This window comes from Mesocricetus auratus, unplaced genomic scaffold (assembly GCF_017639785.1).
Source record: "Mesocricetus auratus isolate SY011 unplaced genomic scaffold, BCM_Maur_2.0 Super-Scaffold_100003, whole genome shotgun sequence".
In the NCBI taxonomy this organism is placed as follows: Eukaryota; Metazoa; Chordata; class Mammalia; order Rodentia; family Cricetidae; genus Mesocricetus; species Mesocricetus auratus.
Genome location: NW_024429188.1, coordinates 91,500,726 through 91,644,904, shown reverse-complemented (window position 1 = coordinate 91,644,904; position 144,179 = coordinate 91,500,726).

Below are 144,179 nucleotides of genomic sequence, written 5' to 3'. Positions count from 1 at the left end.
TGCATAAAAATACATAATGGTGAGAGAATAAAAGAAATTATTTCGGTAAAAATAAATGCCATATACTATACAGCATAAAATATTGTGTCATATTCATGGTTATACATATGTCCAAAGAATAATATGAAACATGTTGAAATAGCATAGATTATATTTATAGTAGCGAGTACTTTGGGCTAGGAAAGGGGGAATGAATCAAAATATATTGTATGTGAAGTTCATGTGTGTATTTGATGATTTTACTTCATGAAATGTGTGGTGGACATGAAATGATTTGAATTACTTGTTATGTCTTCTGCAGTTCTTAAATAAGGTAACACATTTAAAACTGTAAGCCTGGCCGGGCTTAATCCCAGCACTTGGGAGTCAGAGGCAGGCAGATCTCTGTGAGTTCGAGGCCAGGCTGGACCGACAGCCTCCAAAACAATACAGAGAAACCTTGTCTCGTAAAACCAAAAAAAAAAATACTGTAAGCCTGAAGCATATCCTAACAGGCTCAGTCCCAGAATTTATGGACATTGTCCCCCCATTGTAATATAGTCCTTTGGAGTATCAGGCAAACTAGGAAGTCCTCCTTACCATAAAGTTTTCACAGTGCACAGAACCAGGATCCTTTTGTGATGAAGTCTCAACCAGCTTCACTCTTGAGCAAGATTGTTTTGGTTGGCAAAAGATCCATTAGTTTAGCTCATTTTAAAATGGACTTCATGTGGTCTGAGTGCATTTCTCTTGTACTTGATTTGTGACCATACAGAAATGACTTTAGTTTCGCATTGACAGTGAATATGAAATTAAATGAACAATTTGCAAAATTAATTTTTTATCTGACTCGTTCCCATCAAGCTCAGCACTTTTTGTACAAAATTAAGGTTGATTTCTGAGAAAAGCAAACCTTACTTGGGATATTTTAACATTGTATTAGCACCACAGTTTTTCTGAAATTAAGTGAATTATATGGAAGTACCGAGTCCCAAATCTAAAGACATATGGGCTCACATATATTTCATATTTAAACAAATTTGCCAGTCTCGATAAGGTTTTAATATAATTAGAGGATTCATTCTCTGCTACAAAAGAAAAAGAAAAATAGGAACACTTTCAAGAATCCAGAGAGAAGTTCATGGAAAGCACTCCAAACTACTTCTAAGCTTGTCTTTTGGTCTATTGACGAATTTGGATAAACACCTAATGTTTGCAACCACTGTTAGTAATTTATCATAATTAGTTCCACTAAATCAGCTTTCCATCATTAGAAATAACTTGCACATGAGCAGAAGCCTAAATAAATATCTAAATTGCCTTCTAATTAAAATGCACATTATGCCATTGGGGACTTTTTCATCTTGTAGAATAAATCATTAAAAATATTCTTATAGCACTGAGGTGGAACCTGGTGATTAATTACCTATTGATAATGAAAGATTCAAACAAGAGGAAGTTACTATGAATTGAATAGGACATGTTCAATGGATTATGAGCTCAGCTGAAGTGAGTAGAAGTTGATATGATGCCTTGCCCTGAAATCACACTTGGTATGCTGTACTAACTCATAGAATGTAGTTATATGTCTGATCTGAACACATCAGTTAACATAGACATCAGTTCTTCTATTCTGAAATCCAAGGATATATGTTATCTGCAGATTTGGGACTGTTATTCTTGATGAAATAGGACTCTTATTCACTTCTATTGGTAGTATAAGCTAGTGAAACCATTATGAAAATCTCTGTGGAGCTTTATTTAAAAATTGAAAGCAGAACTATCGTGATCCAGTTATATCAATTTTGAGCATATACCCAAAGGACCCTATTTCCTGTGACAAAGATACTTGCACATTCACATTTGTTTCTGCTCTATTCACAGCACAAAGGAAATGAAATTAACCTAGATGCCCCCTCACAGGTGAATGAACAAGGAAAATATGATACAGATGTACAGTGAAATTGTCTTCAGCTGTAAAGAAAAATACACGTTTTAAACTTGATGGAAAATGTGTCTCTGGAAAGCAGTTTTATAAATGAGATGACACACACTCAGAGAGACAAAAATATCTTGTGATCTCCTGAATGCAGATCTTCTATTTTAATGCACCTATATATATATGCATAAATGTTGTTATAGGTGATGGAACTGTAAAGGAGACCATGTGGCGGGAAAACGTGGTGATGAAGAAGGAGAGAAAGGGAAAAGAATACATATGTCATGAAAGTGGATCCAGAAGGATGAGTCCATGAAAGGGGGAGAATCAACAGCAACAATACTTCAAGTACTTTTTGTTAAAAGAGAAAATTAAAAGAATAATAATCATGACATATTGATATATACAGGTGGATTCTAGTGTAAATTTGAAGATTAATAACTGTCTCCATGTGACATAGTGAATAAAAATTTCAAAATAAAAAATAATAGATGTATCAATTATCACAATGTTGGTGATAGGACAGTTGAAGGGTACATAGATGATGCAGTAATAGGAGCAAGTTGCATATGGATCCTGCTTCCCAGTGAGTGGAGAAAAAGCAGAAACCTCATCCAAAAACTGAGCACTTCCAGGGCTTGAACCCTCAAGATTCAGCTTTTTAGTAAGAACATTCTCAAATAAAACCAGAAGAGATATCCAAGCCAGCAGATTATAAATTACAACACACAATTAGAAAGAAAGCCATGAAAAAGTAAGATAGCACAAGGCTTCCAATAAATCATAATTTCTCAATTAGCAAATCCAATGAAACTAGATTATTTGAAATGTAAAATTTCAAAGATCTATTTCCAAAAATAATGAATGACTTGAAAAGAGAAATAAACAGAAAATTGAAGTAGCAAAATCAATTCATGTTGTAGATTTGAAAGTCAGAAATGTATAAGAGAAGCCAGCAATATGGGTGAGAAATTCTGCAAGAAAGTAGAAATTACATAAAAGAAAAATGTTGAAAATAAACAACTTAAAAACTAAGAGTCCTAGCAATAGTGGAGAGGGTGCCTGAATTGGCCTTCCCCTGCAATCAGATTAGTGAATACCCCAACTGTCATCATAGAGCCTTCATCTAGTAAATGATGAAATCAGATGCAAAGATCCACAGCCAAGCCCCAGGCTGAGCCTCTGGAATCCAGTCGGAGCGAGGGAGGAGGGAATATATGAGCAAGGGAGATCAAGATCATGAGGGGAAATCTACAGATACTGCTGAACCAAGCTCGTGGGACCTCATAAACACTAGGCCGAAAGCTTTGGAGCCTCCATACCCAACTAGGCCCTCTGCATATAGGAGACAGCTGTGTAGCTTGGTCTATCTGAGGGACCCCTGGAAGTGGGACCACTATTTATCCCTGGTGCAGGAACTAGCTTTGTGGGAGTCCATTTCCTGTGGTGGAATGCCATGCTCAGTCTTAATGCAGCAGGGAGTGGCTTGGTCCTGCCTTAACATAATCTGCCAGGCTTTGCTGATTCCCCATGGGAGTCCTAACCCTATGGGAGCAGTGGATGGGAGGATGGGCTGGGAGGGAGTCTAGAAGGGTAGGAGGAGGGCTGGGATGCAGAACTGTGGTTGGAATGTAAAACGAAAGTAAAAGAGTAACAAATGAACAACAGAGTGGAAAGTATCACTGATGCCCTGGGTCAACAAAAAAGAATGTCAGGAATAGAATACAAAGGGGAAAAATAATTCATTAAGACAACAATAAGGAAAAAAAATAAACATCACTAAAGTATCCAAGAACACTTGCATCAAGGGACCGGACATAAGAATTCATAAGATAGGAAGACCTGAGATAAATATTAAAAGTGTAGAAAATATACTTGATGAAAATAGAGCAGAAAATTTCCCAAATATTGGGAAAGAAATGGACATGTAAGTACATGAAACAATTAGAACCCCAAACAGACATGTCAAGAGACAGAACTTCTCTCCATATCACATTGCAATAAAGACAGCAAAACAGTATAAAAAGATATAAAAAAATCAACTCACTTATATAGTTTAAATCATTCAGAATAAAACCAGATCTTTGGTCACAAAGCAAGCCCAAGATATAAGACAACAGTTTACGACATATTTCAAATCATGAAGTTAAATAAACAGCTACCAATATTGCTGAACCAAGAAAAAATACCTCTTAAATATATAATAAAAGGTGATTTAAAAATTCATGGGAGCAGGGAGGTGGGGTTGGAGGAAGGGTTCAGTGGTGGGCAGTTCTTAACACTCTTCCAGGGGACCCAAGTTCAGTTTCCAACATTCACAGGCTCACAACTGACTGTAAGTCCTGCTCCAGGGATCCAACATCCTCTTATGGTATCCATGATTACCCCTGTACACGTCTCTCTCTCTCTCTCTCTCTCTCTCTCTCTCTCTCTCTCTCTCTCTCTCTCTCTCTGTCTGTCTCTGTCTCTCTCTCTCACACACATACACAGACACACACACACCACACAAATGAAAATAAAATTGACAGTAAGATAAAGATATTTAATAAATTTTCCAAATAAAGCAATTTATGGCAACACTATAAAAATTACTTTTGGATATCCTAATGAATAGAACAAGAAGGGGAGGAGGAGGAAGGAGAAGATACTTTTGTAGTGATAATACAGGAAAGAAGAAAGTTTTAGAGAAATATATGGGCAAAGGAGAAATGGGAAGCATTTGATGTTGTTGAAATAATAAAATGCCACATATCAGATGTAGAGAAATAAAATAAATCAGGAGAAAAAAATAAGCAAAAGACATTCTTCCCAGAAGTAGAGAAAAACAAGCCAGAAGGTCAAATGGAAACATGATACATATAGAAAATCCAAAGAATTCTAGGCAGAAAGAATAATGTAGGAGGTATCACAGTAACTGGTTTCAAATTATACTACAGAGCCGCAGCAGCAAAACCAGAGTGGTACTGACATGAAAGTTGGCATTTAAACTAAAAGAATAAAAATAAGGATCATGCCGCCATAGCCACCAGATTTTCAGTGCATCTGCGACAAGCATTCAATGTAGAGAAGATATTTTCAATACAGTGTGATAGGAAAATGAGTATGGATATATAAAATAATGAAATTAGATCTTATCCTTTAAAACTCCATCATATGGGGCTGGAGGGATAGCTCAGCCGTTAAAGGCTAGGCTCAAAACCAAAAATAAAAATCCATCATATGTAGACTATATTCCTTAAGTTAAGACTTGAAATTTTGAAAATGCTAGAGAAAAACATAAGGAAACCATGAGGTTCATATAGGCAAGGACCTCCTATAATAAGTTTTCGATAATGTTGGAAAACAACAACAACAACAAAAACATGACAAGTAGGAACATCTGAAATAAAAGACTTTCTGCATAAGAAAGGAAATGGTTACCATCATGAAGAGAATGAGAGAAAAATCTTTGCTAAATATATATGTAACAAGACATTAATATCTAAAATCCAAAAAGAACTAAAGCAAACAAACAAAACCCCACTAAATAAACTCAAATCATCCTATGGGTAAATAGACAAATCAATTGACCACACATCTTTTACAAATGAAGAAACAAAATGAGAATGAATATGTGAATAGAAATTCAATGTCCATAGCCATCTGAGAAATCAAAATGATGCTGATATTCTTCTCCCATCAATTAGTACAGCTATCATAAATAAAACATAAATGCTTGCAATAATGTGAGTAGAAAGCTAGCTATCCTTACACACTGCTAGTGAGTCCTATTTATTTTCATTGTAGAAATCAGTCTGAATGTCCTGCAAAATGTAAAATGGAGCTATCAGATGAACTAGCTATACCATGCCTGGTTATACATATTTGAAGGAATTTGTCAATAGAGATATTCATACACATCCATATTTACCACAACACTATTCTCAATGGCAAAGGTATAGAATCAGCCCCTCTGCCTGTAAATAGGTGAATGGTTAAGGAAAACTGTGTTGATGCATACTTGACGGTATTTTACTGAGCCATAAAACAAGAATGAAATTATCCCATTTGCGGGAAAAAATGGAAATCATCATTTTAAACCACATAGGACAAAGGTCACATATTTTTTTCATATGAAGAATCTGTTTGTATGAAATGAAATTTGTGTTGTTTTGGTACTATGTAGGGTGAGTATGGTGTCTAATGGGAAGGGATAAAGGGAAAAAGGAAAGGGTGATATGAAAAGGAAAGACAGCTATTGAATATTTTATTTTATATGTGGGACGGGATTTAATCATGACACACACATATATACAGAGGAAAACAGGTGAGATGAAGAAAAAGGCATAACATGGAAGGAAGTTTAAGTGGGTAGACAGATAGGAATATAGGGCAGAGGAGAGGATTGGGAGGACAGATGACACTAACAGTGTTTTAAAAGTGATAGAGAGTCTGGGAAACAGGAAAGAACCTAAAAGATATGCATATATGCATAGTACCCAAGAGAAGAGGATGGAGACAAGATCCTCTGAATGGATGGGGAACACGGCGAGGGGTGGGGGGAGTGGGAGCTGGGAAGAAGAGAGGGGGTGAAAAGGAAGAGAGTTGGTCATGGGGGATCAGGAAGTTGAGGGGGTGGGGGTAGAATAGGGGGAAGAGGGAATCATAGGATCGAATACAGATCAGGCACCAGAGCGACCTCGAGTGATCTAAAGGGATAACACCAATTGGCAAGCTAAGCAATAGTGGAGAGACCACCTCGAATGCCCATTCCTGATAATGAACTTGATGTCTATAACTATCCGGGAGCCTTTATCCTGTGACTGATGGAAGCAGAGGCAAACACACAATTAATCACTGAACTGAATCCAAGGAACCCAGTGACAGAGAGAGAGGAGTAATGAGCGAATTGGCAAAGAATGGGCTGGCAAAACCAGCAGAGACAGCTGATCTGAACAGGGGAGAGTTCTTGGACCCCAGACCGACATTGGGGAGGCCAGCATGGGACTGATCTGGACCCCCCCAAATGTGAGTGTCAGCGAGAAGGCCTGGGCAACCTATGGGGCCCTGAGCTGTGGATCAGTGTCTATCCCTGGTATACAAACAGTCTTCGTGTGCCTATAGCACAAAGAGGGATGCTCTCTCAGCCTGGACTCTTAGGGGAGTGCCTGGACCCTACCCAGAGTAAAATGACAGACTCTAGATATCCCCTATGTGGAAGGATTTGGCAATAGGGTGGGAGGGTGGGGGGGGAAGGGGAGTGCGGGAGGAGGGGAGGCAGAGGGAACTGGGATTGACATGTAAAACAAGCTATTTAAAATTAAAATAAAAAATGATAAAAAAGTAAACAGTCCAGTGTCAGGTAAGGGATACCTTGCCTCCAATTGTTGGTCATATGTAGCACAAATTAATAAAAGACCCAGAGACTAATATTGGGGTTCATACTTTTTGCTGAATATAAGAAAAGCAAAGCAGCTGGCCACTAAATTATTGTCTCTACCTCAAACTGAATTGGCTGATCCTGTCTCTAGGAGCTCTCATCAAGTCTCAGATTGTAACCTTTCCACAGTGTGGCTGGAGAATGAATACATCTCTGAGATCTTGCTTCTGTCTTACATACTTCCCTAATGTTGGGATTAAAGGTGTGAGCTATAATTCTCTTAGACTGATTCATTCTTGTGTAGATGTGGGTAGCCTTGGACTCCCAGAGATCCATCTATCTCTTAATGCTGAGTCCTAGCTTTAAAGGTGTGTACCACCACCTCCTAACTTCTGGCTTCTGGGATTAAAGGTGTGTGCCCGTTTTCTATGGTTTGTGGCTGACTTTGCTTTCTGAATCCTCAGGCAAGCTTTAATAAATCATAAATAATATATCACTACAGTCATAGGTGTCCTGGAGACTCCCAAAACAAGCAATTGTAATTACTCTTGGTTGCCCATCAGAAGTCAATGGTTAAGACCCTATTGCTGAAGAAACAACATACATTTGTCATAGGACATGGAGAGACCAAATTGGTAATGACTAGGAAGCATCATGTCTATTGGCTATCTTTCAGAGTCCTGGAAAGTACTATGTAGACTCCAGGGGGTAAATATCATCACCACTCTTACTCATCTTTGAATCTTGTGAACTACAATGATGCATAGCAAGATATACCCAGGGATGCTGTCATAGCATGAACGTTATTGGGTAACCAAATGTTGTCCAATTGATGTTATGGTCCATTCCACATAATAAAATACATGCCTAGTAACACAATATGGCCCAGTATCCATGGTTTGGGAGATGACAGGCTCTGGGGTGAACCAACTATCTTTATCTTGCTAAATAAACATAGTAGCAAACTGATAAATTTGTTTATCTTCATCCATAGATTATTGCAGCTTTCATACCTCATCAGATAAGGGTGTATGTGTGTGTGTGTGTGTGTGTGTGTGCGCGTGTGTGTGTGTGTATGGTGGTTAACACAGAAACTGATCAAGCACCCAGAATTAAGTCTCAGTGCAGTAATCAGCTACGAATGGTACATTGTGGTTATCCTCTTCCTGCAAGGCTCAGGGCCTATCATGGAAGAAGGGGCAGAAGGAGTGTAAGAGTTTGGGGAGTATTTGGGTAAATATGAATAGATGTATTCCAATTCTCAGATAATTAAATAAAACAATCTATAAAATGTGGTTCAAATTACAGATTTCACTGTTACCTCAGAATTCCTGATTTGGCAAATCCTGGGTACATTTTAGAGTCTACACTTTATGCAAGAGTGGTATAAAATAAAATTGTAATTAAAATGATTTGCCTAAGGAATGGATAATACATAGTTGTATAGGTAGATAACCATAAATATACATTTTACTTCTGATTAAATAACAGCACAAAATTTACCTTACTCACAGGATGTCATTTTGGAAGCCACTCCATATTGACATGATGTTCAACAGAATTTTCTGGAAGAATTAAAACAATAGATGATGAACTGGGAATCTTACAGAAAGTTGTCTTGGTTAGTCAATTTTACAGAAGACAAACACTTTAAAGTCAGGCATTTCTTTTATTCACCATTATATTTCCTGTTTCCCATGCACTACACACACGTGAGTATGTAATAAATATATTTTAATTTTTAATTATATTTCTTTCTTTAGTATGCAAGGTAGGGTGCACAAACCACAGTGCACACATAGAGGTCAGAGGACAACTTATGGTAATCAGTTTTCTCCTTCCGCTATGTGGGTCTTGGGGATTGACCTCAAGTCCCCAGGCTTGGCAGCATGTACCTTTTTCTGCTATGCCATTTCATTGTCCCTATTTTTTAATGAAGGAAAGAAGAAATGTAAATAAGTGACCCAAACAGACCCACTGAATGATTTTGATTTCAATATACACAACATTTCTATTTATATCATGTGGGTACATATGGCTATATAGTGCTAGATGAAAACTCTTTGCTATAAAACACACTGGAACCTTATAGGGCCAGTCAAGAGTGAAATTAATCCAGACTAGAGTGTGCTCAGGGTTTTGGGACTAAAAGAGTTTAGCAATAGCTTCCAAAGAAGTAAATTAGCAGAGGGCTTGGTTTGGTTCAATACTGATTCCCTTCTTTACAACTAGGGTCACTGTGTTCTCACTAGGTCAGGTCAACAATTTCTGCGGGTTTCTATAGCACAGTCTTGGCTCCTTTGCTCATCCCTCCTCCATCTCCTCAACTGGATTCCAGGAGTATGGAATGTGGATGTCAGGTAGGAGGCCAGGGTAGTCTATGGGACCTATAACAGTGGAGCCAGTGTTTATCCCTAGAGTACAAATGGACTTTGGGAACCCATTCCCTATAGAGGGATAATATTGCAACCCAGATACAAGAAAGAGGGCCTAGGCCCACCCCCAAATGATGTGATGGACTTTGATGATCCCCCGTGGAGGTCCTCACTATCCTTGGGGAGTGGGTGGGGGTGGGTTGGGAGGGTCAGTGGGGAGCATGGGAGGATGGGAGGGTGAGGGATTGGGGAGAATGATACGTAAATAAGAGTGCTTCTAAAATAAAAGAAGAAAAATAGCAGTTGATATTAGAGTGTTCAGAGCAGCATAGCAGACTTGGAAACAATCGTCATGGGTCTTCAAGGTCTAATGTTGAATTACACAGACATACTCTATAGGAGAATTTTTACAAAAGAATGACTGGATATTTAGTTGAAAGTTATTGGCATTGTATTTGTATATTGTCGGAAAGTTATTAGCGTTGTGCTTGTATTTATTCCATATGATTCACAGTAAAGTCTGAAGAATGTGTCTTCATCAGCAAAAGTTGATCAAGGAGTCAGAGACTTAGACCTTACATTTAATAGGGAAAATTAAGTACAGCCTGCAAACAGTTTTAGTGTTTTATTACATAAGACAGTGGTGATGTTTAATAATAATATATTATTGTAGATTTGAAAACAGCTGAAGAAGGATTTTTAGTATTTTTATTCCACCAATATATTAAGTATATCGGGTAACAGATATGATAATTACTTGGACTTGATTATTCTATGGCGTATTAATCTGTTAAGATATCATTTTGTGGTCCTAAATATATACAATTATTTTTATTAAACATGAAACAAACAATTGAAATGATATAATAGTTTCTAAAATGATGGAGATGTTAGCAGTAATGGTAATTCTTCCAAATGAGAACTTACTTGCTTTCGAGATACCTAAAAGTTTAGCATATGATATTTAAGGATAAAAACAACATAAAATGTTCTATCGGTAAATGTCATTATGGGATTAATATGTATTTTGTAGCAAAATGGAGAAACATTTTACATGGCATATAAGTAATAAGAAGAGGCAATGAAATCTCTAAGCCTCAGAGCAGCATTTAAGGTTTAAATGCTACAAGGGACTCAGTGTTTCTGTTGTCTTTGGCACTGGCTGGGAGACAGATTGGTAGCACTCCAGCAGGTATTTTATATTTCCAGATTCCTTATGGTGAGCCCATTTCATTACTGAACTTGGCAAAATTTCTAGTATGTTTGAAACAAGTAATTGTTCATGAGGACCTGATAAGTACATTTTTGCAAATGCATTTAAAATGTTTGTTATTTACGGTAACAAAATGTGGCTTTGAAGATGGTAGATATTTTTGTCTTTGATATCATGCAACATCAGTAAGATCAGCACTTTGCTGGCAATGCAAGAAAAAAAGCTGGGCCAGCCATCCAATTAAGTTAAGCCCTTGTCTCTCCTCTGACACCTCCTTCAGACAGACATTTAGGGCTATGAATTATGCAGGTAAGTGTCCTTTGCTGTGTAGCATTTTGTATGCTAACACTTGGTTTAAAAATTGGGGGACTGGAATGGGAGGATGATACACAGAAGAGCAAGGAAGGAGGTGAGGGAAGAAACATAGTGAGGAAAAGCCAAAATTAAGGGTCATTTGAGAGATCATATGAAAATCTAATACAATAGAACCTTCCTAAATTATATACATATATGAAGGTGATCTAAATGAAATTGCCAAATAATAGAGAAGACAGAGTCCCAACTGGGTGTCTCTCACCACCAAATAAAGCTTCAAATAGTTTGTCTCCTGGAAGCCCCCAAACAGCACAGGCTGCTCTCCACAAGCAGATGATAAGTTCCCATTGCTAAAGACAACATCTACACATTTCATTGAACATTGAGATCTTGAGCTGGTGCCCACCTAGAGTCTTCACTCCTGCTGGCTAGTGTTCTTTGTACTTAAAAGTACTCTGAATGTTAACAAAGGATAAATGTAAAGAAAAACCCAGGTACAAACACTTAATCTACAATGGTGTCCTGCCTGAAAGACATGCTAATGTAATGGTAATGCAAACATTGTGAGAGTAACTAATATCTCACTCCATGACATGATTCCCAGGCCAAGAGACTGAGGCTATGTAGCCAAGAGACCAAGAAGAAAAACAGATACTACTGTTGTACAAAAAGAAAATAGCAATAAAATGACACCTAATGACATTATGCTATATTCAAAGATAAGTATCTTGCTCAGCCATTATCAGAGAAGATTACCCCTACAGTAGATGGAAACACAGACAGACATTATGTGGAGAGAGGGAGATTTTGGAACATTCAGCTATAAAAGGGATTCCTCCATTGAATCCCTCCTGTCAGGGATCAGAGAACTCTGCAGAACAGGAGGCAGAAAGAGTGTAAGAGCCAGAGTGGTTGGAGGACACCAAGGACATGGGGCCTGCTAAACACAAGAGGATCAATTCACATGTGAAATTATGGAAATGAAGGCAGTATGCACAGGACCTGCACAATTCTGCACCAATGGGGTTCCTATAGATAAAAGAAGGGTACATATGCCCCATCCCTTTCTCAGAAGATATCTCCAACTGATATCAACTTGCAAACGAAAGTTTAGTTTTCTTTGAGGGAGTCTCACAGCAGGAGACAAACTACTCTTAAAGGTGGGCTGTCTGTGCATCAGTAGATGGCCAACAGAAAATGAACTCAAAGGTGTCCTTGACGTTTCCTTGTCTTATAATGTCTAGTCAGGGATTTTATTTTTAAATTTTAATTTTTTATTTACCTTACATATTTTCATATGTATTATGGCTTCCAGTTTTGTGTTTTTTATTGGATTTCCAAGTGTGTGAATGAGTCTGTCTCTGAGTCTATATCTGTTTCTTGTGCCTTTTCTGTGGCTCCTCTCCATTGGTTTGTTTTGTTCTTTTTCAGTTTGCTTTCTTATATCATATTCTGTTATTATCCCTTAAGTGCCTGTTTTATTTTTTAAGTTGAAATAGAAAGGGATGGATCCTGTTTCATAACCAGAGACATAAAGGGGTGATCCAGATGGGAGGGGAGATGAGGATGATCTGGGAGGAGTAACAGGAGAGAAAACTGCAATCAAATATATTGTATGACAAAAACTATTTTACATAAAAGGAAAATGTTAGTATACCACATTTTCTATATTAGTTTTTCTTAGAATATGCTGTGAGCATCATGAGGGCACAGATTACCATTATATCTCTAGTGCATAGTGTCTGACAAATATCAGCCATTCAGAAATCACTTGTCCGATAAAAGAAAGGGGTCTAATGATTAGGGCACATTTCTATACATTATGAAGCAACATACAAATTTGCTTGATATTTTTAAGGGCTTTGCTTGTCCCAAATTCAAACAAATTTTAAGCAGAAAAATGTAAACTTCTTATGAAAAACTGACTTTAGAGAACCATAATTGCTTCTACGAACTATTTGTTATATGACAAATGCCACAATAGTAATGTTTTGACTAGGGATTATTGACAAAAACTTCATTTGTTATACTTAAATACAACTTCTAACTTCAAGGGAGGGGTAAGAAAAGAAGGAGCGGAGAATGCCATGGCCCAGTCTCCCAGCCACACAGCCAGCAACTGAATAGCAAGTAAAGAAAGACATAGAGAATAGAGACAGTTAAAAGCCCAGAGGCAAAACGTAGATGGGATAATTTAAGTTAAAAAAAAAGCTGGCTAGAAACAAACCAAGCTAAGGCCAGTCATTCGTAAGTAATAATAAGTTTCTGTGTATTTTGGAATTGCATAGTCGTCCCCCAAAGAGTAAAGAGGGAAAAAAACCTACATAAACCTATCTATTGTAAGCAAGTTTCTGAAATTGCAATAACTATAGATGTTCCTCCATTTATTAACATTTCTATAAGATCTTTTTATTTTATTAAACAGTCATTGTAAAAATATAGTACAATAAAAAGAAGTCTCTTCCTGTCAAAAGAACTACATCCTTCTATGAAAAGGGTATTATTATTCCAGGCCTCCTTTTTCTCATTTTCATAAGGGGTTACACCGTATGGCATTAATATAAAGATAAAATGTTTCCTAATGTTAAAATATTTGAAGTCAGAATAATACCCTAAAATCACTGAAGATTATTTTTCTCAGAACAAAATTCATTTACTATTCAGGGACTGATATATATATATATGTTAAATTCTCACACCTTTATTCCCAGTGCTCGGGAGGCAGAGTCAGGCAGATCTCTGTGAGTTCTAGACCAGCCTAGTCTACCGAGCAAGTTCCAGGACAGGCTCCAAAACAATACAGAGAAACCCTGTCTCCAAAAAAACAAAAAAAAAGAAAAATTCTCCTGCCTTGTTAGTTTTTTAGTGTTGTCGGAACTAAAGAGGTTAATATGTACGAAAATGCCATAATAATCATACAATGGGTTATTCTCATGGCAAAGTTGACAATTTTACATGAAAATTAGAAAGTATATGCTAATCAGAAGATTTTATATCGGATTCCCAGGTGAACATGAACAAACAGAATCCAAATGTAACATCTAACTTGTTTCAATTTTTATTGGGTTGCTTAGCTTGATTTAAATGATAATATTTGATGTATATAGTCACAACCTCAGTTACTAAAACAAAACAACAACAACAAAACCCCCAACATTTGGGGCTTGGTAATGACTCCTGACAAAACAAATACTTTCAAAGTGTGCCATAATTTTCTTTGCTCTTGAGAAGGAGAATGTGTTACAGAGGCTTCTTAGAATCCATCAGGGAAATGCCTTCTTGAGCAAGCATTTACTTCAAATGCTCAATTCTGCAGTGAGAGCTGAGAAAATCACAGTTAAGAGGCTCTAAGTCAATGTCTCAGAATGTCTTTTCGATAGTTTTGGACATTTGCAGATGTCAAGCGCAGTAGATGTTGGTGATGATGTGCATTAATGGCAGCAGATTATTACCCTTGAGAACTCATAATCTTCTTTGTAATATAGTTTTATAATGAGACAAGCAGCATGATACTAGTATTTAGAAAACATACTTGACAAACCAAAGCAATGATTATTACTGAAGGAGTTCAGATTCATGAGGTTTAAATGGAACTTGACATGTCCCAAGGCGTATCATTAACATAGGGTAGGAAATTGAAAGATCAGCAACAGTTGCGTTTAGGACCTCTGCATGTAGGTGACAGTTTTGTAACTTGGTCTGTTTGTGGGACTCCTAGCAGTGGGATCAGGACCTGTCCCTGGAGCTTGAACTGGCTTTTGTGAATCTATTCCCCATGCTGGGATACCTTGTCCAACCTTGAGGCAGGAGGAGGGGTTTGGTCTTGCCTCAACTTGATGTGCCATGCTTTGTTGACTCTCATGGTAGACTTGCCCCTTTCTGAAAGTAAAGGAAGGAGGGGTGGATGGGGTTATGTAGATGAGATGAGGAAGGAGGGAACAGGAGAGAAGGGAAGGGAAGCTGGTAAGTATGTAAAATAAAGGAAAAAATTTAATAAAATAAAACAAAATACAAACGAAGCATAACTATAACATCAACATATGTAAAGGCATAGTTGGAAGAAATGACATATACATATTGAGCTTATCTGGCATGAATGTTTCATGGGATCACATCAAAACAAAAACCCAGAAATGCACTTTGAGGTGAGTATGAAAGGCAATTTGCATGTTCTAATATATATCCAAAGACTATTCAAGAGATGATGGAGCACTATTTAAAGTCTCAGTTGGAGAGAAACGTACTCAGTTTGGTGATTTAGAAAGCTATTCTGGGAGTACCATGAAGAACATATTATCAGGAGACAAACGTACTTAAAAGGCTTTTCCAAAAGTGCAAGAAAATGCTTTTTGTGTGGATGGGAAGATTATAGGTTGGAAAAATGCTTACAAGGTGCAGTTTTCAGAATATAGAGACTAAGGAGATATAGACTATACAGAAGGAGAGAGGAGACTTCAAGAGAAAACAACAACAATGACAAAACACACTTTTGAACTTGAAAGTTTGAGAGGACAGATGTGCCATAAATATAGCTTAGAAGGAGAAATGACATCAGGAAAAGCTGATAACCCTAGAACCAGTGTCATTTTAGCTGTATATGTAAAATACGGTGTGTTTGTACTTTTTCAAAATTTTTTTGATTAGTATGTGGTTTTCATGGGTATATATGTAATCTATACTCAGTTCTAGAAGATAGTTAGAAAAAGACCCTGCAGAATATTCTGTATCAAAAGCTTCATAAAAGACATAAATTCAAGGTAAGCTTGGAAAGCAAAGTTTTGCAAAATAGCGAAGACTGTTTGGAAATGCTAGCAGATCTAAAGTTGCTAATATAAGTGTGGTAAAATGTGAGAGTAGAAGACATGAAACTTAAATTTTACCAACACTAAAGCCAAGGCTTTGTACTTTATCAATGGGCAATGAGGAATTAATGATAATTCAAAACTTTGTAGTGTTCATAGCGAGAAACTGAGGTTTAAACAGATGTTAACTACTGTAGCACTGAAAGCATGATGCAAGGATGCATTCAGTGATGATGTGATCACTACAAGTGGAGTTTTGCATGCTGTCAGCAACTTTTGATAGCACTGTCAATGGCAGTTGCTGTGGGTACTTTTGTCTCTATGATAGAGCAAAAAACCCTTCTCTTAATATCTACGGAATCAGATCTGAGTACTAAGGATGCCACTGCTTATGCAGGTGAGATTTTCAAATACCAATTTCCAGTAACAAATTAGGGGAAATCCCTAGTCCATATCTCAATATCATTGTAGTTCTTTAGAGAAAGCGGTAAATATTCAGCGCTGAAGTGGACGTTGAACAATGTGTGTGTGTGGGGGGGGGGGTTCATGACAGGCTTTCCCAGTGTAGCTTTGGAGCCTGTCCTGGAATTAAATCTTATAGACCAGTCTGGTCTCGAACTCACAGACATCGGACTGCCTCTGTCTTCCAATTGCTGGGACTAAAGGCGTGCACCACCACAGCCCAGCTATGTTTTGTTTTTGGTTTGAACAATGTGTTCTTATTTACTACTATAGAAGTGGAAAGAAGCATAGGTCTTTAGAAGATGGTGTGGAAGTCCTCATACAAATACTAAAATGAACTAGTCATATCAGCCACAACATTTTACCTGACTGAATATACCCCAGACACATATAGCCATGTGTATTTGGAGCCATACACAAAAAGTGGTTATGGAAGATTGTTACAAATAGCCCTAAGAACAGAATAATGGATAACTCTTATAGCATATTCATGAGATGAAATAGCAATTTAGAAATGAGGTTTTATTGGATGCAGGGGTATAGTAGTATTGCTATGAATTGCTAGTAATATAGCAAAATAAGTTATAGTAGAGTGTTATAGCACAATATCAATTTTCTTTTGAAATTAAAAATTATCTTAAGTTGTATATACTTATATTTACATAGACTGAGGATGAAAATGCTGCTGGTACAAGAAGCCTGAAGGGATCATTTTCCCTGCTTACATTTTAGATGTCTACATTATTTGAAATTCTTTAGATGAATATGCTTTGCTACTACAGTCTCTTAAAAAATTAATAGAGCAAATGTATGTGATAGGTTGGCATTCAGCTATAGTTGGTATGTTGTTTGCATTTTCTGAGCTTTCATATAACTGGTCATAATAATAACTAACTGCATTAAGTACTTTTGCTGTATCAAGAAACGTTCTAAGTGTTTTGTGCATAATCTTCACATATACTCATTAAATTGACATAACTTTTCTAGGATACTTATGAAGCAGAAACTATTATCATCACCGTTTTACAGATCAGAAAAAATGAATCTCATAATGGCTCAATAACTTATCCAGTCTCATGCATCTTGTTAACAATGGAGCTGATATCTGAAGTCAAAGAATCTGCCTAAGCAAAGATCCCTATGGAAAGAAATGTAAACTCACAGTCTAAACATTCAAGGATTTAGAAAATTCTTTACCAGATTATCTGCCTCTATGTTCGTGTGTGTGTCTGTGTGTGTGTGTGTGTGTGTGAGTGTGTGTGTATTTCATTTAAATGATTTTTTGTTTTATTTGAACCAGAGTATCCACATTTAGCATGAGGTGATCTCACACTCCTTTTCCTCTTTGTTCTTCCTGACTGTTGCAGTTATAGCCATGCCCTGCTAGTTCTACATGTATCTTTCTATGTCTCACTGTCTTTGCTACACACATGCACACACACACATACACAGACAAACACAGGAATACAAAATGGAAAACACACACATAAGTGCCACAAAGACTGAATGCTACAAGAAGCATTTAAAAATGTTCCTAGAGCCTTAGGGATAAATTGCCCAATTCCTCTTATGGTGGAGAGTATGCTTAGTGGGAATGCTGACAGGGTTGTTGAAACAGCCTTTAGATGAAGAATAAAACCAAGTCAAGAATCTCATCTGGAACCTGGTATTAGGATTTTGCATTGCAGCAGAGTTAAATGCAATGATGCTAACTAAAGTAATGCAATAAAGTCATCTGCAGATATGGAGAGCCACTCTGCCACGTCATGACTCATCCTTGTCTTGCACAGTGTGGGAAAATGCCCATCTAGGGTTTTAGGCAATATCATAGCTGGAAGAGTTTTTGGATTACTTTGCTCATCCTTTTATACAGATAGAGAAACTGAAGCCTAGGAAACTGAATTAACTTGTTCAATGTTACACTATTTTGGTGGCCAAAATACTACATGTATGAAAAGGTGTTATTCCTTTGAAGTAAACATTTCACCTAATACAGGATTCCCCTTGCCTTTTAACTTAGAAGATTAAAGAGGATTCCAAGTGCAATTTGCTTTCCCCACCCCATCTCTGTTTCTGTAAATAAACACGCATATATCCATGACAACAATTTCATTTTACGATGAATTTGTTTATGTTTTCCTCCATTGGTTATCATTAACCTTCACATAAAGTATTAGTGAAATTGGGGATCAGATTTTTTTCCTCCTGAACATGAGCAACGAAGGAAAACTTTTCCTTCACAGTCACTTTTCAAAGGGTATTATTATCATGGCCAGAAGATGAATGATGAGACTTCTAATAGAATCCTAAAAGCAGGCCCCAATTTGGGGGAAAGGCATTTCATGTGCTTGCATGGAAGACAATGAGTTAGTACTTCCGAGACATGATCGATTATGAAAGCCAGGGTTATGGTTTCATAACACTCCTGCCTCCAGGAAAAAATAAAACAATGCCTTATAATACAGAGGGGTGGAAAGCTGTGCTGTGCAATTGCATAATAATCTTGTGAAAAAACAAAGAGCCTTTTATTCATTTTAATGAAATCACAGGGAAAATGATGAGTCTTCACTCTGTCTAATCAATTGCTAAACCTTTGCAATAAAAGTGAAGCTACTTTTTCCTCACTAATAAGCACAAAAATCAATCTTCAAAGGCAACATATTTTATTTCACCTTATTCCCAGCTTTCCATATCCCAAGTTCTTTTCCTCTCAATTGTGAATAGCAGAAGAGGACTCCTGTCATTATACCATTCTAGGCTGTGTTTCATAGAGTTGTTTACAAACTCCTCTGTTATATAGCTGCTGTTGTGTCTTCTGTGTCTGTATTCAGAGAGGTTACTGTGATTTGGATGGGCAATGACCCCCATAAGTATATGTGTTTGAACATACAGTCTCCAGCAGGTGGCACTGTTTGTGAATGATGGAGGAAATAGGTCTGGGAAGGGGTGGGAGTGGGTAATCTTTGAGGTTTTATAACTCAGACCACTTCCTGTTTGCTCTCTGCTTCCCAACTTCAAATGCAGGGTAGCTAGCTAACCTGTGTCTCCTGCTTTCATGACTTCTTCATTATCATGGAATGGATCTACAAACTGTAAGTGAGGGTAAACCATTCTTTCTTTAAATTGCTTTTTTGTCAGGAATTTTTCCACAACTAGAAAATAGCTAATGTTTGGGGTTGATTTATGAAAAGTACAAGGAGTGACAGAAAGGGACCTTTATACAACTCTGTTGTGAATAAATTCTAACCCAAGATTAAAATGGCTAGACCTATCTTTGTTTCCAGGTCCAAACAGGGCAATCATTCCTATTTGACATACTTATCTGACATAAAATCTGCTCTTAAATTTTTCTTTCTATTTCCCACCCATGTAATAACTTTCTCTCCATTGTAAGGAAGTAACTTTAGCCTATTCCTGAATGTAAATCTCATAAAAGGTGATGTTTCTAGGGTAGATTTTCATTGTAACCTTTCTTTGTTCATGATAACTTCATCTATGTGAACAATGAAGAGGGATCACATCCACCAGCAGTTTTCTCTTTCAACTCTTCCTGTGTTTAACATGTTCCCTTTTCCAACTTTGTGACTTTTAAAAAATAGAATAAGCCTTCAAGTTCAGTTAGTGCTACATATATGTACATGGGCAACCTACCAGTCAGAACACTATGAAAAATAATTGATCTCCTTCCCTCAGCGACTATTAACCACTAAAAGCTCCTCAGTAAGGGGTAGAACCTAGGGATGTTATTCCCCATCTAAGCTGGTATTTTCCATGTCTTGATCTGATGCAGATCTTGTTCATGAAACCACGGGTGCTTTGAGTTCAAAAATGGGATAACTATGTCACGTCCCAAAGACATTTCACAGTCCTCCTCTTCAGTATCCACCTGTTACATACTTTCCAGTCTGTCTTCCTCCATGCCCTCTGAGCCTTGGCAAGGGATAAAAGGGTTGATAAAAATGTCCTGTTTAGAGATGAGGACTCAGACTCTTATTCTCAGCACTTTGGTCAATTGTTGATTGTTGTCCACCATAAATAAAAAGCTTCTAAGGCCAAGGTTGAGAGCTTCACACATCTATGCATATAAATATAAATATTTAGAAAGCAGTTTGATCATTCAGAAAAAATGTCCACAGCATGTTCTACCCTAGGGTAGTGATACAGAAAGTTTCTGTTTCACAATTTAAAATGTTACTGGAAATACATTGTACATCAAAAATGTGTCTTACCATGTAGTTATGACAGGTTTCCAGGGACAATGATAAGTAGCCTTCTGTATGGCCTTTTGCACCTTCTTTCTTTGAGTTACCCTTTCTCTCCGCCCTAATTTTCCCTGTACTACCATGTCATTTCCTGTTTAATCACATCCTCAGCACTCTACCTCTCCCCCTGCTTTTTTGCCTATAGTCTACTAGCCTATTTCCCCACCACAAAGGTCATTTCCTGGCTCCTACTTGTACTCCAAGTTAAGTTTACAAAACAAAATCTTTGACGCTAGAGTTCATCATGTCTTTCTGTTCCTGACTTACCTCATTCAGTGAAAAATTTCCACATTTATTTGATAACATTTTTCCTTTACAGCTTTTCTTTCAACATAGACTTAAATGTACCTCTTCATACACATTACATTATCCCTCATCATCTATTCTCATAGTCTTTCTACTTTTTTCATGGAGTTTTGAAGTATAGAGATTACACATATTTTGAGGCTGTGTCTGCACCAGATAGCACAGTGCTTGACATGGAGAAAAGGGGTGAACAATCAAATGAAATGCACATGAGGTAGGGGTGGCACTAGGGAATTAATCAAATAAATGTCTAATAACATGCATCTTGAAAATGAGTACATTTTGGGGCGCTTAGTATTGAGAAATAACTGTGTTAGGAAGGAGTATGTCAAAAAGGGGGCAAAGATCTTGATTGTGTGACTTGGATATATTTGTCTGTGGTTAGTGTCCTTGGAGCTAACTGCTGCCAGGATTATTTCATCAGTGTGGTAAGTCACATTAATAATGCAGTTTCCTAAATTGAATCAGAACTCATGACTCATGAGTGCTTTACATAGTCTAGGAACTCTCAGTAGCACCCACAGAATATTCTGCTCCCATAGAAAGCTACTAGGTACAGCTGTATTGATTGATACAGCCATGCAATTACATTCAGTGGTTCCAGGTCAGTACTTACAGGCACTATTAAAGTTTGTTTCAGCAGAACCTCAACTCGTTAATATTAACCAATGAGAGACTGAAGGCTCCTGTAAGATGAATAAGGGGCCAGGAAATGCAGAGAGGAAATGGAAAGAATGTGTGAGAATGGGAGGAGTAACTATGTTACTAATTTAGATTCACATCTTAAAATAATAGGAATCATTGAAAGACTGTCTATTCTGTGACAATTACTGTGAACATCATGTTACAAGGATAATATTACTGAATTTTAATGGTCTTATGAGGTAGTACCAATAGGAACCCTATATTATACAGGAAGATTATAAGACTTGGTAGGGAAACATAACTTTCCAAATGTCACAGAATTGATAAGTGGCACCACTGGGAGTTTAAACTTGTTTTCTTCTATTCTGAAGTCCATGTTCTTTTCTGTAATTAATGCCAAAATTTAAATATAGTGTAAGTCACATATTTAAATGATATATATGCATACTTTTTAACTTATGTATTTGTCTTTATGATCATCATGCAAGACAAGATAAGAATATTTTTACCATAATAGTAAGCCCCTAAATACCCCTGCCCTATTAATAAAGGGGGATTTGGGTAGTAGATCAGTATTTATCCCTGGTTCACAAATGGACTTTGCATGCCCATCCCACAATAAGGGATGCTCTCTCAGCCTGGACACTTGGGGGAGGGCCTAGGCCCTGCCCTGAATGAAGTGACAGACTTTGGAGATTCCCCATGTAGAGCCTCACCCCCCTGAGGAATGGAGTGGGGATTGGAGGGCTTAGGTAGGGGCAGGGGAGGAGGGGAGGGAGAGGGAACTGGGATTGACATGTGAAGCAAGCTTGTTTCTAATTTAAATAAAAACATAACAATCCTTCTAAACATCAATAAGTACCTAATATACATGATCACCATTCAGCTTTTTTATCATCTTATATCACTGGTTCATTACCATAACCTGGGAACTTATTAGAATTACAAACTTTCATGCTTTACCTTATTTACACTGAATGAATGATCCTGGGAATGGGGCTCAGAAAACTGGTTTAACAAGCTCTCCAGGTGGTTTCATTGCACAATCAAACTGGGGAACTGCTACATGAAGTAGTTTTACATGTTTTAGAAATTCATATGCATAAGTAAAATCATATATTATGTACCCATTGCATTTCACTTATACCCCCCCAATAAACTATCTGTTAGATTTAGGTGTATTGTAGCATATATCGTAAAATTTTCCTTTAGTTCTCTGATTACTCTTCTCTTGTTTGAATCTCGAGTGCTTTTTTCTGACAAATTGTTAGTGGAAATTTTATTAAAGGAAGATTATTATATTAAATTTGTCTGTAACAAGTAGATTTGACAAATTACAAAATTAAGGCCAAATGTATGCAAGAGTAAAGCAAGTCATTGTATTACATGTTATAATTTTAGAAAGGCAATAGTACCCACACAGCTAAACCTCTCTTACTTGCTTCCTAATGGGATAAAGTGATTTAATAAAAACCCCACAATAAAACCCAAACTTAAAAGACATGCATGTATTGCCAATTTTATAACAAAAATTACTGAAGTGTTAATGGCCCATCATTTTTTTTCAAAAATTTACATTCTCTAAATATTTTTTACAGATTCTTTTATTTAAATTAGAAACAAGCTTGCTTCACATGTCAATCCTAGCTCCCTCTCTTTCCCCTCCTCCCTTGCCCCCCCATCAGTCCCTCAGCCCCTCAACCAATCCCCACTCTGTTCCCCAGGGAGGGTGAGGCCCTCTAGGGGGTCTCCAGAGTCTGTCATTTAGTTCAGGGCAGAGCCTAGGCCCTCCCCCAAGGTCCAGGCTGAGAGAGCATCCCTCATTGTGGGATGGGCACCCAAAGTCCATTTGTATGTTAGGGATAAATACTGATCTACTACCCAATGTACCATAGATTGTATAGGCCTTCTCACTGACACCCACATTCAGGGGGTATGTATCAGTCCCATGCTGGTCTCTCAGCCATCAGTCTGGGATCCAAGATCTCCCCCTTGTTCAAGTCAGCAGTTTCTATGGGTTTCACCATCCCAGTCATGACCCCTTTGTTCATCAGTCCTCCCTCTCTGTCACTGGGTTCCAGGTGTTCATTTCAGTGTTTAGCTGTGGGTGTCTGCCTCTGCTTAGAATAGTATGCCTGAATTTACTTACTAATCACAGCTCTCAACAAGCATTACTAATCAATCATAGAGTTATATGTGTTGATTCCTAAATTGAAGATCTTTCTCAAAAAATTACCTTGAACAGAAATGACTAATCCATCAAGCTTACATAGCATCTCCAGCTCAGTTTCTATGTGCACATTTAAAATTGTAAGGATGCCTTAAAACAAGAAAGGGACAGGGCATACTGTGGAGGGGATGTGTAGAACATTAAGGAGAACAAAACTCACATTTATTTCTCCTGTGACAACATATTTTTCTTATGGTTACATTAAAATCCATAAGATGTGGTAATAGCCAAGATACAGCAAAGACTTAATTTAATGAAATCTGAAAAAAATGACACAAAGTACAAATAACATTGTTAAGAGTTTGAATCTGAAATGTCCCCTGAAGACTCATGTTTAAATTCCTGTGAGTTGAGTGTAGAACCTCACATATACGAGGAACTATATTCACAAATAAAGGCCCATATTTTAAATGTGCAGTCTCTAGAACATGACACAATTTGGAGGCAGTCAGACCTTTAATAGGTAAGATAGAGTAGAAGTAATTTAGATCTGGGAGCGCGCCTTTAAAGGGAGGTATTCAAAACTCAGCTCCTCTTTGTTGTTACAAAACATGGTGAATGGACCTTTTCTGCCATGTTCTGCTATTGATATACAATGCCACTAGAGACCCCAGAACACAAAGTCAATGAGTTATTGACTTAACCTCTGGAACCAATGATCCCAAGAAAACCCTTTCTTTTTAAGTTGATTATCTTTGGTATTTTGTTCTAGTATCAGAAAACTGCTAGCATGCCCAGCAACTGCTAGGTGCAGTGTAATCACTACTTTTGTACAGTTTTGTGATAGGCCTGATGATTCATCATGTACTTCAATTCTCATAACTTATGTGGGCAAGCATTATGATCATCATATTACCCTTTTCTTATTCCATAGACCGTGTTCTTTTGAACACTGTTCTTTCCTGAATCTTAGATAATTAGATTTTGTTAAAGATGTTTCTTCCCAGCTCTGGTTGAAAATGTCTGAGTCTGTTTTTCAGGCATAAGAATAATATAGTATAAACTAGAGAGATGACTAAGCAATTAATAGCATTGACTGCTCTTCTAAAAGGCCCATGTTATATACCTGGTCTTCACATGATAACTCACAGATATCTATAGTTCCAGTCTAAGGGGATCTGATTCTTTTTCCCGGTCCCCAGGTACTACAGGCACATGGTATGTGGACATATATTCAGGCAAACACATACAATTAAAATAAAATACATTACCAAAAAAGTGTCTTAGTTACTTTTTAGTGTAATGACAAGACACCATGACCAAAGAAACTTATAAAACAAAGAGCTTAATTTAGGACTCACAATTCCAGACGGTTTAAGTCCATGACCATCAAGGTGGGGAGCATGACAATAGTCATGCATACATGGCACTGTAGCTGTTCCTTAAAAAATAATAAAGCTGATGGGCTGGCAAAACCAGCAGAGACAGCTGATCTGAACAGGGGAGAGCTCTTAGACCCCAGACTGACAGCGGGGAGGCTAACATGGGGCTGATCTGGACCCCCCCCAATGTGAGTGTCAGTGAGAAGTCCTGGGCAACCTAAGGGGCCTTGAGCAGTGGATCAGTGTCTATCCCTGGAATACAAACAGTCATTGTGTGCCCATAGCACAAAGAGGGATGCTCTCTCAGCCTGGACTCTTAGGGGAGTGCCTGGACCCTACCCGGAGTGAAATGACAGACTCTAGATATCCCCTATGTGGAAGGAATTGGCAATAGGGTGGGAGGCTGGGGGGGGAAGGGGAGTGCGGGAGGAGGGGAGAGAGAGGGAGCTGGGATTGACATGTAAAACAAGCTATTTAAAATTGAAATAAAAAAATGATAAAGCTGAATATACTGACACTGCTAGGAGAATATGAACATTGTGTCTGGAACAGTGAATTTTTTGCATTGAATGCTGTGTTTTAAGAGCTGCAAAATAATGAAGGAAGGGATAGGATTCTCCAACTAGCCTTTTCAAAGTTAACACAAATTTCATTGAAAGGTAAGTCAGCTTCAATATTTTTTGAAAATAAGTTAGCTTCAATTCAGTACTGAGAAAAAATATGGGAGTAGTTCTGTAAAATTGAAAGTAGTACTTCTCTAATATAGTAAAAAAAGAACATTCAAGTACATCTTATGTATCAAACCTAGGCCAATGCTAAGTAATTTACTGAAGCATAGTTTAGTGGTAGCTCGGAGTTCATGCCTTTCTGTGTCTTTCAGAAACAGTAAAACTTCACTTCATTTGCAAACTTGGAATATTGCCCATGCAGCTTCAGCACCAAACGCATTCTGATTCTATTGAACAGGCACCAGAAGGCACTTATCACTTGTGGTTTTGATGTGAAATATTCCCTAGAGTTTCTGAATACTTGAACATTTAATTCCCACCTGGTCATGGTATTAGGAAGGTTGTGGAACCTTTAGGATGTGGAGTCTCACCTAAAGAAGTGGTCACTACACTTAGGGAAATGCTCAGCATCCTTAGTCACCAGGGAAATGCAAATCAAAACCACTCTGAGACTCCATCTTATACTGATCAGAATGCCTAAAAATCAAAAACACCAGTGACAGCTTATGCTGTAGAGGATGAGGAAAAAGAGAAACACTCCTCCACTACTGGCGGATGTGCAAACTTGAATAGTCACAATGGAAATCATTATGGAGATTTCTCTAAAATTAGGGATCAACCTACCTCAAGTCCATGCAATACCATTGTTGGGCATATACTCAAAAGAGACACATTCACACCACAGGGACATTTGCTCAACTATATTCATAGCAACATTATTCATAGTAAACAGATCTTTGAAACAACCTAGATGCCTCCCAACTGAAGGATGGATAAAGAAAATGTTATGTATTTACACAATGGAGTACTACTCAGTGGTAAGAAACAATGATATCCTAAAATTCCAAACAAATGGATAGAGCTTGAAACAACCATCCTGAGTGAGGTAACCCAAAACCAGAAAGACAAATAGAGTATGTACTCACTCCTAAGTGGATACCAGACTAAAGCAAAAAGTACACACCCTACAATCTATAATCCCAGAGAAGTTAGAACTCTCTTTCAGAAACAAATAAAACAGATGCAGAAATCCACAGCTCACCAATGGGCAAAGCTCCTGGAGTATAATCAAAGTGAGGAAGGACTGATAATACGAACAAAGGGATCAAGACAATGATGTAGAAACCCACAGAATCAGCTGAGCCGAGCTGGCGAGGGATCACTGACTCTGGTTTGACAAATGGGGGATCTGCATAAGACCAAACTAGACTCCCTTAATATAGGTGACAATGGTGTGACTAGGACAATATATGAGGCCACTGGCAATGGGTCCAAGATCTAATTCTAATGCAAAAACTGACTTAGTGGAGCCCATTCTATATGGAGAAATACCTTGCTCAGCCTAGACACAGGGGTGTAGGGGGTGGAGAGTTACCTTGGTCCTGACTCAATGAAATGATGGGACAGACTAATGTAGGGGGAACTGTGATTGGAATGTAAAAAGTAAATTAAAAAAGAAAAACAAAACAAAACAAAGAAGTGGTCTCTATCATCATTCCTAGACTTTGTAGCCAGGGCTCACTTTCTGCCCATTATCTGTATCCTGAATATGGCTGTAATATGACCATTCAGGCTCTCCTGATCCTGCCACCATACCTTCTCTGTCTTCTGCTATACTTTCCATACTAGGATTCCTTCTGTCTCTTTGGGACTGTAACTCAAAAATAAACCTTTTATCCATTGAGATGTTTTTCAAATTTTATTTTAAAGTTTTAATTACTTATTTTTAATTTTTGGAGAATCTCATAAATTAATGCACTGTATTTACACAATTTCCACTCCTGCTTCTCCATCTCTAACTTTTCCCATGAACCCTCCAATCTTTCTCAAAGAAATCTTGTCCTATTTTTATGTAATTGTTATTGTTTTACACACACAAACACACAAAAATCTAATGAGTCCATTTAGTGTTGTTTCAGACTGGCAATTTGGCATTCGGATTACCGTGAACTCGTCAAAAAATAAAACTGATTCTCCTTCAACAGCCATTGACTTCCTGTAGCTGTACATCTAGTGGTCCTAGATTGTGGTGTAAAATGTACCCTATAGGTGTTAGCATGCTGAGTGGCAGGGTCTTTTCCAGGTCTTGTGTAGGAAACCATACTGTTAAGAGTTCATTGGTGCAAAATCTCTGTTATATTTAGAAGACAGTATCTCACAACTGAATAGAATTCTATTTTGTATACGTACCAAATTTCATTATCTATTAATTGGTTCATGGAAATCTAGACTATTTCCATTTCTTAGCTTTTATGGATATAGCAGCAATGAGCATGGCTGAGCATGTATCTCTATATAAAATATAGAGTCCTTTGGGTATATGACTAGGAGTACTATAACTGAGTCATGCTTGTAGCTTTTTGAGGATTATGTACATTGATTTCCATAGTGGTATACAATTTTAACTCCCAAAAGCAGTGAAAAAGTATTCCTTTCCCAAAACCCTCACCAGCATTTATTTGTTTTCTTAATAGTAATCATTCTGACTGTGGTAAAATGAAATCCCAAGTAGTTTTTATTTGCATTTATTTGATTGCTAAGGATATTTTACAGTATTTTATATAACTCTTAGTAACTTTTACTTTTTTTGAAAACTCTTAGTTCATATCTAAAGCTTTTTGGTGGTTTTTTATCATATCAACAAGTAAGTAATATAGTAATACCCATAAGTAATCTACTTGATGGCAACCATCCCTTTAAGCATAAACAAGTGAGTATACAAATTTTTCCCTCAAAGTTCAAAGGAAATTATGACCATCTTTCTTACTATCTTCTGAAGATCCAGAATGAGAACTATCCAGAGAGTCACAATTATCAATGCGAGAATCTTTTGGTAGACAGCCAGTGGTCTAGGATGATGGACTTAGAAATATTATCAGTGATGTCATAGGGTGTTTCTCAAGAGTAACATTGTGATTTGGAAGAGGAATTTTGGAAAATTTTTGCCTACTGCTTTATGGTATCAGATGATAAAGAATTTGGTGACATCAGCCCCTCCCCCCCATGATGCTCCTGGAGGATGACAATACCATGAAGTATCCTTTTACTGCATTCAGATTTACTTATTTGTGACTGCTGCTGTAAAAATGCGAAAAAGGTTAGTGGCTTGAAGTCTGGGGGTGAGACATCTTTAAATTAAGGTGTCCATAATGCTACATTCTAATTTAAGACTATAGGAGTTTCTGCTTCTTTGCCTTTTCAAATTCTGGAGGTCAGGTTGTTGGCATTTTCTGGCTTATTTCTCTCTCCTTCACAGTTAAATCACATCATTTTGTTTTCTGTCATCATAACTTTTTCTCAAGTGTTTGTTCCTTCATTTGTCCATCTTGTAAAGACTCTCATAATTACATGGAACCCACCTGAAAAGTACTTCAAAATTTAGGGTTTGTATTAGCTAGGGTTGATAATGCTGTGATAAAACATTATGACTAAAGAAATTTGGGGAGTGCCAGGAGATGGCGGCACCGAGGCAGAGGCAGGTAGATCTCTGTGAGTTTGAGACCAGCCTGCTCTACAGAGTGAGTTCCAGGACAGCCAGGGCTACGCAGAGAAACTCTGTCTCAAAAACCAAAGAAATAAGAAAGAAGTTTGGGGAGGAGAGGGTTTATTTGTTTTACCTGCCCAGAATCATAGTCCCTTTATCAAAGAGGCCAATGAAGACCGCTGCTTACTGGCTTAGTCATGGGCTGCTCAATCTGCTTTCTTATAGAAACCAAGGCTAAACGTCTAGGGAAGGGATCACACACAATGAGTTAGACCCGGTCTCATCAATCACTAATTAAGATAATGATCTATAAACTTTCCTGATTATAGTCCTATCTTGAGATATTTTCTCAACTGGAGTCTCCTCCTTTCAGATGACTCTAAATTGAGTCAAGTTGTCATACAACTATTCAGCACAGTATCATTAATTTACCCACTGGGAACATTCTTTTTTTTCATTTTAGGCTAAAAAGTTTATAGGGGTAGCAGTATGGAAATCCTTGGAGAGGTGATATGATTTGATCTGTCATACCAGGCGAGCTATAATAATATAATATTTTATTCACTTGACTAAGACACTTGAATGCTTAAGGTCAATGTTGTTTGTCTGATACATATATAGATTGTATTTTTTATTTTAATAAAATTTTTCCTCAATATATGCTTTTTAAAATTAGGAACATGAATGCTTCACATGTTAATCCCAGCTCCCTCTCCCACGCTTCCTCCCTTGTCCCTCCACCAGCCCCCCAGTCCCCAGATCATTCCCCAGGGAGGGTGAGGCCCTCCTTGGGGGAATCTCCAAAGTTTGTCCTTTCATCCAGGGCAGAACCTAGGCCCTTCCCCATGTGTCTAGGCCGAGAGAGCATCCCTCTGTTTGGATTGGGCTCCCAAAGTTCATTCATACGCCATGATAAACAGTGATCTGCTACCCAAGGCACTAGTGATTTCTGAGGCCTCCTCACTGACGCTACTACATTCATGGAGTCTGGATCTGTCCCCTGTTGGCCTCTCAGCCATCAGTCTGGGGTTCAAGAGCTCCCCCTTGTCTGGTCAGCTGTCTTTGTGGGTTTCTCCAGCACAGTCTTGACCCCTTTGCTCATCACTCTTCCATCTCTGTCACTGGGTTCCAGGAGTTCAGTTCAGTGTTTAGCTGTGGGTATCTGTCTCTGCTTCCATCAGTCAATGGAGGAAGGCTCTAGGATGGCATATAGGATAGTCATCAACATTATCATCAAGGAGGGGCTATTAATGTAATCGCTTCACTATTGTTTAATTTGCCAGTTGGTGTTATCCTTGTAGATCTCTGGAGATCTCACTAGTGTCAGCTTTCTCCTCAAGCCTACAATGACTCCATCTATTATGGTATCTCTCATCCCGCTCTCCTCTATTCTTACCTCAACTCAACCTACCTGCTCCTCCATGCCTTCTTCTTCCCTCCTTTTATCCCCCTCTCCTTTTACTGGTTCCCACTCCCCTCCCCCAATGTTCCCAATCTGCTCAGGAGATCTTGCCTCATTCCACTTCTCTGGGGTATTATCATGCATCATTCTTAAGAACATCCTTGTTTCCCATACTCACTTTCACTGGGATTGTAGGCTGCACTCCCCTGATCCATATTTAAAATCCATATATGAGTGAGTACATACCATGTTTGTCTTTTTGTTACTGGGTCACCTCACTCAGGATGGTTTCTTCTACTGCCATCCATTTGCCTACAAATTTCAAGATTCCATTGATTTTTTTCTGCTGAGTAGTACTCCATTGTGTAAATGTACCACATTTTCTCTATCCACTCTTCAGTTATGGGGAATCTAGGTTGCTTCCAGGATCTACCTATTACATATAATGCTGCTATGAACATAGTGGAACATTCATCCTTGTTGTGTGAGTGGGCATGTTTTGGGTATATGCCTAAGAGTGGAATTTCTGGGTCTTGTGGTAGGCTGAGTCCCATTTTCCTGAGAAATCTCCATACTGATTTCCAAAGTGGCTGTACAAGTTTGCACTCCCACCATCAATGGACAAATGTTCCCCTTTCTCCATATCCTCTCTAGCACAAACTGTCATTGGTTTTTTTGATTTTAGCCATTCTGACAGGAGTGAGATGATATCACACAGTTGTTTTAATTTGCATTTCCTTAATAACTAATGATTTTGAGCACTTTCTTAAGCGTCTCTCAGCCATTTTATACTTCTCTGTTGAGAATTTAGTTCAGTCCCCCACTTTTTAATTGGATCCTTTGGTGTTTTGGAGACTTGCTTCTTGAGTTCTTTGTAAATTTTGGAGACCAGCCTTCTGTCAGATGTGGGGTTACTGAATATCATTTTTCAATCTGTGGGTAGCCTTTTTGTCTCGCTGACTCTGGCCTTTGTCTTAGAGAAGCTTCTAAGTTTCAGGAGGTCCCATTTATTAATTGTTGATCTCAGTGTTTGTGCTACTGGTGTTATGTATAGGAAGCAGTCTCCTGTGCCAGTTTGTTCAAGGGCACATCCCACTTTCTCTTCTAATAGGTTCACTGTGGCTGGATTTATGTTGAGGTCTTTGGTCCATTAAGACTTAAGTTTTGTGCATGGTGATAGACATTGATCTATCTGCAGTCTTCCACATGTGAATATCCAGTTATGCCAGCACCTTTTGTTGAAGATGCTATCTTTTTTCCATTGTATAATTTTAGCTTCTTTGTCGAAAATCAGGTGTTCATAGGTTTGTGGATTAATCTCAGGGTTTTCAATTCAATTCCATTGGTCTACCCGTCTATTTTGTGACAATACCAAGTTGTTTGTTTTCAGGACTATAGCTCTGTATTAGAGGTTGAAGTCAGGGATGGTGATGTCTCCAGATGTTGCTTTGATGAACAGGGTTGTCTTGCTATCCTGGATTTCTTGTTCTTCCATATAAAATTGAGAATTGTTCTTTCAAATTCTGTGAAGAATTGTGATGGGATTTTGATGGGGATTGCACTGAGTCTGTAGATTACTTTTTGCAGGATTGCCATTTTTACTACATTGATCCTACCTATCCAAGAGCATGGGAGATCTTTCCATTTTCTGAGGGCTTCTTTAATTTCTTTCTTTAAAGACTCAAAGTTCTTTTGATACAGGTCTTTCACTTGTTTGGTTAGCATTACCCCCAGGTATTTTATGTTGTTTGTGGCAATTGTAAAGGGTGATGTTACTCTGATTTATTTCTCAGCCATTTTATCATCTGTATATAGTAGGGCTACTGATTTTCTTGAGTTGATCTTGTAGCCTGCCACATTGCTGAAGGTGTTTAGCAGCTGTAAGAGTTCTCTGGTAGAATTTTTTGCATCATGTATGTAAGCTATCATATCATCTGCAAATAGTGAAAATTTTACCTATTCCTTTCCAATTTGTGTCCCATTGAACTCCTTTTGTTGTCTTATTGCTCTAGCTAGAACTTTGAGTACAATATTGAAGAGGTATGGGGGGAGGGGACATCTTTGCCTTGCTCCTGATTTTAGAGGAATTGTCTTGAGTTTCTCCCCATTCAGTTTGATGTTGGCTGCTGGTTTGCTGTATATAGCTTTTATGATGTTTAGGTATGTTCTTGTTATCCCAGATCTCTCCAAGACCTTTTTCATGAAGGCGTGTTGGATTTTATCAAAGGCTTTTTCAGCATCTAGTGAAATGGTCATGTGATTTTTGTTTTTCAGTTTGTTTATATGGTAGATTACATTGATGGGTTTTCATATGTTGAACCATCCCTGCACCCCTGGAATGAAACCTAATTGATCATGGTGGATGAGTTTTCTGATGCATTCTTGGATCCAATTTGCCAATATTTTATTGAGTATTTTTGCATCAATGTTCCTGAGGGATGTTGGTCTCAAGTTCTCTTTCTCAGTTGTGTCTTTTTGTGGCTTGTGGATCAAGGTTATTAAAGCCTTGTAAAAACAGTTTGCCAAAGACCCTTCTGCTTCTACTGCATGGAACAATTTGAGGAGAATTCGTATAACCTATTATTTGAATTTCTGGTAAAATTCTGCACTGAAGCCATCTGGCCCTGGGCTTTTTTTGGTTGGGATACTTTCTATGACTGTTTATTTCCTTATGTTTTATAGGGCTATTTAAACTGCTTATCTGTCCTTGATTTAGTTATGGTAAGTGATATTTACCCAGAAAATTGTTCATTTCATTTAAATTTTCAAATTTTGTGGAGTACAGCTTTTCAAAATATGATGTGATTATATGACCAGTGGATATACTCATTGTCTGTTGTTATGTCTCCCTTTTCATATCTGATTTTGTTAATTTGCATGTTCGTACTCTGCTGTTTGGTAAGTTTGGATAAAGGTTTATCTATCTTGTTGATTTTCTCAAAGAACCAACTCTTTGTTACATTAATTCTTTTTATCATTTTCCTAGTTTCTATTTTATTGATTTCAACCCTCAATTTAATTATTTCTTGGCATCTGCTGCTCTGGAGTGAGTTTGCTTCCTTTTGTTCTAGAGCTTTCAGTTGTGCTGTTTATTCTCTAGTTTCTTCATGTGGACACTTAGTGCTATGAACTTTCCTCTTAGCACTGATTTCAAAGTGTCCCATAAGTTTGGGTATGTTGTGTCTTCATTCTCATTGAATTTTAGGAAGTCTGTAATTTCTTTTTTATTACTTCTTTGGACCAGGAGTGGTGTAATTGTGTGTTATTCAATTTCCATGAGTATGCAGGGCTTCTGCAACTTGTGTTATTGTTGAATTCTAACTTTAAGGCATGATGGTCTGATAAGATACATGGAGTTATTCAAATTTTTTTGTACCTGTGGAGGTTTGCTATGTTACCAAGTATGTGGTCAGTTTTTGAGAAAGTTCCATGTGGAGCTGAGAAAAAGATATATTCTTTTGTGTTTGAATGGAGTGTTCTATAGATGTCTCTTAAAACAAATTGGGTCATACCTTCTATTAGGTCCCTCATATCCTTGCTAAGTTTTTGTCTTGTGGTCCTGTCTAGTGGTGAGTGTGGGGTGTTGAAGTCTCCCACTACAAGTGTGTGAGGTTTTATATGTGCTTTGAGTTTTAGTAATGTTTCTTTTACAAACGTGGATGGCTTTGTATTTGGGGCATAGATGTACAGAATTGAGACTTCTTGGTTGATTTCTCCTGTGATGAGTATGAAGTGACCTCCTTCATCTCTTCTGATTGATTTCATTTTAAAGTCTAATTTGTTATATATTAGGTTTGCTACCCCTGCTTGTTTATTTGGACCATTTGATTGGAAAATCTTTTCCCAACCCTTAACTCTGAAATAACGTCTGTCTTTGAAGCTGAAGTGTGTTTCTTGTATGCAGAAGGATGGATTCTGTCTTTGTATTCATTCTGTTAACCTGTGTCTTTTTATGGGCAAGGTAAGATCATTAATATTGAGGTAAATTAATGATCATTGATAGCTCATTCTTCTTTGTTTTGGAATGGTTGTTGTTGATGGAATTGTATGTGGATTTCCAACACTTTTTGTTTTGTTTTGTTTGGTAAGGTGGGATTATCTATTGCCTATGTTTTTCTGGTTGTAGTTAACTTCTTTGGGTTGGAGTTTTCCTTTCAGAATTTTCTGTAGGGCTGGGTTAGTGGATATGTATTTTTTTTGGTTTTTTGAGACAGGGTTTCTCTGTATTGTTTTCGAGGCTGTCGGTCCAGCCTGGCCTCGAACTCACAGAGATCCACCTGCCTTTGCCTCCCAAGTGCTGGGATTAAAGGCGTGCACCACCACCTTTTCTCATGAAATATCTTGTTTTCCCCATCTATATTGATTGAAATATTTCCTGGGTATAGCAATCTTGCATGGCATCCATTGTCTCTTAATGTTCGCAAAACACCTATCCAGCACCCTCTGGCTTTCAGAGTTTCCATGGAGAAGTCAGGTGTAATTCTGATAGGTTTCCTTTATATATTACTTGGCCTTTTTCCTTAGCTGCTCTTAATTTTCCTTATTTTGCATGTTTGGGGTCTTTATTATAAAGTGCTGACTTTTTTTGGTCCACTCTATTTGGTGTTCTGTAAGCTTCTTGTACCTTCATTGGCATGTCTTTCTTCAGGTTGGGAAAGTTTTCTTCTATGATTTTGTTGAATATGTTTTCTGTCCCTTTGAGGTGGGTTTCTTCACCTTCTTCTATATCTATTATACTTAAGTTTTGTCTTTTAATGGTGTCCCATTTTCCTGGATATTTTGTGTTAGGGATTTGTTGGACTTAAAATTTTCTTTGGTTGATGAATCTAATTCTCCTAGTGTATCTTCAACACCTGAGATTCTCTCTTTCATCTCTTGTATTCTATTGGTTATTCTTGCATCTGTAGGACCTTACCATTTTCTCAGCTTTTCTATTTCCAGCATTCCTTCAGACTATGTTTTTTTATTGTTTCTATTTCAGATTTCAGTCCTTGCGCTGTTTGAATTGTTTCTTGCAATTTTTGCTTTGTATTTTGCTCCATTTGTTACATTTTTTGGATTGTTTTTTCTTCCATGTCTTTTAGAGATTTTCTCATATCCTCTTTGAGGGCCTCTATCATTTTCATGAAGTTGTTTTTAATGCCACTCTCTTCTGGTTCATATGTGTTAGGGTGTTCCAGCCTTGTTGTGTAGGGTCTCTGGACTCTGGTGGTGTCATGTTGGTTTTTCTGTTGCTCCTTGTGTCTTTATGTTGTCTCCTTCCCATGCATTCTTGCAGTGGGTTCCAGAACATACCGTTTCCTCTCCTGGTGGGTGTGGGACCAGGGTTCCCTTCTGGTGGGTGTAGACAAGTCCAATTTTCTGGTAGCTTTCCACTTCCTGGTCTTGTGGGTGGAGAAATGGATTAGGATGCTGGAGTGCTTTGGATCCCACTGAGATGCATGGAAGTCCCAGTGGTAGACCTCAGACACAGGAGTGTGACCTGGATACAGGCCCTGATAGTCTTAGTCACATGGGTGGAGCAGAAAACTAGAATGCTGGGTGTGTTTCCTCCTGCCTCTGGGATGGAAGCTGCAGTGGAAGTTCCCACACACTGGCATGTGGCCTGGAAATGGGACCTAGTTTACATTGACCCATGGAAGGAGCAGAAGAGTAGAGAGCATTGGCTCCCACTGCAGGGATGGAGGATGCAGCAATAGATCCCAAGCACAGGCAGCTCTTCTATGTCTAGTCCTAGTTCCCTGGTGGAGCAGGAAACTAGGGTACATTGGCTCCTGCTGTCGCTGGGATGGAAGCCTCAGTTGCAGAGCCAAGGCACAGGCAGGTGATTTGGAAATGGGACCTGGTTTACCTGATCCCATGGGTGGAGCAGGAGACTAAAGTGCATTGGTTACCACAGCTGGAATGGAAGACACAGTGGTCGACCCCTAGTACAGGCAGCCAGCCTAGTTCTGTAGGTGGAGTCAGAAATTAGGCTGCTGGGGTGCCTTGCCTTCTGCCTCTGGGATGGAAGCCACCATGGCAGTCTCTTAATAAAAATTTTAAGGCTCCCATGGCTAAGCACTGAGCTGAACTCAAGAAATCCAGTGACAAAGAGGGAGGACTGATGACCAAAGGGGTTAAGACTGGGCTGGTTTAACCCCCAGAAACAGCTGACCTGACAAGGGTTAGCTCTTGATGCCTGGGAATCCAGCATGGGATTGATCAAGACCCCCTGAATGTGGGTGTCAGTGAGGAGGCCTAGGTAATCTATTGAGCCTTGCGTAGTAGATCAGTATTTATCCCAGGTATACAGATGGACTTTGGGCTCCCATCCAACAATGAGAGATGCACTCTCACCCTGAACTCTTTGGAGAGGATCTAGGCCCTGCCCTGGATGAAATGGCAGACTATGGACACCCCCATGGAGGGCTTCACCCTCCCTGGGGAAATGGGGGGATCTTGGGGGGGTGGTGCGAGGGCATGGGAGGAGGGGAGGGAAATGGAGAGGGACCTGGACTTGACATGCAAAGCAACCTTGTTTCTAATTTAAATTTAAAATTAAAAATAAAATATAAAAAAGAAAAAAATTTTAAGAAGGCATCTTTATAACCATCACTTTCAAGGTGAAATGCTGGAAATCATAGAAGTTTGAAAATTTGCTCAAGTATACAGAACTATTATTAAAGCTAATACTCAAATCCAGGTGTGTTTTAATCTAAACCCTATGAAATTTGTAGTTCCTTAGTATGTTTCATTAGTTCAGTTAAATTTGTTTGCTGTAATTTCTGATCATCGAGCAAAAATAAGCCTTTATCTGAAATATAATACTTGGATGACTTTTGTTGACCTATGATATAATTAGGTCAAATTTATCATCATCGTTGCAAATGCAATTGAAGTTAATCCAAAAAAATTCTTGTTGACCATTAGATTATGTCCCATCCTGATCTAGGACTATGCCTTATGGGTGGATGGTGATGACTCATTTGAAGCATATTTCTATGTTATATAGCAAGAGAATCTGACTGCAGCCAACCCAATTCATGGTTGTCTCTAGATGAAAGTGAACAGATACCTCTTGAGCTATTCGCTTAAAAGGCCATGCACTGTCATTGGGAAACTCTCACATTTCACTAGTTCTTTAACTCTAAAATCCATCCACTCACAGGGATAAGAGACTATTTCCAGTACTTTAAAAAATGTTTAGATATTTTATTTTTTATTTTTAAATTTAAGTTTAAATTAGAAACAAGGTTGCTTCACATGTCAATTCAAGGTCTGTCTCCCGTTCCCTCCCCTCCTCCCACGCCCTCCCACCAACCCCCCAATATCCCCTCATTCTTCTAGCACCTCCTTTGCTCTTTATGTATGCAAGTCTCATGTGCCCTGACTCAACTCCATTTCATATTCCTTATATAGGATAACTCAAATCCTCTATGTGGTTTGAGGTCAAACTGCTTCTGTGTCTCATTTTCCAAGAAGCTCTATTCTTTATACTTACAATACATATACAAGATGTTATTAAAATATGGAGCTTTGTTATTGCTTCAAAATAATTGTACTTGTGCAAAGAGGGATGTAGAGAGTTAATATTTGTTTTATGTATGTGTATGTATGTGTGTGTGTGAGAGAGAGAGGGAGAGAGGCAGAGGTAGAAAGAGATGGAGATTGAGAGATATTTAAGGTGCCATTTGTGGGATTTTTCACTTTACTCCAAGTTAGTGACTCTTATAGAAATTCTATGAATCTCCTAAATGCAATAACTATGTCACTTCTTTTTTTTTTTACCAAAAGTCACCTATCCATTGTTATCTTTAGTTCAGTTCTATACTTTGAAAATAGAGGGAGCCATCAATCTCATTATTGGGTATTAAGAGAAGCTTTCCTTGAGAGGAGCCTTCCCGCCCGCCTCGTTCCAGATCCGCATCAGTCCCAAATAAACACACAAGACGCTGTATTAATTATGAAGCTGTTGGCCTTGCTTGGCTCTTACTGACTAGCTCTGCTTTAAGTAATTACCCCATAATCGTTAATCTAAGTATGTCTCTTACCGGAGAATAGTTCCGGGCTTCCTACCCCAATGGCGTTACATCTTGACTCTCCTGTGTTTCTCCTTCCCAGAATCCTCCTGGATTCCTAGTCCCTCCTATCTAGATTCCCTATTGGCCAGACAGTGCTTTATTGGCATAAGACTTCCCCAACATCTCCTCTTTTTTGTTTAAACAAAAAGAAAGGTCTTAACTTTAACACAGTCAAATTGTATATAACAGAACAGTTATCAAGTAAGAACCCAGTTACAACATTTTGTCTATTAACATTTAGCAAGATTTAAAGAAAATATCATCTATCTCATTCTTGTGAGTCCAAAGTCCTATATATAGCTTATCTTTTATCATAACTAAGGAACACTATAACTATCTGTCTTCAACTCCATCAAAGACCACAGAAGGATAATATATAAACACTTGGATTGACAGAGACATCTTGCTGCCTGGACAGTCACCTGAAGTTCCTCTGTAACGTTGGGGCATCCATCTTCAGCCCATTGGCCCCAATGTATCCAGAAGATTTCTCAGCAAAGCAGGAAATTTCAAAACTGTCCATCTGCATTGGCAGTCTGTCAGTCATTTTTCTTTGTCCTGCAGAAAGTCTCGTAGACTCTTCATGAAGCAGGAACCCTGTAAGACTGAGTTCAGTAGTCACTTTCCTGTGGGTCCTGCATGTCCAGATTATACAACAACAGTCAAACAATCTAGGCAAGAGCAGTTTCTTGCCCAAATGGCTAATCTTGCCATGTTGAAAGCAAACTCCATAACAAGTTTCTTTGATGCCCATCTTCCTCTCAGACATAATTGGTGCTGCCAGGAGCAGACATTTCTCATTGTCAAGAAAAACCCTAAACCATTTTAAATGCCATTTTCTGAAGGTCTTTGAAAGGTTTGAAGACTGTCTATCTATCTCAAATATATTTCTGTATATCTAGAAAACCTAACTAACCTAACTATAAATTTTATTATCATTAACTATCTATAGTCTGTATTCAATTATGTATTACATTTTAAAATATCAGTATAAGCACAATACTTAATCAAGAGGAGAAATATACATATCACAAAATTGACCTTGAATTTGTATCAATAAATGAAAAACAATACCCATACCATAAATCCCCTTTTTACCATTAAAAAGGATTGGCTGTGATCACTAGCCAATTATAAACAATCCCATTTAAATGAAAACAAAGATTTATAAACAAGATGGGAATTAGGACGTCGCTCATTCCAAACTGCTTCCTGCTGGAAGGGGGCGCTGTTCACACCATGGGGATCATGACAAAACTCAGAAACCTGTATAAGTCCTTATTTTCAGGGTCTGTAAAGCTCCATCATCTTAGCTGTTTCAATTGTTGGAAAACCTGGTCCACTGCTTCCGGAGGACTTGGTTCGTCGTACCACAGAAGCCTGGAAGGAATCCTCAGCTTTTCATTTTCTGTAGAAACATAAGCAAAAACTCCTTTTCCGAGTAGCATATCCTTATACTTAAATTTTGAAGTCAAGGCATTTTCAAAAGATAGAAGTTGGATTAATTCAGCAGCATTTATAATCAAGTGTACTTTAGCATTTGTTCCTTCCTTAGCAATCAAAAAACTGAAAAACATAATAGCGTAAAGTATCCAGACTCTCTGTGTATTTTCCATCTTTACGTGGCTTATTTATCTATTATTACTTTATTTCTTTCACTTTTATTTCTTTTTCTCTGAGACAGGGTTTCTCTTTGGAAACCTGCCTGCCTCTGCCTCTGGGGCAATTCCTACCGGCGTGCGCCACCACAGCCAGCTTCTTTATTTTCTCTCTCAATCTTACGTATATTTTTTTTAATTTTATTTTCCAGTTTAAATTTAGATAAGAATCAAGGTTGCTTCACAAGTCAGTTCCAGGTCCCTCTCCCATTCCCTCCCTTCCTCCCGTGCCCTCCCCTCCCCCCCCCCCGTTATCCTCTCATTCTTACGTATATTTTTAAACACACTGTAAACCTTTAGAGGTTTTGTTCATCCAAGTCTGACTTTACTGTAAATCTTTACATTTTTTCTGGCCACGTGTCTTATCTGTTAAAACTGCCGCAGTTTAAACTGCGGTTTCCAAGATGGCGGGCGTAAGCGTGATTCCAGCTTACCGCCTCAGTCCACGCTGACATCCAGCAAAAGCTGCCACTTCCAGCTGTATGTACACACCTATCAATCGTTAGCAGAGTCTCTTAAAACAACCTTGCTGTTTTTTTTTTCTTTTTATGCCGAGTCAGGAAGACTCCGGTAAGCGAGCCATGTGAATCTCGGCTTGTTGCTAGCAAAACAGAGCACACCTGAGAAAATGCTGCTACCAAAAATCTGTGCTTCTCTCCGTTCTTCTGTTTCTAAAATTCCTTTAAAGCTTTTGTCATTCTACATGGAAATTCAATCCCACTCCTGATCACCATTATGTTAAGAGAAGCTTTTTCTTTGCTAGCCGCTTTGGTTTATCCCCCGCCAGTCACCTGGGCTCTGCAGCTTTGTAGTCCCCAAATAAACACACAAGATGCTGTATTAATTATGAAGCTGTTGGCCTTGCTTGTCTCTTACTGACTAGCTCTGCTTTAAGTAATTACCCCATAATCGTTAATCTAAGTATGTCTCTTACCGGAGAATAGTTCCGGGCTTCCTACCCCAATGGCATTACATCTTGACTCTCCTGTGTTTCTCCTTCCCAGAATCCTCCTGGACTCCTAGTCCCTCCTATCTAGATTCCCTATTGGCCAGACAGTGCTTTATTGGCATAAGACTTCCCCAACAATTGGGGAAGGGCATTTAAGGTAGACTTGGGGAGTCCATTCCACATGGAGGGATGCTCTCTCAGACTGCACACATGGGGGAGGGCCTAGACCCTGCTCCAGATAATATGACAGACTTTGGAGAAACCCCATGGAGGGCCTCACCCTCCCTGGGGAGGGGACATGAGGTGGGAAGATGAGGGGATTGGGAGGGCAGTGGTGGAGGGGAGGGAGAGCAAGCTGGAATTGACATGTGAAGCAAGCTTGTTTCTAATTTAAATAAAAATATTCAAAAAAGAAAACAGAGGGTGCCATTATGGCTTTAAAGAGAAATCTGGTAAAAGGGAAATGCCTAGAAATCCACAAGGATGACCCCAACTAAGAATCTAAGCAATACTGGAGAGGTTACCTTAAATGCCCTTCCCCTATAATGAGACTGATGACTGCCTTATTTGCCATCCTAGAGCCTTCATCCAGTAGCTGGTGGAAGCAGAAGCAGAGATTCACAGCTAAGCATTGAGACATATTCCTGGAATCCAGTTGTAGATAGGGAGGAGTAATGAGCAAAGAGGTCAAGACCATGCTGGAGAAACCAACAGAAACAGCTGACCTGGGCAAGTGGGAGCTCATGGATCCCAGTCAGACAACTGGGGGACCAGTATAGGCCCTAACCAGTCCCCCTGAAAATGGGTGACAGTTAGGAGCCCTGGGTAGTCTATGGGGCCTCTTGTGGCAGAACCAGTATTTTCTTGTATGTTTGTATGTATGTATGTATGTATGTATTATGTATTTAAATTAGAAACAAGCTTGCTTCACATGTCAATCCCAGCTCCCTCTCACTCCCCTCCTTCTCTGCCCCATACCAATCCCCCAACCCCCCACCCAATCCCCACTCCACACACCAGGGAAGGTGAGGCCCTTCATGGGGGATCTCCAAAGTCTATCATATCACCCAGGGCAGGGCCCAGGCCGTCCCCATGTGTCCAGGCTGAGAGAGCACCCCTCCATGTGGAATGAGCTCCCAAAGTCAATTTGGATGCCAGGGATAAATACTGATCTAGTGCCCAAAGCTGCAAAGAATGCCGAGACCTTCTCGCTGACACCCAATTTCAGAGGTCTGGATTAGTCCCATGCTGACCTCTCAGCCATCAGTCTGGCGTCCATGAGCTCCCCCTTGTTCAGGTCAGATGCTTCCGTGGGTTTCACCTACCAGGTCTTGACCACTTTGCTCATCACCCCTCCCTCTCTTCAAGTGGTTTCTAGGAGTTCAGTTCAGGGTTGAGTTGTGAGTGTCTGCCTATGCTTACTCCATCCACTGCATGAAGTCTCTAGGATGGCATACAAGGTAGACCTCAATCTCCATATAGGAGAAGGGCATTTGAGGTAGCCTCTCCACTATTGCTTAGATTGCCAGTTGGTGTCATCTTTGTAGATCTCTGGAAACCTCCCTAGTGACAGATCTCTCCTCAAACCTACAGTGGCTCCCTCCATTATGGTACCAATTATCCTGGTATCCTCTATTCTTCCCCTGAGTCAAGTTTCCTACTCCCCTATGTCCTCTGCTCCCCTCCTCCTCTCTCCCTCTCTTTCTCTCATGTCTCTCTCCCCTCTCCTAATGCTCCAAATACCCTCAATAAATCCCATTCTGTTCCCCTTCTCTATGGTACCATGCATATCTCTCTTAGGGTCCTTCCTGTTTCCAAGATTCTCTGGTGATGGGTTTGTAGGCTGGTACTTCCGTGATCCATGTCTAAAATCCATATATGAGTGAGTACATACCATGTTTGTCTTTTTGTGACTGGTTACTTCACTCAGGATGGTTTCTTCTTGTGCTGTCCATTTGCTGGCAAATTTAAATATTTCATTTTTTTCTGCCAACTAGTACTCCATTGTGTAAATGTACCACATTTTTTCTATTCACTCTATAGTTGAGGGGCATCTACATTGCTTCCAGGTTCTGGCTATTACAAATAATGCTGCTATGACCATAGTTGAACAGATGTCCTTGTTGTATGGATGCCCATCTTTTGGGTATATGCCTCTTCCAGAGGCATCATCATCCATGACTTCAAGCTCTATTATAGAGCTGAAAACAGTTTGGTATTGGCAAAAAATAGGGAGGTAGACCAATGGAATCAAATAGAAAACCCTGATATTAACCTACACACCTATGAATATTTGATTTTTGACAAAGAAGCTAAAATTATACAATGGAAAAATGAAAGCATCTCCAACAAATGGTGCTGGAATAACTGGATATTGGCATGTAGACGACTGCAGATAGATCCATGTCTATCACAAAACTTATGTCCAAATGAATCAAAGACATCAACGTAAATCCATCCACATAGAACCTGTTAGAAGAGAAAGTGAGATGTACACTTGAATGAATTCATACAGGAGACAGCTTCCTACATATAACACCAGTATCACTGACACTGCGATTGACAATTAACAAATGGGACCTCCTGAAATTGAGAAGTTTCTGTAAGGCAAAGGACACAGTCAGCAAGACAAAAAGGCAGACCACACAATGGGAAAAGACATTCAGTAACTCCACATCTGACAGAGGGTTGATCTCCAAAATTTGCAAAGAACTCAAGAAGCAAGTCTCCAAAATATCAAAGGATCCAATTAAAAAGTGGTGTACAGAACTAAATTGAGAATTCTTCATAGAGTAGTCTAAAATGGAACCAGTATTTATTCCTAGTGCACAAAAGGTCTTTGGGAGCCCATTCCCCATAGATGGATAGTTTCTCAGCCTAAATAAGTTGGGGAGTGTCTAGGTCCCTGTCCCAAATATTTTGACAGTCTTTAATCATCCCCAATGGAAGGCCTCACACTCCTTGGGGAGTTGGAAGGGATGGGGTGGTCAGAGTGGGACATGGGAGGTTGGGATGGAGAGGGAACTGGGATTGATAGTAAAATAAGATTGTTTCTCATTTAAATAACAAAGAAAGTATATTGGGCATTGAACATAGTCTTAGAGAGACAAATAAATTATCAAGACTGAGACAGACTCCAGAATCAGCACAAGAAATGCATTTCAATACTGCACTTTGATATACTACAGTATGGATAAATGTGCATACAATCATGGGGAAATAAAGTTCTTGAAGTAATTAATAACTCTTCATTTTGATATATGGATAGAAGTTAAGTGGATAAGACTTTGAGAGGCATTATTTACTTGGCAATATTTTTAACTCATTTTTTATCTGCTTCAGGTTCATGGTCTTACACTGACCCAGACCTAGTTCAGCTTCATCTCAAATTGGTGATTACAGCAACCTCTGACTAGTCTTCATGTTTTGTTGCTGCTCTAATTGTTATATCTTTCTTCCATCCATCCTCCACGCTAACAAATTAACCTTCAAAAAATCCTTTTTAAAGGAAATGATTCACTCTTTGCCTCCTAATCCTTTCCAGTGCTAAAATATTTATTCCGTCTGCAACTTCTCCTAGCATAATACTCAGAAAATTTCACCTAGCATTCTCTTCTACCTATGATCCATTTCATGTCTGCATCAGACTTGTGTCCTATCAATTCTAAAATATAAAGCGTTTGCTTCCTTATTCATGTTAAATCTCAGGCTTCTAGAGTTGATTCTTTATGCACTCTTACATCTAATTCCCAGGCAGTTATAGATCTTATTCTTTCTTCAAGAATTAGTCACAATCTAATCATTCATGTTGCACCACATGTCTCTGCTATCACTGCTTTCTCCAACAGATCCAAATCCTCTAGCATTTATCATGTGTAATATTGTACTGCAACTACTAATCCCATACAGTTCTAGTTTCACTTAACAGGCAGTCTTCTCCATAAGTACAGGGATTATCTCTTGTGACCTTTGCTAGTCCCAGAGTCTAAATAACTCAGAAATGTATATGATGATGAGAATGACTCATTCTCATGGGACATACAAGGTTCAAGGCAAAACCCCGTTTTAATTCCACATTTCATAGCATGTAGTGAGATCCACCCAAATCACTTTTAGAAAGCACCATAATGACAATGTTCTTGTGACAAAATTAATCTAAATCATTATTCCAAATGCTTTAAGGGCCAGGAGATAACATAAACATTTTACACATAATCCAGTGTTTATTTAACTCCATCTTTTGTGCATTGTGAGTTTCAATTAGCTTATTTTTCAATAATAAAAAAACCAATTGTTTCCACGTTTTACAGATGAGAATTCTAAGACCTGGGGAGAGCAAGTCATTTCCCCAATGTCTCACATATAGTAAGGGTTAGGCCTTCAATTTCAGTTCAAGGACCCTGGATTCTATACTGTCTATTTTTTATTCTAACATGATATTTATTTTCAAAAGCAAATTGCATGTCCACTGTCGGACTGGAAAGTGCATGATACATCTCAACTCATTTATTTTTGTTTAAAGGAACACTGTAAATGAATATAAAAATGTCTGTGGAACAGAACAGCCACAGTTCTTAGAATATGACAAAATTTTTACTTTTCTATGTTATTAATAGTGCAACATATATTCCAAAGGAACAAGACAACCCCACTCCATCCTCCTTACCTTGACTTCTCTTACATGACTATTGTGAGAATTTGTCAAACAAACAAGAAATACCATCGCTCACTGTCATCATTTCATATGTTTACGTTTGCAGATTCAACTTTAGAGAGATTTATGAACCTTTCAGAGGAAAGAATGGCTATCCTACGTTTGCTCCCACAGCACTTTCCTTGTACGTTTATCAAAGTCCTTATCAAGTGTCAAACCCTTATTTGAAATGAGATTTTCACTATTTCTTAGGGTAGGTGAATTTCAGCTACAGAGAAATAAAGAACACTGTGATTTTGTAATCTGATTTTGAACCTGATATAAACTGTACTTTTCAATATTACAGAAATTGTAAGCATTTTATCATATTTGCATTTATCTCTTTTGACCCTGAATATAAGGTTAAAATAAAGCAATTGCAGAGATGAAGAGATGGCTGAGCAGTTTGGTGCACATACTTCTCTTCCAGGGAACCTGAGTTCAGTTGCCAGCATTTATTAGACTGGATTTCAACTTAGTCCAGTACCCTTAGTCCTATCTAAGATACTGTAAGGTTTTTTTAGTTTTTTAATTTTTAAACTTAAATTATAAACAAGTTTGCTTCACATGTCAATCCCAGGTCCCTCTCCCTTTCTCTCCCCTCCTCACAAGCTCTCCCACCAGCCCTCACTAATACCTTCTCCTTTCCCCCAGGGATGGTGACACACTCCATGGGTGTGTCCATAGTCTGTCATTTCATCCAGGGCAGGGCCTAGACCCTCCCCCAAGAGTCCAGGGTGAGAGTACATCTCTCATTGTGGGATGGGCACCAAAGGTCTATTTGTATGCCAGGGATAAACACTGATCTACTACCCAAGGCCCCATAGATTGCATAGGGCTCCTCACTGACACCCACATTCAGGGGGTCTTGATCAGTCCCACGCTGGATCCCCAGCCATCAGTCTGGGATTCAAGCACTAACCCTTGTTCAGGTCAGCTGTTTCTGGGGGTTAAAACAGCCCAGTCTTAACCCCTTTGCTCATCAGTTCTCCTTCTCTGTCACTCGGTTCCTTGAGTTCAGCTCAGTGTTTAGCTGTGAGTGTCTGCTTCTGCTTCCTTCAGTCATCGGTTGAAGGTTCTGTTTCCCAGACTCTCTGGCCGTGGAATTGTAGGCTGGCACTCCCCCTGATCTGTGTCTAAAATCCATATATGAGAGAGTACATACCATGTTTGCTTTTTTTGTGACTGAGTTACCTCACTCAGGATGGTTTCTTCTAGTGCCATCCATTTGCCTGCAAATTTCAGGATTCCATTGGGTTTTTTCTGCTATTACAAATAATGCTGCTATGAACATAGTGGAACAGATGTTCTTGTTGTATGAATGTGCATCTTTTGGACATATCCCTAAGAGTGGAATTTCTGGTCTTGTGGTAGGCTGATTCCCATTTTTCTGAGGAATCGCCATACTGACTTCCAAAATGGCTGTACAAGTTGGCACTCTAGATATCCCCTATGTGGAAGGAAATGGCAATAGGGTGGGAGGCAGGGGGTGGTGAGGGTGTACAGGAGGAGGGGAGGGAGAGGGAACTGGGATTGACATATAAAACAAGCTATTTAAAATTTAAAAATTAAAGAGTTGGCAATCCTACCAGCAGTGAAGTAGTGTTCCCCTTTATCCACATCCTAGACAGCATAAACTGTCATTGGTGTTTTTGATTTTAGCCATTCTGACAGGAGAAAGATGGTATCTCAGAGTTGTTTTGATTTGCATTTCCCTGATGGTTAGGGATGTTGAGTACTTTCTCATGTGCCTCTCAGCCATTTTAGACTCCTCTATTGAGAATTCTCTATTTAGTTCTGTACACCACTTTTTAATTGGATCCTTTGGTGTTTTTGGAGACTTGCTTCTTGAGTTCTTTGTAAATTTTGAAGATCAGCCCTCTTTCAGATGTGGGGTACTATATTCCCCATTCTGTGGGATGCCTTTTTCTCTTGTTGACTGTGTCATTTGCCTTACAGAAGCTTCTCAGTTCCAGGAGGTCCCATGTATTAATTGTTGACCTCACTGTCTGTGCTACTGGTGTTATGTTCAGGAAGCAGTCTCCTGTGCCAATTCATTCAAGGGTACAGCCCAATTACTCTAATAAGAGGTTCAGTGTGGCTGGATTTATGTTGAGGTCTTTGATCCATTTGGACTTAAGATATGTGCATGGCAATCGAAGTGTTTCAATCTGCATTCTTCTACATGCCAGCATCCAGTTATGCCAGCACCATTTGTTGAAGATGCTTTCTTTTTTCCATTGTATATTTTTAGCTTCTTTGTCAAAGATCAGATGTTCATACATGTATGGTTTAATATCAGGGTGTTCAATTTGATTCCATTGGTCTACCTGTCTAGTTGTGAGCTCAACTCCTTATGATCCTATGCACTTAATTCTTCCATTTTCTTTTCTTATTTGTGTTCTAATTATTTGAATGTTTGTCAATATCATTCTAAGCCTCTTGACATTTACTGAGATGTACACAACAAAGCTTCCCTACTTGCCTGCCTGCATCCAATTTTGATGTTGTATAGTTGTCATCTAAGGATAACATTTAGTAATGATTTGGAGTGAAGATAAGTGGAAATGTGGATGTGTCAATAATTTTAGACTGTATAAGTGCATGTTTTATCCCACATAGATAAATTTTAAATTCTGTTAAGTTTACCTTCCCCATGGATAGGAAGTCCAATTTGTATCTAATACCTAGACCTTTTTCCCATGCTGTGATGACATACTGGCAGACATACTGGTTTTAAGATTTTAGGGGAATATTCATACTTTCTTCACATAGTTTAGAACCCAATGGAAATTTTTACCTGAACATATTATTCTGGTATTCTGTGGTCACTAGAAACAATCTTAGATTCTGACACCTCTAAAAGATTCAAATCAAAAGTGGGGCATGAACTCTAGTTCACTTTCCCTGCTCAATAGCAGGCCACATCAGTCAGAAGAAGAAGTAGAGCAATGCCAGGTAAATGGACAGACCATACCAGCCAGGCAAACTCAGGTGGAGTGTCACTACTGGAATAGAGGTTCCAGCATTCAACAGAACTCTGTCTTCCAACTCAGGCAAAGACTCCATGATGGATCAGAGACCACACTGGCAACCAGAATTCCAGATAGAGTGTCCAGCAGCATACCTCTTCCACTTCCTTGGCTTTTCATCAGGTTTAGACTTTAATGCCAGAAGGACAGTCTTGCAGATTCCAAGAGACTACAAATGCCTGTCCAAATTAGTATATATGACAAAATGTTCAATCACCTTAGATGAGTAAAAAAATATTTTATGATAAAATCAAAATCAAACAATACTTATCTACAAATCCAGCCCTACAGAAGATGCTAGAAAGAAAATGTCAACATAAAGAGGCTAAATAGACCCATGAAAGTGCAAGAAATGAATAATTTCACATCAGAAACACCAAAAGAATGGAAGGACACACACCTCACCACCACTAGAACCACCACCACCACCACCATTACCAGACCTCTGACACCATCACTACTATCACCATCGTCAATAACAACATAACAGGAATGAACAAGCATTCATTAAAAACAGACTAGCAAGATGAAGGTGAAAATATGATCCATCCTTCTGCTGCATATAAGAAACATACCTCAACATTAATGATAGACATTATCTCAGTGTCAAGGGTTGGAAAAAGATTTTCCAAGCAAATCTAAGAAGCAAGCTGGTGTAGCCATTCTAATATCTAACAAAATAGACTTCAAACCAAAGTTAATGAAAAGATATAGGGAAGGACACTTCACACTCATCAAAGAAAAAAAATCCACCAAGATGACATTTCAATTTTAACATCTATAACCCAAATTCAATGGCACCCACATTTGTAACAGAAACATTACTAAAGTCTAAATCATAAATCGACCCTTACACATTAACAGTGGGAGACTTCAATTTCTCCCTGTCACCAAAGGACATGTCACCCAAACAAAAGGGAAACAGAGAAATACTGAATTTAATAGACACTATGAATCATATGGACCTAACATATTTCTAGAGAACATTTTAACCAAACAAAAGAATATCAAAAGCATATAAGCAATCTAAACAGACCTATAAGCTCCAATGAAATAGAAACAGTCATCAAAAGTCTCCCAACCAAAAAAAGCCCAGGCCCAGATGGCTTAAGTGCAGAATTCTACCAGAAATTTAAAGAAGAGCTAATATGAATACTCCTCAAAGTGTTCCACACAGTAGAAGCAGGAGGTTCATTGCAAAACTCTTTTTACGAGGTGACAATTACTTTGGTACCCAAGCCACAAAAAGACACAACTAAGAAAAACAACTACAGACAAACATCCCTCATGAACATTGATGCAAGAAATCCTCAATAAAATATTAGCAAATCAAATCCAAGAACACATCAGAAAACTCATCCACCATGATCAAGTAGGCTTCATCCGAGGGATGAAGGAATGGTTCAACATATGAAAATTTATCAATGTAATTCACCATATAAACAAACTACAAAAAAAAACCACATGATCATGTCACTTGATGCAGAAAAAGCCTTTGACACAATCCAACACCCCTTCATGATAAAGGTCCTGGAGTGATCAGGAATAACAGGAACATGCCTGAACATAATAAAAGCAATATACAGTGAACCAAGAGCTAACATCAAACCAAATAGAGAGAAACTCAATGCAATTCCTCTAAAATCAGGAAAAAGAAAAGGCTATCCACTCTTTCCATATATCTTCAATATTGTACTTGAAGTTCTATCTAGAGAAATAAGACAAGAATAAGAGATCAAGGGGAAACAAGTTGCAAAGGAAGAAGTCAAACTTTCATTATTTGGAGATGATACAATAGTTTGCATAAGTGACCTGAAAAACTCTACACGGGAATTCTTACAGCTGATAAACACCTTCAGTATAGTGCCAGGATGCAAGGTTAACTCAAAAAAATCAGTAGCACTATTACATACAGAGAATATATGGGATGAGATACAAATCAGAGAAACATCGCCCTTTACAAATAGCCCTAAGCAACATAAAATATCTGTGGATAATACTAATCAAACAAGTTAAAGACCTGTATAGCAATAACTTTGAGTCACTAAAAAAGAAATTAATGTATATATCAGAAAATTGAAAGAACTCCCATGCTTTTGGATTGGTAGGATCAACGTAGTAAAAATGGTAATCTTACCAAAAGCAATCTACAGATACAGTGCAATTCCCATCAAAATACAGGCACAATTCTTCACAGATCTTGATAGAATATTACTCAGGTTTATATGGAAAAACAAAAGACCCAGGATAGCAAAAACAGCCCTATACAATAAAGGAACTTCAGGAAGCATCACCATCCCTGACTTAAGCTCTATTATAGAGCTATAGTCCTGAAAACAGCTTGGTATTGGCAAAAATAGAGAGGAAACCAATGGAATAGAATTGAAAACCCTGATATTAACCCACGCACCTACGAACATTTGATTTTTGACAAAGAAGCTAAAATTATACAATGGGAAAAAGATAGCATCCTCAACAAATGGTGCTGAAATAACTGGATGCTGGCATGTAGAAGACTACACATAGATCCATGTCTATCACCATGCACAAAACATAAGTCCAATTGGATTAAAGACCTCAACATAAATGCAGCCACAGTGAAACTCTTAGAAGAGAAAGTGGGAGGTACCCTTTAACGAATTGGTACAGGAGACTGCTTCCTGAACATAACACCAGTAGTACAGACACTGAGGTCGACAATTAATACATGGGACCTCCTGTAACTGAGAAGCTTCTGTAAGGCAAATGACACAGTCAACAAGACAAAAAGGTAGCCCACAAAATGGGAAAAGATATTGATTAACTCCACGTCTGACTGAGGACTGATCTCCAAAATTTACAAAGAATTCAAGAAGCAAGTCTCCAAAACACCAAAGGATCCAATTAAAAAGTGGTGTACAGAACTAAATAGAGAATTCTCAATACAGGAGTCCAAAATGGCTGAGATATACTTGAGAAAATGCTCAACACCCTTAGCCATCAGGGAAATGTAAATCAAAACAACTCTGAGATACCATCTTTCTCCTGTCAGAATGGCTAATATCATAAACACCAATGACAGTTTATGCTGGCTAGGATATAGAGAGAGTGGAACATTCCACCACTGCTGGTGGGAATGCAAATTTGTACAGCCACTTTGGAAATCAGTATGGAGATTCCTCAGGAAATGGGTATCAGTCTACCACTAGATCCAGCAATTCCACTCTTAAGCATATACCCAAAAGAGACACATTCATACAACAAAGATATCTGTTCTATTATGTTCATAGAAGCATTATTTGCAATAGTCAGAACCTGGAAGCAACCTAGATGCCCCTCAGCTGAAGAATGGATAGAGAAAGTGTCATACATTTACACAATTGAGTACTACTCAGCAGAAAAAAACAATGGAATCTAGAAATGTGCAGCCCAATTCATGGCACCAGAAGGAACCATCCTGAGTAAGGTAACCCAGTCACAAAAAGACACTTATATATGTACTCACTTATATATGTATTTTAGGCATAGATCAGGGTAGTGTTAAGCCTACAATCCCAAAGCCAGAGAGTCTGGGAAACAATGCGGACCCTAAGAGAGATAAGCATGGTACTCCAGAGAATGGGATCAACAGGACAAAATCTTCTGAGGGGATAGGGATGCGGGGAGAGAGAGTTGGAAGAATGAGAGGGGGTGAAGATAAGGGGAGAGGAGGCCATGTGGGAGCAGGAAGGTTAACTTGGGGGAAGAATAGAGGAGAGCAGGATGAGTGATACCATAATAGAAAGAGCCATTATAGGTTTGAAGAGAGATTTGGCACTAGTAAAATTTCGAGAGATGTACAAAGATGACACCACCTGGCCATTTAACCAATAGCGGAGAGGCTATCTTAAATGCTCTGCCCCAGTAACATGATTGATGACTTTCTTTGATGTCATCCTAGAGCCTTCATCCAATGGCTGAAGGAAGCAGAAGCAGACACCCACAGCTAAATACTGAACTGAACTCCTGGAAATCTGTTGCAGAGAGGGAGGAGTGATGAGGAAAGGGGTTATGAAACCCACAGAAACAGCTGACCTGAACAAGTTGGAGCTCAGAGACACCAGACTGATAACCGAGAGGCCAGCATGGGACTGATCCAGACCTCCTGAACGTGGGTGTTAGTAAGGAGTCCTTGGCATTCTTTGGGGAGTAGGACAATAGATCAGCATTTATCGCTGGCATCGTGATGGACTTTGGGAGCCCATTCCACGTGGAGGGATGCTGTCTCAACCTGGACACATGCGGGAGGTCCTAGGCCCTGCCCTGTATGATATGACAGACTTTGCTAATCCCCCATTGAGGTCCTCACCCTCCCTGGAGAGTGGAGTGGGGATTAGGTGGGGGCCTGGGGGAGGGCTGAAGGGGGCGGGGAGGAGGAAAGGGAGAGGGAGTTCGGATTGACATGTGAAACAAGCTTGTTTCTAATTTAAATTTAAAAATTTTTAAAAATAGAATAAAATAAAAACATATCTTCTCATTGCCTTACATAACTTTCTCTGACCACATACTCAGTCACAATCCAAGCCTTAGCAGATACAAGAAAATTGAAATAACCTTCTGCACCTTGTTAGACCACCATGGAGGAAAGCTGGATTTCAACAATGGAAACAAAAGAAAGCCTATAAACTCATGAAAACTGAACAACTCTCTACTGAATGACTACTGAGTCAAGGCAGAAAAAAGGAAAAATTAAAGATTTCCTAGAATTCAATGAAAATAAATTTCATAGTTTTAAGTGCCTATATAATGGAATTAGAGAGATCTTGTATTAGCAGTTTATTAGTACCCCTCTAATCTCTAGAACAACAAAACAAGCAAGCATTCCCAAGAGTACTAGTTGGCAGGGAATAATCAACCTGGGCGCTGAAATCAATAATTTAGAAACAAATAGAAAGACAAATAGGACAAAAGTTACTCTACAGAATGGGAAAAGTTTTTACCAGCTCCACAGCTGAAAGAGAGATAATATACAAAATACATAAAGAATTTAAGAAACAAGACATCAAAAAGCCAAGTAATACAGTTTAAAAATGGAGTACAGATCTATACAGAAAATTCTCAAAAGAGGAATTTCAGTTGGCTAAGAAACACTTAAAGATGTTCAACATCCTTAGTCACCAGGGAAATGTAAATCAAAATGACTTTGAGATTCCATCTTATACCTATCAGAATGGTTAAATTCAATAACACAAGTGACAGCTTTTGCTGGGAAGGATGTGGAACAAGGACACACATCTATTGCTGGTGGGAGTGCAAAATTTTGCAGTCACTTTGGAAAGCTATTTGGTGGTTTTTCAGAAAATTTGTAATCAATCTACTTTTAGACACAGCTATACCACTCCTAGGTATATATGTAAAGAATTCTCCATCTTCTCACGAGAACATTTGGTTGTAGTAGTTTTATTCATAATAGCTAGAAACTTGAAACAACCTAGACATCACCCAACTGAAGAAAATGTGGTGCATTTACACAATAAAGTATTGTTCACCTGTTAAAAACAATGACATTGTGAAATTTTCAGGCAAATGGATGGAACTAGAAAAAAAATCATTCTGAGTGAGGTAACCCAGACCCAGAAAAACAAACATGGTAGGAACTCACTCATAGTGGATATTACCTGTTAAGTAAAAATACTCAACTTCACAGAGACCTAGGATAGAGGCAAACAGAACTGGCCAAAAAAGAAAGCAAATGAAATGATTCCTAGTGAGCCTAGCCCAATTGTCATCAGAGAGTCTTCATCCAGCAACTAATGAGATATATGCAGAGAACCACAGCCAAACATTAATCAGAATTCAGGGAACCCTATGAAACAGGGGGAGGAAGGATTATAGGAGCCAGAAGAGTTGAGGATACTACAAGAACGCAGCTCACAAAATCAACTAAGCAAAGCTCATAGGGGCTCACAATGACTAGAGTGGCAATCAGAGACCCTGTATTAGTCTCTACTAGGTCCTTTACACACGTGTTATAGTTGTGTAGCTTGGAGTTCTTGTGGGACACATAATATTTGGAGTTGAGGGCATACCTCTGTCCTACTGCCTCCTCCTGGGACCCTTTTCCTCCTACGAGGTTGTCTCTTCCAGTCTTTAGATATAAGGGTTTGTTCCAAGTCTTGTTCTAATGTGTTATGCTGTATTCATTTGCTATCACTGGGAGTCCTGCTGTTTTCTAAAGGTAAACTGAGGGGATATGGAAGGTGTGGAGACAGAATGGGATAATTGCAGGGAGGGGAAACTGCAATCACCGTGCAATATATGAGAGAATAATAAATTAAAAAAATAAAAAAGGGTTATTGCATAAATTAATAGAATGGAGATTAAAAATAAAAACATTAATTAAATGAAAAAACTTCCCCAAAAGAATGTTTGAATGTCAGGAAGAAGTCAATATTGCAGGATTCCCACCTGGGTCCTGTTGCTGCTTTAGCCCCCAAATAACACACAAGACACTATATTATTATGAAGCTGTTGGTCATTTGCTATGGTTTCTAATTGGCTAGCTCTGACTTAATCATTAACCCATAACCACCAATAGATATTTCATAAGGACTTCTCTTTCCAAGAATGCCAGAAATGCATTCTATCCTCCAGGGATCATATCTCAATGACTCTTCACTACATTTCCCAGAATCTTCCTAGATTCCTAGTCCCACCTATCTTTCTTCCCTATTGGCCAACAGTGCTTTATTTATACCAATCAAATAAAACACAGAATAACTTCCCCCATCAAGTCAATTTCTTTCCAAATTACTGCCATTTAACTTATTCTTAGACAATAAACTTATTACATTCAGGTAGACTTTGAAATTATTATAGTACTGGAGTATGTTTCAATAAAAATATTAAATAAGGGGGAAAGTGGGGTGCTTTCTCAGTTTTAATCTAGGTGAAAGCTTTACCTCTATTTTGTTTCAATTTATTTTGACCTGGAGGAGAACAGGTAATATGGCTATTCATGGGCAGCCTTGATTCTATTGGGTAGTCCTTGCTTCTATTTCTCAGTCCTTCCCAGTGTCTCCTTCCAGTTCAGAAAAGATATTTTTTGTTTCTGTCACATGAATCTTGTTCCTATATTTTATACATTCTCCCCTACTGAGTGTTTTAGAACATAAGTCTTTGGAATTCTGAAATACTCTTTTTCTCTCTCAAGAGCCCTACTCTAGAAAACCTCAGTTGTGTTACTCTTCATACACTTAGCCAAGAATGTTGCAATATTATTCTGAAATTCAATATGAAAATTTATTCTTTGGTATGCTGGGCTGTTATTTGTCCTCTGTCTTGGGGCAATGTACTTCAGTCCCATGCTCTAATATTTTTGGAAAATAGGGTTTTTTTGCCCCTTGTATTCTGATTACTGCTTCAACTTCCTGAACTCCTCCCCACTTCCCCACCCACTTTCTTTTTATCACTCATTAGAATATAAACAGGCATCTAATATCATCATCATGACAATAATAATAAGATAAATGTCATTTTCTATAAAGAAAATTAATAAAATAAAAACAAACTAGTATATATAAACAAAGAGAAGAAAGGGAGCCAAAGAAAGAGCACAAGAAAAAAATATAGATTCAGAGACAGACACACAGATTTGCACACACAAAAATCCTATAAGAAGTCAAAAATAGGAAACCATATCTGCACAAAAGATATGATCGACTATTTAAAAACATTTAGTAAAAATAACATTAATGTGTGTACATTCTGTAGTGATAATATCATGATGATTTCCATATCTATTACTGCAGATGTTTTCTTTCCTTTTGTTGAAGACATTCACAATCCACTCTATTAGCAATGTTTGAAATATTCACTGAATTTTTTAAAATTTAAATTGGAAAGAAGACTGTTTCATATGTTAATCCCAGTTCCTTCTCCCTCGTTTCCTCCCCCGTCCTCCACCAGCCCCCCATCCCATCTTCCCTCTGCTCCCCAGAGAGTGTGAGGCACTCCATGAGGGATCCCCAAAGTTTGTCATATCATCTGGGACAGGGTCCAGGCCCTCCCCCATGTGTCCAGTCCAAGAGCAGATCCCTCCACGTGGAATGGGCCCCCAAAGTCCATTTGTACACCAGGGATATATACTAATGCACTACTAGAGGACCCATAAATTGCCAAGGCCTCATCACTGACATCTACATTCCAGGGGTCTGGATCAGTCTCATGCTGGCCTCTCAGTCATCAGTCTGGGGTCCATTATTCAGATCAGCAGCTTCTGTGAGCTTCACCAGCCTGGTCTTGACCGCTTTGCCCATCACTCCTCTCTCTCTGCAAGTGGTTTCCAGGAGTTCAGTTCAGTGTTTATCTATTGATGTATTCCTCTGCTCCCATCAGTCACTAGATGAAGGCTCTACTATGGCATATAAGGTAGTTATCAATCTCATTATAGGGGAAGGGCATTTAAAGTAGCCTCTCCACTATTGCTTAGATTGCCAGTAGGTGTCATTCTTGTAGATCTATGGAAATCTCCCTAGTTCCAGATCACTTCTCAAACCTATTATGGCTCCTTCTATTATGGTATCTCTAAATCCTGCTCTCCTCTATTCTTTCCCCTACTCAACTTTCCTGTTCCCCCATTTCCTCATCTCCCCTCCTCTTCTCCCTCTCTCCTTCTCCCAGTTCCCTCTCTCCTCCCCCATGCTCCCAATCAACGCAGGAGAACTAGTCCCCTTTCCCTTCTCTGGGGTACCATGTGTCTCTCATAGGGTCCTCACTTTTTCTCATGCTCTCTGGCAGTGTGGATTGGACACTGGTAATTCCGTGCATCGTGAGTGAGGTAACCAAATCACAAAAATACAAACATGGTATGTACTCACTGATATTTTTAAGTTTAAATTTAGATTAGAAACATGGTTGGTTCACAAGTCAGTTCCAGGTCCCTCTCCCTTTCCCACCCCTCCTCCCGTGACGTCCCCCCAACTCCCCCATTATCCCCTCATTTCCCCAGGGAGGGTGAGGCCCGCCATGGGGGTGTCCATAGTCTGTCATTTCATCCAGGGCAGGGCCTAGACCCTCCCTCCAAGAGTTCAGGGTGAGAGTTCATCTCATATTGTTGGATGGGAGTCCAAGTCCATGTGTATACTCGGGATGAATACTGATCTACTTCCCAAGGCTCAATAGATTACCTAGGCCATCTCACTGACACCCCCATTGAGGGGGTCTTGATCAGTCCCATGTTGGATTGCCAGGCATCAGCCTGGGATTCAAGAGTTAACCCTTGTCAGGTCAGCTGTTTCTGGGATTAAACCAGTCCAGTCTTAACTCCTTTGGTCATCAGTCCTCCCTCCCTGTTACTGGCTTTATTGAGTTCAGCTCAGTACTTAGCCCTGGGAGTCTGCCTCTTCTTCCATCAGCCACTGAATGAAGTTTCTGTTTCCCAGACTCTCTGGCCATGGGATTGTAGGCTGGCACTCCCCAGGTCTATGTCTAAAATCCATATATGAGAGAGTACATGCCATGTTTCTCTTTTTGTGACGGCGTTACCTCACTCAGGATGGTCTCTTCTAGTGTCATCCATTTGCCTGCAAATCTCAGGATTCCATTGTTTTTTTCTGCTGAATAGTACTCCATTGTGTAAATGTACCACATTTTCTCTATCCACTCTTCGGTTGAGAGGCATCTAGGTTGCTTCCAAGTTCTGGTTATTACAAATAATGCTGTTATGAACATAGTGGAACAGACATCCTTGTTGTATGAATGGGCATCTTTTGGATATATGCCTAAGAGTGGAGTTGCTGGGTCTTGTGGTAGGTTTATTCCCATTTTTCTGAGGAATCTCCATACTGATATCCAAAGTGGCTGAACCAGTTGACACTCCCACCAGCAATGGAGGAGTGTCCTCCTTTCACCACATCCTCTACAGCATAAATTGTAATTGGTGTTTTTTTTTTATTTTAGCCATTCTGACAGGAGTGAGATGATATCTCAATGTTGTTTTGATTTGCATTTCCCGGAGGGCTAAGGATGTTGAGCACTTTCTCAAGTACCTCTCAGCCATTTTAGACTCCTCTATTGAAAATTCTCTATTTAGTTCTGCAGCCCAATTTTAATTGGATTCTTTGGTGTTTTGGAGACTTGCTTCTTGAGTTCTTTGTAAATTTTGGAGATCAACCCTCTGTCAGATGTGGGGTGAGTGAATATCTTTTCCCATTCTGTGGGCTGCCTTTTTGTCTTGCTGACTGTGTCCTTTGCCTTACAGAAGCTTCTCAGTTTCAGGAGGTCCCATTTGTTAATTGTTGATCTCACTGTCTGTGCTACTGGTGTTATGTTCAGGAAGCTGACTCCTGTACCAATTTGTTCAAGGGTACCACCCACTTTGTCTTCTAAGAGGTTCAGTGTGGCTGGATTTATGTTGAGGTCTTTGATCCATTTGGATTTGAGTTTTGTGCATGGCGAAAAACATGGATCAATCCACAGTCTTCTACATGCCAGCCTCCAGTTATGCCAGCACCATTTGTTGAAGATGCTTTCTTTATTCCATTGTATATTTTTAGCTTCTATGTCAAAGATCAGATGTTCATACGTGTGTGAGTTAATATCTGGGTTTTAAATTCAATTCCATTGATCTACCTGTCTAAATTTGTGCCAATACCAAGCTGTTTTCAGGACTATAGCTCTATAATAGAGCTTTGAGTCAGGGATGGTGATGCCTCTGGATGTTGCCTTGTTGAACAGGGTTGTTTTGGCTATCCTGGGTCTTTTCTTTTTCCATACAAAATTGATTATTTTTCTTTCAAGGTCTGTGAAGAATTGTGCTGGGATTTTAATGGGGATTGCCTTGAATCTGTATATTGCTTTTGGCAGGATTGCCATTTTTACTACATTGATCCTAACTATCCAAGAGCATGGGAGATCTTTCCATTTTCTGAAGGCTTCTTTAATTTCTTTCTTTAAAGATTTAAAGTTCTTGCGATACAGGTCTTTCACTTGTTTGGTTAGCATTACCCCAAGATATTTTATGTTGTTTGTGGCAATTGTAAAGGGTGATGTTTCTCTGATTTCCTTCTCAGCCCTTTTATCATCTGTGTATAGTAGGGCTACTGATTTTCTTGAATTGATCTTGCAACCTGCCACTTTGCTGAAGGTGTTAATCAGCTGTAAGAGTTCCCTGGTAGAGTTCTTTGGGTCATTTATGTAAACTATCATATCATCTGCAAACAGTGAATGTTTTACCTCTTCCTTCCCAATTTGTATCACCTTGAAACCCTTTTGTTGTCATATGGCAATGGCTAGAACTTCAAGTACAATGTTGAAAAGGTATGGAGAGAGTGGCATTGAGTTTCTGTCCATTTAGTTTGATGTTAGCTGTTGGTTTACTGTATATAGCTTTCATTATGTTTAAGTATGTTCTTGTTATCCCAGATCTCTCCAAGACCTTTATCATGAAGGGGTGTTGGATTTTGTCAAAGGCTTTTTCAGAAAACCTTTACTCCACAAAATTTGAAAATTTAAAGGAAATGGATGACTTCCTGGATAGCTATCACTTGCCAAAACTAAATCAAAAACAGATAAGCAATTTAAATAGACCTATAACGCCCATGGAAATAGAAGCAATCATCAAAAGTCTCCCAACCAAAAAAAGCCCAGGTCCAGATGGCCTCAGTGCAGAATTCTACCAGAAATTCAAAGAACAGCTTATACCTAATTTTCTCAAGTATTCCACACAATAGAAGCAGAAGGATCTTTGCCAAACTCTTTCTGTGAAGCTTCAATAACCTTGATACCCAAGTCACACAAAGACACAACTAAGAAAGAGAACTTCAGACCAATATCCCTCATGAACATCGATGCAAAAATACTCAATAAAATACTGGCAAATTGGATCCAAGAACACATCAAAACAATCATTCACCACGATCAAGTAGGTTTCATCCCAGGGATGCAGGGATGGTTCAACATACAAAATTTCACTGAATTGTTTTTAATGGTAGTTTTCCTAATATGTTAAACGTAACTATGTAACTGTACTCATATCCAGTAACCATCTTCTCTCTGTTCCCTCTTTCACTTCTCTCATGCCAGGTGTTGATAACCACTATTTCTACTCTGTACTTCTCAGATAATCTTCTGGGTACAAGGGAGTGCCTGAAGTATCTGGCTTTCTGTGCAATTCTATTTGTGCTACTATAGAATTACAGAATTGCATTTTATATATTTTGGATACTTCTATCCAATCCATATTTTGGCTATTGTGATTACTGCTTTAATAAACATGTGAGTGCAGACTTCTAATTATACTTAGTGAATCATTCATATGTTTTTTATAATGGCAGCACTCATTTGTATTCTTAACAACAATCTGAGGTTCATCTTTCTCTGTGTTTTTGCCAGCAGTTTTTTAAAATGCATATTCTGCTAATTGAAGAGAGATTTTAGTTGTTGTTTTGATTTATAATTTGCAGTATAATTTGAGTTGTGATATATAGCTTAATATACACTGTAATTTATAGAAAGATAAAATGAATAGTCTAGAATTTTAAAAAGGAATAAAATATTTGAAAAGATTTTCATGCTACATAAGTGTAGTGTTTGAAAAAGAACATGCCCTCCATAGACGCAAGTGTTTTGGAGATTTGGGTTCCAGCTGGTGGTAACATTTGGAGAGGTATGGAACTTTTTTGAGATTGAGTCTTGCTAGAGAAAGTGTATCACTGGGAGTTGGCTTTGAGGGTTTATAGTCTCACCACATTTCCAGTTCTCTACTTTCTCTATGATGCTGAAGATGTGATCTTTCAACTTGCTGCTGTGTCCACCTGATGTCATTTCCCAGCATTTTGGGGTCTCTCTCTAAAACCATATTAAACCATACTCTGAAATGATGTCTTTCTTCTACATCTTGCCTTGATCATTGGATTTTATCACAGCAACAAAAATATAACTAATACAACAGGGAAATAAGAAGCATATGGAGCTCAGAATCCCAGTAAACACTGCTATTGTAGAGCATCCCTGCTTTTACCTTAGTATAAATAGAATTCAAAGTACATGCTTATGTGCACATATATTCAAAATAGGTTCCTTACTTTTTCTGACATATGATATATCTTTATGTATCTTTTTAGGAAGAGACAATGAAAGACAAATTCTCTGACCAAATTATTGCCTCTTTGGCATATCTACATCAATCTCTATCAACCAATTTCATTTCCTCCTTGTCATTAACTTGTGACTCTAGCAATTACATATTCCAAAAGGGACTTCAAGTGTATCATCTGGTCAAACCCTCAGCCTGTGACTCCAAACTGCACAGTGTGAGGCTGGAACACATTGCATGTGAAACAGGTCATTGAGCCACTGATTAACACCCTTTTCCATACTCACATGCGGATCATTTTTCAAAATATCTCACGAAGAGTTTCTTTATTGCATGTGAGACAGGGTTTGCCCTCTCCTTCTTTTCCCTCTTTTCATCATTTTTCCTTTATTTTCTTTTTCTTTTTCTAGTACTAGGAACCAAACCAGTGGGAACAACATTAACTCCATTCTATCACGGAGTTACAGTCCCTGTCCTAGCTAGTCTGGTCTTTATATCTCTTTATGCTTTTTAAAAAAATTTCCTCTCCCTCCTGAAACTGAAAAGCTTCTGTAAGGCAAAGGACACAGTCAGCAAGACAAAAAGGCAGCCCACAGAATGGGAAAAGATATTCACTAACCCCACATCTGACAGAGGGTTGATCTCCAAAATTTACAAAGAACTCAAGAAGCAAGTCTCCAAAACACCAAAGAATCCAATTAAAAAGTGGGCTGCAGAACTAAATAGAGAATTTTCAATAGAAGAGTCTAAAATGGCTGAGAGGCACTTGAGAAAGTGCTCAACATCCTTAGCCCTCCGGGAAATGCAAATCAAAACAACTCTGAGATACCATCTTTCTCCTGTCAGAATGCCTAAAATCAAAAACACCAATGACAATTTATGCTGTAGAGGATGTGGTGAAAGGGGAACACTCCTCCATTGCTGGTGGGAGTGCCAACTGGTTCAGCCACTTTGGAAATCAGTATGGAGATTCCTCAGAAAAATGGGAATAAACCTACCACAAGACCCAGCAACTCCACTCTTAGGCATATATCCAAAAGATGCTCATTCATACAACAAGGATGTCTGTTCCACTATGTTCACAACAGCATTATTTGTAATAGCCAGAACTTGGAAGCAACCTAGATGCCTCTCAACCAAAGAGTGGATAGAGAAAATGTGGTACATTTACACAATGGAGTACTATTCAGCAGAAAAAAAAACAATGGAATCCTGAGATTTGCAGGCAAATGGATGACACTAGAAGAAACCATCCTGAGTGAGGTAACGCAGTCACAAAAAGAGAAACATGGCATGTACTCTCTCATATACGGATTTTAGACATAGATCTGGGGAGTGCCAGCCTACAATCCCATGGCCAGAGAGTCTGGGAAACAGAACCTTCATTCAATGGCTGATGGAAGAAGAGGCAGACTCCCAGGGCTAAGTACTGAGCTGAATTCAATAAAGCCAGTAACAGGGAGGGAGGACTGATGACCAAAGGAGTTAAGACTGGACTGGTTTAATCCCAGAAACAGCTGACCTGACAAGGGTTAACTCTTGAATCCCAGGCTGATGCCTGGGAATCCAGCATGGGACTGATCAAGACCCCCTCAATGGGGGTGTCAGTGAGGAGGCCTAGGTAATCTATTGAGCCTTGGGCAATAGATCAGTATTCATCCCGAGTATACACATGGACTTTGGACTCCCATCCAACAGTATGTGATGAACTCTCACCCTGAACTCTTGGGGGGAGTGTCTAGGCCCTGCCCTGGATGAAATAACAGTCTATGAACACCCCCATGGAGGGCCTTACACTCCCTGTGGAAATGAGGGGATAATGGGGGAGCTGAGGGAAGGGGAAGGGAGAAGGGGAGGGAAAGGGAGAGGGACCTGGGACTGACTTGTGAACCAACCATGGTTCTAATCTAAATTTAAACTTAAAAATAAAAAAAATTAATAATAAAAAATTTACTCTCTTCATTCTTAAATGTCACTTTCCTTCACTCCATCAAATGTTTTCAAATCTCAAGTCAATATCATTTCCATCTCCTCCCCCATTCGTCTTCCCCTCTGTCCTCTCTCTTCTCCTCCATTCTTCCCCCTCCCACTTACAGTTTGTCAGTTCAACTGTTTTTCCTGCCTGGTACAGAGAGAGTGGGAAGCTCTGAGTCCTATAATTAGAGGAAGAGACAGGGAGGAAGAATGTCAGGGTGATCTTCCATTCCGGATTTCAGTATGCTACTTTATATTTTTATATTCTTGGAAAAAGCGAAGTAAATAAACATAAAAAGCACATCTCACATAGGGAGAATTCCTTTTCTTCCTACCAAAACCATTCTTTGGATCTCAATAAGACATTAACTGATTCCTTGCCATTATAACCATGACCTTTTTATAATAAAAGTATTTGTATCCTTCTCAAGTTGTATTAAATTGCAAAACCCTATAATTGTATGGTATTTTCTTGTGTAACTATCCTTAAATTTTAATATCTACATATTATTTTAAGTTTATGTATCATAATTTAGTTATAGTTTTAATGTTAAACATTTAACTGTCATCTGTATTTGGGTATTGTAAAAATTAAAAGGCTATGTTATATTTTAAGTTTTGTGTGTGCCTAATTATTTTCTTAGTAGAATTGTGGGACCTAGCAAGATGGTTCTGTGAATTACGGCACTTGCTGCCAAGTGTGGTGACTTGAGTTTAATACCTGGAACCCACATAGTAGAAGAAAAGCATAGACAAGTTGTGCTCTCACCTCAACATACACACTGTATCACATATGAGTCTCCCAAACATGGACACAGTCACATATGTGCACACACACACACATACACACACAGAGTAACTCCATAAATAAATGTGAAATTTGGAGATAAAAGTTCCAAATTACTTCTTTTGTTTTTTTCAGAAAAGGTGTTTAATTAAAAATAAATTATAACATCATCATAAAACAATACAGCATAAAAAATAAAGAAATATATAAAATCAGAAATGACATTTCTGTATCTACCCTTTAGAGGCCATCATGTCATTATGTTAACGAACAATTTATACGGTCTTTTTAATATTATTTATAAGTATTCACTAATGACAGCTACCTGAAATTCACTTTTCTTATGCCTATATCAGGTAGCATATTGCCCATGACATTTTCCTAGCAATTTCATCATTTCAGGATTCACTGTGAGGTGTTGAACCATTTGGATTTGATTTTCATACAGAATGATAGATGTGGATGTAATTTCATATATATATATATATATATATATATATATATATATATATATATATATCCAGTTTTTCCAGAACTATTTGTTGAAGATGCTATCATTTCTCCGGTGTATGTCTTTGGCATCTTTGTCAAATACAAGATGCATGTAGGAACTTGAACTCATATTTAGGTCTTCTATTTTTTCTCATTGCTTTAAATGCCTGTGTTAATGTCAGTATCATAATATTTTTATTATTATAGCTATATAATATTGCTTGAAATATGAAATGATGACCCTGTCCTCATTTTTCTTTTTGCTCAGGATCTCTTTGGCTATCCAGGTTCTTTTTTGTTCCATGTGTATTTTAGAAAACTTTAGTCTATTTCTGTAAAAATGTTGTAGGGATTTTGACTGGGATGGTACTGAATATTTAATTTTATTAGCAGGGATAGCTCCCAATATTCATTTTATGAATCTGTGACCATAGGAAAATTTTCATCACTCTAGATCTAGAACTAATAATATCCTTGACATATGATGTCAAGGAAAGAAAGCAATCAACAGTCCTAGTCAAGCTGCAGACCCTAGGAAGCACAACAGTAACTGTTGTAGCAGTGTATACCCAGGAAAAATGGTGGTAATTTTATTTGTGCAAGAAATAGGTATCCAATTGGTTTTAAGGTCTGATAAATAAGAGGGAATTAATAGCATGCAATCTTACAGAAATATAGCCAATTATTCTTGCCTGGTGAGGTTGTGGACCTCAGAGTAGAACCTACTTTTGCCACTTTCTTAAACCAGTATTTTCAAATGGATTCTGAATACCTATCTTTATATACATCGATGAAGCAGCTATCATACTTCATCAAAAACTCCCTTTTTCAACAGAGACCACGGCAGACATCTGTAATGTGTCAAAAGGCAGAGGACAATTCACTGTAGGTCATCCAGCCCCAACTGATATAACTGTACAACCCCTACATATTGGTCTCAGGGGCCATCATGAAAGAAGGGAGAGAAATGTAAGAGCCAGAGAATTGGGATATTTGCTGTGAGATAGTGTCTTCTATATATAACAGATAGGTACATCCATTAAATTGTAACAATATTGTTACATGAACAAGGATAATACCAGTTGACATGCCAATGTAGATGGGAGAAATATCACAAGGCCCCACCCATAGATAAGAGGTTTAGGAAATTAATAACTTCTAAGAAGAGAACCCATCTTCTCTAGAGAAAGCTCTTTTATAAGTTATTCAATTTCAAGTAGTCACCTCTAAATATATGCATATGAACAACAGTAAATGGACTCAGAAGGTTTTGTTTTCATACATATAACAATAATTTTAAAGAAGAGTTGATGAAGTCAAGGGAGTGAGGGGATACAGGTGAAGGGGATAGAATGTTGGGTGGGAATGGTGGAAATGCATCACTCATGTATGAAATCATTACAAATAAAATAAATGAAAATGAAATACTCAAAATTGTTTTGAATACTGGAATGCGACTTTACGGTTTCAGAGGATAAACAAATCCCTATGAGAAGTAGATGGGTATAAATGTGGAAGTGGGAAGGAATGGGCTGAGGGAAAAATGGAGGAGTGTTTCTGATTTTCTGAAAGTAAGTACCCAAGGACTCACCTTTCATTTGCTTTATAAGTGTGAAAACAATTGTTCTAAGAATACCTTCTGCAGGGTATTTCATAATATATAGAATGTTGCCCATGTTATTATTTTCTATGAAAACCATGGGATGATGAATCATCTGCCTGATTTCCTACTTGGGATCCTTTAAAATCTGTGTTCTAAATATTCATGTTCTATGTCTGTTTCCTTGATTATTTTCATTTCCTGAATTGGCTGTTTTACAAATATCTGAGGAATAGAGACAAAAATTCTCATCTTTTAAAAAATTATCACGACAAGTAGAATTTCAATATCAAAAAATGGTTCCTGCAGAGTTTTCTGAAGCTCATTTTTTCCTCTTTCTTATTCAAAACCAAGCACACTGAAGACTGGTGGGTGTTTTGGCAACAATGTATAGAATTGGATATTCTGCCAACAAAGCAAGTTACAGAACTTGACTGCTTTCTGAAGTCTTGCTTCACATGCTCATTCCTGACACTGCCTCTGGCTTCAATTTCATTAATTTTGATACTTTTTTTAGAGGCTAAAACTTCTTTGCTCTTCATTTCTTGAAAAGGCCTTGGAAGAATATGGCAGCGGATTGCACTATATGTTAGCTTACCTTCATGTTGACTCAGCTTGGAAGAGTATGGCAGCGGATTGCACTATATGTTAGCTTACCTTCATGTTGACTCAGCTTGGAGACACTCCAATCTCACGTATGGCAGCCTACATCCTGCTCTTGTGAGTCAGCCCTCTGAAACCTTTTACCTATCGTTCCTTATATTATCTTTCGGATACTTGGCTAGCTCCAAGAATATCTATATATATATTTGCAGCACTCATACACATGTCTATAGTTAAAATTTGTAATAATTAAAACTTTGTGAATCACAATAAATTCATGCTCTTTTAGTTTTGCTATATAGAGATATATGTATATTAGTTTATAAATACACATTCTGAGACCATTTTATGTTGCTTATATGTGTTTAGGACTGACTTCATGGGATTGATTAATCTATCAGGAATTTGTTTCCTGGGGAAGACGAATTCTCGCTATCTCAGCAGCCACCAATTGCCTTTAGTTCTTTATGTGGAGGTGAGGTCTTGTGAGAGTCCCATATTGACATTGGCATGTCTGTTGGTGGTGTCATTAGGTGTCTTGTTTAGGTTGCAGTTATTAAATAATAATTTCCCATTTCCCCTTCCTTCAATCCCTGGCAACTACTTTCCCATTCTGATACTGAGAATGTGAATATTTCAGGTAAGTAGAATTAGGCAATAATTGTCCTTCCCTTGTTGGCTTATTTCAATTAGCTTAATGCCACCAGAGTGCACCTAAGTTATAGTACACATCATAATTTTAATTCTTTTAATGGTCAAGAATTATTCCATTATATAGCTATAGAACTTTAAAATTACTTGTCCATTGATGGATATTTGGTTTACATAAATATTATGTTCATTGTGAGCCCTGATATAAATATAAAAACACAAAGATCTTCTAAGATCCTAAATTTAGCCTGTTTGGGTAAATATTTAGAAGTGATATTGGTATATTATATTTTTTTCAAATAGAGTTAAGGTTTTGCTATTGATTTGTGTAAGTTATTTGTATACACTGGAAAGAAATTATTATATAATTTTAAAACAACTTCTCCCATATTTTAGCTTCCCATTTTACTGTGATGGTTATTCTTTTCAGAAATTTAGTTTGGCATTATATCTGTAACATAATTGCTGAATACTATGTATACCTCTTTTCCTACAAGGTTTTCTTCTAGAAGATCTCATCCTTCAACTTTGACTGAATCTGTTATTTCCCCCGTAGTGCATATTGTTATTTTAGTCTTCATTCCAATACATCAAATTGAGTTATTGATGAGGAAAATTACTATTAGAATTAAACTTCAGATTTGCAAATCATTTTGTTCTCTCCCATTACATCTTCCCATGGCACACAATAGTTACAACTTTTATAGTTTGTTCTAAAATTCAGAGCTATATCATTTTTTTAAAGATTTGTTTGTTTTTATTTCATGTACATGAGTGTTTTGCCTGAATGTATGTAAGTAAATTATGTGCATGCAATGGCTCGAAAGGACAATAGAGGACATTAAATTTCCTGAAACCAGAGTTACAAATGGTCATTAAACACCTATATGGGTACTGTGAGCTGATCTGGGAGCCCTGCAAGAGAAGCAGCTCTTAATCGCCAAGTCATCTCTCTAGCCCTTAAGTACAAAATCTTACAAAGACACTGCTTTGGAACCCATAAGTGAGCTTATATAGCAGTAAGTATAGAATAAATATTGCAACAAAACAAAATGCATATATTTTAATAATAGAATAAAAAGTAGGCCTGGTGTGCTGTGTACATAGGAGAGTTCCAAAGGAAGTAGGTGATTGGCCAAAGTAATAATGTAGTAATGCACCCTACCCATCTTAGGCTCACAGTAAGGTATAAATTACATGAATGGAATAAAGGATAGAACATCTAATTAAAAAAAACAAGTCATTTTCTTATGGAGTATATATGGTCAAACATATTTAAGTTAAAGGTGTTTTGCATGGATTGTGCTTTATTTTAATATGAGCCTTTGTATTTCTTTTTTCCTTTTTAAATTTAAATTAGAACCAAGCTTCTTTTACATGTGAATCCCAATTCCCTCTCACTCACCTCCTCCCATGCCCCCCACCAACCCCTATCCCAACCCCTTTCTGCTCCCCAGGGAGGGTGAGGCCTTCCATGGGGATCTTCAAAGTTTGTCATATCATTTGGAGCAGAGTCTAGACCCTCCCCCATGTGTCTAGGGTAAGAGAGTATCCCTCTATGGGAAATGGGCTCCCAACGTCCATTCGTATACTGGGACAAATGCTGATCCACTGCCAGAGGCCCCCAAAATTTCCCAGGCCTCCTAACTGATACCCTATTCAGGAGGTCTGGATCAGTCCTATGCTGATTTCCCAGCTATCAGTCTGGGGCCCATGAGTTCCCCTTGTTCAGGTCATCTGTTTTTGTGTGTTTCTCCAGCCTGGTCTTGACTCCATTGCTCATCACTCCTCCCTTTCTGCAACTGGATTCCAGACTTCAGCTCAGTGTTCAACTGTCGGTGTCTGATTCTACTTCCATCAGCTACTGGATGATGGCATATAAGGCAGTCATCAATCTCATTATCATGAAAGGGCATTTAAGGTAGGTCCTCCATTATGGCTTAGATTGTTATCTGGGGTCAACCTTGTAGATCTCTGAGCATTTACCTGATGGCTAACACTTGCTTAAATGCCTTTCAACTTTTTAGATTCCTCTAATGAGGATTATCTATTTAGTTCTGTAACGCACTTTTTAATTGGATTATTTGTTGTTTTGGTGACTAACTTCTTATGTTCTTCATATATTTTAGAAATCAGCCCTGGGTCAGATGTGGGGTTGGAGAATATCTTTTCCCACTCTGTGGGCTGCCCATTTTGCCTTGTTGGCTGTATCCTTTGCCTTACAGAAGCTTCTCAGTTTCATGAGGTCTGATTTATCAGTTGTCGATCTCAGTGTTTGTGCTACTTGTGTTATGTTCAGGAAGCAGTCTCCTGTACCAATTCGTTCGAGGGTATGTCCCACTTTCTCTGCTAAGAGGTTCATTGTGACTGGATTTATGTTGAGGTGTTTAATCCATTTGGACTTAAGTTTTGTGCATCGTGATAGATATGGATCTATCTGCAGTCTTCTACATGCCAGCATCCAGTTATGCCAGCACCATTTGTTGAGGATGCTGTCTTTGTCCATTGTATAATTTTAGCTTCTTTGTCAAAAATCAAATGTTTGTAGGGGTGTGTGTTAATTTGTCCATTGTATAATTTTAGCTTCTTTGTCAAAAATCAAATGTTTGTAGGGGTGTGTGTTAATTTCAGGGTTTTCAATTCTATTACATTGGTCTACCTGTCTATTTTTGTGCCAATACCAAGCTGTTTTCAGGACTATAGCTTTGTAATAGAGCTTAAAGTCAGGGATGGTGATTCCTGCAGAATTTCCTTTATTGTACAGGGTTGTTTTGGCTATCCTGGGTCTTTTGGTTTTCAATATAAATTTGAGTATTATTCTTTCAAGGTCTGTGAAGAATTGTGCCTGTATATTGACAGGATTTGTATTGAATCTGTAGATTGCTTTTGGTAAGATTGCTATTTTTTACTATATTGAACCTACCTACCCAAGAGCATTGGAAATCTTTCCATTTTCTGGTATCTTCTTTAATTTTTTTAAAACCTAAAAGATCTTGCTGTACAGGTCTTTCATTTTTTGGTTAGCATTACCCCAAAATATTTTATGTTGTTTGTGGATATTATAAAGGGTGATGTTTCTTTGATTTCTTTCTCAACCCATTTATCAACTGTATATAGGAGGGCTATTGATTAGAATTAATTTAGTATTCTGCCACTTTGCTGAAGGTGATTATCAGCTGTAGGAGTTCCCTGGTAGATTTTTTCAGGTCACTTATGTAAACTATCTGCTGTGCCTGCTGCGCAGCCTGTTTCCGAAAATGTGTGGAGGGCATCAGATTGATGACACAGAGACCCGTCGGTCATGCAAAGAAAACTTCAAGAAGGCTTCCAGAAGGCTCCTCAAGAAGGCTCTACTTTATTCCTACCCTGGCTGGTTATATGTACCCTGACACCTGAGGCAGTGGTGGGTGGGTCAGGAAGAGGCGTTTAGTCTTTGGAAAAGGTCAAGGTCAGGGTGTTCCCATGGGCTAGCCCTTATCAGGAACTTATTGCTCCGGGCACCGTATTGTTTTTAGTAAACATGTTTTTATTAAACATTGTCTTACAGCTGCCTGTTCCCAGGGTTATGGGGAAGTTGGCCTCCGGCTAAGGTCTGTTGTTCCCACACTATGATATCATCTGCAAATAGTGAAAGAGTGACTTATTTTCTTCCCATTTGTATCCCCTTGATCTCCATTTGTTGTCTTATTTCTCTAGCTAGAAATTCAAGTACAATATTGAAGACATATTGAGAGAGTCGATAGCCTTGTCTTGTTACTAATTTTAGAGGAATTACATTGAGTTTCTCTCCATTTAGTTTGATGTTGGCAGTTGGTTTACTCTATATTGATTTTATTTTGTTTAGGTATGTTACTGTTATCCCTGATCTAATCAAGACCTTTATCATGAAGGGGTATTAGATTTTGTCAAAGGATTTTTTAGTATCTCGTGAGATGATGATGTGATTTTTGTTTTCAGCTTGTTTATATGGTGGATTACATTGATAGATTTTCATATGTAGAAACATCACTTTATCTCTGGGATGAAAGCTACTTGATCATATTTGATGGGAGATGTCATTCTGTAAATCTGTCTCTCTAATTGGTTGTTGAATAAAGCACTGTTGGACTAGGAGTCAAGGAGGATTCTGGGAAAGAGATGCATAGTCAGACACCATGTAGACCGCCAGAGTAAGAGGTCTGGACCCTTTTCTCTGGTAAGAGAAATACTTAGATTAACAATTATGGGTTAAGCACTTAAGTTAAATATAGCCAGTAAGAAACCAAGCAAACGGCCCAAAACTTTATAATTAATACAGTGTCTTATGTGTTATTTGGGGGTTCAGACAGCACAGCAGGACCCAGGAGACTGGCAAAGAAGACTACACTGTACACATAGTTGATCATTTTTATGATGTGTTCTTGGATCTGATTTGCTAATATTTTATTGAATATTTTTGCATCAATGTTCATGAGGGATATTGGTCTGTAGTTCTCTTTCTTAGTTGTGTCTTTATGTAACTTGGGTACCAAAGTAATTGTAGCCTCATAAAAAGAGTTTGGCAGTGGACCTTCTGCTTCTATTGTGTGGAAATATTTAAGGAGAATTGGTAGTAGCTGTTTGAATTTCTTGTAGAATTCTTCATGGAAACCATCTGGCCCTGCACATTTTTTTGTTTGGGAGACATTAGATGACGGCTTCTATTTCATTAGGTGTTACAGATCTATTTAAATTGCTTATCTGTTATCTTTTTTATATTTTATTTTTAAATTTAAATGTAAATTAGACACAAGTTTGCTTCACGTGTCAATTCCAGGTCCCTCTCCCATTCCCTCCCCTCCTCCCACGCCCTCCCAACACCACCCCCAATATCCCCACATTTCCCCAGGGAGGGTAAGGCCCTCCATGGTGGTGTCCATAGTCTGTCATTTCATCCAGGGCAGTGCCTAGACCCTCCCCTGTGTGGCCAGGATGAGAGTGAATCTCTCCTTGTTGGATGGGAGCCCAAAGTCCATTTGTATACCCGGGATAAATACTGATATACTACCCAAGGCTTAATAGATTACCTAGGCCTCCTCACTGACATCCACATTCAGGGGGTCTTGATCAGTCCCATGCTGGATTCCCAGGCATCAGTGTGGGATTCAAGAGCTAACCCATGTCAGGTCAGCTGTTTCTGGGGGTTAAACCAGCCCAGTCTTAATTCCTTTGGTCATCAGTCCTCCCTCTCTGTCACTGGATTTCTTGAGTTCAGCGCAGTGCTTAGCCGTGGGAGATTGTCTCTGCTTCCATCAGCCACTGAATGAAGATTCTGTTTCTCAGACTCTCTGGTCATGGGATTGTAGGTTGGCACTCCCCAGATCTATGTCTAAAATCCATATATGAGAGAGTACATGCCACTTTTGTCTTTTTGTGACTGGGTTACCAGCAGTGGAGGAGTGTTCCCCTCTCTACACATCCTCTCCAGCATAAATTATCTTCAGTGTTTTTGGTTTTAGCCATTCTGACAGGAGTAAGTCGGTATCTCAGAGTTGTTTTGATTTGCATTTTCCAGATGGCTAAGGATGTTGAGCACTTTCTCAAGTGTCTCTCAGCCATTTTAGACACCTCTCTTGAGAATTCTCTGTTTAGTTCTGCAGCCCAATTTTTAATTGGATCCTTTGGTGTTTTGGAGACTTGCTTCTTGAGTTCTTTGTAAATTTTGGAGATCAACCTTTGTAAATTTTGGAGATCAGCCCTCTGTCAGATGTGGGGTTAGTGAATATCTTTTCCCATTGTGTGGGCTACCTTTTTGTCTTGCTGACTGTGTCCTTTGCCTTACAGAAGCTTCTCAGTTTCAGGAGGTCCCATTTAATAATTGTTGATCTCACTGTCTGCGCTACTGGGGTTATGTTCAGGAAGCTGTCTCCTGTACCAGTTCATTCAAGGGTACCACCCACTTTCTCTTCTAAGAGGTTCAGTGTGGCTGGATTTATGTTGAGGTCTTTGATCGATTTGGACTTAAGTTTTAAGTTTTGTGCATGGTGATAGACATTTTCATGAAGTTGTTTTTAAGCTCATTCTGTTCTGCTTCATTTGCATTGGAACATTGGCGTCTTGCTGGTGTGTAGTCTCTAGAATCTGGCAGTGTCATATTTGTTTTTCTGTTGCTGAGTGTGTTTTTGTTTTGTCTCTTTCCCATCTCTTCTTCTAGTGGGTGCAGGGACAGCCCCTTACTGGTCTGGTGGTTAGGGGACCAGAGTTTCCTTTCGGTAGGTGCAAGCAAGTCAATTACTCTGGTAGTTCTTTTCTTCCTCTTTCTAGTTCTGGTCCCGTGGGTGGCAAAGAAGCCCAGGAATCTGGGGTGAGCAGTCTCCCACTTGGTCCCCTGTTCCCATTGGTGGAAGAGAAGACCTGGTATCTGCAGTGCTTGGCTCCCGCCGGGATGGGAAGCTCTGTGGCAATCCCCAGGCACTGGAATCGCTTATCTGTTCTTAATTTAATTTTGGTTATTATATCTACTCTGAAAATTGTAACTTCCTTTAAAATTTTCAAAGTTTGTGGATTACAGGTTTTCAATGTATGACCTGATGATTCTCTGGATTTCCCCAGTGTCTGTTGTTGTCTCTCCCTTTTCATTTCTGAATTTGTTCATTTGCCTGTTCTCTATTTGTCTTTTGTTTAGTTTAGATAAAGGTTTGTCTATCTTGTTCATTTTCTAGAAGAAGAAACTCTTTGTTACACTGATTCTTTGTAAATGTATTCTTTGTTTGTACTTTATTCATTTTAACCCTCCGTTTGATTATTTCCTGGCATGTCTTCCTTCTGGAGAGTTTGCTTCTTCTTCTTGTGGAACTTTTAGTTGTGCTGTGAATTCTCCATTGTGACTGTTCTCCAGTTTCTTCACGTGGGAACTTAATGCTATGTATTTTCCTCTTAGTACAGTTTTCAATATGTCCCATAAGTTTTGGTATATCATGTCTTCATTTTCATTGAATTGTAGGAAGACTTTAATTTCTTTCTTTATTTCTTCCTTTCCCCAGGAGTGATGTAATTGAGCATTGTTCAATTTCCATGAGTTTGTAGCATTTCTGCAACTTGTGTTTTTGTTGAATTCTAATTTTAAGCCATGGTGGTCTGATAAGATACTGGGGGTTGTTCCAATTTTTTGTATCTCTTGAGGTTTTCTATGTTGCATAGTAATTGGTTGTTTTTAGAGAAGGTTCCATGTGGTGCTGAGAAGAAGGTATACTCTTTTGGTATTGGATAAAATGTTCTATCAATGTCTATTAAACCCAATTGGGTCATAACTTCTGTTAGTTCCTTTATTTCTTTGTTAAGTTTCTGTCTGGTAGTCCTATCTAGTGGTGATACTGAGGTGTTGAAGTCTTTCAGTATAACTGTGTGAGGTTTTATGTGTGATTTGATTTTTAGTAATGTTTCTTTTATGAACATGGGTGCCTTTGTATTTGGGGCATAGATATTCAGAATTAAGACTTCTTCCTGACGGGTTTTTCCTGTGATGGGTATGAAATGACCTTCTCCATCTCTTTTGATTTATTTTAGTTTGAAGTCTGATTTCTTAGATATTAGAATAGCTATACCAGTTTGTTTCTTGGGTTCATTTGATTGGAAACATCTATCTCAATCCTTTACTCTGATGTAATGTCTGTCTTTGAAATTGAGGTTTGTTTCATGTATGCAGCAGCAGAATGGATTCTATCTTCATATCCATTCTGTTAGTATGTGTCTTTTGATAGGTGAGTTAACACCATTGATATTGGGAGAAATTAATGACCATTTATTGTTGATTCTTGTTTGCTTTGGATTTGTTACTGGTGGTGTTATTATGTATTGATTACCCTGGATTTTCTTTTGACTTTTGGTAAAGTGATATTATCTATTGCCTATGGTTTTGTGAGTATATTTAACTTCCTGAGAGTGGAGTTTTCCTTCCAGTACTTTCTGTGGGGCTGGATTAGTGAATATGTATTATTTAAATCTGGATTCATCATGGAATATCTTCTTTTCTCCATCTACAGTGATTGAAAACTTTGCTGGGTATAATAGTCTGGGCTGGCATTTCTGGTCTCTTAGTGTTTGTTGAATATCTCTTCAGGACCTTCTGGCTTTCAGGGTTTCCTTGGAGAAGTCAGGTGTAATTCTGATAGGTTTGCCTTTATATGATACTTGACCTTTTTCCTTTGCAGCTTTTAATACTCTTCCTTTATTCTGCATGTTTGGTGTTTTGATTATTATGTGGTGAGGGGACTTCTTTTTATGGTGCACTCTCTTTGTTGTTCTGTAAGATTCTTGTACTTTCATTGCCATGTCTTTCTTTAGGTTGGGAATATTTTCTTCTATGATTTTGTTGAATATGTTTTTCTGCACCTTTGAGTTTGGTTTCTTAACCTTCTTCTATACCTATTATTCTTAGGTTTGGCCTTTTCACTGTGTCCCATATTTCCTGAATATTTTATGTTAGGTATTTGTTGAACTTAAGATTTTCTTGGGTCAATAAATCTATTTCTTTTGGTGTATCTTCAATGCCTGAGATTCTCTCTTACATCTTTTGTATTCTGTTGGTTATGCTTGCATCTGTAGTTCCTGGTTGTTTACCCATTTTTTCTAGTTCCAGAATTCCCCCAGACTGTATTTTTCATTGTCTCTATTTCAGCTTTCAACCCTTGCATTGTTTGAATTGTGCCTTGCAATTTTTGGTTTGTACTTTCCTGCATTTCTTTAAAGGAATTTCTCATTTCCTCTTTTAGGGTCTCTATCATCTTCATAAAGTTTTTTAATGTCATTCTCTTCTGCTTCATCTGGGTTGAGATGTTCAGGTGTTGCTGGTTTAGAGTCCCTAGATTCTAGTGGCATCATATTAGTTTTTGTGTTGTTGAATGTGTTTCTACATTTTTGTCTTCCCATCTCTTCTTCCAGTGGGCGCAGGCTGGGTCTCTTCTTTCCTGGTGTGTACTGGTCCAAGGTTCTTTTCCAGGGGGTTCAAGCAGGTCCAGTACTCTGATGGATCTCATGATGGGCGTGGGTGGGTCTAAGACACTCCCTCTTCTGCTGGATGGAGGTGAGACTAGAACAGAGATGTCAGCAGACTCTGGATGGCTTGATCTGCCTGGGGGGAATTGACCTGCTTGCAGTTCCCAGGCCAAAAGATCCCAAAGAGAGCAAGCAGAATTCAGGCCTGCGACAGTGTCCCATACTCACCCCTCCCCTGAGTGGGGTCGGGACTAACTCCGTGATGTCAACAGCCTCTGGATTGCTTGGTCCTCTGTGTTCAAGTCAATCTGCCCATAGTTCCCAGGCCAAGACGTCCCAAAGAGGGTAACTCAAAGTTGGGCAAAGCCTTTGTATTCTAATAAACTTGAATTCATTAGAAACACTGCTGCCAATTTAGTCTTGTATGGGTACTTTCTTGTATGCCTTTTAGGTACAAAATTCAACACTGTGTCATAAAAAAGATGTAAGTGACTTATCTTCAGTCTGTCAAAACACACACACACACACACACACACACACACACACACAACACTTGTGTTAACGTAAACTATTAATGTTTTGCCACCTTGATACTTTTGCACACTTTATTTTTCCTAAAATACTCTAACATCACATTATCTAGATGTATTAAAAGACTTACTAATTATGTTTTAAAAGGCACAGTTCAAGTGAAAAATTTGTAATTAGACCAGGATCTCTGTTTTCTGTAGCTTCAATGTCTCTACCTATCATCTCTCTATCTATCTCATCTATCTATCTGTCTGTCTGTCTATCTATCTAATTTATCAGTCCATCCATCTATCAATAAAATATGTCTAAAAAGTATATTCATATTATCTACCCATTCATTTATTATCTATATATTTGTATCAACACACCCATACACAGTCACACATAAATTTATCTATTAAGATAGAAATTGTTTATCTTTCTTTCTCTTCATTTAAACATTGATATCACACATGTATATGGTATAATGTGATCCAATTAACACCACATCTTATTCTTATGTCACACCCACTTCCACTGTGTTCTTTCTAAATAGTCATCTTCTTAGTGACAAAACACCATGACCATAGCAACTTATCAAAGAAGGCATTTAATTTGGGGATTGTGATTCCAGAGGGTTAGAATCCATAATCATTCTGGTGAGGATCATAGCAGTAGGAAGACAGGGGTGGTGCTGGAGTAGTAACTGAGAGCTAACACGTTAAGATGATAACAGATACAGTAAGGAGAGGGGGGAGCTAACTTGGAATGCTATGAAATTTTGAAATCCTAAAGCCACCCAAAGCTATAAATTCTAATTCTTCCTAAAAAATCCCAACCAACTGAATACCAAGCATTTCAATATATTAGTCTATGAGGACCATTGTCATTCAAACTAGTTCCCACTCCTGTTCTCATGTCCCTCCTTTCCCAAATCTCACTGTATTTCTTTCTCTCTCTTCCTCCATCCCCCTTTCTTTCTTTTGCAGGCACCATGCAGATAGTCATAGATACTCTGTGTTGATGAGTGAAATACCAATCTCATATCAACAAAACAACACTTTGTTACTCTCTTCTCCATTCTTTAATTCCTATAGTACTTCAAGACAACATTTTTTAAATAATTTTTTATTTTAATTTTAAATAGCTTGTTTTACATGTCAATCCTAGTTCCCTCTCCCTCCCCTCCTCCCGCACTCCCCTTCCCCCCCACCCTCCCACCCTATTGCCAAATCCTTCCACATGTGGGATATCTAGAGTCTGTCATTTCACTCTGGGTAGGGTCCAGGCACTCCCGTTAGAGTCCGGGATGAGAGAGCATCCCTCTTTGTGCTATAGGCTCACGATGACTGTTTGTATTCCAGGGATAGACATTGATCCACAGCTCAGGGCCCCATAGGTTGCCCAGGCCTTCTCGCTGACACTCACATTTGGGGGGTCCAGATCAGTCCCATGCTGGCCTCCCCACTGTCGGTCTGGGGTACAAGAGCTCTCCCCTGTTCAGATCAGCTGTCTCTGCTGGTTTTGCCAGCCCATTCTTTGCCAATTTGCTCATCACTCCTCTCTCTCTGTCACTGGGTTCCTTGGGTTCAGTTTAGTGATTAATTGTGTGTTTGCCTCTGCTTCCATCAGTTACAGGATGAAGGCTCCCGGATGGTAATAGACATCAAGTTCATTATCAGGAATGGGCATTCGAGGTGGTCTCTCCACTATTGCTTAGCTTGCCAATTGGTGTTATCCCTTTAGATCACTCGAGGGCACTTTGGTACTTGATCTGTCTTCTATCCTATGATTCCCTCTTCCCCCTATTCTACCCCCACCCACTCAACTTCCTGTTCCCCCATGACCAACCCTTTTCCTCTTCACCCCCACTCTTCTTCCCAGCTCCCACTCCCCCCCACCCCTCACCGTGTTCCCCATCCATTCAGAGGATCTTGTCTCAATCCACTTCTCTTGGGTACTATGCATATATGCATATCTTTTAGGTTCTTTCCTGTTTCCCAGACTCTCTATCAGTGGAAGCGCAGACTAGCACTATCCTGATCCATGTCTAACATCCATATATGAGTGAGTACAGACCACGTTTGTCTTTTTGCAACTGGGTTACTTCACTCAGGATGGTTTCTTCCAGTGCTAGCCATTTACCTGCGAATTTCAAGATACCATTTTTTTTTGCAGAGTAATACTCCATTGTGTAAATGTACCACATTTTCTCTATCCACTCTTCAGTTGAGGGGCATCTAGGTTGCTTCCAGGTTCTGGCTATTACAAACAATGCTGCTATGAACATAGTGGAGCAGATGCCCTTGTGGTATGAATTTGCCTCATTTGGATATATGCCTAAGAGTGGAATTGCTGGGTCTAGTGGTAGATTAATTCCCATTTTCCTGAGGAATCTCCATACTGATTTCCAAAGAGGCTGTATGAGTTGGCACTCCGACCAGCAGTGGAGGAGTGTTCCCCTCTCTCCACATCCTCTCCAGCATAAATTGTCTTTGGTGTTTTTGATTTTAGCCATTCTGACAGGAGTAAGATGGTATCTCAGAGTTGTTTTGATTTGTATTTCCCTGATGGCTAAGGATGTTGAACACTTTCTTAAGTGTCTCTTGGCCATTTTAGCCTCCTCTATTGAGAATTCTCTATTTAGCTCTGTACCCCACCTTTTAATTGGATCCTTTGGTGTTTTGGAGACTTGTTTCTTGAGTTATTTGTAAATTTTGGAGATTAGCCCTCTGTCAGATGTAGGGTTAGTGAATATCTTTTCCCATTCTGTGGCCTGCCTTTTTGTCTTTTTGACTGTGTCCTTTGCCTTACAGAAGCTTTTTAGTTTCAGAAGGTTCCATTTGTTAATTGTTGATCTCAGTGCCTGTGCCACTGGTGTTATGTTTAGGAAGTGGATTCCTGTACCAACTTGTTGAAGAGTATCTCCCACTTTCTCTTCTAAAAGTTTCAGTGTGGCTGGATTTATGTTGAGATCTTTGATCCATTTGGACTTAAGTTTTGTACAAGGCGATAAACATGGATCTATCTGTAGTCTTCTGCATACCAGTAACCAGTTATGCCAGCACCATTTGTTGAAGATGCTTTCTTTTTTCCATTGTAGAGTTTTAGCTTCTTTGTCAAAAATCAAGTGTTCATAGGTGTGTGGTTTAAAATTAGAGCTTTCGATTCGGTTCCATTGGTCTACCTGCGTATTTTTGTGCCAATACCAAGCTGTTTTCAGGACTAAAGCTCTATAATAGAGCTTGAAGTCAGGTATGGTGATGCCTCCTGAAGTTCCTTTATTGTATAGGGTTGTTTTGACTATCCTGGGCCTTTTGTTTTTCCACATAAAGTTGATTAATGTTCTTTCCAGGTCCGTGAAGAATTGTGATGGAATTTTGATAGGGATTGCATTGAATCTATAGACTGCTTTTGGCAAGATTGCTATTTCTATTATGTTGATCCTACCAATCCAAGAGCATGGGAGATGTTTCCATTTTCTGGTATCTTCTTTGATTTCTTTCTTTAAAGACACAAAGTTCTTGATATACAGGCCTTTCACTTCCTTGGTTAACATTATCCCCAGATATTTGATGCTGTTTTTGGCTATTGTAAAGGGTGATGTTTCTCTGATTTCTTTCTCAGTCACTTCATCATCTGTATATAATAGGGTCACTGATTTTTTTGAGTTTACCTTGTATCCTGCCACATTGCTGAAGGTGTTTATCAGCTCTAGGAGTAACCTTGTGGAGTTTTTTGGGTCACTTATGTAAACTATCATATCATCTGCAAATAGTGAAAATTTGACTTCTTCTTTTCCTATTTGTATCCCCTTTATCTCCTTTTGTTGTCTTATTGCTGTAGCTAGAACTTCAAGTACAATATTGAAGAGATATGGAGAGAGTGGACAGCCTTGTCTTGTTCCTGATTTTAGAGGAATTGCTTTGAGTTTCTCTCCATTTAGTTTGATGTTAGCTGTTGGTTTACTGTATATTGCTTTTATTATATTCAGGTACGTTCCTGTTATCCCTGATCTCTCTAGGACCTTTATCATGAAGGGGTGCTGGATTTTGTCAAAGGCTTTTTCAGCAACTAGTGAGATGATCATGTGGTTTTTCTTTCGCAGTTTGTTAATATGGTGGATTACATTGATAGATTTTCTAATGTTGAACCATCCCTGCATTCCTGGGATGAAGCCTACTTGATCATGGTGGATGATTTTTCTGATGTGTTCTTGAATCCGGTTTGCGAGTATTTTATTGAGTATTTTTGCATCGATGTTCATGAGGGAAATTGGTCTATAGTTCTCTTTCTTAGTTGTGTCTTTGTGTGGCTTGGGTATCAAGGTAATTGTAGCCTCGTAGAAAGAGTTTGGCAGTGAGCCTCCTGCTTCTATTGTGTGGAATACTTTGAGGAGTATTGGAATTAGCTCTTCTTTGAATTTCTGGTAGAATTCTGCACTGAAGCCATCTGGGCCTGGGCTTTTTTGTTTGGGAGACTTTTGATGACTGCTTCTATTTCATTAGGGGTTATAGGTCTGTTTAGATTGTTTATCTGTTCTTGATTTAGTTTTGGCAAGTGATATCTATCCAGGAAATTGTCCATTTCCTTTAAATTTTCAAATTTTGTGGAGTACAGATTTTCAAAGTATGCCCTGATGATTCTCTGGATTTCCTCAGAGTCCGTTGTTATGTCCCCTTTTTCATCCCTGATTTTGTTAATTAGCATGCTCTCTCTCTGTCTTTTGGTTAGTTTGGACAGAGGTGTGTCTATTTTGTTGATTTTCTCAAAGAACCAACTCTTTGTTTCATTGATTCTTCTCAGTGTTTTCCTGGTTTCTACTTGATTGATTTCAGCCCTCAATTTTACTATTTCCTGGCATCTGCTCCTCCTGGGAGAGTTTGCTTCTTTTTGTTCTAGAACATTCAGGTGTGCTATTAATTCTCTAGTATGACTGTTCTCCAGTTTTTTTATGTGGGCACTTAGTGCTATAAACTTTCCTCTCAGCACTGCTTTCAAAGTGTCCCATACGTTTGTGTATGTTGTGTCTTCATTCTCATTGAAATCGAGGAAGTCTTTAATTTCTTTTTTTATTTGTTCCTTTACCCAGAGATGGTGCAATTGTGCATTGTTCAATCTCCATGAATTTGTAGGGTTTCTGCGATTTGTGATATTGTTGAATTCTAATGTTAATGCATGGTGGTCTGATAAGATGCAGGGGGTTATTCCAATTTTTTTGTATCTGTGAAGATTTGCTATGTTTTCTATTATGTGGTCAATTTTAGAGAAAGTTCCATGTGGTGCCGAGAAGAAGGTATATCCCTTTGTATTTGGGTGGAATGTTCTATAGATGTCTGTTAAACCCAGTTGGGTCATAACTTCTGTTAGTTCTTTTGTTTCTTTGTTAAGTTTCTGTCTGGAGGTCCTGTCTAGCGGTGAGAGCAGAGTGTTGAAGTCTCCTACTATTAGTGTGTGATATTTTATGTGCATTTTGAGCTTTAGTAATGTTTCTTTCACGAATGTAGGTGCCTTTGTATTTGGGGCGTAGCTGTTTGAAATTGAGACTTCGTCTTTATGTACTTTTCCTTTGATGAATATGAAGTGTCCTTCTTCATCTCTTTTGATTGATTTTAATTTGAAGTCTAATTTGTTAGATATTAGGATTGCTACACCCACTTGTTTCTTGGGACCGTTTGATTGGAAGATCTATTCCCAACCCTTTACTCTGAGATAACGTCTCTCTTTGATGTTGAGATGTGTTTCTTGTATGTAGCAGAAGGAAGGGTTCTGTCTTTGTATCCATTCTGCTCGTCTGTGTCTTTTTATAGGCAAGTTGAGGCCGTTGACATTGAAGGATATTAATGACCATTGATTGATGATCCTTGTTTGTGCTTGATTTATTGTTTGTGAAGTTATTTTGTGTACTTTCTCCTCCCTTTTTCTTTTGGTGTTTTGTAAAGTGAGATTATATATTGCCTGTGTCTTTGTGAATGTAGTTATCTTCCTTGGATCTAGGTTTTCCTTCTAGCATTTTCTGTAGAGCTGGATTCATGGATATGCATTGTTTAAATCTGGCTTTGTCATGGAATATTTTGTTTTCTCCATCTATGGTAATTGAGAGCTTTGCTGGATATAGTAGTCTGGGCTGGCATCCTTGTTCCCTTAGCGTTTGTAGGCCATCTGTCCAGGATCTTCTGGCTTTCATCGTTTCCATTGAGAAGTCAGGTATAATTCGGATAGGTCTGCCTTTGTATTTTACTTGGCCTTTTCCTTTAGCTGCTCTTAATATTTTCTCTTTACTCTGTAGGTATGATGTTTTGATTATTATATGGCGAGGTGACTTCTTTTTCTGGTCCAGCCTATTTGGTGTTCTGTAAGATTCTTGTATTTTCATAGGCATATCTTTCTTTAGGTTAGGGAAGTTTTCTTCTATGATTTTGTTGAATATGTTTTCTGTACCTTTGCGTTGTATTTCTTCGCCTTCTTCTATACCTATTATTCTCAGGTTTGGCTTCTTCACGGTGTCCCATATTTCCTGGATATTTTGTGTTAAGGATTTGTTGTTTTTGAGATTTTCTTTGCTTGACGACTCTACATCCTCTAATGAGTCTTCAACACCTGATATTCTCTCTTCTATCTCTTGTATTCTATCGGTGATACTTGCATCTGTAGTTCCTGATCGTTTACCCAGCTTTTCTATTTCCAGCATCCCTTCATTCTGTGTTTTCTTTATCGTTTCTATTTCAGCTTTCAATCCTTCAACTGTTTGAGTTGTTTCCTTAATTTTTGGTTGTTTTTTCTTGGTGCTCTTTAGGTTCTTTGAGAGATTTGTTTATTTCTTGAATTTTTCCCCCATTTTATGGATTTTTTTGTTTGATTTTTCTTCTATTTCTTTAAGGGATTTCCTCGTTTCTTCTTTGAGGGTCTCCATCATCTTCATGAAATAATTTTTAAGGTCTGTCACCTCTTCTTTGTCTATGTAGTGCTTTTTGGGTCTTGTTGGTGTTGGATCCCTAGATTCTGGTGGGGTCATGTTGGTGTTTCTATTGCTGAGTGAGCTCTTATTCTGTCTTCTTCCCATCTCTTCTTCCAGTGGGTGCTGGTGGGGTCTTTCCGTCTTCACTGGTCTCCTTCCTTCCTGAAGCTGAAGCTGGGGATGCTGACATGGAGTTTGGGGCCTGGAAGGGCTGGTGTCTTTCCTGAAGCTGGACTCGCTGGGGTTGTGGTCTTGGAATGGCTGACGTCTTTGCTGAAGCTGTACTCGCTGGGGTTGGGGTCTTGGAAGGGCTGATGTCTTTCCTGTGTGGGCGGGTCTTCTGGATGCCAGGAGCAGCCCTGGAAGATCAAGGGGTGGGTGTTGGGCAGGGGGTCCTGCTGGAGACCCAATCTCACCTGAAGCTGGACTCGCTGTGGTTGCGGTCTTGGAAGGGCTTCAAGACAACATTTTACAGTTTTCTCTGGACCTTAGAGGGGTGTATTTCCTTCTTGAAGGCAAACAGCAGAAGTCACTTTTTTCTCGGTGCTTTGAGTAGTTGTCAAGCACATTTTGATGATCACCCAGTGTCAAGTGGGTCTTGTTTGGTCAAGGTTGAGAGCTGCACTAATCTATGATCATAAACATACATATTCAGAAAGCAGTTTAGTTACATGTCCATTAGGGAAATAATCAGGTACACTAAGCTCCCCCACAGGGCATGCAACTTTACTAAGTATAAGGCTTTGACAACTTCTACATTGCTAGATGTGGACTCCTTTCCATGGAGCAATACCCAAATTTATTCAGAAAATGATTGGTCACATCAGAACATTAATATCATTATTCTGCCAGTGGGGCATATCTTTTAAGGAAGTACAGTATTGTAGCACGAAGGGTCTATACATAATTGTTATTGCTGCTAAATTTTGTCCCCCGACTGCCTACATACTACTTTATACCGCTGTGAACGCTAACCAGCAGGGAGGAAGCTCTTGTTTTTATTTTTATTTAAATTTAAATTAGAAAAAAGGTTGCTTCACATATCAGTTCCAGGTCCCTCTCCATTTCCCTCCCCTACTCCCATGCCCTCCCACCAAACCCTCCAATATTCCCTCATTTCCCCAGGAGGGTGAGGCCCTCCATAGGGGTGTCCATAGTCTGTCATTTCATTCAGGGCAGGGCCTAGACCCTCCCCCAAGAGTCCAGGGTGAAAGTGCATCTCTCATTGTTGGATGGGAGCCCAAAGTCCATCTGTATACCCCGGGATAAATACTGATCTACTACACAAGGCTCAATAGATTACCTTGGACTCCTCACTGACACCCACATTCAGGGGGTTTTGATCAGTCCCATGCTAGATTCCCAGGCATCAGTCTGGGATTCAAGAGCTAACCCTTGTCAGGTCAGCTGTTTCTGGGGGTTAAACTAGCCCAGTCTTAACCCCTTTGGTCATCAGTTCTCCCTCTCTGTCACTGGATTCCTTGAGTTCAGATCAGTGTTTAGCTGTGAGAGTCTGCCTCTGCTTCCATCAGCCATTGAATGAAGGTTCTGTTGCCCAGACTCTCTCTCTGGTCATGGGATTGTAGGTTGGCACTCCCCAGATCTGTTTCTAAAATCCATATATGAGAGCCAACAGGCCATGTTTCTCTTTTTCTAACTGGGTTACCTCACTCAGCATGGTTTCTTCTAGTGCCATCCATTTGCCTGCAAATTTCAGGATTCCATTGTTTTTTTTTCTGCTGAATAGTACTCCATTGTGTAAATATACCACATTTTCTCTATCCACTCTTCATGTGAGGGGCATCTAGGCTGCTTCCAAGCTCTGGCTATTACAAATAATGCTGCTATGAACATAGTGGAACAGACATCCTTGTTGTATGAATGGGCATCTTTTGGATATATGCCTAAGAGTGAAGTTGCTGGGTCTTGTGGTAGGTTTATTCCCATTTTTCTGAGGAATCTCCATACTGATTTCCAAAGTGGCTGTACAAGTTTGCATTCCCACCAGTGGTGGAGGAGTGTTCCCCTTTCACCAAACCTCTCCAGCATAAATTGTTGTTGGTGTTTTTGATTTTAGCCATTCTGACAGGAGTAAGAGGGTATCTCAGAGTTCTTTTGATTTGCATTTCCTGGATGGATAAGGATGTTGAGCACTTTCTCAAGTGCCTCTCAGCCATTTGAGACTCCTCTATTGAGAATTCTCTATTTCTGTAGCCCAGTTTTTAATTGGATCCTCTGATATTTTGGAGACTTGCTTATTGAGTTCTCTGTAAATTTTGGAGATCAGCCCTCTGTCAGATGTGGGGTTAGTGAATATCTTTTTCCATTCTGTGGGCTGCCTTTTTGTCTTGCTGACTGTGTCCTTTCAGTTTTTGCTTGGGATTTCTCAGTTCTGTATCTGCAACATGTGGTGTGTTAGGAATAGAGTCTATGACCATCAAATAAGAGAGAACTGGCTGTGTTTACCTTTCTTGGTCTAGTTTTCTTCACTCATTACAATGTTTTTTAACTCTATTCATTTTTCTGCAAATTTCATCTTTGCTTAATGAAGAATATAATTCCATTGTGTAAATGTAAAACATTTTTGTGATCCTTTCATCAGTTGATGGAGATCTAGGCTGATTCAATTCCCAGCTATTGTGAATTTGGCAGACATCTTATCCCATATTGGATTGTCATTTCCCAGAGAAATGTGAGTATATCCTCTTCCTATAAGCCTTTGGAGGAACTGTATCACACTTAGTAGGCATTCAGTGAATGAGGTTAAAGAATTGTAGTTAAATAGACATCATTTCATGACTCTTCTTTCTCCCTATTCCTAATCCCTGCCATATTATTTTACAGAACCTTTTTGTGCTGCTTTAACAACCATGTTAGTAGTTCTTTTCTGAGATGTTGCGTATTTTCAGAAGACACATGGAAATTCAAAGTGCAGAAATTTCTTGAAGTGTTTGGGGTAGGGTTGAGTGAGAGAGAAACTAATTAATGTTTATTTAATTAAGAAGTAACATGACTTAAATGTTACCATTAGGCATCAATGTACTGAATCATTTTGACAGAAGTGTGTGAAGTGAGCATCCTTCCTTTACCATGCCTGATGAGAATCGTCATTCTCATTCGGTCTAAAGGACTGAAATAAATGGTACAATTTACTTCTGAGAATAAAGTAAGTGGAAAGTGAATACATCCTAGCACATTCATCTTTTAGCTTGGGAGTCTGAGATTATTATGCTTGACATTTATAAATATACATTACAATTTTTGCCTAAAGCTTCTGGGCAAATGTATAATATATAGCTACCTGGAAAACCTCCTTGTGGTTTAATGGAATTAAACGCTCAATACATATCCTATTTGCAACTCATGGATATAATATATATACTGCATTGATGCCAGTGCTGAATAGAAATAAAACAATAAAAAAAGACCAGAAAGAGCATAAACAGGTAAACAAGACTTTGTTAATAAAGAAAATATAGATTGAGAGGTTTGGCCAGTCATATACCATGACAACACCAGAATCCATGACGGGAGTTGACAAAGGCCATGGGTAAGCATAAGGTAATAAATATGAAACATGAAACTAGGCTTTTATAACTGAGCATCTCTCTTGATATGTCTCTTTAAAACCTTAGAAACATGCCTTTCGAACCACAAGCATGGATTTTCCCTTTGAACAGTGTGTCTCTTCATTGACAAGGATGTGCTAAATATTTTCATTTAGGAAGTGGGTTCAGAATTTTATAACCTATACTGATTCAAAAAACAAAAACAAAAGCAAAATAACAACAGCAACAACAACAAATCCCCAATGATTTCTAATAGGGAAATTAACAATGTTAGAACGATTCTCTTTATTATTTGAGTTAATCTATAGTTTGACAGAGGCTTGTTATTTTAATGTTAAAATATGGTAATGTCAGAATTTATAGCCTGTTTTCTCATTAACCTTGATTTTTGCTTTGCTCATGTATTTCACCCCTGGACATATATACTGACAATATTAAGGATAGTTAAAATTTCATGGGATATTTTTATTTTGATGCAAATTCAAAACTGTTATAAGACATGACTTGCAGAAGACAGAATTATCATTTAGGATTGCCTATGTATAGTTCAGTAACAAACATGGTCCCAATTATTAGTATTTTTAACAAAACAAAGTTTATTTCTTATTTAAACAATCTATTGTGTGTCCTTATATTACTCTAAATAAGGAGCTTTCCTCCATAAGACGACTATGATCCATGATGCTTGAGGTCTGGCCCTACCATTTCCAGGCCTCCTTAATGATAGCTATGGCAAGGAGGAGAGATAGAAAACTTTTATGTGCATTTTTGGTAATTTTCATCCCAGAAGAGATAGGCATCACTACTCACATTTTCATTCATATAGTTCCATTTTGTTTCATAGTAGATTGCTCCAATTGGAAAGAACTAGATATTGGTAAACCCTAGTGTAACAGGCGTATTGTCTCACAAAAAGTCCCTCCCCAACCTATCTGACTTTGGAAGAATTCATCTTATCCTATGCTCTATAAGGTCTGCTTCTGTACCTTTACTTTATCTCTAAAATATTACAGGTTTGCTCTACCCCCAAAAATTACAGCCGAGGACGATAATGGTGTCAAAAAGCATTACAAATGAACTTAACAAAATTGGTACTTGGCAATCAAAGAAAGAAATGCATAATCAGTTTTGATATGCTTTTCAAATATGTAAATTGAAAATCTCTCCAGCAGGACAGTGCTGCAGTTGGTTACTTGGTAGCTTATTCAATAGTTCACCTTTGGTTGGTCTGTTTCTACAATTCTTTACCTGGGTTTTTGAGGATCACTTCCTGTCTTAGTTTTCTTTCGTTGCAGTGGTAAAGAACATGAACCAAAGCAACATGGGGTAGAAAGGGATTGTTTTGCTTATATATCCTGGGGCACAGTCAATTGAGGGAAGCCAAGGCAGGAACTGAAGCAGATAACGCAGAGGAATATTCCTTAGTAGTTTTCTCTCCATATATTGCTCATCTTTCTTTTGCATGCAACTGAGGAACACCTGTCCAGGGATAGCATCACATACAGTGGTCTGAGCACATGCACATAAATCTTTACTGAGGAAAGTGTTCTACAGACTTGCCTAAAGGCCAACCTGGTGGAGGCATTTTCTCAACTGAGGTTTCCTTTGCCCAGATGACCCTAGCTTATGCCAAGTTGACAAAAAGTTGGCCAGCACACTTCCCATGTGAACTATTGTTCCACAAATTTCTGTCTTATGGTCTTCTATCAGGATAATGTAAAAGAAGACAGCTAGTGATGTGTATCACAGACCTTTGCTTTATAGTATGATTTCATTGAAGATGCAGTATATTCGAAAGAAGGAAGCTATTATTTTAGGTCTTTTGACAGTCTTGGACATGACAGTTATTGCAAGTGTGTCAGTGTTGTTGTTGTTGTTTTTTAATCTTTCAAATGAGTTCTTTGGACTACCAAATCTTTAGCACCATTCCATGATGGAATGTTCACAATTATGTGATTGTATATTGGTACTGATAAGTAACCTTAAAATAATCTTGGAGACTAATAGATCTCTGTCATCCAAGAGGAAAGAAGAAAGTTGTTTTTATAATATTAGCCAAAAGGTTTTCAATTTGATGCAAAATGATTTTTTTTGTTTTTTCAAGACAGGGTTTCTCTGTGTAGCTTTGGAGCCTGTCATGCAATTCGCATTGTAGGTCAGGTGGCTTAGAACTCAGAGATCCATCTGTCTCTGCCTCTTGAGTGCTGGGATTAAAGCTGTGTGTGTCAACACCACCCAACAAGAAAAATATTCTTGAATGCAGAATTATTTTTATCATTTTAAGCTGAACATTAGTATTACATGTATCTAAAACAATTTCTAATGAGATGACAAGTATACTCTGCTGATTTGATTCTATGTGGGTGAGCATGGGATACTAATGCACTGCAAAATTAGTTGCCCTGAAATAGGCCATATATCCTACTTTTCTTATTTCTTTGTGTGTTTATGTATTTATTCTTCTTTTACATACTACATCTTGAACAGTTTCTCATCCCTCCATTCCTTTCACCTACCCCACCTCACTTCACCCCCAGATTTACTCTTACTACATTTCCCTTCAGAAAAGAGTAGATGCCTAGTCTTCCACACACCTACTTGGTTAAACAAAAGAAAAAATATATATTAATCAATTTAGACCAAAAATTTGCTTTAAATGATGACAAATATTAATAAAATTTAGTTAACTGTCTGCCAGATGTTGGCATGAAAACATAAAATGAGTGATATTAATTGATATTCCCCAGGATAAGAGGCATAAGCACTGTTGCAAAGTCTATTTTGCTAGTGAGGAAATTAAAGCCAATCCATATTAAGTTTACATTCCCAAGATCACAGACTTATTGAGTGACATAGTGAGGACTCAAAACAATATGTGTTTGATTTTATTGCTGTAGTATCTCATTTTATTTCTTTACCGTCTTGCCACTGTTGAATAATAATTGATGCTTCTAATACAAAATTTTAGGTACTACAATAATCTCAACAACAATATAACAAAAGAAGAAACATGAAAAAAACTTTGGATTAATAATTGAAATTCAAAAACTAAAGATTTTTGTAGTCATTACAACAATAATAAAAATGAATAGGACTTCTGTTTCATACACATAGCTTTCTAAATAATTATAATATGATTCTATTTATGTGACTGTACTTTAAAATTATAATAAAGGTTCAGCAAACCTTGAAAAGTTTTTTTCAAAGACTTCATTCAACTAAGTTCATAAAATACTTTTTGTATTATACCCATATTTCAAACTTACTTTCTCATTTGATCTCAAATGATTAGAACAAAAAGATCATTCTTTGCTTATTTCATGAATATATTACCTAGATACCGGAGAGATGGCTTGATGGGAAATGACATTTGCTGCTCTTATGGATGATGTGAGTCCAGTTCCCAGCACCCACATGATGGCTAATGAATTTCTGTAATTCCACTTACAGGGAATCTGATGTCCTCTTCTGTCTTCCTTGGGTACTAGGTACACATATGTTATACATACATATATGCAGTTAAATACTTATACACATAAAAATGATTTTAACAATCTTTTTAAAAGTATGTTATATGTAATACATAAACAAAAAGTTCACTGATATATATGTCCAAACATATACATCTCTTATTTCACACCAGATAGTTGTTTAATGAGTTGATACTCTTCTTTGAATTCTATATTCTAATAAGAAGGAAACATGTGCTGAACCAGTAATCTGAGGAAAAAGTGTATGGATGAGGTTCATGGGAAGCAGATCTGTATGGGCTCACACAGAGGTCAGGCAACTAGACACATACTTTAAAAGAAACTACTCCTGAATAAAGTGTGGATATTTTATTAGGTTGGAAGTAGGATGATCATTATGGCTTTGTTCTAACGATTATAATGAAAGCTTTGCATTTGAGAATATCTAAAGTCCAGCTGAGATAGCTGGTTGAGATGTTTGTACAAATACTTGGAAAGTACAAATTTCTTTACAAAAGTATCACTGAGAGTTGTTATGATTGCCAATAAGAACAATTTCCCTCTCTTTTGGCACACATGCGTAAAGACTGTCTAAGACTTTGGTGGAACGGTAAATATTCTTGCAACTTTTAAATACCGACCCCTTTTATGATTTTTTGAGTTATAAGCACAGAATAAAGCAAAAATTGGCCAAGACAGAATTTTGCCATTCATGGCTAGTAAATGCAGAGCCTTTTATCTTTTTATTTTCAATTTACATTTAAATGGAAGAACCCCTTAGTGCTGATGGAGGTGATGGGGAAAATAGTATCTGCATCATGAATAATAAACATCAGGGGGAATGTCAATTTTTTAACCTACTAGCACGTTTTGTTGCTATGCCAACAGAATGCAAAGTAGTTTCTTAAAGGGAAACATCACAATTTGTTGGAAATAAAAGTGATGTTCACCAAATATAAAATATTAAGATATAATCTGAGACTCACAGAAGCAAGGGATATATTGAAAAGGATGTAGGTTCCTTCTGATTTTAATGTAACTAATTATGAGACGAGTCATGCTGAGAGTAGTAAGTAGAAGCATCAATGGGGAACTTTTCCCTTAAAACAAAAGATGTAGCCATTAGTAGGCATATCTGGTGTAGAGCCAGAAATTGGCACCAATAGACACAGATCCTTTCATTTCTCACACATTTGAACAGGCTGTGTTTTAACATTCTCACTGCATACATATTTTTTCAGACTGAGCTCATCTTAATCATTTTTTAAGCATTAAACATGACTTGAAGTCAACTAAAAACTAATAATTTCCATCCTCCAAGGTGACACTTGCCTACTTCTTAAAGAAGGCAATGCTGAGACATGATTATGAAATTCACCATTTCATATTCTGTGTATGTATGAGAAAGAATTTCTAAGTGGTGGAAAGAATACATTCTATCTATTTCTCTGAAACCAGGTGGCATTCAGATGTCTGATTTTATTAATATCATCTTCAAATTTCCTATTGGGAAGCTCCTGCTTCCAGACTCAAGCCTCTGGCAGCTATGACTACTTTATTATGACATTCTTTTATGTGGAACCTAGAAGTCTTTTTACAGTCCTTCTCAACATGGTGCTGCTCTATGCAGTCAGCAACCACGATATATTGTTTGTAACTGACACAAGAGAAGAAAACAATCTGCTAACTCTGCATGATGTTGAGAAACACCTACCACCAGTGTAATCTCCTGAGTTTGGGAACTCAAAAAGGAAACTAGAAATTTCCCTCTTTACTGAGCTTTCTTCAGTAGCTTATTCTCGTGTCTTTTTTACATGCAAAATGTATTTTCTTTAGTATCATGCCACACATTTCATTTCTTAGTTGTCTTATAAATCTTAATTCTTTCTCCAAATATTTTAGAGAGACATGTCAAATAGTAGTTATGGAGGAACTCTCATCCACACTATAATGTATACCTTTTCCCACATTGGTCATGGCACTAGAGTGGTAAGGATGTGACAGGAGGGGAGTAAAGCAGAGTCAGGACCCATGGTCCTCAGTTAGGTCATCAACTTTCTTTCACAAGCTGTAAAGTTTCCTGGATTTTAGAGTTCATGCCAAGAGAAGTACAGGGAGACATTTTTAATTTTCATTTTTGATTTTGAGGATTAGTTGATTAATTTTAAGTAAAATATTATTGCATCATGTTCCCTACTTTCCTTCCTCCAATTCCTTTCATGTATCCTACTTACTTGCTTATTAATAACCACTTTTATTTTGATTAATATTATGTGTACATATATATCTATGTAACAAAGTAAAGGATGAGAGATCTTTCCATGTTCTTGTGTTTGCTTCAAGTTACTTTTTGAATTCATTGTACAAGTCCTTTACTTGCTTGGTTAACTTTATTCTAAGATATTTTGAAGTGGTCTTGAATGGAATTGTTTCCATGATTTTTTCTTGAGATATTGACAATTTATGCATAGAAAATATACAGTGTTTTATGTTCATTTTGCATTAACAAACTGAGTATATTATCACTTGTAGAAATTTTCTGGGTTTTGGGTATCTTTTATGTATAGAATTATATCATCTGTAAGTATGTATACTTTGATGTCTTCTATTTGTATCTCCTTTATCTCCTATTTCTTTATTGTTCCAGCTAGTTCTGAAGTTGAAGGGGGAGTAGATATCCTTGTCTTCTTCCTGATTGTAGTGGAAATGCTTTAAGCCTTTCTGCTTAGCTAGATGTTTCTTTGGGTCTGTTGTATATTATTTATCACATTGAGATAAATCTTCTCAACCCCTAAAGTCTCCAGGACATTAAAAAGGGGATGCTGAATAGTGTCTCTAGTTAATTGCTTAATGATGCATCTGAAAGTCTTGGAAAACACAAACAAGCCCCCAAAAAAGTAGTTGGGAGTAATCAAAACCAGGGCTAAAGTTAATTACATAGAAAAAGATAAATAAAAAACAATAAAATAGTTCTTTGAAAAGATTCACAAGATTGACAAACCTTTCGCCAAATTAACAAAAAGAAAGAGAATTTAAAATGAATAAAATTAAATTTGAAAGGAGAAACATTACAGTATACACTGAGTAAATTTAGATAACTATATAGACATATTTATTATATTTCAGCAAAATTAAAAAACCTTGAAATTCACAGTAAATGGATGGCACTAGAAGAAACCATCCTGAGTGAGGTAACCCAGTCACAAAAAAAAACATGGTATGTACTCACTCATATATGGATTTTAGTCATGGATCAGGATAGTGCCAGTCTGCACTTCCACTGACAGATAGTCTGGGAAACAGGAAAGAACCTAAGAGAGATATGCATGGCACCCCAGAGAAGAGGAATGAGGCAAGATCTTCTGAACAGATTGGGAACACAGCGAGGGGTGGGGTGGGGGAAATAGGAGCTGGGAAGAAGAGCTGGGAGAAGAGGAAGAGAGAGTAGGTCATGGGGGAACAGGAAGGTTGAGTTGGGGGTAGGATAGGGGGAAGAGGGAGTCATAGGTTAGAAGACAGATCTGACATCAGTGAGACCTCTAGTGTTCTAAAGGGATGACACCAATTGACAAGCTAAGCAATAGTGGAGAGACCACCTTGAATGCCCATTCCTGATAATGAACTTGATGTCTATAACCATCCTGGAGTCTTCATCCAGTGACTGATGGAAGCAGAGGCAAACACCCACAGTTAAACACTGAGCTGAACCCATGGAACTCAGTGACAGAGAGAGAAGAGCGATGAGCAAATTGGCAAAAAATGGGCTGGCAAAACCAGCAGAGACAGCTGATCTGAAGAGGGGAGAGTCTTGGACCCCAGACCGACAGCTGGAAGGTCAGCATGGGATTGATCCAGACGCCCTAGTGTGAGAGCCAGTGAGGAGGCCAACCTATGGGGCCCTGAGCAGTGGATCAGTGTTTATCCCTGGCATACAAACGGATGTTCTCTCAGACTGGACTCTTAGGGGAGTGCCTGGACCCTGCCCTGAGTGAAATGACAAACTCTAGATATCCCCTGTGTGGAAGGAAGGAGGAGTGGTGGTGGGGCAGGAGGAGGGGAGGGAGAGGGAACTGGGATTGACATGTGAAGCAAGCTATTTAAAATTAAAATAATACAATAAAAAATCTGAAATAAATTTCTGAATTTCTAGATATTAGTGTCTCACCAAAGCTAACTCCAATTGAGATATATAATTTCAATGAATCCATAATATCCAATGAGATAGGAGTAATAATTAAGTCTTTTTAAAAGCCCAGGGCTAGATGGAATATGCATTGAATTCTGCCAAACCTTCAAATAAGAATGAACACCTATATTTCTCAAATTATTTCAGAAACTAAAAAGTGAAATATTTCCAAATTACTTTTCTGAAGATAGAAGATAGTATTAATATGATGTCCAAAGGAGAGAATAACTCCACAACAACAGTTAAAAAATATAGGCCAATGTATGATTAAAAGAGATATAAAATTTCTCAATAAATTACTAACAAATTGCATTATAGAGGATATCATTAAGATCATCCACCAAAATCAAGTCTGCTTTATCACAAAATGTAAGTATAGATCAGTATCCATAAATTAATGAATGCAATCTGCTACATAAAGAGACTCAAGAACAAAAACAACATGGTCATCTCATTAGGGACACCAAAGGATTTAGACAAAATATTGTGAATCATTGTATTTTTAAAAGTGTTTTGTTGACTTATTACACATAGCCAAATTGTGATGCACAGGGTTTTCTTCTTTAATGGTCTGCAGAAGAAACCCATTATTTTACTCTTACACAGTGATTTCTACTTCTTTCCTAGAGAAAAATGAAAATAAAAAACCATGTTGGTTTTCTGTAGGTATGTTTGCACTTCTAAATGGAAGTCTAGAAAAGGTGATATCTGACTCAAATAATATATTTTCACTGGAAGAATGATTCATTGGGGGTACTATATATAAGGACAAGAAGAAGACACACATAAGCAATCACCAAATATAAAAATGATGGAACTGTAGTTCTCCTTTTTCATTTAAACCATCTTTACATAGTGTTATTGTTCTATTGTGATTTGTCTCATATTATTTGGTAACTAATACTGGTGTCATATCTTGAACTAATGTGAAAAGTTTCCCTTAGAAATACCAATAGTAGAAACAAGCACATTACTCTGTCTTTTTTAACTCTTTGGAAGACTACTACCAAGCACTTAAATAAATACAGGGAGATGTAGTCTTATTTATGAATTCCCAGACATAGCTTGGCTTGTTTATAGCCAGCTTCTTTAACTTAAATTAACCCATTTCTCTTTAACACTGTTTTGCTTCTGGGCTTTTTCCTTTCTTTATTCTATATTATCTTTCTTTCTTCATGTCTGGTTGTGTGGCTATGTGGCTGGCCCCTAGCATCCCCCCTTCCTTCTTTTTTTCAATACTTGCTGTTCTCTAGAATTTTCCTCCTATTTATTCTTTCTGCCCATCCACCCTGTTCATTTCTTTCTCCTGCATAGCTATTGGGCATTCAGCTCTTTATTAGACTAAAAAGGCATTTTAGGCAGGCAAAGTAACACAGCTTCACAGAATTAAATAAATGCACCATAAAAAATACAACACATCTTTGCATCATTAAACAAATATTCCACAGTGCAAATGAACATGACACACCTTAAACTAATCCACAACATTACTCAATTTTCAACATGACACAACTTTTTTAACACAGAGAAGTAGTATTCATTGTGATCAGGCCTCAAAATGTTGTTTTTCTTGTTGTTTTCTTTGGAGACACCACCTAGATTTTCAGGCTCTTAATCTCCCCTCTTCCTTACCAAACTCTGTTTTCCTTCTTTTCTTCCTGGTGCCTGTCAGACAATGAAACAACACAGAACAAAAATTTTCAAGCTGGTTTTCTGTGAATCAAATTTGGTAAAGCAGTTCTTGTGAAAATATACAGTTAAGAGACCCATGTCTCCAAAGTATTGCTTGAAAATTTATAGTGCATGTTAACATATTAAAAGCTTGGGAAAAATCAGCAGTGAAATATCTTTAACTTTGTTTAGCTAAGCATCTTTCTAAGTTAATTCAATTCTTCTGTGAGGTAACAATACTTGAAAACAGTTCTAGGTTAATGCTCTGTGTTTGTCCTGGGGACTTGTCTTTCTTTGGTTCATTGTATTTTTTGATGGTCATAAAGCATGAAAGAAAAGTATGTATAATCAGGGCAAATATTCATCACTCATTTAGTCTTTCAAATGATATACTCTTTCCTTCTTTAAACCATTTCTTTCTTCTCTAACTATTAGAAATTTCCCAGTGAACTTACTCTGGAATTATAAGTCTACAATATTTAAGAGCTAGCAATAGGTACTAAAAGGTATATAGGTTTTAGAGTTGGATAGACCTGCCTTTAAATCTGTTTATTAATTGTATTAAATCATTTATTACTCCTTTATAACTGAATTAATACTGTAATAATTTCACTTTCTTTCATTGCAAAATGGGACATAATGCAAATGTCACAGGTTTGTTTTGAAAATCATATTAGACATGTATATAATGCTTTGATATACTTTTTGCCAGTTTCCCACCTTCCTTCACAGTAAAATTAACCCATTTTTAAAAATATATATTCTAGGTGGGCAATGGTGGCTCATGCCTTTAAACCCAGCACTCTGGAGGCAGAGACAGGCAGACCTCTGACTTTGAGGCCAGCCTTGACTATAAAGTGAGTTCCAGGATGGTCACAGTTGTTACATAGACAAACTCTGTCTTGAAAAACCAAAATATATACATATTTTACTGGAAAGTCATAATACATAAAACTTGCATATTTCCTCTTACGTATAATTAATTTTTAAAATGAATACATCCTTTTTGACAAACTGGAACACCAAAATTTTTCATGTGTTAAAAAGTCTAGTATGGTGTTTCGACCTTGCCAAATAAAGCTAAAATTCTTTCTATTAAATGTAGGATGTCTCACATACCATTCCCAAATATTGGCTTCCGCAGCAAATGAATTATTAAATGTCAAATTGTTATTTCCTGTGACAGTTTCCAAATGGACTGTATCTACACTAACAAGTAGTGAAATGTGCCTCCAGCCACCTCACAGCTGTGGAAGAAATGAATTGCAACTCCAGTGGACTCATTTTACCTGGCAGGCAAGCACTGGAAGGCTCACCCATCTGTCAACACACATTTTTCTTTCCATCTCCTTGAGCCCTTTCTTGAATTGTTTCTTGTTTAAAGAGAAAATAAAGAGCAATTCAAAGCAGAGGTTTTTTATAAGGACATCTCAAGAACATTTCCTGATAGTTTTCCTATAGGTGATCCTGGTGTTATTTAAATCGACGACTTTTAAGTTGCTAGTATTCTCTTTCCTGATTGTGTACACCACAAAATAACCACGTTGAAAAATAATGAGTTTACTACTTAAGTTAATCATAAACTGAACATCATATAGTATTTACCAGGAAGAAAAAATCAATTGGACAATATTTAAGTGTAAATTCCTTTTGTTCTTTACATAAGAGAATAATGTATTTTATTAGATTAAGTAATTTTTTTGGTATGTGATAATAAGATTAGATATAGGTCTTTATTCCAGAAATATGTTTCAATTGTTTCCTGTTATAAATATTAAGCTTTTACAGTCTCTAATTTTGCTGATTGAAATATGTTCTTTTTAATGTACTCTTCCTTAAGTATACAGTGAGTTAAGAGTTTGGTTCAATATCACTATGGGCATGTTAAGATTGCTTCATTTTCTTAGTTCGAAGTGTTTATATTACTAAATAGCATTGTAGGATTTCAGCTATATAATTTAAAATGTAACTACATATGGAAAAAAATTAAGATCTGGGACAAGAGATGATAGAGAAAAAATAAAGATGTAATTTATCTGATAAAAAGAGTACTAAGGATTCAAACTATTTTCCACAAAACTGATGTTAAGTTGGTATTAATGTAAAATAAATTGTTGCTAGAAAAGTTGACATACCAGGAAAAACACTACGAAATTAAGAGGCAGCTGAATAAATAACAAGAAAATATCAATTCAACACAAGAAGAAGAAAGTAACAAAGGAAAAGATAACTATATAAAAGTACAAAAATAAGAAACATGAAAATATAGAGTAAATTGGCAGTCAAATATTCTTTATCATCATTAATTATATGCATATGATTTAATTATTCCAATTAAAATTTGATACTTGAAGAAAGGGTAAAAATATGGTACAATTATATACTATAGAAAATAGATACATTTTAGATTGAAGAATGAAAATTAAATGACATGCAGGCAATAATAGAAGAAAGAAAGACAGGCAGACGTATACCACACACAGACACACAACACACACACACACACACACACACACACACAAACACACATACATCATACCACAAAGGTTAAAACAGAGTTACTCTACATCATGGCAACAATGCTACTATACACCAAAGACTAAGGAATAAATAGTTTAGAGCCAGATATGAGTTACTTCGTTTGGAGTTGTTTGCCAGGGATGGCGTATAGAACCCTAAACCCTAGTAGCTATTTCCACTGATCTTGTTTATCCTCCAGAATTTGATGATAAGCCCCTACTACTGAAGATACCACATACTTGAGTCATATAATATGGAGAAATAAAGGTGGTACTGATCTGTGAGCTTCATCCCTACTTGGTAGATTTTATAGGGCTGGAAGGTACTATGTGTTATTGGAGGAAACCATTTGGAATACGTTAATGACTGACATGGAAAGACATGCTCATTTGTGCAATAATGGCACAATCATCATGGGAGTAATCAACCATCATTTAATTGGATCTAAGTTCCACTACACAGGATTAAACATGTACTTGCAAATAATAGGATTCAGGGCATAGCCTACTACTTTTAAGTTTCTAAATGATCATAGTATTAAACTGACTCCTAAATACTTATTGTCCCAGCTATAGATTAACTCATGGAAAAATGTTGGCAGAAGGATTATAAGAATCAAAGTATTAAGAAACTGCTGGGATATTGTCTCTCCTAGAAATGACACAAAAGCCACAACTGTTACTATTATTTAAGTAATAAGTTTTGAACAAGAACAGCACCAATAGAGATTGTAATAAGAAGCAGGAAATCTCACAGGGCTCCATGCTTATACAATGATCTATATGAAATTAGACTATTGAGAGAGGGAGATTTAATCTTCTTCAGGCAAGAGTCCTCTAATTGGAAATGGAAGAAGAGAATGATGTAATTGTATTTTAGTTAGGAAATAAAATTATAAAGGAAAAATGTTTCTAGAGACAAAGGATAAAAAGAATGATGTAAGATGGAATTTATTATGTGTTTGTAACAATGACACAAAACAAAAATATATAGAATTTTAGGACAAAATAGACACATTAATGGTAGTAGTTTGGCCTTCATAAGCTTGCCTTTAATAATGGACAGAGGAAATAAACCAAAGGTAAAATAAGTAGAATTTTAGTCAAAACTAGAATCCTCCCCTCAAAAAACCTGTCAAATTGTGTACCCAACATGAATAACACATTTTTCTTAAGTGCATATAGAATGTTATTAAATATGAATAATATCAGGCCATAAAATAAGTTTCAATGTTTTTGATGGATGGGAATAATAAAAGTGTGTTTTTCTATAAAAATGTAATGAAAGTAGAAATCATGATGTATTTTCAATGAATTCATAAATAAGTATTCATTTAAGAAAATCATGTTTCTAAATATATGGTTGAAGAAATCACAACAAAATTGAATCACTTTTAAAGAAGAGAAATTAGTCAGTAAAATTTTTGCCTTGTAAGCATGAGGACCTGAGTTTGATTAGTGGGACCCTCTAAAAAATAAAGTTACAGATACGGCAAAGCACACTTGTAAGCCTAGTGCTCAGTAGATAGACACAGGGGGATTACTGGGGCTCAGTGTTCAGCCACACTAGACTATTTTGCAGCTAGTTCAATGGGAGGCTCTACCTCAAAAATAAATGTTAGAAATTATCAGAAACACAACATCCTAGGTTTTCCTTTGGCCTCCTCTACATGTATACATGTATACACAGACAGAGAGATGGACAATCAGGTTTTTACCATACAATCATGAACCCTCACATACAGACTGAGAGAGGGATAATACAGTGCACCAATGACAGGAAAAGACAGGGGAGGAGTTAAAAACAAATAAATCTGAAAATTCTGCAATGAAATACATTACTTTGTATGCTAATTAAAAGATAAATTAAAAATCCCTTTATATAACAGTGATAAGTTAGACCCCAGAGTATAACTAAATAACTCAAGGCTATGTGTATAGTTACTAGCGTATCTAGAGCTAATATTTAGGTCAACTGCACTTCCTCCTCTTTAATTACTTTGCTTTAATCTCTAATTTTCATAGAAAATTTTTTTCATGCATTTGGTGCTGTTCAATGAAAGCTCATTTTAACTCCTCCCCAAAATGAATTTTTTAAAAAATGACAGAGTTCAAAAAAGTAATTTATGAGAAAGGCCATTGAAATTCTACGTTTGGCTAAAATTTGCCTCCTATATCTATGTGTGTATTGAGAAGCATATCTGTATATCTGCCTATCTTTTTAAGTTAAGGTAAGAGAAGTTCTCTATAAGTAAGAGCACATTTCATAAATTCATTAGATTTAATATTGCGTATTGGTGCATACAAAAGAGCAAGGTGCAGAGATGTTTCTAAGGAAAGTAATTCTAGTTAATGTGGTAAAGATCTTTTATTTGAAATAATAATACAATGCAATATTAGCATTAATTCTCCACCCAAACCTCTACAATAAGGAAAAGTCCTACCATGTAAGGTTCAGAACTTTTCCAGTCCTAAAAAGATGAATGAGTGCTTTTGAGTCCAATGCATTTAACCTTTGACGTGGCATTGGTATAAAGATGAGCCAAACAAGATTAAGAGCTTATATTTTAAATGTTGAGCTTATTTTGGATTTAGACTTCTGCAAGATGATATTTGACCTCTTCTTCTCACTCTTGATTCAGCTCTTAGCTTCATTATCAATTTTTCTTTGCTGAAGGCAAAAGAATCCCTAAATATATCTCCCTAGTCTCAGAAGATCATGGGAGCAGTTATTTTAATAAAACATTTCAAGTTAATCTAATAATTTATTACTGAGTATAACCTATTTTGTGTTAAACAAATTTTAATTACTTCACAAAACAAAATTTTCTCATTTACATTAATTCAATGTAAGTCAGGTTACACAGATGCTTAAATCAATACAAAACCTTTGGCCTCTTCAGCTGATGTAAAACAATCAAAGAAATACTACAGTTTTTCTCACTGATTGTGCTTTTATTTTGTTTTTCTTGGTTTTGTGGGGGTGTAGCATTGGGTTTTGTTTTTGTGGGTTGTAGAGAATTTGGTATGTAGAGAGAGGGAGAAGATCTGGAAGGACTCTGGGGAGCAAGAATATGATCAAGATGTATTTAAATTTAAAATTTGTTTTAAATAAGTCAGGCAGTGATGGTGCATGACTTTAATCCCAGCACTTGGGAGGCAGAGGCAGGCGGATCTCTGTGTTCTAGGTCAGCCTGATCTACAAAGCAAGTTCCAAGACAGTCAGCTCACTACTCAGAGCAACCCTGTCTCAACAAAACAAAATAAAATAATTAAAAGTGGTTTTAAACAATAAAATAATAATAAGAAGAATAAAGTAAACATCCATTGGTTATATCCAGTCTCATGTAATAACCCATAAGAGATATGAAAAAGTGCAGTAAATTGGTTTTATATCTGACTGTCTTTAAATATTTCCATTATAGTAATGTTACTTATTACTTTCAGTGTAGCTTTTGCTGTTTCTTTTACACATAGAATACATTCATTACCCATTCAAAGAAGCTGGTTCAAATAATCTGATTAAATTGATCTGTCCAGCTAAGATCTAATGATTTTTGTAGTTCAAGGCTTTGAAGTGTGTTTTTTCTTGTGATTAAAAACAGCTATTACAATATTTAAGTATAGAATTATGCACTGATAAGTATGTTCACATTGCTGTGAAATAAACTTCCAGAAACATTTAATGTTTTAAATACCAAAAATAGATACCTCTCATTTTTCTCCTCCTCTCAGTCCAATATACATTGCCTCAGAATTTTACCAAATATCTCATATAAATGCAAACATATATTGCTTTTGTATACCTGACATATATTCCACTTAATGTAATGTTCTTCAATACAAGATGTCCTTCTTTTTGTTTCTGTAATAGATAGTCTCATTATGTATCCCTTGAATTTGGTGTGTTTACAAGACTGGAATTGAACCCACAGAGATCCAGCTGTCTTAGTATTGCATCCAATTTATATACAGCATTTTGTTTGTCTATTAAGATTTTCTTCCCCCATTAACTATGGCTAACAATGAATAGAAGTACACAAATAAGTCTGAAAGTCCATGATTTCAATTCATATGTATACTATTGTATAATCCCACCAATGGTACACAAAAAAGCTCCCGTGTTCCCACTTTCTCATGAACATGTGTAAGTTTTTAAATTTACTTCTTACTGGGGCTTTATTTTTATTTCCCTAATAACTGTCAACTTCAATGTCTTTTTATATTATTGTTGTTCATTTGCTCTGTCCTCCAGTGATTTAAATTTTTAATTGACTTATTACTTTCTTAGCTATTGAATGGTATTCATTCCTTATCCATTGGGGGCATTGTCTTCCTTCCTTCATCTTGATGTAATAGAATACCCTGACGAAACTAACTTAAAGGAGAAAGAGTTCATTTTGGTTCACAGTTCAAGACTATAGTTCATAATGGCAAGTAAGTCACAGTGACAGGGCCTTGAAGGAACTTGTCACATTGAATCTGAACTCAAGAATCAAAGAGTAAGGATTTCTTTTGCTCATCTTACCATCTCATTTAAAATATGGTCCAGGATTCTGGTAACAACTTTACCTTCAATGGATGGGTCTTCCTAGTTAAGTCAGGCAAATAAAGATTAACCTTCACAGAGACCCATTTCCTAGGTATTTTTAGACTCTATCAAGTAGAGGATAATCAGCAGCCATCATTGATGTTCACCACTTATCTAATATATGGTTTAGAAACATTTTCTCCTACTTTATAGGTTACATTTTCCTTATACTGAATGAGATGATATCTTATTATTGATTTGATTTACATGTGTTGGATTTCTATGTTAAGTGTATTTTCGTATACTTCTGGACGTTTCTTTGAAGAAACATGTATTCAGTTATTTTGCCATTTTAATTGGATTGTTTTTGCTTATGAGCTGTAATGGTTTTCATGTAAGCTGAATATTAACATCTTTATCAGATTTACGATTTAAATATAGTTTGCCTGATTCTGTAGATTGCATTCTTACTCTGTAGATTGTCTTTCCCGCGCATAAATATTTTACTTTTTTATCAACCTATTTGTTTATTTTTTAATTTTATTTTTTGATTTTGTTTCCTATGTGTTTGCTGTTATGATAAAGCTTGAGGGGAAACTTAGTGGATTCCATGGCAGGTGAGGTTGACTGAGGTGGGGGACAAAAATTTCAGGAAGTCACAGCTAAGTGAAAAAATTTATTAGAAAGGGAATGGGGGTAGAAGGAAAGAGTAAAGAGGTAAAGAGACAGAGAGAGAGAGGACAGAAGAGAAGAGGGAGGTAGGAAAAGTCCTGTCTACCCCAGGGGAACAGAGACAGTGATAAAGAGGTTAAGTGTGTGGGGGTGTCTTTCTTTTAAAGGGGTCCTTTGCACTTGCCTGCAGACTAGTAGTCATGGAACTCTGGGATGACCAGGGAACTTCCTGAATGCATTCTGCCAGGTGACAGGAGCACAAGGCCCGAATCCTTACATATTGCTATGCAACCATTGCCAATTTCAAGGTCATTATGACCCTCCTTTATTGTCTCCCAATAGTTTTATAGTTTCTGTCCTATGTTTTAGTCTTGAATTCATTTTGAGTTAACTTTTCTGTGTAATATAAAGGCCTAACTTCATTTTTGCACTTGAGGATATGAAGATGGAGGTTTGTGTCCCACAGGGTCCACAGACACATCCCCCATCAAGGATAACCTTTCTGTACTGAGTAAATTTGGAAGCTGTTGAAGCTATCTGAATACACGTGGAAGTCTTTACTTAGGGTTCCTTTATTGGTTTATCTGTCTCTCATTGTGCCAGTTCTCTTCTTCCTACATACTCTTCACACTTTTCTCCCGAACCTGATTAGAGAAAGCAGTGTTTCCTTATTTTCAGAGTAATTTAGCATTCTCTTTATATTGTTAAGGGCCCTGCCCCAGATGATATGACAGACTTTGGAGATTCCCCAAGAAGGGCCTCACCCTCCCTGGAGAGTGGAGTAGGGATTGGGGGGGTTAGGGAGAGTTGATGGAGCACAGGAGAGGACGGAGAGGGAGCTGGGATTGACATGTGAAGCAAGCTTGTTTCTAATTTAAATAAAATAGAGCTTTTAAGAGGTGCAAACTTGCCCTTTCATTCCCAAATGGCTTCTTAATGGTTTTGCCTAATAGATTTTAATAGCTTAAAAATCTGTTACTGTTATCAATATGATAAACACTGTTCCTTACCATGAAATACATCTTGCCTATTGTTTGAAAACAAGAATTATTGGGTAAATATTTATATTACTTGTGCTGTATTTTTCTTTATCAAAGCAGTAAGATATCTTCATTTTAGGCTTACAAACATCTTTCCTCTTACCAATCCTTACCATGTAGTAGCACTTTCCCAAATGGCTGATTAACTACAGATTACCACAAAAGTTCTATATATGTAAACCAGATCTGCAAAGAGGTAATGTCTATTAGAAATTCCATGAATGTGTCTAAAATTCTCACAATCTTGACTACTACTATGTTGTCATACTATGTGTGCTTTAGCTTCTTGGAATTTTTTCCCAGTTTGTATGTTGGTAAATATAGTCCTAATGTAATTGAGAGTAATTAGGCATATCTGTCTTCAAATTCTATTACCAAAAAATGTGGCTCATTTGAATTATAATTGAATAGGTTATAATCATAGAATATTATAGCTAGAATGAATGTTACTGGTTGTCTACTGCAATTGCTAGGCATGATGTCATATGACTATAACTTCAGTTCCAAGGAGGCTGGGGATGGATGATTGTGAGCTCCATGTTACCTGGGTGAGTTTAAAATCAACCTGTTAAGTAGCCAGACAGTCATTAGCAGGCTTAGAGGCCATAGAGGATAGAAATCTCCCTTATAATCAATTTTGGAGCCCACCTACTGTTTCCCCAGTAGCACTAGAAAAAGGAACACCATAAGTGTCCTTTCTTAGGATTTAAAATACCATATGAATAGGTGGACATATCTGAGTTTAGCGAGAGAAAGCTACTTCCTCTTCTTTAAAAGAATGGATTCTGAGTTCTATGTCCGGCCCTGGATATAGACATGACATTCTGAGCTGCCCCAAACATTCTATACTATTTCCCTGTCCCATAAGAGTTAATTTCAAAGTGATTGGCAGTCACTTGGCCAGGAAACCAATCGTTAGAATGATCAAGACCCCCCTGAATCTGGGTGTCAGTGAAGAGGCCTAGGGAATCTACTGAGCCTTGGGCAGCAGATCAGTACCCATCCCAAGTATACACACGGACTTTGGACTCCCATAGAACAATGTGAGGTGCACTCTCACCCTGAACTCTTGGGGAAGGGTCTAGGCCCTGCCCTATATGAAATGACACACTATGCACACCCCCATGGAGGGCCTCACCCTCCCTGGAGAAATGAGGGGATAACGGGGGGGGTAGGGCATGGGAGGAAGGGAGGGAATGGGAGAGGGACCTGGAACTGACTTGTGAAGCAACCTTGTTTCTTATCTAAATTTAAACTGGAAAATAAAATTAAAAAAAAAAAAAGAATTCCTCATTCACCTTAAGACACACTAAGGGTATGAGAGGAAACCTTATCTCCTTGCTTTGATAACATACACACTGGCCCCAAAGGTCACTCCTTTATACTTGCTTACAGATCTTTGCAGCGGAACCTGCCCACTTTTGTGAGCTCTAATGGAAAAGCATAACTTTTCCCTTTCCCTATCTCTTCTTTGGATACAGGCCAAAATCCTAAGTAGTCCTGTCTGATATTGGGCATTATCACTCTATCTCTGAAGACTTCTTGCAGACACCCCCCAGCCCTAGCACCATGAAGCTGTTTGCTAACCTCCATTGTTGAGCAAGCATGTTTTTTGAACCCTAACTGAAAAGACATGGCTTTCCCCTCTCTCTTTTCCATCTAATCTCATCATAGCAACTGGCAATGTTTACAGGTGCCTACTCGGTTGCTTTTCTCCCAAAGTCCAATAAAATGGTCTTTAGTCTCCCTTCTGAGTATGTTTAAAAAACATTAATCAATGAGATTGGGAACCCACAAAAATGAATCCTGAATAGGGATCAATCAAGCATGAACTACATAGTGGCAGCCAAAACAAAACAAACAAAAAACAGTGAACAAAATACAGGAAAGTTGTAAGAAAGAGTAAACAAAACAAGAAAAAATAACTAGCTTCAATTTCTAGCTGAGAAGATTAAGAACCCGAGAATTTTGATGACTTCAATTGTTCTAGTGATACTGAATTGGATATAACATCCAGATCTTCTCACTCATAGTGTATTACTTTTCCAATACTTCAGTCAGGAGACTGATGTCCCTAAATCAAGTTTGGCCCAGAGCCTTTGACTTGAAGAGTTTAGACAACTTTGGATCCTTTTTTATTCACTGTGACAACCAACATGTTTTCAAAGTCAATAAAGTATATTTTTTACTTCAGTGCAACCAAAATAACACTATGAAAAGGTTAACACTATTACAGCTTGTCATTCTACTGTTTTGTCTTTAAGTAAGTAGGAGAGCCTGTGGAAGCAACAAGGGGTAATAAAGGTTAATCACTGGGAGCGTAAGGGTGCTTATGCTTAATTGGTGGGTGATTAAAGATGCTTGAGGTTAATAGATGTGTTTTCAAAGCTAGTAATTCCTTTCATACAAGCTCCCCCTGTGGGAATTGCCAAATCTATCAGTCAGTTCTAGACACTAGCCAAAGGGACAGCAAACTTATGAGCCTAACCCTAAGTAGATTTGTAGATGAAGTTGATTGTACTAGCCCTAGAGATAATTTTTAAAAATAGTAATCTTCAAAGGACTTTATCCTTTTCTAGTTTCCCATCCACATGCATTTAATTTTGTCTTAAGAAACTCCACACATGGCCGCCCACACAGGAAAGAGATCAGCCCCTCCAAGACCCCAACCCAGCGAGCCCAGCTTCAGGTGAGATTGGGTCTCTGGCTGGGACCACCCGCCCATCACCCATCCCCCTCCATCTTCGGGGCCGCTCCCGGCTTTCAGAAGAACCGCCCACACAGGCCCCTCCAAGACCCCAACCCAGGGAGCCCAGCTTCAGGTGAGATTGGGTCCCCGGCTGGGACCACCAGCCCATCACCCATCCCCCCCATCTTCGGGGCCGCTCCTGGCTTCTAGAAGAGCCGCCCACACAGGAAAGAGATCAGCGCCTCCAAGACCCCAACCCAGCGAGCCCAGCTTCAGGGCCGCTCCTGGCTTCCAGAAGAGCCGCCCACACAGGAAAGAGATCAGCCCCTCCAAGACCCCAACCCAGCGAGCCCAGCTTCAGGGCCGCTCCCGGCTTCCAGAAGAGCCGCCCACACAGGAAAGAGATCAGCCCCTCCAAGACTCCAACCCAGCGAGCCCAGCTTCAGAAGAGCCGCCCACACAGGAAAGAGATCAGCCCCTCCAAGACACCAACCCAGCGAGCCCAGCTTCAGGAAAGAGATCAGCCCCTCCAAGACCCCAACCCCAGCGAGGCCAGCTTCAGCTTCAGCTGCAGTAAGGAAGGAGACCAGTGGAAACAGAAAGCCCCCACCAGCACCCACTGGAAGAAGAGATGGGAAGAAGACAGAATAAGAGATCACTCAGCAATAGAAACACCAACACGACCCCACCAGAATCCAGGGATCCAACACCAGCAAGACCTGAAAAGCACTACATAGATGAAGAAGAGGAGACAGACCTTAAAAGTTATTTCATGAAGATGATGGAGAGCCTCAAAGAAGAAACGAGGAAATCCCTTAAAGAAATAGAAGAAAAAACAAACAAAAAAATCCATGAAATGGGGGAAAAATTCAAGAAATAAACAAATCTCTCAAAGAATCTAAAGAGCACCAAGAAAAAACAACCAAGAAAATTAAGGAAACAGCTCAAACAGTTGAAGGATTGAAAGCTGAAATAGAAACGATAAAGAAAACACAGAATGAAGGGATGCTGGAAATAGAAAAGCTCGGTAAACGGTCTGGAATTACAGATGCAAGCATCACCAATAGAATACAAGAGATAGAAGAGAGAATCTCAGGTGTTGAAGACTCATTAGAGGACATAGCATCGTCAACCAAAGAAAATCTCAAAACCAACAAATCCTTAACACAAAATATTCAGGAAATATGGGACACCGTGAAGAAGCCAAACCTGAGAATAATAGGTATAGAAGAAGGTGAAGAACTTCAACTTGAAGGTACAGAAAACATATTCAACAAAATCATAGAAGAAAACTTCCCTAACCTAAAGAAAGATATGCCTATGAAAGTACAAGAATCTTACAGAACACCAAATAGGCTTGACCAGAAAAAGAAGTCACCTCGCCATATAATAATCAAAACATCAAACCTACAGAGCAAAGAGAAAATATTAAGAGCAGCTAAAGAAAAAGGCCAAGTAACATATAAAGGCAGACCTATCCGAATTACACCTGACTTCTCAATGGAAACGATGAAAGCCAGAAGATCCTGGTCAGATGTCCTACAAACGCTAAGGGAACAAGGATGCCAGCCCAGACTACTATATCCAGCAAAGCTCTCAATTACCATAGATGGAGAAAACAAAATATTCCATGACAAAGCCAGATTTAAACAATACGTATCCATGAATCCAGCTCTACAGAAAATGCTAGAAGGAAAACCTAGAGCCAAGGAAGATAACGACATTCACAAAGACACAGGCAATATAGAATCATACTTTACAAAACACTAAAAGAAAAAGGGAGGAGAAACTACACAAAATAACTTCACTAACAATAAATCAAGCGCAAACAAGGATCACCAATCAATGGTCATTAATATCCCTCAATGTCAATGGCCTCAACTTACCTATAAAAAGACACAGACTAGCAGAATGGATACGAAGACAGAACCCTTCCTTCTGCTGCATACAAGAAACACATCTCAACACCAAAGACAGACGTTATCTCAGAGTAAAGGGCTGGGAAAAGATCTTCCAATCAAACGGCCCCAAGAAACAAGCGGGCGTAGCAATCCTAATATCTAACAAATTAGGCTTCAAATTAAAATCAATCAAAAGAGATGAAGAAGGGCACTTCATATTCATCAAAGGAAAAATACATCAAGACGAAGTCTCGATTTTAAATATCTACGCCCCAAATACAAAGGCACCTACATTCGTGAAAGAAACATTACTAAAGCTCAAAATGCACATAAAATCTCACACACTAATAGTAGGAGACTTCAACACTCCGCTCTCACCGCTAGATAGGACCTCCAGACAGAAACTTAACAAAGAAACAAAAGAATTAATAGAAGTTATGACCCAACTGGGTTTAACAGACATCTATAGAACATTCCACCCAAATACAAAGGGATATACCTTCTTCTCGGCACCACATGGAACCTTCTCTAAAATTGACCACATAATAGGAAACATAGCAAATCTCCACAGATACAAAAAAATTGGAATAACCCCCTGCATCTTATCAGACCACCATGCATTAACATTAGAATTCAACAATAACACAAATCGCAGAAACCCTACAAACTCATGGAGATTGAACAATGCACAATTGCACCATCCCTGGGTAAAGGAACAAATAAAAAAAGAAATTAAAGACTTCCTCGATTTCAATGAGAATGAAGACACAACATACACAAACTTATGGGACACTTTGAAAGCAGTGCTGAGAGGAAAGTTTATAGCACTAAGTGCCCACATGAAAAAACTGGAGAACAGTCATACTAGAGAATTAATAGCACAGCTGAATGTTCTAGAACAAAAAGAAGCAAATTCCCCCAGGTGGAGCAGACGCCAGGAAATAATCAAATTGAGGGCTGAAATAAATCAAGTAGAAACCAGGAAAACATTGAGAAGAATCAATGAAACAAAGAGTTGGTTCTTTGAGAAAATCAACAAAATAGACAAACCTCTGTCCAAACTAACCAAAAGACAGAGAGAGAACATGCTAATTAACAAAATCAGGGATGAGAAAGGGGACATAACAACGGACTCTGAGGAAATCAAGAGAATCATCAGGGCATACTTTGAAAATCTGTACTCCACAAAATTTGAAAATTTAAAGGAAATGGACAATTTCTTGGATAGATATCACTTGCCAAAACTAAATCAAGAACAGATAAATAATCTAAACAGACCTATAACCCCTAATGAAATAGAAGCAGTCATCAAAAGTCTCCCAAACAAAAAAAGCCCAGGCCCAGATGGCTTCAGTGCAGAATTCTACCAGAAATTTAAAGAAGAGCTCATTCCAATACTCGTCAAAGTATTCCACACTATAGAAGCAGGAGGCTCACTGCCAAACTCTTTCTACGAGGCTACAATTACCTTGATACCCAAGCCACACAAAGACACAACTAAGAAAGAGAACTATAGACCAATTTCCCTCATGAACATTGATGCAAAAATACTCAATAAAATACTTGCAAACCGGATTCAAGAACACATCAGAAAAATCATCAACCATGATCAAGTAGGCTTCATCCCAGGAATGCAGGGATGGTTCAACATTAGAAAATCTATCAATGTAATCCACCATATTAACAATCTGCAAAAGAAAAACCACATGATCATCTCATTAGATGCTGAAAAAGCCTTTGACAAAATCCAGCACGCCTTCATGATAAAGGTCCTAGAGAGATCAGGGATAACAGGAACGTACCTGAATATAATAAAAGCAATATACAGTAAACCAACAGCTAACATCAAACTAAATGGAGAGAAACTCAAAGCAATTCCTCTAAAATCAGGAACAAGACAAGGCTGTCCACTCTCTCCATATCTCTTCAATATTGTACTTGAAGTTCTAGCTACAGCAATAAGACAACAAAAGGAGATAAAGGGGATACAAATAGGAAAAGAAGAAGTCAAACTTTCATTATTTGCAGATGATATGATAGTTTACATAAGTGACCCAAAAAACTCCGCAAGGTCACTCCTAGAGCTGATAAACACCTTCAGCAATGTGGCAGGATACAAGGTAAACTCAAAAAATCAGTGGCCCTATTATATACAGATGATGAAGTGACTGAGAAAGAAATCAGAGAAACATCACCTTTTACAATAGCCAAAAACAGCATCAAATATCTGGGGATAATGTTAACCAAGGAAGTGAAAGACCTGTATATCAAGAACTTTGTGTCTTTGAAGAAAGAAATCAAAGAAGATACCAGAAAATGGAAAGATCTCCCATGCTCTTGGATTGGTAGGATCAACATAATAAAAATGGCAATCTTGCCAAAAGCAGTCTACAGATTCAATGCAATCCCTATCAAAATTCCATCACAATTCTTCAAGGACCTGGAAAGAACATTAATCAACTTTATATGGAAAAACAAAAGGCCCAGGATAGCCAAAACATCCCTATACAATAAAGGAACTTCAGGAGGCATCACCATACCTGACTTCAAGCTCTATTATAGAGCTATAGTCCTGAAAACAGCTTGGTATTGGCACAAAAATAGGCAGGTAGACCAATGGAACCGAATCGAAAGCCCTAATTTTAACCCACACACCTATGAACACCTGATTTTTGACAAAGAAGCTAAAACTGTACAGTGGAAAAAAGAAAGCATCTTCAACAAATGGTGCTGGCATAACTGGGTAGTGGTATGCAGAAGACTGCAGATAGATCCATGTTTATCGCCTTGTACAAAACTTAAGTCCAAATGGATCAAAGATCTCAACATACATCCAGCCACACTGAAACTTTTAGAAGAGAAAGTGGGAGACACTCTTCAACGAGTTGGTACAGGAGACCACTTCCTAAACATAACACCAGTGGCACAGGCACTGAGATCAACAATTAACAAATGGGACCTTCTGAAACTAAAAAGCTTCTGTAAGGCAAAGGACACAATCAAAAAGACAAAAAGGCAGGCCACAGAATGGGAAAAGATATTCACTAACCCTACATCTGACAGAGGGCTAATCTCCAAAATTTACAAAGAACTCAAGAAACAAGTCTCCAAAACACCAAAGGATCCACTTGAAAGGTGGGGTACAGAGCTAAATAGAGAATTCTCAGTAGAGGAGGCTAAAATGGCCAAGAGACACTTAAGAAAGTGCTCAACATCCTTAGCCATCAGGGAAATGCAAATCAAAACAACTCTGAGATACCATCTTACTCCTGTCAGAATGGCTAGAATCAAAAACACCGAAGACAATTTATGCTGGAGGGGATGTGGAGAGAGAGGAACACTCCTCCACTGCTGGTGGGAATGCCAACTCATACAGCCTCTTTGGAAATCAGTATGGAGATTCCTCAGGAAAATGGGAATTAATCTACCACTAGACCCAGCAATTCCACTCTTAGGCATTTATCCAAATGAGGCAGGTTCATACAACAAGGGCATCTGCTCCACTATGTTCATAGCAGCATTGTTTGTAATAGCCAGAACCTGGAAGCAACCTAGATGCCCCTCAACTGAAGAGTGGATAGAGAAAATGTGGTACATTTACACAATGGAGTATTACTCAGCAGAAAAAAACAATGGAATCTTGAAATTCGCAGGGAAATGGATAGCACTGGAAGAAACCATCCTGAGTGAGGTAACCCAGTCGCAAAAAGACAAACATGGTATGTACTCACTCATATATGGATTTTAGATATGGATCAGGATAGGGCCAGTCTGCACTTCCACAGATAGAGAGTCTGGGAAACAGGAAAGAACCTAAAAGATATGCATATATACATAGTACCCAAGAGAAGAGGATGGAGACAAGATCCTCTGAATGGATGGGGAACAGGGCGAGGGGGGGGTATTGGGACCTGGGAAGAATAGAGGGGGTAAAGAGGAAGGGAGTTGGTCATGGGGGAACAGGAAGTTGAGGGGGTGGGGGTAGAATAGGGGGAAGAGGGAATCATAGGATCGAAGACAGATCAGGCACCAGAGTGACCTCGAGTGATCTAAAGGTATAACATCAATTGGCAAGCTAAGCAATAGTGGAAGGACCACCTCGAATGCCCATTCCTGATAATGAACTTGATGTCTATAACTATCCGGGAGCCTTCATCCTGGGACTGATGGAAGCAGAGGCAAACACACATCTAAGCACTGAACTGAACCCAAGGAACCCAGTGACAGAGAGAGAGGAATGATGAGCAAATTGGCAAAGAATGGGCTGGCAAAACCAGCAGAGACAGCTGATCTGAACAGGGGAGTGCTCTTGGACCCCAGACCGACAGTGGGGAGGCCAGAATGGGACTGATCTGGACCCCCCAAATGTGAGTGTCAGTGAGAAGGCCTGGACAACCTATGGGGCTCTGAGCTGTGGATCAGTGTCTATTCCTGGTATACAATCTGTCTTCATGTGCCTATAGCACAAAGAGAGATGCTCTCTCAGCTTGGACTCTTAGGGGAGTGCCTTGACCCTACCAAGAGTAAAATGATAGACTCTAGACATCCCCTATGTGGAAGTATGTGGCAATAGGGTGGGAGGGAGGGTGGAAGGGGAGTGCGGGAGGAGGGGAGGGAGAGGGAACTGGGATTGACATGTAAAACAAGCTATTTAAAATAAAAAAAACTTAAAAAAAAAAAGAATTTCAAAAAAAAAAAAAAAAGAAACTCCACACATGACTTTTTCTAAGGGCCCTGAAACCAGTAACATTTAAATGTAACCAATAATACTTAAAAGTAAACATCAACTCAGTGCCTTTTAGAGGCTTCTTTCTGAGTTTAAAAACTGGATCATTTGATGAGGCATTTTATTTTTTTTATTTTTTATTTTTTGGCTTTACGAGACAGGGTTTCTCTGTATTTTTTGGAGGCTGTCGGTCCAGCCTGGCCTCGAACTCACAGAGATCCGCCTGCCTCTGCCTCCCGGCTGGCTTGATGAGGCATTTTAAAGATGCTGTAGTTTGACCCTACTATGTCTTCAATCATCAGACTGTTATAGGGACAGTTCCAGGTTTGGTCTTGTTGGATTGTAATGAAAGTATTAAGAAATGAAGTGGGAAACAGTGATATGCCTTTTACTCGTAAGCACATGGGATTTGTGAGGTCTGGATAGTTGTCTTCCTCTTTCTTTGTTTGTCTCCCAGCTACAAGGTGAGCACTTGTGTTACATCAATACTTTTACCATTATCTTCTGCTTCACCATCATCCCTAAGGCAATGAGGTTGATTTAGTATGGCTGGAACATCTAAAACTATGCGTTAAAATAAACGTTTTATCTGTGCAAGTTTATTTATCTCTGGTATTAGCTACAATAATGGAAAGTAGACATATATGACACTAAGAAGAAGAAGAGTGGTTTTAGTGGTATATTACACAGTGCAGAGAAAGCTTTATAGCTGGCTTATAGGAGTTCATCAAAGTTTAGAGGAGTAGATCAAAAAAGCATAGACTATTGTAAGATAGATTGACAAGCACTTATGTTAAGTTCTCTGAAATTCAGAACTGCGATAGGAACAGATACAGTAAATACTATTTATAAGGTCTCTTTGTGAAACAGAATTGCATTAGAAACTAAACTTGTAACCATGCCTTTTACACCATGGCATAGAATTTGCAAGCACTTTGTCTAAGACATTACATGAGGCTGAGCTTCAAGATGACAAGCAAGTATACCTCTTGTAGGAAGTTTCAGCCCAACACGGCATTCAGGCAGCTGCACAGTTATTATGGGCTGCTTTTAACCAAATTTAAAATGCAAATGATCAGTAAGGAAGAATAGAACAGATAACCTTTCATGGTTGGACTAAAAAGGAATGGGACCAATCGGGCAGACAAGATAGGTACACTTGTTAAGGAGAATTTCTCCCATAGTAAAATGTATGCTGGGCATGGTGGTGTACACTGAGGAAGGAGGTTTATAAATTCTAAGCTGATCTGGGTTAAATGGCAAGTTTGACACTATCTTTCTCTTTGTACTCCATCTCAACAAAATGAATACCAAGTACTTTTCACTGTGACAATTACAAGTAATCTTTGAATGAATCTTAGGAATTGATCAAAGGTGCAAAAGGGGAAGATTTAGAAAAGACAAGTTGCAATATTTTGGAATGATTTGGAATGACCTATGCATCCAAAGTTGATGAAGAACTGTTGGTAGCTATGGATTTGGAGACTTCTTTATCTACGGTTCAGGAAGGCCCAGGTAACATCTCGTACTAGTAGTATACATAAGGATTGCCTACCTGATGCTGTTGATGAATACAGGAGATAGCAACTGGTTACAAAATTTTAAGGTTGAGAACCCTAAAAGTAAGAAAATTTGATTGTTGTTCCTGGCTGGAAGTTGTTTCTGTCATAGGTCTCTTCCCTGCCCAGAAACTACACACAAGGATGTGATTAAACTAAGAAGTATCTGGACACTGTGTGGATAGGCTACCTGATTAAATAGTTTCTGACATGCGTCCTGTAAAAAGCCCCTAGGGAAATAGCTCTGTTGTATCCCATTTCTGGGTAACCATTTCCGCTATACAGGGGCTTTGCCTTCTTTCTTTTAAGCTTTTATTTGTAACCCTATATTCAAACGTCCTTCTAAAATATGTCCTTACATTGTCTGTGAATTCCATTTCACTCTTCAATTTTTCAGAACAAAAACTTTGAAGCCATTGCCAATGGGTTGCTTTAGTGCTTCCTGATTTTCCAGGAACCTAGTCTTATGACCTATAGCCTACTGGAGGCTTGACAGCCTTTATCATTTTCGTGGACACACCCCACTTCCCCCAAATCACTGTTAATAGTTGTGAAAGCATGCAGAATACATGAATGACAAGGTCATAAAGGTATCTATTGAGCTTACACAGGAAAGTTAGGGAGACCAGGCAATGAACTCTAGGGGCAGAATTCTTGCAAAAAGCACCTGGCATGGCAATGCATTGAGTTGTGAAAATGAAGTGGAAACTGCAATGGAGACTCTAGAAAGTCAGAGATGCAGGCATGTGGAGCATCTGCAAAGAATAGCTGAGCAGTGTGCAAAATTTTCCAAGAAAATAAGACATTCCAATTAGGAAAAAAATGGGAATTGGCCTGACTGGCTGACCCTCTTGGGTTTTATTCTAATATTTGCTGCTTACTATAATATACTTCCTTAACAGTGGGCCAAGCAGTGATGGATGATAGCTTGGAAACTAGAAGTGAAAATCATTCAGTTTTTCATTCCATCAGTTGATTTTTCTTGGCTACTTATTACAATAATGGAAAGCTGTTTACATGCAAGATGAGTCACGCAATCAAAACTGATTTTCTAATCTTTACGGAATATTAGACATTAAATAGTGACTATCACTTAATCAGCACACAGGGTAAAAATTTTTCATAACTGCATACCTTAGAAGGGCCTTAAAGACTTCACTTGTACTTTAGATGATCACTTGAAGAATCAGAGTTTAGAGAGCCTGATTGATCTGCTCAGTGTCACCCATGCCAGCTAAATCCAGGACCTGATCATTTCCTGACTGGAAACCATTTAGTCATAGATAACTTACAGCTTTCCTGAAATGAATATTACGGTATATACATACATATGTATATATGTATGTATGTGTGTGTGTGTTTATACCCATACACACAATGCACACATTATATATATGAGATAATTTAAGGAAAGGCTGGAAAGTAAAGATATATTCATTTCACAAACTTAGTTTTTTTAAGTCTGTAACCATAACTTTTAGCTGAAAACGTGTAATTAGTATCAGAACTGAAGAGATTTTAACCAAGATGAAATTTTCCCATAAATGACAAAACATTTTAAATTTCATGTTTGGCAATAATCAGCTATCTTTCTCATTGAGTTCTGATTGCTTTGATTGCTTTTTCTTACAAATGAGTCATTCTTAATAAATCTTTCTAGAGAAATCAGATATTAATGTTTTCACCAACTGTTGAATATATAGGCATAGGAATTATTTATAATATTCATTGACAAACTAACATTGTCATCACTGAATGTAGGCTGGAGGTGCGGTTGTGATGGTCATTTATCTCCTTTTGTCAATAATAACCTGTTCTTGCATTAAATGAAAATAGATTCTGAAGATTGATTTATTTCAAATTACTCAGTGGGGAAATTCATTCCCACATCATAATCCCCTCCTTTTAATATTGTTACCTTGTTGCACATTGTGCAAGAGAAGGAGAAAATGTATAATGCATTCCTAGTGCAGTATTTAGGAACATTTAATTAAATGGAAATAGATTTGTTATTTTATTTTACTACCTGGACAGTTTAAGCAATGTGAAATTTATGTAAAGTGTGAAATCAGTGGCAGTTCCCAGAGAGGTTTTTTGGAATATCCTGTTAGCAGCTGTTGATAGGATGCTTCATGAGAAGGTTAGGGTTCTTAGAATATGAATGTGACTAAGCATTTCCAGGAGATTGAAACCATAACTTAGAGGTAAGCTTCCATAGTAATTTTTATAGTGAAGTAGGGTATTACCACAGAAAAAGCAGAGATGTTATTAAAAAACCCAAATCCATTAGTTTTGGTTAATTGTGATGAAATAATGATTGCTGTAAGCAATTTCCCATTTATGAATCTTAGCAGTTTTGCTCAATCCTCAGATTTGTCCATGAAGGAATAATTATCATCACTCACAAGCCAGTGAAGAATCAGAAACCAAAAAATACCTTTGGATTTCAAAGGATTGGATTTTTTTTCTTCATTTGATTGCCTGATTGTTTGACTTGCACTTGAGTAGAACCTATTCATCTCTGTAAGAAGCTCATTGGGAAAAGATAGCCTTTTTAGACTTTAAAGATTTGTCACAGAGATAGTCAAGACTTGAAGAGACTATTCTTATCTGATGAAAATGTGATTTTTCTCTGCTATTCCTAGTCAGTATTGCAATGTCTTCTGTTCTTAGTCAGTATATTGTAATCTTTATTTAAAAATCATGTAAAAATTATAAGTAATTTAACATATGATTTGAAATTAAGTTTGTTTTCTGTTGCTCCAAAATTTGAAATAGTATTAGAGAAAGAGAGACAGAGAGAACTGTAATTTGATTCAATAAAGAGTTAAAATATCTGATGATTAGAGGTGACAACAAGGGAATAGAGTACTATTTTTATGTGGTGATATATTGTTAATGATCTAATAAAGCCACTGAGATCAGTTTGTAAAGTCAGCCACAGTAGTTAACTATAGAAACTAGGCAAAGGTGGCACACATCTTTAATCCCAGGAGACAGGAAGATGAATCTGTCGGAGTTCAAGGCAACCCTGGCCTACACAAGAGTGAAGAGTAACAGAGCTCATGTTTTTAATCCCAGCACTAGGGAGGTGGAATCAGGAGTGATATGGCTGGGTGGAGAAAGGAATAATAGGAGGAGGAGGAGGAGACAGGAATTCAGAGCCCTTTGCCTGTGAGGATTTGTGGAGACAGGGTAGAGGTAAGAACTACTGGCTTAGCTCCTTTGCTCCTCTGATCTTCAGCTTGGAACTTGAATCCCTATATCTATCTTTGGGTTTTTAATTTTTCGTGTTACATTTTTATTTTTAAAAATCTAATTATTCACTTTGTCTCTTCCTGTTTTATACATGCATATAAAGAATTTTAGTTGCTTCCATTCTCCATTCTCTTTTCTCCTCCCTCTCCCACTGAGATATATTTTCTTCCCTACAAGTTCTTCTATCTTACTATCTTTTCTATGTGTCTGCCACACTGCATTTACTTAGGACTGCTTCTGTGGGCATAGGTTGGAGGTTATTTACTGTAACATGGATGGGCAACTTATTATGGTTATAGCAGTAATTTTATGGGTACCTGTGTTTGCAGCTCTGTGTGCCTATGTCTGTCTCGGGTGTCCAGAAGAGGGTGTTGAGTATACTATTAGAAGAGTCTCATGACACTAATACTTTATTAAACTATATTTTGACTCATTGTATTGAAATATATTGCTGAATTAAAAATTGATATGCACAGCTGAGCACTGAGCCATGCTCCCAGAATCCAGGTGCAGAGAGGGAGGAGAGATGACCAAATGAACCAAGATGGAACTGGAGATACCCGCAGAAACAGTTGATCTGACCTAATGAGAGCACGCAGACCCTAGTCGTGAAGCAGGGGAATCAGCATTGGACCAAACCGAACCCTATGAATGTGGGTACCAGCTAAGAGGCCAAAACAGTCTATGGAACCTCTAACAGTAGAGCCAGGGTTTATTCCTCGTTCACAAATGGACTTTGGGAGTCTGTTCCCTATGGAGGGATACTATTGCAGCCCAGATACATAAGGAAGGCTCTGGACCCTCCACCAAATGATGTAATGGACTTTGATGATCCCCGTGGAAGGTCTCACTATCCCTAGAGAGTGGGTGGTGGGTGGATTGGTGGTTCATTGGTAAGCATCGAGGGAAGGGAGGGCAAGAGAATGGGGGAATAAATATATGTGAATAAGAGTGTTTCTAAAAGTAAAAAAATGAAAAAGGGGAATACAAAAATGATATACATAACTGTTAAGTAGAAATTTTGTCATCAAAAACAAGCTTATAAACATATTCAGCACCTTCAAATTTTTCTTCTCCCTTTGTTTTTATATATTTTCCTCTTATGATCAACTGCCTAACATAAGACATACTTTATCAACAAATTTTAAAAGTAAAATGCACTATTATCAATTATGTATTATATTGTATCATATGTTTACATTATTTTCATAACATTAAAGACATGTAATAATAATTATATATATATATGTTTTTTTTAGTATTTTGACTTTTAGACTAGATTTTGAAGTGACTTATGTGATATCATTAGAGTTTTACCATATTGTGTAATTTTTCCTTTTTTCTTTAGTTTTCTTGGTGACCTTTATTTTTCAATATGCTTTACTATTGTTACTGAGTATCTTTTCATTCAACTTAAAGCACTACTTTTGACACTTCTGCTAAAGTAGGTGCCATGGTGAAAATTCCTCAGATTTTGGTAATTTTTCAGTAAAGTTTTACCATGTGTAATACCCTTATTTTGCAGCTTTCCTATTAAATTTCTACACATACAAAATGGCTTTCCTCATGATTACTGGGAGGCCTTGGGGGAGCCTACCCCTGTGTGTAGTGGGGTAGTTGTAATTTCCTATTTTACCTGAAAAAAATATTACCCTTCTGGTCTTCTATGCTTTGTATATGACTTGTATGCATTGCGTAAAGGTTCATGTCATGAAAGATGTTATTGGAAAACCCAGTGTTGCTGTTCTGAGATGGTGAAACTTTTAAGATCTGGGCACTAGTGAGTAGTGGTTAGGTCATTAGCTGCATCATTTTAGAGATTCATCTCTCTTGAGACTCAGACTAGTTCCCAAAGATTGAGGCCTGTGCCTGAGAACAGGAACGCTGTTATCATTGGGATGGTATTCATTGACTGAGCAGATAGGGGAACCTATTTTGAAATGTTGGCCTCCATAAATGTGACTTAATAAACGTCTGTCTTCATAAAGTCTCCAGCTTCATGTAGTTTATCTTCCATTTCTTACTTATTTTATATGCTGGAATAATAAGATTTTTTCACAATTATTAGAAAAATCAGCAGTGAGGTTATAAAGGTCATTCAATATAGTATGTGAATGATAGAAATAATGAGGAATGGAGAGAAGCTCAAATTCCATCTAAAGGTGGCAGATACTATTCTGCTAAGCAGGAATATGAGTGTAGTTTTTGCTAGATTTAAAATTTCAAGGCAACTAGAAACAGTATTTTGTATGATAGCTTCTGATTTAAAAATACTGGCAACTGATACAACAATATTTTTAAAACATTGTGTGGGCCCAATAGAAACCATCTGTGGGTCAGTTTGGTTTCAAGTTTTTCTTAGGCATGCTGAGTGAGTAAGCCATAACCATTTTGAGGGCACGAGTTAGGAACACATCAGAAGAACTGGAAGCAAGCCATGCTAGTTCTAATCCCCAGTTGATGGTTTTGCTTCTCTGTTCATTCCTAAAGCCTGGGAACTCACTGAAACATGCATTTGTCCTTGTAAGAGAGGAAAAATGTATTTTTGGAAAGGGAAAAGGTCTTGGGGAAATGTCTAATTACTAATACTCACTGCCATAATAATTGCTACTTGTTAAGTACTTACTGTGTTCAGAGCATCTTTTAGAACTTATTTATTTCTCATGAGAAATTTATGAAGTAAATATAACAACACCTATTTGTTTCATCACTCTATATACTCATAATAAACCCCTATCAATTTTTCCAGACATGGAGATGTTACTAATCTTCTCCCCACACACACAGTACTCTGTCTTTGTCTCTGTCTCTGTCTCTGTCCCTCCCTCCCTCCCTCTCTCCCTCTCTCTCTCTCTCTTTCTCTCCTCTCTCTCTCTCTCTCTCTCTCTCTCTCTCTCTCTCTGTCACACACACACACACACCCTAAGAGCATATGAAAAGATTTATTGGTTGTATAATAAACATTTCTGAAATAGCAGGGCAGGCTTCCTAAGCAGGTATGAAAATGACTTGATTAGTGATGGAAGAAGACTAATTTAAGATTTTTCCTACGGCTGAGTATGGTGTTCACATATAGACTGAATAACAAGGGGGTATTATTTGCTTTCTAATTAATTTTATGATATTGATTATAAATAAAAGAGAACAAGGTACAGTTAAAAATCGAAGACAGATCAGGCACCAGAGTGACCTCGAGTGATCTAAAGGTATAACATCAATTGGCAAGCTAAGCAATAGTGGAAGGACCACCTCGAATGCCCATTCCTGATAATGAACTTGATGTCTATAACTATCCGGGAGCCTTCATCCTGGGACTGATGGAAGCAGAGGCAAACACACAACTAAGCACTGAACTGAACCCAAGGAACCCAGTGACAGAGAGAGAGGAGTGATGAGCAAATTGGCAAGGAATGGGCTGGCAAAACCAGCAGAGACGGCTGATCTGAACAGGGGAGTGCTCTTGGACCCCAGACCGACAGTGGGGAGGCCAGAATGGGACTGATCTGGACCCCCCAAATGTGAGTGTCAGTGAGAAGGCCTGGGCAACCTATGGGGCTCTGAGCTGTGGATCAGTGTCTATCCCTGGTATACAATCTGTCTTCATGTGCCTATGGCACAAAGAGAGATGCTCTCTCAGCCTGGACTCTTAGGGGAGTGCCTTGACCCTACCAAGAGTGAAATGATAGACTCTAGACATCCCCTATGTGGAGGGATTTGGCAATAGGGTGGGAGGGAGGGTGGAAGGGGAGTGCGGGAGGAGGGGAGGGAGAGGGAACTGGGATTGACATGTGAAACAAGCTATTTAAAATTAAAATAAAAAATGATTAAAAAAAAATCTGTAACCACAAAAGTTGAAGAAAGGAAGAAATGAGAGGGAAGTGACCAAGAGAGGAAATACACTCAGTAGATAATTACTGGACAATTGTAGCTCAATAAAAATTATCTATGGCTGTCATAAGTAACAACTAGAAGGCAAAAATAAAAAATAGATGTTGGTGGGAAGATATTCTAGTGCAGAAAGTCCTTGTCTCCCAAGCATGAGGACCGAAACTGGGAATAATACTACCTGTAATGAACTGGGTCTTTATATAAATTACAATGAAGATAGTCCCTAGTGACATGACCATAGTACAGATGATTTCAAGTTAAGACTCCTTTACCAGATTATTGTAGATTGGCTCAAGTTGACAGTTCTTACTAACCAGTACAGATGCACATACACATACCACAAAGTCCTTCATATTCCCATGTATCATAAAACGTTTTAGATGAGAGTGCTTGGTTCCCAATAATTATACATTTTCCCACTATGATATGCTAGAGGAGGTATTCAAATCGAGTCAATTTCTCATGCCCTGTTTATTGCAACAAAACTAGAGCTTGTAAGTTGGCAGCCTGATTTAACATGCAAAGAATTAGTTGCTCACATTAAATATTAGACTTTGCACACAAATACACCTTATCTGAAGTCTCTCCCATATATAATGAGACACACAGAGAGGAATGGGGCACACAGAGTATCACTTTCCCTTTGAAATCAATGCTCTTTCAGTACTCCTCAGAACACTCACTATGTTTCTAGACATGGATACTTTCAGGTCTATCCTATTTGCGGTTTGTTTTAAATTTGTGCAATTAGTGTTTAAGTAAAGATCAGAGGCTACAGTGGAAGATTCGGTCCAACTTCATTGTGACCTATGTATATATAGGGGTCCCTTTGGCATTCCTTTCTCTACTTGGATGTCTGAACAATGTGCCTGAAGAAGTTTTCTCTTCAAGAATAGAATCAAGTGGATAAGAAACATAAGCCTATACATTCCCTATTATCTACATGTAGTTTTAAACTGACTTTGCTTCATTGTGATTCTTCTGGAAATTCTCTGTTATGCTAGAGGGCAGAGACTTGGATTCACTCAAGCAGAGATCACCTGAGGCTCTGAAGGAGATTGCTCAGGTTGCACTGCTGTCAACATTGAGTTGCTTTTCCTGCTGGTGGTGACACTTTGAGAAATGATATCATATCTTCTGTGCTAAAATCTCTTTCTATTCTTGCACCAGTCCTCAACAACTGACAATGAAAGAAGGAAGAATTAAGTGCATTTCTAAGGACTTGTTTATTTAATTAGATGGTAGTATGACAGAAAAGGGGATTGAGAGTTGGTTCAGAGATTGGGTAATAGGAGAGACGTTTCATGCTGGGAATGCTTGAGGTTTCTGAAGCGAGCAGATGAGTCTCAAGCTCTGGAAAGATCTCTGTGTTGTAGACATATTGGGGCACATTCTGCTGAGTGTTGTAGAGCTATATGATGCTTCACCAAATCATCACATGCAGTCTATTCTGAAACCAGGTTAGTTTTTTCATTATCCTGCAACTGTATAAAAACAAAGTTATATACCAAAACTAGGGTTATATTTAGACTCTCAAATTAAGTAACGGCTTCTTTCTATCTTTATGTCCATTCTAGAACACTTCATGTTCTTATAGGATTTGGTTTAGGCTAACAATCCTCCTATTAAAAAGATGACAAGTGCTGTTTTTACTAAGTATTCACAGAAAATAGAAGAAAGCTCAGTATGTTAAGGCCATTAATTTCCCTGGGAGAAATAATGGTTTGAATTATTCAGTGTGTCACAAGAAGACCATAAATTATTTGAGCATTGTACAGTTTAACTATAGCTGAATCTAGAATTACCAAAGCAAGATAGTGAATAAGCCTAATGGTGCATAAATTGGAAGTTTGTCCCTTGCTATCTAGAGGGTTTCTGAGCCAAGTACTAAGTTCAAACTTGCTCTTCTCAAAACTATTTCATATTCATTCTATCATTTTCAGAACAACCACATTAGAGGAACAAGCAACAAGTGTAACTTAACCAAACTTTAAAACTCAAGTGACAAGCCAGATGTGGTACACATCTGTAATCCCAGAACTTGGGGGTTATGGCAAATGTGGGAGGGCTACTAAAAGTTAGAGGTTAACTACATATAGTGAGTATTGAGCCAGCAAGACCGTGCCTCAAAGAAAACAACAACAACAAATCAAACAATAACCACAATGCAGGCTTTATCTTATTTTGCAGGCTTTATCTTATTTTGATTCACTGATAATTTTCTTCACCTTTGCATATTCATTGGAAGTAGATTATGTAACACAAAATAGAGAGAGATGATATAGTCATAGTTATATTCTTAGAAACAAAACAAAACAAAACAAAAAACATTACTTTCACTAGGATTCATAGGAGTGTCCTCTATGAGGCCTTAAGGTTCTCCTACTACTGAACAGACATGTTCAAAATTTTAATAAGAGCTCCACATTTTAATTGTGCACTTGGATCTTGAAACTGTATACCTGATTCTATTAGCTGACAAAGTTTGATTTCCTACTCCCAACCTTAGCCATAGATCGTCCGGCAGGGGACTAACCTAGGCCCCCTGCATGTGTGTGACAATTGTATAGCTTGGTTTCTCTGTACGCTCCTAGCAGTGAGATCAGAACTGTCCCTGGCATATAGCTGGCTTTTGGGAACCTGTTCCCTGTGATGGATTACCTGACTGGAGCCTTGAAGCAAGGGAAGGAGCTGTGTCCTGCCTCAACATGATGTACCATGCTTTGTTCAAGCCCATGGGAGGCCTGTCCTTTTATGAATGGAGACAGAGGAAGAGTGGATGGTGAGGGAGTTAGATGGGAAGCAGGTGGTGGTGGGGGAAGGATGGGAGAGAAAAGGGAGGGTAAACTGGTCAATGTGTAAAATAAATGAAAAAATGTTATTTAAACAAAATAAAATAATAATAAAAAGCATTCCAGCCAATAGCATGTGAAAATGACTGGAAGAAATGTATTTCAATATATAGATTGTGACAGTAAACACAGCTAAGTAAGTGTCTATGAAGTAGGATGTAAAGTCCTTTGGATATATGCCAAGAGTGGTATAACTGGATCATATTTTAGATTAATTTTAATTTTTGGAGAATTCTGCATGCTGATTTCCAAAACATCTTTACGAGTTTGTAAATATACCAATAGCAAATGAGAGTTCCATCTTTGCCACATCGTCACCAGAATTTGTTGTTAGTTGTTTTGATGATCTCAGCCATTGGAATAGCAATGAGATGGAATCTCAAAGTTGTTTTAACCTGCATTTTCTTAGCTGATAAAGATATTGAGAGCTTTTTGAGATGTTTCATAGCTATTTTCATTTCTTCTTTTGGGAACTTGCTCAGATCCATAGATCAGTTTTAATTAGGTTGCTTGTTTTCTTCACTCTTTGTTATTTGAGTTGTTTGTATATTCCAGACAGTAATCCTCTTTTAGTTGTCTAGTTGGAAAAGGTTTCTTCCATGCTGTGGGCTTCCTATTCACATGTTTGGTTGTTTTCTTAGCTGTACAGTAGCTTTTTAGTTTGTTGACTTCCCACTGGTCAATTGGTGGCCTTAGTTCACTGGCAAATGAAGTCCTATTCAGAAAGTCCTGTCCTAGACCTGTATCTTATAAGGTACAACTTATGATTTCTTTTAGAAGTTTCATAATTTTGGTTTTCATATTGAGGGCTTTGATCCATTTGGAGTAATTTTTGTGCAGAGCCGTAGATATGAATCTAATTTCATTCTTCTACATGTAGAAGTCCATTTTTTTTCCAGCATCATTTGTTGAAGATGTTGTCTTTTCTCCATTGTATCCATTGTATGTTCTGGAACTTTTTCTCAAATAATAGATGGCTGCACTTAGTTTACTCATGTTTTCTTCTTCTGTTTTGTCCCATTTACCTACAAGTCACTTTTTGTATTGGTGCCATACTGTTCTTTATTATCATAGCTGTTACGTATCTTGAAATCTAGAATTGTATACCTTCATCCATTGGTATTTTGGCTCAGGACTGCTTTGTCTAATCTTGGCCCTTTTGTAATCCAATATGAACTTTTTTTCTAGTTCTGTGAAGTATAAGGTGGGGATTTTGAGTGCATCAAATCTGAAAATAGGTTTTGATAGTATGGAACTTTGGAAATGGTCTATAGGAGCACACTGCCTTGCTCCCAAATACAACTTCTCTAGCATCTGCTTTGATGCCCATCAGGGAGAAGATTTGAGATTTGACACTGTGTGCGGCTCTGGCTTTGGTATCAGTTTAACTTCTGGCATGGTTTCTGCACTCACACATGCCCATTGTCAGTGCTAGGCATGGGCCAAATCTCTTAAAGATTTCCTGTACGTCTGTTAGTACCATGTTCACAGCTTACCACAGTTGAAGGACTTCACAGTAGACATGGATTGAGGTGTCAAACTTCAGAAGTGGAGATGATTCCCTGGTGGAAATAGCAACATTTTTTTCTGTCCAATCAACTGTTCCCTACTTGGTGATATGTTTGCTTAACCTTTATCTTAGCATGATATTTTAAGGCATATTTGTGTGAATAAACTGAAAATTTTCAAAAGACAAATATTGTATGGGCCTTCTAATTGTTGAATGCCTTATAGCCCACTGGCCCCTGGCCATGCTCTCCACAAATATATTTAAAAAGTGTGCAGATAGTTGACAATCCTGACTCATTCCTGATTTTCATGAGATTGCTTTGAGTTTTTCTCAATTTAAGACACTTTTTTTGGATTTCTCATTTATTAATCCTACATTCTTTAAGACATTTTTTTCATATCCAGAAAACATGTTGGGTTTTGTCAAAGGTTTTTTCTTCATCTCCTATGATGACCAAGTGATTTATTTTGTCTGCAAACCAATTTATGTGAGTCATTACATTTACTTAATCATGTATCTTGAACCATCCAAGTGTCTGTTGTAAATTCAGTTTGATCATGGTAAGGTGATCTTCTTGACATGTGTCTATATTTGGTTTGCTAACATTTTATTACATATAAATATATGTATACAAATATATATGTCTACATTTATCAGAGGTAGTAGTCTGTATTATGATATTGTCATTATTGTATCTTTATTTGATCTTCATATAAGAGTAATAATGAATTAATGAAAGAAGTTTAGAAGAGATCCTTCTGTTTCGATTTTTTTAATTATTTAATAAGTATTAGTTGAAGATATTGTTTGAAAGTCTGATAGAATTTTGTAGTGATCCATCTCGGCTTGGATTATAGCCAGATGGTTTAAGTATCTCTTATTCATTATGGGTCTATGATGGGGAAACAGTAGCATCTTCAACAAGTGATTCTGGGCAACCTAGAATTCAACGTCTGAAGAAGCAAGGTTATGTCCTTAGTTCTCACCTTGCACAACACTCAATTATAAATGGTGCAAGGACTTCAAATAGAAGATCTGATACACTGAAACTCTTAGACGAAAAGGTAGAACGCATGCTTCAATTTACAAGCAAGCATAAGGACTTTCCAAATAGAATTGTAGTAACACAGGAAATAAGCCCAGTAATTGACAAAGGAGATCTCATGAAATTAACAACCTTCTCTACAGCAAATGTAACATCACTGCAGTGAGTTGGAGAAAATCTTTGCCAGCTATGCATGCACTTGACAGAGGATTAGTATCTAGCATAAACTAAGAAATACATATCTTAAACCCTTAGCAATTCTTCTATATATCACCTGCCTGTGGCCATCATTACTTTATTTATAGGAAGATTCACAATTAAGAATTGCAGAGACAGTGTAAACATATCTTGATAAATCAAATTAAAGTGTCACTTCACTAGGGTTTCCCCAAGTTTGGTATCTTCCTTAAGAGAAAGTATATTTTATGAGTGCCTATATAAACGAAAGCAGTAGGTATTTTAGAATTCATGCTTTTAAAGCTGCATCTCTCAGGATCTGTCTATTGCATCCATGAAAGAACACTCTCTTCCAATGCTGGGGTAGATGTACCATTGCTTCCTGCCCTTTCAAGCCATATACTCTGATAACCCAACACCATGTGGATACTAAAGGACTATTGTTAATTAAATTTTCTCTCTACGTGGCCCCTTTTTAGAATCCAATTTACTTTTATAAGTGACCTTTCTGCAACCTTCTCTTGATGTCATAGATAGCTAAAATCTAGAAACAGGACAAGTAATTGGTATAAATATTCCCTGTGAGTTGGCAAAGTTTATCCTTCTAGGTTGGTGACTCAGGCAGGAGGAATGGGAAATGTGCTGTCAGTGGCAGAATTATTCCCTGCAATAAGACAAACTAAAATGAAAAAGAATAGAGGGTGTTGGGGCCATCTATACTCTCTTTATTCACCTGCTTAATGACTCACATTGTTCATTAGACACCAAAGAATTAGGCTCTATTGTTTTCCTCAATTTCTAAAAAATGAAATGCCCACATTCAAATTATACCAACATACTCGCAAACCTCTTTAATCAAAAGTATGTGATGAGATCTAACCTAACATTTATCTGCTGCAATTGACACAGGAGGAAGAGATGTGGGGTTTAAGAACTATTTTATTTAAAATCAGCCTTTAAAAGAGGTTGTGGGAGTGATTGCCAGTTTGTCAGCTGACTCACTGGTGCTTGCAGAGAAATTTTTGTCACTACTCAATCTGAACCCCAGTATGGTCCAGAAAGATACAATGGGGGCTTTGTACCTCTTCTAGCTCCATTTCTCTACACCCATACTCTTACCCCCTGATGATTGCTATTTACATTATCAAACAAAAATTCATACTTAACACCTACTAGAAACATTCATTATGAAATAAATTTAGTGAAAAGGCTTGTGTTGGGGATTTACATACTCCTACATGTCTTTGTGACCTATACACAAGTGAGGCATTTGTGCTTGCAAGAAAGAGCAGTATGGGTTTAAAGAACTGACATTCACAAAGAGGCCATGAGGAATGGTGATGAATTATCCAATTTAGATTTAGCCAATGTAGAATCTGCTGACTTAGAGAGAAAATGTACAGTGTCTTCCTATTTTAGAGAAGGTAACATATTTCAGAAGAAGGTTTTAGGTGGTCTGATGTGATTGTATGTAATACAGGAAGAATTTGGGGGAAAGTTTCCTGGGTTAAAATAACCTGAAAAAGTGGTTATAAGAAATCCTCTCCTCACTTATACCCTGGCTCTCCTGAAATGGCATGTCATCACTGTGTGTTAGAGCATAGTACTTACCCAAGTTTGAGTGTGAATGGTAGGAGATGAGTTTTCCTGTGAAGGTAATTTATTTTTATTGTTCTATTTATATCATTAGGTCTCTATAAACAGAGCTCGTCTTCATAGAAAAAAAGATCGAGGAACATTCAGTCTATGAATTATCTCTGTGACCATAAAAGTCTTGTCTATACCTGCTTACTTCTTAAGAATTTGATAAGAGGGTTTGGTATGGTTGATCACACCTGTAGTGTCTGCACGTGGGAGGCAGTGATGGGGGGAGATATGTGAGTGTGAATTCAAGACATGCCCAATCTATGTAAAGAGTTCCAGGTCAGGCAAAAAGAGCATAGTGAGACCCTGTCATTTAAACTTTGGGAAATGAAGGGATATTAGGCCATTCCTCTAAGTTATGAAGAGATTGATAACATTCCATTTTAGTTGATATATAAATTCTGTCAGTGGTGGTTCCAATTATTTTTGAGGTTTTATCATTGTAGATAGACTTTTAAAAACCTTTTTCAGCTAAAGCTTGAATCCAGCCTGGGCTAGAGAATGAGAACATTTATCAAAATGAAAGCTTTTTAATATTAAACTAATTATATAGACTCATAGGAATTTGTAAAAATAAAAATAGTACAGAGCTTATATGTAACTTGTACTCAGATTCTCCCAACTCTGGGTTGATTTTTGTTGTCATGTTAAACACATTTATTTAATACATGTTCTCTGACTGTCTTATTTCCCCATCATATCCATCAAGGAACATATGAACACATTTATTTCACAGAGGACATAATAATAAGGGTATATATAAATAAGTGTTTAAAGTTTATTCATGAATCACTGCATATCATATATCTTTGAGTCATCATATGATCTTAGTACCTAAACAGATAACAGTAAACAGAACATATAAATAACACATGAGAAATATCCTGAGAGTTGAAATTTTGAAAAATGTCTGTTGCTCTTGTTTAAATGCTTATCCTTTAAAATTCATGTTAAAATGTAACTGCTGTTGGAACAGTATGAGGATTTGGAATATACAAGAGGTTATTAGGTTATGAGGAATCACTTCTTGTGAAAGAGAGTGAGTTAATCACCCTATCACTTTATTTAATTTATTTTTTATTTAAATTAGAAACAAGCTTGCTTCATATGTCAATCCCGGCCCCCTCCTCTCCTCCCCTGCCCCCCAACTACCCCTACCCAATCCCCAATCCACTCTCCAGGGAGGGTGAGGCCCTTTCTGGGTGATCTCCAAAGTCTGTCATATCATGCCGGGCAGGGCCTAGACCCTCCCCCATGTGTCCAGGCTGAGAAAGCATCCCTCCATGTGGAATGGGCTCCCAAAGACTATTTGTACACCAGGGATAAATACTGATCTAGTACCCAGGGCCCAGAAGATTGCCGAGGCCTCCTCACTGACATCCACATTCAGGGGGTCTGGATCAGTCCCATGCTGGCCTCTCAGACACCAGTCTGTGGTCCATGAGCTCCCCCTTGTTCAGCTCAGGTATTTCTGTGGGTTTCACCTGCCCAGTCTTGACGCCTTTGCTAATCACTCTTCCCTCTCTGCAGCTGGTTTCCGGGAGTTCAGTTCAGTGTTTAGCTGTGGGTATCTGCCTCTGCTTCCATCAGCCACTGGATGGAGGTTCTAGGATAGCATATAAAATTTTCAACACGGTGGAGGTAACTAGGGATGTCATTCTTGCCCCCCAATGCTGACATCAGGTAGCTTGTAGCTGGCCCACAAGCATTTTTGTTGGTATGAGCAAAAGCTAAATCGGCCCACAAACACCATTCAAGTGCTCTGTAGCAGGACTTCCCGAAGGAGCCATGTGTGCTGCCAGCAGGAACCAAGAATCCTTCTCTTAAAGGAGCTATGTATCTGCTTGCCATTGGCACACAGAGCCTATCTGAAAAAAAAATGTGGCTACCAAGAAGCTGTTTTTTACTCTGTTCTTTTGTTTTTAGAATCACTTTTAAAGCTTTTGTCAGGTTTTACCAAACATTTGGGTGCCACATGTGACTACTTGTCCTCCCTGGTTGTCACTGCCCATGTAGTTTTCTAAATCCTGATGAAAACACTTGAAATTAAATGACTCCATACAATCTATCGGTATATCTTAATCTTGTTTCTTCTGTACCCCAACTCCTCTCAGATCTTCCCCAACTCCTTACCCATCCAACATTGTGTTCTTTCTCCCATAAAAGTACAAAAGTGTAAAATCTAAACAAACTGAAAAAGTTTCATGAGACAAAAACCCAAACAAATGAAAATGAAACAAAAGTCTACACACACACACACACACACACACATACACACACACACACACACACACACACACACACACACACACAGAGACCGAGGGACAGAGACAGAGAGAGAGAGAGACAAAAACAGACAATTATTCCCTAGAACTTGGACGCTATTTTTTGTTGGTCAAGTACTCATGATCATGGGGCCTGCTCTCGAATATGGTTGATACATCTAGTGACACTCCACTGGAAAAACCAATTTCCCTTACCCAGAAGGCATCGATTGCAAATGGCTTCTTGGCTAGAGGTAGGACCACATGTGGCTTGAACCTCTGTAGGTCTTGTGTGTGCTGACACTCAATTTTTTAAAAATATTAAAAAGTTTTGGATACATCAATTATTTTGCCTACGTATATATTTGTGTACAAACTTCATTTCTCTTGGTCTTTGAGATCAGAAGAGGGCAATTGATCCTCTGAACCTGGGCTTAGCAGATGATTATGAGGCACAATATGGGTGCTGGGATCAAACCTCGGTCATATGTTACAAAAGTCATTTCTTATAACCACTGAATCCTTTCTCTAGTGCCAAAGTTTTGAAAGATGACTGGCCATAAGTGTTCTAGATATTTTATTGTGGGCTTGCAATACTTCATTTTGGCATCCCAATGTTAACAAAGGAGCTAGTTGGTATTGATACATGTTCGCTAAGGAGAAATCAGTTTCGTGCAATGGAATGTCATGGGATGTTTCAACTGCACTTCATGGTACTCCCCATGTCCTGGAGTGTTTGGTCAAAGCAGAGTGGTCTTCAGGTTTGTTTGTTTGTTTGGATTTTTCTTGTGTGTGTGTGTGTGTGTGTGTGTGTGTATGGTTTGTGTGTGTGTGTTTGTGTGTGTGTGTACAAGTATATCTGTGCGTGCTTGTGTTTGTGAGCACTTTTGTTTCATTTTGGCATCTTTCTTGTCTTACTGGTCTTTTACTTGTTTTGATTTTTGTTTGTGTAGTTTGTTCTTATTTTAGTGTTTTTGAGATAGAAAGAGAAGATAAAGTTGGGTGGGTAGGAAGGTAGGAAGAATCTGGGAAGTGTTGGGAGAGGGGAAAAAGCATGATCAAAATACATTATATGACAAAAACTAAATATTTCACTATAGGATTAAAATGAATAGTAAAACTTAATTTTTTTAGTTCTAACTAAAAACCAAGGATGTATAATTACTTCTTTCATTATAGCTATCATAGTTTCAGTCATGCAGCCTAGGATAATCACATTGACTGGTTGTTTATAATAAAGTTACTCTGTTGAGTTCTGGACTCCTGTCTAAGAGCTACAGTTGCTTATTCCTAAGTATAATGGAGAAGGTGAATGTATACTAACTACATGGTTGTAATAAATAATCATTTTCCAGGTGCATTTAAAATATTAATTGATGTACTAAGATATGAGTTCAAGACAAGTTCATATTAACTGACTACTGAGATTGTTACTACCTTAATACAGCATGTAAAGTGTTATTTATGTACAGTGCACTACCAAATTAAATGCACTTGTTTTCATATACTAATTCTAGTATTTTTTTTACTGTGGGTGTGACACTGGGAAAATCACCTTAGTGTGAGCTAAGTGGTTTCACTTTTGTTCATTATTATTAGGAGTGGAGGCTTTATTTATGATACAGGTTTTCTGATAATGTGAGTTGCTTTACCATCCTGGTAAGTAGTAGATGAGAAAAATAGACATTCTCCTACCAATACTAGTACTAGTGAAAATAATACCACAAAGCAATGGATTTTAAGCTTCACTGTACATTCAAATTATACAGTTTTGCAACTCCATGTTCCTTAAATTGAACCCCATTATCAATTAAATGATATTATGTAAAGGTGGGAGCCAGGTCATTTCATTGTACAGGAAAGTTTAAGAACTGAAAGCCTGAACTGAGAAATCTTTGTTGTTGCCATTGAAACAGATTTATTGTCATATTAGAGGATTTCATGCCTAATTGACTTGGTAGGTGGATTGCTAGGGTCTCTAATAGCTTTCCTTAATTTGAGTATAGCAAGTTTTTGAAAGTTTGAACCCATCAGCTGACCCTTGCGAAAATGGTTCTACTTTTGCTGTCAAGTGTAAAAAAAACGCATCTGTGTGTTTTCTAAGCCTGAAAATTGAATATTTTAAAATATATGTTTTCATATATTCCACATTTGTATGTGAAAACACTAGTTCCTTCCACTGTCATAATTTTAAACAACATTCCAATCTTCCTTGTCCACATATACTACATTGAAACAGTTTTGTAAATGTAATTTTATATGGTCTTCTTGAAATGCAGTACCTTGAAATGAAATCAGTGTTTCATTGTTTCATAACACTGTTCAATTTAATTGAAATGTGCAACCAAAAAGAATTTAATTTTGGTGGTCATGCATCATTATTTATTTGTGTCGAGTGTTATATTCAAAGAAAGTAGTGAGGTCTTTTCATATACACTGATATTACTCCAGGTCTTCTGTATAATGCTCAATTTTTAAGTCTAATTACAGCAATTTACATCTATTCATGTTAAATATACTTGTTCATTGTGTTATCCAGTTGAAAGTTTTTGAAGACTAATTTTGTCATTGTGATTTTGTGACTAATTTTTCCAAACAAAAGTGTAATGTAATTAGAGTAAACCAGCATAGATGGTGATTATAGGATATGGAAAAAGACAGAATCGTTTCTTTTGTTGCTTTGCTTTTAAATAAAGTTTACTTTTCCCATGTTATCTTAGGGCTTTGAATTGTCACCATTCTTTATAGTTCAAAATGGTAGTCAGAATGAATATGTGCTGACACAGGTTCATTCCTTCATGTAGACTAGGAAACAGATTTCTACTTAATTTTTCTGTTTCTCTTTTATTTAGGCAGGTGTAACAATGTAGCAAGTGTTATGATCAGTGCTGGCACAGTGGGGCATAGTAGTCGAATTGAGAGGCACCACACTCATCCATGGTGTACAGTGAAGGCTTTTTGGACTGTACAAATTCTAACAGCGCTGAAGAAGTGAAGGGGAGAAGAAATGGCAAAGTAATACGCTTATGATATGTTGAAAGTCCTTATCACATTCTTCTCTAAAAATAGCAATGTTGTGGAAAGTATCCATTGAAAATTGAATAGGCTTGAAAGGCAGATGCTAACAAGAATTAATTATGTAGCAGAAATGGACATAATTCCATCCTTGCTAGGCTGTAATGTCCCATAATGACCTGTTTGGATATTATAATAGCTCTATTTATAAAAGATATAACTTCAAATATCCATCAATTTGTAAAGTAATAAATAAATGCTGATATACTCATTTTGTTCAGCCCTTTTTGAGACAGAGTCTTGCTATATAGTCTGGACAGGCACTGATATTGTGAGCCTGTTTTCTCTGCTATTTTATTTCTTGGATTTGGGTATGCATCACAACTGCCGACTGAATTCTATTCAATAATTAGAAGATATATCTGGAAGTATATGATGTGAAAGATATTGCACAAAAAGGTGGAACAATTAGACACAGAAATAGAATTGTAGTTTTTAATTGGTTGGGAAACAAATGGGATAAAAACTTTGGAAAATTTGAAGACGTGCATGTCCAATTATATATAATATAAATATATATTGGATATATGGGTATTAGTAGAATGATCTTTAGTGTAACCCAGATAGAAATTAGAAATTGTTTTAAATGTCATTTAACAGAGAATTAGATGCATTACGGAATTCTGGGGACCTAAGTATAATCATCTTGGTAATGGAAGTAAAAAGAAAATGTACTTACTAACTTAATGAAGTTTATTGCTGGGTTACATAAATTACTATCACTGTATGTATATTTTGAGCACATAAAATAGTTCTAGAACTAATTTTGTGGACATAAGAATATAAATTACAAGTATAAACATTTAGATAAGTAATAAACCTAGAATTTGCATAAATGATTGCTTTTATCCTGTGAGAAATGATGTAAAGTAACTTAACCATTCAGGAGAAAAATATTTGACAGATTTTGTGTTCATGAACATTTGTTCTATTGTCTTCTATAACCTAATTTTACATTTTCATAATTAAAAAGGGAAGGAGAAAATTATAATTAGATTTGCTTCCTAAAAGATTACAAGACATATGAAAATTATAAGCTATGTATGCAGGAAGGCACAGTTAAATGTTATGGTCTTCTTAGGACCGTGTAAAGGTGACAAAAATGAAACACAGACAAGCATTATAAGCAGCATGACTTTCACAGATAACAGCAAATGATGCTAACATTAAAATCTCTGTTAGCAAGAAAGCTCCCCAAAGCAGGAAAACTGTATTTCTCTTAGGATATGCCCTAGCAGAGTAGTAGGAATTAATAGATACTCATATTAGGTAGCTGCTGGGAGAACCATGGTCAGGCTTTCATGTGAGAAAATTATATTTCAAACTCATGACTCAATAGGTGGTACATTTGATTCCATCCACTGCAAGCTGTGTGAGAGATCTAGATTTTTTTAGTTTTTCTGGCTGGCAGGGTGAAATGTCCATCTGCTTCACTGGATTTATTATGATCAAATTCAGTTAAAAAGATGGTTCGTGATACCACAACCACAGAGATCATTTATTGTATTAAGGCAATTTGTATTTTGACAATGATTGAGTCAAATTGACAATCACAGTGGTCTGTCTTCATAGCATGAATTGGAGCTGTCAAAAAAATCACTACGTAAATACCAAGGAATGACACTTAATTTTACACACATCTAAGAGATGTAATGATTGTTTCTGAGAGACTAAGACCAAGTAATTTGTACTAAACAACGCTAATACTTTTTCTTTTCTCCTCAAAAAAAAGAGTCAGTGAAATTTATATTTCTGTTGTGTTTTTCATTTTAATATCCTCTTCACAGCAACTACCATTCACTTTGCTCTTGTTTCTAGAAACCATTTTTTTCTGCTTAAGAAAGTATATCATATTGCAACCACGTCCTTTTCTAATATCAACTATTGGAAATAGAGATAACTTATGTAGACACAATGAATTTAATATGGACTGCTTATGGTTATGTTTCTGAAGCAAATATGTAACATTAATGGTTATAGAACATTTAACAATAATAGAATTTTCAGTTAACCACCTATTTGCTACCTTCCAAAATATACTGTTTCTTATGCGAAAACAGAAATCACAAAATTAAATAATTTCCCAGGTCACAGAATCATTAAGCAAAATGTAAGTATGAGGATTCAGACAGAAGAATTTTTCAGTATCAGATGCTGCCTGAAAACACAAAAAGAAATCAAAGAACAGTTTTACAACTGAATGGAGACAGATTCCACAGTCTATCTTTCCCTTCTTTGGGTGCTAAATTCAATGATCTTTACTGTCCTTCCTGTGTAACACTTGGGTTCTTAAATGGTAAGGAAGTTCAGCTGAATTTCCAGTGTCGCTATGGTGTGTGTTGGCAGTCTTTGACATTAGGACGCAAAGCAGACTCTGCCAAGGTGTATATGAATGGAGGCTTTGTCAGTTGTTTCCTAGTGCTCCACAGAATTATCATTTCAAAGTTGCTTACTGTTGATGTACAATTGTTTTTATCAGGACATGGTTTCGAAAGCTGCAACTTTAGGGATTTTGTTCCTACTTTTCAGCTGGCTTTCCTCTCCCCCACATCCTTTCTTTTAGTTAATGATATGTGAATGAACATTGAATACACTAGGTGGAGATCACAGTTTAAAGTAATCCCATGGTTCACCATTTTTGTCAAGATAGAATCCAGTAATGAGAATAATCACTCCCAAATTGATGTTTTTGAAATGTGGATGTTTCCTATATTCTTGTCTTAAAGCAGCTCCATCTGGAGTTAGTGTTGAAAAGCCCAGATGCCAAGCATAGGAAAGACAAAAGCAAGCTGTAAATGGAGGTGGGTGCATTAGGTTTGAGCACTCCCAGCAGGAAAAAGCTGCTCAAGTGGCCACTCACTCTAGTCACATCACTGAAGGACAAGTTAGTTTAAGGGACAACTGAAGAGAGAGCTTTATATTGAGTCTCAAAGTGAATGTGGAATCAGCTCCCTTATAGTAAAGGCAAGGCTTGAATTTGAGTATAAAATAACTTTTTCTAAGATGCCATTTGCTTTTGGGACTGTCAAATAGGTAAGCACAAATATTCTGTATAGAACATGAAGGGAAATAGTATTTATCCTCATAATTCCATCCAAAGCACTGCTATTTAGCTAATTTTGGACTCAAGTTGTTAAAATCACTGCAAGTTACCTAAGGTCATGGAATGCTAAGTGACAAAGGAAAACTATCAGGCTTCTTCAGTCTGTGTCTTGTGGCCCAGTTGTGTCCAAAGATCTCTATGAATGTGGTCTGACATGTCTATAGAAATAATGTTATATTGTATTGTTAAAATGCTGGAAACTCCTTCAGGAGAGTCTGCAACTGCATAATAACAACTCTAGTAGCCAACAAATTATTAAGAGTTCACTGTAATAGACAACAGCAGCATTTCAAAGGAGATTTAAAAATGATGTACTTATGATTGAAAACTCAATCAATCGAATATAAGTGATAGCTGAAAATTCTTCCACCCAAATAAGGATTAAAAGCTAAAATCGATTTAGTACTTACTAAGGGCTATGCTCTGGATAAAGTATTTTACATTCTTTATCTCATTCAACCCTCACAGCTATACTTTGAAGGGGCTAAAATCTAGGGGGAAAGAAGACAATAATCTCATAAATAAATTAAAATTGCAAGTGTAATAAGTCTTAAAAATAGCTACATAAATGTATAATTAAAGGTATAACTCTAGTCATGAAGATCAAGAAAGGCTCCCTTGAGGGAGGGAGTAGGAGTGGGAAAATGCCTGTGCAAAAGTTTAAAGGGAAAGAAGTATAGAGCTTTTAGGAAACTGAGTCCATATCATTGTGAAAGGGAAAGCAAAATAAACTTAGGCATGGAGTATGTGAAGGTTGGGAGTAAGGAAAGATAGGTTCCTGTGGCAAGTATGGAAAGCTATCAGGCCATAGTAGGAACATCGTATGAAGGGGGAATGACTTATTCAGTTTTGAGGTGGTTATTCTGGTTGATTGAAGAACATATGAGAAGCGATCCTATTCCATTGCACACATGAATGAAGATTTCAAAAACAGAGTTATAAATAAAAGGAATATTAGAAGTGGACAGATGAAAAGACACAATTTAGGCAATAGTTACAATATTTGGACAAAAGGTGATCATGATATCTTCAACCAGGTACCTGTGGTGGAACTGAAATTAATCTGGTCGGTTCAAGAAACTTTTACGTGTCCATAAGAAGCCAGTCTTAGTGACATATGATATTCTGGGGGGTTATGCTACTAATATCCTGCTATGGACTTACTTTTGTCATACTCTGATTATTTTACTCCTAGCTTGATTTAATTATTTAAAGAGATAATTAAGTTTCAATGAGGTCACATCCTGAGGCTCTAATACAGTAGCTGTGATATGCTTCAAAGAAAAAGGAAAAGTCTGGGGCCTTGACTCAGTGTATAAAGCTATTGTCTTGCAAGCAGAAGGAACTGAGTTTTGACCCTAGCTCCTAACTAAAGCTAGATATGGTTGCATCTATAGTTCTAATACTCTTACTATAAGAGCACAGGTAGAGGCCAGTGAATCTCCATAGCTTATAGGCAACCTACTCTGGTGTATGCAGTTGGGAGCAAGAATTCTTGTCTCGAAATAAAGCAGGTAAGGACTACAATCAAAGTTGTCCTCTGGATGTATCATGCATGTGCCCATGTTTACAAAGATGTACATGTGATTGTACATACATGAACATGTGCTGCATCACATTTTATCATGCACAGATAAAAACGAAGAAGGGGCATTAAGAATGCTGAGTGTTTTTTGGAGGGGTTAAGAAAAAGATGATGTTTAATACAACTTAATCTCAGACTTCCAGACTTACATAATTGAAAAAAATTAAATTTCCCAAGACTTAAGCCACTCAGTCTGTAGTATTTTCTGATCATTGTTGAAGCTAATACCCATTCTGAGATTTCATATTTGCACAACTGGTTAGCTATGTTGGTGGTAGCAATGAAAGAGTTGGTATGTAAAATGAAAAATATTTTAATTAAAAAGAGTAAACATACAAAAGGCCTGAATTTATAGCAAAAAATGAAAAAATTGAGATTGAGAAGAATTTACAATCACTCTTACATGTCCACAAACTGAAGTGTGTATGATTCTGACCCTAAATTTTTAGTCAGTATTTTAAGATATGGTAATAGGACAGAAAATAATGTGCCCACTGTATGCCTTGGAATGAAATTATGATTTGCATTTTCAAGAGCAAGTTCACAGTTTAATCATATAACATAAAAGAAAAGTATTTTGGACAAATAAATACCACATTATTTGTTATTACTATGCTAAAAGCCAGAATCTGGATTTGCCTGGCTTCAGACACACTTGACTGTTTTCCATAGAGTAGCTGGGCATCTGCCTTCTCATTACTTAAGATTTTCCATATTGTGGCTAACCAATGTTAACATGTTTACAACCTATGAAGTTTCCTCAAGCTCTAGAGGCTGTGCTCCAAAGACACAGCTTCCATGTATTGATTGCAAAATTCAAGCAACTAAGAATTGAAGATACTATGTTAACCTATTTCCCTTCACATTCTCTCCCTCTCTTCCTGCCTCCTTTCCACATTTATTTCTTCCCCCACTGGTAAGAACAAGAATTAGAGGAAAATAAATGAGATAAGATATAAAGATCCTGGAATTACTCAAAAAGGCAAGTGAGTACTTTTATATGCTAACAAATGCTTATAAAATATTGTTTTAATATTTTGTACTTTTATCAAAACATGTCAAATTTTTATTTCACTGTCACCATAAAAATAAGAAAAAGCCTTGACTTTTTACTGAATTATCTAGTATTATTTTGAATTTGAATTTCTTCATGGATAAAACAACATTGTTTTTTCAATGCTCAGGTATATAAAAGACTAACTTCACTTTTATGTAACAGTGATGAGGAAGGAGAGAAAACCCTAAACAGACCCTTCTTGAGTGAATTCAGTCTTTGCTGTCTTGGCTGTTAGTATTGCCTGTCATCAATGAATTCTTGTTGATCTTCTTATTTCTAGGCACCTGTCTTTAGCTTTGTGCAGATCTGGTGGAATATAGGCTTGAACCTTTTGTGGGACATCATAAATCACTTTTATCTTGACATACACTTTTTAGAAGAAACACTTAGACATAGAGCTGACATTTAAACTAACTGCAATGTTAACTTTCCCCAACTATTAGACTTTAATAGGGAGATTGTTTGACATTGTGGTGTTTTACTTTAAATCTTTCTACTGTAATGTTTCTGGGGCATGCAATTCTCAATCTAACTCTTCTACATTAGGAACAGAATTTCCTAGACTGCCCCAAATTATAATTATACAGAAAACAATGGTGTTGCATTTATAGTGTGGACTAACCTACCACTAGATGATCAAAGTTAATTCACACCATCATGATTGGTAATAGAGGGAGGTAATCACAATATCACCCATTCTGTTGTTCAGGAAACATTTTAGTCTATTTAGCTACATTTTAATCTGTTTACTGTCCTGACTTGAAATAAGTGACTTTAATTTCACCATGCACATAAACAGGGATTTTATTTATGTACGAATTTACTTATAATACTACCTCCATCACTGCCTAAAATTTTTGCCTTACTAAGCAGAAAAGTATATGTAACATGTGATCACATCATTTATAAGAAGAAAGAGGCAGAAGGTATTACTCAAATGTTGGTATAATCTTTCAATAACAGAGTACTCAGCCATGTTTGTACTTTATCACATAGATGGAAGGTTAATTGAGAGATCTGTTAGAAAATGCAAAGTCACAAAAAATGATTGTCATACCAGCTGCCACATCCTGTTTACACACAATTTGTGCACAGTACTTACCACTTAGGAAATACAAAACCAAATTATTCTGCTTAACACTCCAAAACAAACAGCAAGTATCAATAGAACAAAGTTGGCTCTTGAGATGAGACCAACTATTCTTTTTGTGTCTTTATGAAAAATAGATTATTTTCTCCTACAATATATATCCTGATCATAGTTCTTCCCCTCATCCATTCCCATTCAGATCCACTTCCTTTCTTTCTGTCATTTGAAAAGAATAGGCTTCAAAGAGATAAAACATTACAAGATAAAATATAGTAAGATAAAACAAAAAACCATCACTT